The 144,179-nt window shown below is 34.1% G+C and overlaps 15 protein-coding genes across 27 annotated transcripts in view; 9 read left to right on the top strand and 6 right to left on the bottom strand.

Moving 5' to 3' along the window:
* The window catches only part of LOC120776614 (CUGBP Elav-like family member 4), a 975,983-nt gene extending 920,951 nt beyond the window's left edge, over positions 1–55,032 (top strand). For 2 of the 7 annotated variants that reach the window (XM_040107406.1, XM_040107405.1), the window contains exons 5-11: positions 43,317–43,460; positions 44,522–44,780; positions 46,445–46,543; positions 49,765–49,842; positions 53,077–53,253; positions 53,350–53,877; positions 54,460–55,031. In XM_040107406.1, coding sequence (XP_039963340.1) covers positions 43,317–43,460; positions 44,522–44,780; positions 46,445–46,543; positions 49,765–49,842; positions 53,077–53,253; positions 53,350–53,477 — 885 coding nt within the window. In that variant the 3' untranslated portion in view covers positions 53,478–53,877; positions 54,460–55,031. Of the gene's footprint in view, positions 1–43,316; positions 43,461–44,521; positions 44,781–46,444; positions 46,544–49,764; positions 49,843–53,076; positions 53,254–53,349; positions 53,878–54,459 lie in introns of all 7 variants that reach the window. The other 5 variants (XM_040107408.1, XM_040107407.1, XM_040107410.1 and 2 more) reach the window with 3 other exon arrangements.
* A 31,335-nt stretch (positions 55,033–86,367) lies between these two features.
* Positions 86,368–90,798, bottom strand: LOC120777247 (probable E3 ubiquitin-protein ligase makorin-1). Of its 3 annotated transcripts, XM_040108440.1 has the most exons (6): positions 90,620–90,795; positions 89,673–89,949; positions 88,697–89,564; positions 88,382–88,520; positions 88,187–88,324; positions 86,368–88,127 (listed from the first exon to the last, which is right to left on the bottom strand). In XM_040108440.1, the coding sequence occupies exons 3-6, from the start codon at positions 89,524–89,526 to the stop codon at positions 88,026–88,028; spliced, it is 1,209 nt and encodes a 402-aa protein (XP_039964374.1). In that variant the 5' UTR covers positions 89,527–89,564; positions 89,673–89,949; positions 90,620–90,795; the 3' UTR covers positions 86,368–88,025. The 3 variants fall into 3 exon arrangements, with proteins under 3 accessions (XP_039964374.1, XP_039964373.1, XP_039964372.1); XM_040108439.1 differs by having other exon boundaries at positions 88,697–89,949; positions 90,693–90,798; XM_040108438.1 differs by having other exon boundaries at positions 88,697–89,949; positions 90,620–90,796.
* A 247-nt stretch (positions 90,799–91,045) lies between these two features.
* Positions 91,046–92,755, top strand: LOC120777965 (60S acidic ribosomal protein P0). Its single transcript, XM_040109584.1, has 3 exons — positions 91,046–91,149; positions 91,269–91,369; positions 91,597–92,755. Exons 2-3 carry the CDS (start codon positions 91,316–91,318, stop codon positions 92,494–92,496), a joined length of 954 nt encoding a protein of 317 aa, XP_039965518.1. The 5' UTR covers positions 91,046–91,149; positions 91,269–91,315; the 3' UTR covers positions 92,497–92,755.
* Positions 92,756–93,184: 429 nt separating this feature from the next.
* On the bottom strand, positions 93,185–94,035 carry LOC120777387 (V-type proton ATPase subunit e). Its single transcript, XM_040108680.1, has 3 exons — positions 93,794–94,035; positions 93,679–93,726; positions 93,185–93,612 (listed from the first exon to the last, which is right to left on the bottom strand). Exons 1-3 carry the CDS (start codon positions 93,886–93,888, stop codon positions 93,486–93,488), a joined length of 270 nt encoding a protein of 89 aa, XP_039964614.1. The 5' UTR covers positions 93,889–94,035; the 3' UTR covers positions 93,185–93,485.
* A 316-nt stretch (positions 94,036–94,351) lies between these two features.
* LOC120777979 (26S proteasome non-ATPase regulatory subunit 4) lies at positions 94,352–96,241 on the top strand. The gene is made up of 7 exons (XM_040109619.1): positions 94,352–94,451; positions 94,654–94,794; positions 94,854–94,968; positions 95,022–95,612; positions 95,681–95,765; positions 95,841–95,950; positions 96,012–96,241. Exons 1-7 carry the CDS (start codon positions 94,426–94,428, stop codon positions 96,132–96,134), a joined length of 1,191 nt encoding a protein of 396 aa, XP_039965553.1. The 5' UTR covers positions 94,352–94,425; the 3' UTR covers positions 96,135–96,241.
* Positions 96,242–96,605: 364 nt separating this feature from the next.
* LOC120777980 lies at positions 96,606–97,100 on the bottom strand. Its single transcript, XM_040109620.1, has 2 exons — positions 96,909–97,100; positions 96,606–96,811 (listed from the first exon to the last, which is right to left on the bottom strand). Exons 1-2 carry the CDS (start codon positions 97,017–97,019, stop codon positions 96,716–96,718), a joined length of 207 nt encoding a protein of 68 aa, XP_039965554.1. The 5' UTR covers positions 97,020–97,100; the 3' UTR covers positions 96,606–96,715.
* A 297-nt stretch (positions 97,101–97,397) lies between these two features.
* Positions 97,398–100,141, top strand: LOC120776914 (ATP-dependent RNA helicase Ddx1). Its single transcript, XM_040107984.1, has 6 exons — positions 97,398–97,493; positions 97,555–98,632; positions 98,701–99,344; positions 99,410–99,525; positions 99,583–99,684; positions 99,756–100,141. The coding sequence occupies exons 1-6, from the start codon at positions 97,478–97,480 to the stop codon at positions 99,981–99,983; spliced, it is 2,184 nt and encodes a 727-aa protein (XP_039963918.1). The 5' UTR covers positions 97,398–97,477; the 3' UTR covers positions 99,984–100,141.
* Positions 99,942–100,971, bottom strand: LOC120776916 (GSK3-beta interaction protein-like). The gene has a single exon (XM_040107987.1). The coding sequence runs from the start codon at positions 100,715–100,717 to the stop codon at positions 100,244–100,246; it is 474 nt and encodes a 157-aa protein (XP_039963921.1). The 5' UTR covers positions 100,718–100,971; the 3' UTR covers positions 99,942–100,243.
* A 98-nt stretch (positions 100,972–101,069) lies between these two features.
* LOC120776915 (bifunctional peptidase and (3S)-lysyl hydroxylase Jmjd7) lies at positions 101,070–102,675 on the top strand. Its single transcript, XM_040107986.1, has 2 exons — positions 101,070–101,175; positions 101,240–102,675. The coding sequence occupies exon 2, from the start codon at positions 101,319–101,321 to the stop codon at positions 102,282–102,284; it is 966 nt and encodes a 321-aa protein (XP_039963920.1). The 5' UTR covers positions 101,070–101,175; positions 101,240–101,318; the 3' UTR covers positions 102,285–102,675.
* Positions 102,676–102,827: 152 nt separating this feature from the next.
* Positions 102,828–107,516, bottom strand: LOC120777205 (protein disulfide-isomerase). The gene is made up of 4 exons (XM_040108381.1): positions 107,183–107,516; positions 104,290–104,597; positions 103,224–104,192; positions 102,828–103,140 (listed from the first exon to the last, which is right to left on the bottom strand). The coding sequence occupies exons 1-4, from the start codon at positions 107,337–107,339 to the stop codon at positions 103,078–103,080; spliced, it is 1,497 nt and encodes a 498-aa protein (XP_039964315.1). The 5' UTR covers positions 107,340–107,516; the 3' UTR covers positions 102,828–103,077.
* A 3,061-nt stretch (positions 107,517–110,577) lies between these two features.
* LOC120778617 (uncharacterized protein DDB_G0283357) lies at positions 110,578–121,479 on the bottom strand. 3 transcript variants are annotated; one of them, XM_040110496.1, is made up of 4 exons: positions 121,097–121,479; positions 120,848–120,985; positions 111,740–112,657; positions 110,979–111,669 (listed from the first exon to the last, which is right to left on the bottom strand). In XM_040110496.1, the coding sequence occupies exons 3-4, from the start codon at positions 112,642–112,644 to the stop codon at positions 110,979–110,981; spliced, it is 1,596 nt and encodes a 531-aa protein (XP_039966430.1). In that variant the 5' UTR covers positions 112,645–112,657; positions 120,848–120,985; positions 121,097–121,479. The 3 variants fall into 3 exon arrangements, with proteins under 3 accessions (XP_039966431.1, XP_039966430.1, XP_039966429.1); XM_040110495.1 differs by having other exon boundaries at positions 120,848–121,479; XM_040110497.1 differs by lacking the exons at positions 120,848–120,985; positions 121,097–121,479 and having other exon boundaries at positions 110,578–111,669; positions 111,740–112,644.
* A 3,139-nt stretch (positions 121,480–124,618) lies between these two features.
* LOC120778566 (protein obstructor-E-like) lies at positions 124,619–125,997 on the top strand. Its single transcript, XM_040110430.1, has 4 exons — positions 124,619–124,801; positions 124,856–125,324; positions 125,470–125,578; positions 125,644–125,997. Coding segments are annotated over exons 1-4 (813 nt in total). The 5' UTR covers positions 124,619–124,800; the 3' UTR covers positions 125,878–125,997.
* A 1,598-nt stretch (positions 125,998–127,595) lies between these two features.
* Positions 127,596–129,026, top strand: LOC120778407 (probable chitinase 10). The gene is made up of 3 exons (XM_040110191.1): positions 127,596–127,602; positions 128,152–128,732; positions 128,799–129,026. Exons 1-3 carry the CDS (start codon positions 127,596–127,598, stop codon positions 129,024–129,026), a joined length of 816 nt encoding a protein of 271 aa, XP_039966125.1.
* An 881-nt stretch (positions 129,027–129,907) lies between these two features.
* Positions 129,908–131,736, top strand: LOC120778995. 2 transcript variants are annotated; one of them, XM_040111097.1, is made up of 3 exons: positions 129,908–129,962; positions 130,566–130,631; positions 130,707–131,736. In XM_040111097.1, the coding sequence occupies exons 2-3, from the start codon at positions 130,578–130,580 to the stop codon at positions 131,613–131,615; spliced, it is 963 nt and encodes a 320-aa protein (XP_039967031.1). In that variant the 5' UTR covers positions 129,908–129,962; positions 130,566–130,577; the 3' UTR covers positions 131,616–131,736. The 2 variants fall into 2 exon arrangements, with proteins under 2 accessions (XP_039967031.1, XP_039967032.1); XM_040111098.1 differs by having other exon boundaries at positions 129,932–129,956.
* Positions 131,737–132,123: 387 nt separating this feature from the next.
* On the top strand, positions 132,124–143,809 carry LOC120776356. 2 transcript variants are annotated; one of them, XM_040106913.1, is made up of 10 exons: positions 132,124–132,527; positions 132,616–132,681; positions 132,857–133,012; positions 133,615–133,879; positions 134,490–135,079; positions 135,144–137,001; positions 137,079–137,473; positions 137,919–138,586; positions 139,987–142,246; positions 142,326–143,809. In XM_040106913.1, exons 2-10 carry the CDS (start codon positions 132,628–132,630, stop codon positions 143,190–143,192), a joined length of 7,113 nt encoding a protein of 2,370 aa, XP_039962847.1. In that variant the 5' UTR covers positions 132,124–132,527; positions 132,616–132,627; the 3' UTR covers positions 143,193–143,809. The 2 variants fall into 2 exon arrangements, with proteins under 2 accessions (XP_039962847.1, XP_039962848.1); XM_040106914.1 differs by lacking the exon at positions 132,616–132,681.
* The last annotated feature ends 370 nt before the right edge of the window (positions 143,810–144,179 follow it).

Here is a 144,179-nt window from a genome sequence, read left to right as displayed (position 1 = left end):
GCAAAATGGCGAAACGCGAAGCATTCGCATAATAAAGAGTCGCCGAGCATGCAATATTGAAATTGAACTCGTGCACTCAAACAAATACACTTAACGCTTGGAGAGCGCTGTACGCGCGCGAGGAGTATGAGTAAAGTGTTTGTAGCAAAGTGATAGCAATTTTTATGTATTAGTGTGTATGTAGTGGTAGCAGTAAAGTGATATGCATTGCCAGCAGACGAGCGCAAATATTTAAAGAGTTTAAAGTGAAGCGATATTTTTTTTTACCAACGACTCTCCAGCAAAATTATGTATGCGCTGTCACGCGCGGCGCAGCCACTAATACAAAAATATATGCACAATAGCATTTACCACTATAATGCCACATGGAGTGGACACTGTATACATAACAAACAGCGGCAACAACAACAGCAACAAATATATTATTAACACAATAATTGTTTTGTGCGCTTAAAGTGTGAGTGTATGTGCGTGTGTGTTGTAGGAGTAACGCAGGCACGTGTAAACTGCTTGCAATCATTATTAAGTTGCATGCAACAAATCCTGTGCGAAATTGCGAATTGTTGTATCGCAGCAAAAATGTCAATTATTATAGCGTTTTGTTAGTGGTCGACAGCCAGTAAGCGCACGCACACACTAATATATGCTTGTAGCAGCGTATTTTATTATGGAGTGGTGTGTAAGTGTAGAAATAAAAAAATAAGTAAAAGCTCGAAAATCGGGGAGAATAAAAGCAAGCTTATTTATGGCCGGCTTATGAAAGCTTTGCTGTTTTTTTAATAATTTGTTTATAAGTTTATGCTGCTGTTTTTGTTTTTTATTATATTTTCATACGCTGAACAGTATATTATTATGCTTGTATATTTGCCATGATGTTGACAAAACAAAAGGAAACGCCAGGGACCTCATCACGTATGTATATTATAATCAGTATAACGAGCTAAGATATAGAACTGAAATTTTACATACGTGCTTTTCTTCTCAAGAAGTTGCTTATTTGTCGAAACGGTTGATATCGGACTACTGTACCATATAGCTACCATACAAACTGAACGAACGAAATGAAGTGCTTATATGGAAAGCTTTTGTATTTGTCGAGATCTCTTCATGATATTTGACATGAGTTATTCTTAAAAGCGACGGAACAATCCTCGGAAAAATTTTTCAGATTGGCTCACTATTGGTTATAGCTATCATACAAACTGTTCATTCGAAATCAAGTCCTTTTATGGATAACTTTTTTATAGGAGGAGATATATGTACAAAATTTGGCATTATTTATTGTGAAAGACAGCTATGTAATCTCCGAAGAAATTGTTCTGATCAGGCCACTATAGCATATAGCTGCCATACAAACTAAATGATCAGAAAGAAGTGCTTATATGGAAAGCTTTTTAATTGACGATACATCTTCAAGAAATTGGGCTGAGATTATTGCCTAAGATAATGGTGCAATCTCGCAAAAAATTGTTCTGATCAGACCACTATAGCATATAGCTGCCATGCAAACTTTTCGAACAAAATCAAGTTTTTCTGTGAAATTGGCGAAGGATATTCTAACTTTCGGCACTGTTTTTATTGAATTTTTTTTTTCTTATTATTTTTTGTATTTTTTTAATTCTTTTCATTTTTTTTGTATTTTTTCCAATTTTTTATATTTTATTCACCTATTATGCACACATACACTCGCCCTCTTAACTGTCGGCATTATAATCGCGTGCATAATTCCGCATAGTGCAAAATCGTTACGAGTTATGGCAGTGGGAACATTTTGCTGGCTTGTAGTTTTCAGTTTTATTGCTGCCATTCTTATGGCGTCCATTTTATGGCCGCATTATGACCGTTTTTTATTAATATGCTTAATTTTAATTAAAATTGCTGTGTCATATAATACATAAATGAGTTTTAATTGGGCAGATTTGCTGTGATGCTTTATATGTGTGTGCCACACGTGCATGACATTTTGCACAATATTTTTGATTTTATGATTGTACATCTTACAGTATATTGCCTTATTAGATTTTATACTTATTTTAATGAAAAATTAATGCAAATATGCAGATACTATATAAATTAATAAGTAAAAATGCATTAATAGGTGTTTATAATTGTTTAATAAATAACTTAATAATTTAAAACAAATTGAAATATAAAACATTTAATATCATATGAAACCTCGCCAAACAAGTGATATAGAATTGTATGCAAATACGCCAAAATGTAGGCCACGATTTTTAGGTTATGTAGTTTTTGGCGCAAAACTATAAAATTCCTTGCACTATTAACCTGCAAAATTTTTACATCAGCAATCATATCTACAGGACAGTAAAATACAATTTTATATTCCATAATTATTTAATATACATAAGCACTAGGGTGGGTAGCAAGACCGAATATTTTTGCCTTAAAATAACCAAAATTCAAGCGTTGATATCGTTCATTTTCTATCTTCTAATAAGAAACAAATTGAAAACTATTAGGTGGAGGACCCTCGCTTTACATTTAAGAGCTCATACTTGGAGAGATTTTCGAAGAGGGGTCTAAGAAGGTATTTTTCAGAAAACCAAGTAAAAAAAACGTTTTTTGTACACACTCTAATATTCTCATATAGATTTTCTCCTCATAATATACCCACACCTACAATAAACTAAATAAGGAGATTTTTTTCAGAAAACCAAGTAAAAAAATTTCGGTTTTTGACACACGCTAATATGCACTTATAGATTTTCACTCTCATTATACAGCCACACCTACAATAATCCAAATAGTAGCAGCTACGCCCATATTTTGCGCTATAACGATAGCAGTTTACCGCCAGACAGCGCGCTTACCCAGCCAGTTGTCCTCCCTGAGCTGCTGCCTGTTTGCCAACTCCATCGACTCACTGTCCGCTCAAGTGCAATACCCTTGCAACAAGTATGGCATGACGACCTCTACTTGACTTAACCAGCATTGTCGATAACACAGCGCTGACAGTGGCGACAACAATGGCAATAGCAATGGCAAAAACAAACCTAACAATAGGAACGAACGTAAATTCGCGAACAGCATGCATGGCAAATGCCAAATGGTATTGGCAGCAATGTCTTCGTCTCAAATGCGATTTTCCACTACGCTAACAACTCAAGTGTCTACTGCCGCTTGCAATTGGTAGCAAACGCGTGGGTTGAGCCGTACTTTTAGTACTTTTCAAAAGGCTGTCGAGCGGTGCACTGCCATTACATACTCCGCACATGACTTTTTTGGCACTTGTGCCCTGCATCACTTTTCAATTTAATGATGATTTCTCATGCTGACATCGTTTAAACTGCTGTAGGAGCAAGGAAGGAACGTGGCGTAAGGCACAAAGCAAATACTCATACATGTAACTCATACGACGAGGCGCACCCGGCACTTATATACGCACAATCAGTTCTATATAGCTTTATGCTGGGTTTTGTTGAGCGTTTGTTGGAGATAACATGAGTGCAGTGTGCAATTCTATTGTAGCTCACATTTCTTAGTGCAGTTTTTGGTATTTTCTTGAACTTTAAAGAGTCAAATAATCTTACTGCAAAGTTTAGTGTAACACACAGCTCTGTACAATAGTTTTTAAGTTCAAATACCTGTATGTTTTTCTGAACTGAATACTTATGTATCAACCTTGACTGCACTTTGGGATTTTTATGCTGTATTTTTATTGCAGGCTGTTGTGCGTTGTTTCTGTTATTAACACTCATATCTTATCTTCTTCTTAAAAATTGTTTCACACTAACTTTTGAAGGTAATAAATGCATAAAATTTATTTTATTTATTTATTTACTATTCCTCATTCACATTATGTAAAAATAGAAGCCAAAAAAGTAATTTTTCTAATGAATGATTGTGATTACTGTAATTTTGTTAGCATACATTCAGGCGCAGAGTTGCTTGAAAGTGATTTATTTACTCTTATTTACTATGCATTCCGTAAAAGGAGCGGCTAAAAAATATATTTTTTCCATTAAAACTTCGTTTAGTGTAACTTTGTTAGCATATATTAGGGCGCGCAGCTGTTTTAAGCTTAATATTTCAAATTTTGAAGGTTTTTGCAATATTACTTAAAAGATTAAAAATTGTATGCTCTTAAGTGGGAAATATATAAGTATTTCTCGTGAGTTATAACGAAAGTTGCCTACTTTTAGGCGGCAAAGCATTTTATTTACTCGTGAGCTATTTCATTTAAAAAGCTTTCTTTATATGTGCTCACTTATCAAAAAATTTAATGCTAGACAAATATTTGTGCTTTGTTCAGTTATCTATAGTACCAGCTTCATAGCATACATTCAGGCATACGACTTTTTCAGACAATTTTATTACTTTACAAACTTTTTCTAATTTTTTTTTGTCATGAACAATTATAAATTGGGGATTTCTAGCTGTATCCTTGATATCAGTATTGTTCATTTTACTTGATCTTAACTCCAGTAGCTCTACATCTTCTTAAAATTTTGTTTGATATTAACTTCAATTCAGTCACTATTCTTTCTTCACATTCCTTTGAATTATAATCAAAATTTTTTTTTTTCGTTAAAACTTCAGTTAGTGTTATTATGTTAGCATACCATCAGGCGCTCAGCACTTTTAAGCTTTATATTCCCAATTTTCAAACGTTTGAGCAATATATTAAGTTATATTGCTCAAACTTTTGACTTCAAAGTTTAGACTTTTATATGAACAATACATATTTGAGAAGAGTAAGGTTTTAAAATTGCCTACTTTTAGGGGTCAATGTATGTTATTTAAGCCAAAGCTAATGCAATTAAATTCTATAGTTTATATGTGCCCACTTTTCATACAATTCAATTACAGAAGAAGTTCTTATGCTCTACATAGCATACTTTCAGTCATCCGATTTTTTTGCAAAAATTTTATTATTTAACCAGTGTTTTTGCAATTTTTATATAAACAATTGCATACATTAAGTTAAGAGTATCGAAAAATAATAGTTATTTTTAAATCTTAATCAAAATATTGAAATTTTTAGGATAATACATAAAAATTGCCTACCTTTAGGGGTCCATATATTTTATTTGAAGCGCAGCTATTTCAATTAAAACACAAATCTGTAAATAAGATAATTTTTTTACTATAAAATACTGTAATTATTTAACATTTTTCATTTAAATTTTATAAATATGCATTGTTATTATAAAATAATTTTTTAATAATTTAAATCAAATAAAAATATTACTCTCATATTCCTCAAATATCATAGCATTTCATTTATAATTATATCTTTTCACCTGCACCAACGCCCCGCTGTTATTTTACGCTTGATTTATAAGCTATGCTACCTTGATAAATGCAGCGCCTATAAATATGCTACTACTATATGAATTTATTGCGCATACCAACGCAGTCAATATTTCATTACATTAAATCAGCAGTGAAGAGCATGAAAAAATGCATTAGTATGAACGCAGATATTTAAATGATAGGCACAAATGTTTAACAAAAACGCACATGCACACACGTACATGTAAATAACGGTGTAGTGATGTCCTTTGCGGCCATATTTAATGCATTAAATTGTATCCGCGCAAATAATGCCGCAGGGACATTTTAATCACAATTGTATTTTGTAATATTATTAATATTTAATAAAACGAAAAACACAATGCGGCGCACTGCAGAAAAACATTGTACAAAAACAAAAACAAATGCGAATAACAAGCTACAAGAGATAATAAATGCACCTTACTGTGTTCGTGTGCCTGAGTGAGAGTGAAATATGTAGCAGGCAACATGCAACATGCAGTAAACACATGTACAAAATGTAGCTGCAATGCAACTATGTGTGTATATGTATGTGTGTGTTTGCGTTTTTGGGCTCTAAATGACAAATGTACGTGCTAACCACAAAATGTGTGATTTCCGGGTAATGCTTAAAGCTGCTCAAAACATAGCTAGTTATGAGTTGTTTGCAGTGGAGCGCATATATATGTATACATATGTGTGTGTGTGTGTGCTCATACATATGTATATGTGCATAAAGCCCCCTAGGCGACGACAATAATTAATTAAATAACGCTTAAAAATATGCTGCACGCAGATAAATCATGCCGGCCACACACGCACGCCAACACTTGCAAAATTGCAAATAGTTTGCGCGTGTATGTGTGCGTTTGTGTTTTCATATAATTATTTACTATAATATTTTGCAAAATTTATTATTATCATTGACAACAACTAACAGCGCAAAATTAATAATAAACTATGCGATTTACGCAGTTATACAAAAAACAACAACAAAATACAGCACTCGCAGGCGCATTGTGTGTAAATTAGGTATCAAACTAGCGAAGCATGATTTTTGTTGCATGTGCCAACGAATTGAGATAAAATTTACAAAATAACAAATTTCGCACAAGCGAAAAGCATATGTCAGCTTATTTTTTGCATATTTATGGCAAATATAATAATAATTTCATACATTTTCGCTTATATTGTGGTATTGGCGTACACAAATTAGCCAAGGGCGGTTGGTTGTTGCGCAGTGAGAATAAAAAAAATTTAAGCGCTGATTGTTAGCATAATTTTAGAAGCTTTGCACATGTTTTATGTACAATAGGGCACCTAGGTGTTGAGTGAAGCTATGTTAGACGGCTTAAATGCTGAAAAATGCGTGGTAAAATTATATATATTTTTGTCAAATATGTTATATTACTGCTTACGCAACACTTAAAAAGTCAAAACTTTAAGTTTAATTTTTTCTGCAAAGCAATGCTTAGCTATTCTCCGTGCATTTTTCGCACATTTTTCATTTCACTTTTGGCTTAGCGTACCACTACGAAAGTTAAATGCGTCGCAGGGGCTAAAAAATAACGAAAATAAAAAATAGCACCTAAAAGTATGCAATGCCATTTGTGCACATCGCGTTGTTCATGCTTCATTAGTTACTTTGTGTTCAACACTTCGTTTTGGCACATTTCATTTCGTTCCAATTCATTTCGCACGAATTTTACGCCAACAACTTACGTGCACGCCGTGCATTTTCCGTACAAAGCTGTGCGCAAACCAAGACAGACGCCCAGCACATAGCTAGCCGCCAAGCATCATTTATTGCCCAGCTTAAAGCGTTGACGGCGCTGTAATGTTGGTAAGACGACGGGGAAGCCACGTAAGGAGCCACGCAAATACCAAGCGCTCTCCTTGTCGCACTCTCTCCCACGTTCTGTGCGCTTAAACGTACCTTCGTGTGCCATTTCGCATACCAATTGGGCTTTGAGTTCAAAACATTTACAGAATTTTTAATAAGCATTTGGAAATCGATTCGAAAGTCCGCTGATAGTTGAAATGCCAACACCAGCGCCATGTAAAGACAGTGGATGCTGCATGTGGGGAAAAATTTTAAGATAATACGTAGGATTAGAGTGATTTGGGATTTTTTGGTCGCGAAAGTTAGTAAACAACAAGTTAAATTATGGTATACGCCTAAAATTATCCAAAAATTTCATTTAATAAGCATTAAACAGTATCAGCGCCTAAAATTATGTTATGTTTTCATCGGCAAACGTATAAATAAGCCAAGTTTCAATCAACAATCTTAACCAATTGACTACCAAAATTGCATAGCAAATATAAATATCAAGTAAGGTCGGTTTCGTAGCATACCTGCAGGCATTTAGTTGGAGGCATTGTTAAAATAACACGAATTAGACTTCAAAAATGTTCCATGGCGTCCAACTATTTTGGTCTTTTAAGTAAATGGTGGTAGTTTGCCCCCTATTCTATCTGACTACCACAAAAATCCTAAGTATTAGGAAAATGGTACTAAAATTTTCGGTTCTAGCATCCCAAAATTAGCAAGAAACAGCTTCTAATAATATTTCTACTAACACTAATTTAACCTTAATATTAAGTAGTAAAAACTTTATATTACTTCTAAAGCATACCTTTAGGCTCATAAACATATTCTACTTGAAAATAACTATTATATTTTTCACCAAACTATGACATTTTCAAAGCGAAAACAAATTGTCTTTTTATGAAAATTAAGACTTCAACTCAAAGCCACACAGGTACACACTTAATTTTTATCACTGTAATACAACCCAAAAAGTATGCAATTAAATACTAAGAAATATTTTCTGTTTGTCTCTTTTCAGGTATGTAAAAGCAACACTACAATTTTTACTACAAAGTAAGATAGACCAGCAATTACTGTAAGTAATGCTCAACAGATTTTTGTCCTAATATTAAAAATGGTGAAACAGAAGATAAATCAGTGAAGTCAAAGCGCACTGTTAACGCAGAAAAACTTAAGAACAGAAAAAAATTTATATCAGAAAAACTTAAGAACGAAAAAAATTTATAAATCACGGCAGAAAAAATTTCTACAAAATAGCTGTATTTATTATAAAAGCAATTACCCATAGCCAAAGCATGTCATAAGCAATGACAGTCAAAAATGAAACAAAGCAATTACCAACGAGTGGCTGGCATAAAGCGCGGTAGCGGTGTGTAAAGCATAGCTGCAGGCGTAGCCACTTGGAGACAGTGATTACAAGCGAATTTCATGAAAAATCGTATGCCAAAGGAATAAGTGCAGCGATAGATTTAAATAGCCGGAGTTTTAAGTATTTTTTTGGACTATGATTGGGCAAGGCAGCCAATACATTTACTTTTTTATTTTTTTTTTAATAATATTTTTTTTATTTATTTTATTTTTGCTTGTAATATTTTTTTTCAATTTTTTTTATTTTTTCACTACTCATTTATCTTGCCGTCACTTTTATGTTTCCTTTTTTTTGTACTTTTTTGCCTTGCTGCTTTAAGACTTAACCCCCATTAGCTGGTTAGACAGCTGCAGGACAATAGCAAATCACAGCCGGCAGTGTGTTGTTGCAGCGCTCAAGTTGCTTATTATATTTTCTTTAGCTGCCACTGGCACTGGCATTTGCTGCTTACTTAAAACAAGAGCCAACCGTCTTTGCATGAAGGACAAGCATACTTTTTATGCATGTGTATTTGCACTGGCTAGACGGCGCAATAAGAAAATCAGCGTTATGCTTGGCCTGCAATGGCTAGAGTGCGCTGATTCTACTTTCTTATATTTTTTTTTCTCTTTTTTTTTTTGTTGAATTTTTTGTACCTTCTAGTTACCACAATTTAGTGCAATATCAGGCATAGCCCAAAAAATATTGCAGCATAACTCACCAACTGCTTGCTTTGCGTTGAGAAATGCAAAATAGACGCGCGCATCCGGCTCGGTTTTCTACGAAACTACTCAGGGTGCAGCTGCTGGTTCTATCATATTGTTTTGTGGGGTGTGAGGCGCCTGAGATGCTTTCGCCTGCGTTTTAACTAACCCACACAGATTCAATTTCACCAATACTTGCCCCTGCCAGCATATTTGCGCATACATTCTTGCCGTTTCGACCGCGCGCTTGTTTGCATATTAAAAGCAAATAAGCAATAAAAATAATAATAGCTGGCTGCGCTTTGTTAAGGCTGCCTCCACGACGACTCCTGCCACGACTGCTACACTCGTCAAGGATAAGCATCTTAGCGTTTCAGTTTCTACTTGTCTATGCCTCCATCTTCGACTATTACGTTATGGCTATTTTCCGATGTCTTATGGATTTTGAATAGGAAAATAAAAATACTTACTGGTGAGTGCAGCTAAGGCACTTGAGCTTTACAGCTGTTTATGCAGCACGGCAGGATATTAAAAAAATGGGTGGCCCTACTCCTACTATAATGGGAAAGTAGAGTAATGGCTGACTGACTATTTGTATGTATGTATGTATGTGTGTGTACGAAAAATATAGTCGCATGCTTCAGCTGGCAGGATATAACAAAAGGTCCTTGACGCTGTCCTAAATGCTGGCATTCATAAATATACGCAAAAGAGGTTGCGAATAAAGTACAGGAAGCGCGCATAAAAATGAGGAAACGGCTAAAAGCGAAATATAGTGGGGTAGCAGAAGCGAAATATTAGAAAATACAAAGTGAAGAGTAAGCGTCGAATGAAAGGGAAATAAAAAATCGCCGTAAAAGCCAAGTAAATCATTGTGAACTGCAGCAACACTGGACACAGCTGCTTAAGCTGCAGTTATTTGCGTTCACTACATAGCGCAAGAAAGTATAGATACTTAAAGGTTTCGCTTAGCACCAACACATATTTCCGTACCAAGCGCTGTAAAGTGCCCCAACTGTTAAGTAAACGCTACTAAATATGCATATTGGAAAAAATTTACATACCCAAAGCAAATAATGTGTCAAAGCAGGGGTGATGTGTTTCTGTAACCCACTGAAAGTGCGCGCTTCTTCTTTTTTTATTTTTTTTTTTTATTATCAAGCACCCTTATGTCCTTTATACTCCCTCATACAACAAACCACTCATACGCCAAAACAGCAGGAAATTTGAATGGACGTAAGGCAAGTGAATGAAATTTGCAAATATTTTTCAAAAATTGATCTCACAACGGAAATTGATAAAAAGCATAGATAGCAAGCACACAAACATACATACTTACATACAAACAAAATTACATATATGTATGCATATATATGTACAAACACACATAAAAGTGTTGCGCAGTAGCGGGAGTGACAACAGCGAATATATAAAATAAAGCAGCGTAAAAGGAATTGATTTGTGTCCATACACACAGCATATACAGCGTGTGTATGTACATATGTATATGTATGCAACCCAACGCATAGTATTCCTGCCTTTACTACCGTTCAAGAAATTTTATGGAAAAGCTAAGGGAGTGACTGAGCTTCAGCAATGCTCGAATGGACGCTGCAAGCAAAAAGGTTGCTCCAAGGAATTTTTCTTATGATTTTAAGTATTTTATTAATATTTTTTGTAACTCTTTTCACTTCAGTAATTTTTTTTATTTTCCTTTTCTAGACGCATTTACATTTTTTCCCTTCTATTTCACTACTTTCTTCCACGCAATTTGTAGGTATTTCATTTCCTTTTTTATGCTGCTTTGTTACTTTATTGTTGTCCTTCAACTCCTGCTTGCTCTTGCCGGGCTACTTTCAATATATGATTGAACAGCACGAAAAAAAGACAAAAAATAAGTAAATAAATATTAAAAATCAGTAAAATTGAGTTCTAAAATATGTTAATGCAGCATAAAAGCACTCAAAGCTCATTTAAGCGTTAAGTGTTTATTTTTGAAGGGATTTTGAAATTTTCTTGGCTTTTTTGCCTAAAACTGGTATGTGTTTTTCAGCTTCAAAGTATTCCTTGCTAATATTGCACTGCATTAGAACAAAGCGAAGAGTCGGACATATAATTCAAATGTCTAATAGATATCGCAAGCTTTTCTTAAAGCACTACAAACGATTTTAGTTGAGAACTTTGTTTGTTAAAGCGAAAATACAACAATTTACAGACCACCCTGTAATAGACAAGAGCTCGGCAGTTTTGATTTACAAAGAAATATCAAAGAACAGCGAAAATACTACTCAAAACTTTGCAAAAATAATAGGTTATGTATACGCAGTGTCGGTTTCTAATTGCTATGTGAAAAATTACGTATACGCAGTGTATTTTTTATTACGTATACGCAGTGCTGACTAAAATAATATAAATTAAATAATTTTTCTGAGGAACAAATAACGTTTAAATTGAGAATACTGTTATTAATAACACTACCCAACAAATCTGAAGGAAAATATGTGACTGATGTGCTAAGAGGTCTGTGGGGTATTGGAGTTTTATTTCCAAAATTTTTCATCACGTACAGCTATTTCTGTCATTTTAGTAAATTGTGGTGGTTAGAACCCTAAAGTCCTTAACTACAACAGAAAAAATCGTACCTGTTAGGACATTATTACTATCATTTTCGGTTTTAGCAACCCAAAAATAGCTAGAAATAGTCTCTGGTGTAATTAATATAATAATTAAAATCAATAAGTTACGTATACGCAGTGTCGATTTCTAATGAAAAGATTGTCCTTCCGCAAACAATCTCTAATTTAATTATTTTTCAAAATAAACGAATATGCGTGCTTTTCCGTAACTAAACCTTCGCAATTGAAAGTCAATTTTCTACAAACAAATACCACACAAAATTTCGCCGACAAAATTTTTCGAAACCACACGAAGAAAAACCACGGCAAAAGCACGCGCATACCAATTAATGACATGCGGCTCTTTGGTATGTCAAGCGGGCACAACAAATTATATTCTAAAAAACAAATATGCTCAAAATCAAAGCCTATGTTAGGCGCTGAGCGCAAATTAGACTTCCATTAAAAACCAATTTTGCACAAATTCTTGCACCGCAAAGCATTTCACTGTCAATAGCTGTGTAAACCATCAATTCGAAACTTATGGTGGCACACCACATACACACACCAGCGCAGCAACATTTCTGTGCGCCAATTTATGACGCTATGCTGCACGTGGCATGCACACGCAATCAAATGTAATGCCACCACAATTGGCAACAAAATGAAATCGTGTCCAACCGCAGTATTGTCAGTTGTGCCACAAAATTGTCCAATTATGTGAGCAAATGTTCAAATGCGCAACACATACTATCACGCACACATACATACATATGTATGCAGGGAGTTGCATGCGCCAGCAATCGGTGGCAATAGCAAATTCAATAGAAAAAATTATTGGCAATGCTTCGAAATTTCGGCGCACAACACATACCGCGACATGCGGACACTGGCTACGCAGGCGTTAACAACAGCTTTACAGAGCCACGCCCGCCCGCACGCGGCAGCGATGTTGGCGATGCGGTTGACGAGCCATAAAAGCAGCGGCAGTAAATGACATTTCTAAATAAACTGAGCGAAAACAACAACACTACAATGCACTTGGCGTAATAACTGATACAGCCAACAACAAAAACAAGTGAAACGAGAATTAAAATATTAAATTCAATTGGATAAATGAAATGTTTGAATGAATATCGCGGTGAAATTGTCTGGAAATAACAAACTTATTACTTTTTTTGATAGCAGTAAAAATTGCAGGCAATAAAAAATGGACAAAAGCAGATTTTTATGCTCTATAAAGCCCCCCCCTTTTATTTATTATTTGTACAACTATATTTTTTATACTACCACTTTTGACCTTCGCGCATATCTTCACCCAACAACAAAAACAAATTGCATGAATTATGCACAATGTGCGCTTGATTTCTCTTCTCACATGTACGTGCTTGCAATTTGCCGAAATTTTGTGCCTACTTTAACTTGATTGTCATTAGCAAGCGCAACGGAAGTATGCTAGTCCAAATTGCAAGCGTTATTCATGTGCAAATGGCGTTTATAGCCGCTATAAATGTAATTTTGTTTCGCATGGTACTAGCTAAACTCTTACTGTACTAAGATTTCAAGTGTAATTTGAGATATTTAGACAATATTGTTTATAGATTGGAGCGTAATGTGATTATTATTAAGAAAAAATCACAAAACGCAAATAAAAGTTACGTATACGCAAAGGCACATCAGTGGATGATTGCAGTATTTCATATTTTCTTATCAATTTACGGATTTTAATGTTGTTCTTAAGCCCAAAATGTATTAAATTAGTGCCACTAGATCTTCATGTGTAATTTGACAAAGAGTACGTATACGCCATGGTATATTTTTGAAAAATTCTGCTGTTTCGTTTGAGGGCAATTCCATTGATAATACATGAGTTTTAATATGATAGTTAAACTCAAAATGTGTGGAATTTGTGCCACTAATTATTCTTTTTCGTGCTTCATTAGTAGTTTCATTTAAGTTGTGTATACGCAGTGTTGGAGAAAAAAGCAATCATTTTTTTTAACAAAGTTTTTCGGTCCCAGAACTGGAACAGCACCATTTCTATGCTAAGATAAACTATATTATATATTTATAAAGATATATGGATACTTAAATATCACATAAGCACTGTGGTTACGTATACGCAGCGTCATCGAATTTAATGGCATATTTTAGTGACATATTAACAATAAAGTTACGTATACATAGTGTCACTGATATAAGAAAAGCATTACTGTACAATTTCACCACTATAGATTAATTACTTACTAAGCAAAAAATTTACTAAAAGAAACAAATCAAAGTTTTCCTAATTTCCAATCACAAAAACTAGCAAAGAAATTACATTTAATATCACTCCATTAAATTTAAGCGCCCTCGTATCGGCGGATATTTTAAATCAATATTACCGTCTCGCGTAACGCCTTTATTTGCTTACATGCAAACTATCAATTGAATATCACTCATACGCCCCATATGCCAAGCAAACAAATCATTCAACATGCCATGCAATTTCACATGCATATATGTATGTGGCACACATATGCACCAGCATATTGCCACATCAGCCAAGTACTGCCACAAGCAATTTATTTGTCAGACAGTCAGCGAATTAGATGTGGTAAAAGACTGCATGCCACGTTCAACAGCACACACACACACACACACGCATATGTCTGATTGCATGCATATAACTAAAACGCCCACATCACAGGCAACACTTAATTTCCACAACTGCAATAATATTTCAATTCAATTCAATCGGCGAAAGTGTAAAAGAAATGTGTGATAGTAAGTAGACAGTTACACAAGCGCACAAATGTGCATATGTACATTTCAACATACACATGGATATATATTTACTCTTCGTAGCATGCAAATAAAGTGATCGGTAACGTTGCAGTGAAGTGAAGCGCCAGCCTATACCCGTTTCTAAGATAGTTTTTTCCTCTTTTCGTACTCATGTAACCACATGTTACTTATTTCGGTTAGCCAGCAACTGCCAGGCTTGTCTTCATGCAAAGCGATAGCCAAATAAACGTTTTCACCACAGAAATTCTTGTCGAAATGGTAAGCAAAGGAAGTGAAATGACAGTTAAAGCAAGCAACGTACATACAAGTGGAGTTTTTTGGGTGTACTGCATTTTCTTTATTTCATTTTAATCAAATTCTACTGGAGGATTACTCTATGCAAATCTTTCAGTAACATTTATAAAACAAAAAAGTACTAAAATATGTCTACCTGTCTAGGCAGCGACAGATTGCTATGTGATATTCACGCTCTGTGGCAGAAGCTGCCAAACCGTTATCAATTTAAGCACTCCAAAGGCTTTAGAAAAATACTTGTGTACAGTTGTCGTCAAGAAAACAGTAACGTTTCAAAGAAATTTGCTATATAATAACCATATATCAGCGATGTAGAGGTTATATTGGTAGTTTATTATCGATTTTCTTTTAGGGAAATCTTAAAAAGCTTTTGATAATTCTATATTATAACCTCATATTAGTGATGTAGAGGTTATATTGGTACTTTAATACCGACTTTCTTTCAAGGAAAGATAATCTTTGAGAAAGATTAAACTATGGTTACGTATACGCCATTGTGATTAATAATAAAAGCTTTAATTATGAAGTTAGCACTCTGGATACGATGCCATAAAATATTGAGGGTACTTTTTATATTAACTCAGTATATTTTTCATATCAAACCACTATAACATACAAACTAACCGAAAATAATCAAGTCTTTGAATTAGAATTTTTTTTATTTGACAAGATATCTTTACGAAATTAGGCATAACGTATAATCTAAGACAGCTTTACAATCTCCAAAGAAATCTTTGCAGATCGAACCACTATAGCATATAGCTGCCATACAAACTGATCGATCAAAATCAAGTTTTTGTATGAGAAATTTTTTTTGGCAAGTAATCTTCGCGAAATTTGGCAGAAACTATGATTTACAAAAGCTCTACAAACCCCAAACAAATTTTTTCAGATCGAACCACTATAGCATTAATCTGCCATACAAACTGATTGATAAAAATCAAATTTTATACGAAAATTTTTGTTGGTTCACATGCTGTCTTCATATCTTCAGGATTACAGTTTCAGTGGTAACGAATTTAACAAATTTCTATTTTTTATTAAAATATTATTATAAAAAAGTTTTATAATACACTTAAGGGTTACGTATGTGCAGTGTCTTGCTTCAGCAGTACATGTGTATATAAAGAGGATAATCTCAGCACAACTCATATGATCGAAAATCGATGTTTGATATAATAGCAAGATGAAACTAATGCTTCTTCCTCTTCTTTATTAGCGTATCTACCGCTTATGCGGTTATAGCCGCAAACTAATGCTATTGATGCCTTAAACATCACTTACAAAATTTTCACATTAATTATGACCAATAAATTTTAGTATTTTCCTACTTGCAAGGTCAGAAATATATGCGCTCAGTATAATAAACACACATTAGAATTTAAAATCTATATTCAGACTAAGCTGCTGAAATAACTCTTTTAAAAATTTCATTTCACTCAAAAAGCGCTGCTTGCAGTAGTCAATTGAATGTAAACTGTTAACTCCGAAGCATTTATAAGTAAGTAATAGACTGCACTTGTTCGCACTAAACGGCGGTTGCTAGTTCGCCTGTGATTTTTTTCCTTACTCATGTCCTTACCAGCGCAAAGCACACACTCTGCCGCGTGGCATCAAAAACAGCATCGTTAGAAATTTAGCCCAAAAATGCCACTATCAATAAAATGTGCTTCCTTCTTTCTTTTTCGCATACTTCAACGACACTGCCATACTTTGGTTGGCAAATCTTTCGCAACTATTTGCAATTCAAGCTTAAGCGCATAAGTTTGCATATAAAAATATTTATACAAGTGTATGTTTGCATGTACGTCGGCAAGGACAAATGTTGCAATGAATATATTTGCCATTTGAGTGCATCGTAGCAGGGGCGGAAATGCCAGCGGTGAGTAGGTCTTCGTTGGCGGGCACGCCATATGCGCCTTGTCTCGTCGTCTTTTACTTGCCACATTGTTTTTTATGCGCATTATGTGTGTCCCTTCGACGTTATTTGCCTGCTAGTGCGCTTTGTCGATTTATGTATACCAAACAAGGCAAAGCATGCCGGCAGGCAGGCATATGAATGGAGTATGCATGCTAAGAAATATTTGCGCAATGTATGAGTAAGTGTGCCCAGCTTGATAGTGAGCGTTTGGAAAGGCATGAGAAAGAGTTGCATGTGTGTCGTTTGTATTGATATGCCTCTATCTGCACATGGAATGTGCACACACACATGTAGGCAAATATATGTGCGTACATTTCTAGCAATGTCCGCACCACACCACGACTCTACGTACAAAAGCACTAATATGCATGTGTATGTCATTTATATTTGCTTATTGCACCACATGCATACCAAACCTTTTCTCAATCATTCTTTATGCCGCTTCCCGCCGTCGCGCGCCGCTTTTGTGCGCCTCTTATTTGCTTTGAAGTGTATTAAATTGCAAACGGAAATGATAGACGGAAGTGGTTGCGTCGATTTGTGTGCGACTTCCTTGCTGCGCCGCATATTTGCTCAATTCTTTCTTTATGCACATGCTCACTGACAAACACACGCACGGCGTAAAATATACATGCACATACACACCACACACAGTGTGCTTGGGTAAGGGTACATTTAAAGTATGCCTTCATTGCATTGTCGCGGAAATTGCAAAGGCGTTTGCGTTGGCAGCCCATTCATTGGTAATGGTGTCGGCGGAAATTTTGCATTATTTGCATTGCTTGGCATTGCCATTGCGGTTGGTATGTGTGAAAAAAATTTTCGCGCAGGGTTGCGGTCGTGTAGCGCTAACGGAGAGGGTGTAAAGGGTGTCATGCATGTGGTGCACTATGTGGGTGTATGGGATTGTGCAAATGGAAATGTCGTAATTGAAGGCTTTAAGGATATGCTCACCACTTTGAGAACTTCAATTATGTAAGAAAAGTTTATTTAAATTAAGTAGTAATATTTACAACAATTTTTTAAGAACTAGTAAATGATTGCGCTGATACCGGATCACTATAGCATATAGATTTTATATGGAAAACATTTTTAATAGACAAGATATCATTACAAATTTTGAAATAGAGTATAACCTAACAGAACGCTAGAATTTGCGAAGAATTTTCTTTATATCTAACTATTAGAGCATATATCTGTCATACAAACTGATCCAGCAAAATCAAATTCTTGTATGAAAAACTTTTTTATTTGAGAAATTACCTACATGAAATGTAACGCAGATTTTTATCCTAGATATTGCTACAATTTCCAAAGAAATCATTTACATCGAACGACTTTAGTATATAGTTGCCGTATAAACTGATCGTTGAATTTGTTTTTATATGAAAAACTTTTTCGTTTGACAAGAAATCATTACAAAAGTTGACACGGATTGTTATTCAAGGTATTGCTACAATTTCCAAAGAAATCGTTCAGATCAGATTACTCTAGCATATAACTGCCATACAAACTGATCGATCAAATTCAAGTCCTTGTATGGAAAACTTTTTCATTTGTCAAGATATCTTCACAAACTTTGGCACAGCTTATTATCAAAGGTAGTGCTTAAATCTTAAAAGAAATCGTTCAGATCGGACTACTATAATATACAGCTACCATACAAACTGATCGTTCAAATTCACGTTCTCGAATGGAAAACTTTTTCATATGACAAGATATCGACATAAAATTTGGCGTGGAGTATTATTTTATGCAACGCTCGGATCGGGCCACTGAAACATATAGCTGTCATACCAACTGGCTTATCAAAATTAATCTCATTTTTATTAGAATATTCTCACAAAAAAAGTTTTATATTACACTTAAGGATTACGTATACGCAGCGTCGGCATTCAGCTGTACCTTCAAGCTCTTGTATAGAAAACTTTTTTTTTAATTTTTTTTGTATTATTTAATTCAACGCTATAATCTTCGATTAAATTGTTCAGATCGGACCTTTAAAACATATAGCTGCCGCACCAACTGATTTATCAAAATCAACATAAATGTCTTTTTATACGCTTTTATGCCATAAAAAATACACATGTAGAAGGTATTATAGCGACTGTGCAACCGTAGTTAATTTTTTTTGGTTCTGCCATAATTATTGACTGTTCAATTTCAAAAGGAAGCTTTAAAGCTTTTCAATTTTCAAAAGTTTCTCAATTTCTTCTTTTAAAAGTGGCTTAGTAACCATTTTATTTTCAATAAAACCTTCTTCTTTAAAGCAAAAATAATTTCTGCACAAAAAACTGCCAGCGAAAGCAATTTAATAACTTTATGCGCCTAAAAGTATGCAACTAATAAACGTTTTTGTAAGCAATTACCATTTACGCACAAAATTCAGTATTCATAAGCACAAACACTAAATTGCATATGCCGCTTAAACGCATGTAAATGAATTTCTTTATGACAAACTTTAAAATAGAGGCCAAATTTTTGGCAAATTCAATTATTTGAGTTACGCAGCCACAAAGGCAGCAACATTTTTGGTTAAATACCAACAATTTGCATATTTCAGTGCCAACACACACACATCCAGCTGTGTATGCATACAATATTCAAATCAAAAATTCATAACCAAACGCACATAGCAAAGTGTCATGTTTGCCAAAGTCAAACTCTGCACAGATATACTCGTATGCAAGCGCTCACTATTTGCTTACATGCATATTTTCATTTGAAAGTGTTTGCAAATATGCAAACAAACAAATGCATATACAAATAAATAAATACATTAAGTTTTGCTGGAAAATATTGTGTAAAATATGCCAATTCAATTGCAAATGCAAAGCATTGCCATAACACACACACCCACACACACAAATACATACATATATATATAAATGAGAGTACACTAATTTCATTTAAATCAAAATGCATGCTCGTTAAACGCTCATATGCGCCCAAATGCGTGTGCGTGCGTTTAGCTAAATGACGTTGTGTTTGTGTGCGTCTATACATACACGCACACATACATATATATGAGCGAGTAAATTTAATTTATTTTATGCACAGCAAACGAAATACTTATAAATGCAATTTAATCCTCTTCATATTGTAGCCTGTGTGTATAAAAAGCACGCTTTGTCAACGAAAACAACAAACACACACACACACAGCTACATATATGTATGTATATGTAATTGCATAGACGAAAAACAAGCACCGTAATCAAAAATTGAACAGTCGCAAAGTCTACGTTGAAAAGTGTTGCATGCCATGCGGTCAGCCGTAAGCTTTAGAGATTTCCAGCACACACACACACACACATGTACGGCACGCAGCGCGCAAAAACCATAATGAAATATTGATAATTTTATTAACAATTTCATGTTTACAAACAGCCGTGTTTGTGACAAAAAACCTGCCGCACACACACACAAACGAACGCATAATGCATTTTGTTGCATACCACTAGGCGGTGTTGAGTGGCACTTTAGCGCTTTTAGTCACGTAAATAATTTATATATGGCAACAGTGAGCAAAGCGCAAAAACGCGACAGTGTATGTGTGTGTGTGTGTGTAAAATCTTCTAAAATACTAAAATATTCATAACATAAACTATAAATCTTAGATAACTCCTAGGCTGGCCTTGTGGCCTGTTGCACACATACATACAGCAATTACATGCATACATTTACAGTCAGCTTTTGCTGCAAAAAGTTCGTAACAAATTGAATTTTACGCCAAAATGTCATTTAAGTAAAAGCAACATAAATTTGCAGTAACAAAAACCAAATAAAAACAAAGAAAGAGATTCACTTTGGCTGCACTGAAGCTATAATACCCTGCACAGTTGTATTTCTTGCAACATAAAAGAGTTTGAAAAGATCTTTAAATATATGTATGTGCAATTGTATATGGAGATTCTACCTTTATCTTGAGCGATAGTCGCTAATAGTCGCTTCTCAAATGAAAAAGCTTTCAATATAAGACCTTGATTTTGAGCGATCAGTTGGTATGGCAGCTATATGTTAAAGTGGTCCGATCTGAACAATATCTTCGGAGATTGTACTGTTATTTTGAGCAAAAATCTGTATCAAATTTTTTGAAGATATCTTGTCAAACAAAAAGTTTTTATATAAGAACTTGATTTTGATCGGTTAGTTTATAAGGCAGCTATACGCACTACTCGGCCGATATCGACGATTCCCACAAATAGAAAGCTTCTTGGGAAGAAAAGAGCGTGTGCAAAATTTCAGATTGATATCTCAAAAACTAAGTGACTAAATCGCGTACATACTTACAGACGAGCATGGCTAAGTAGAGTCAACTCTTCACATACCTGACATATATTTTATAGTTTCACCGTAATTTTCCCCTGTGTTCAAGGTATAATAAGAGTATATTTAAAGCAAACCGTTCTCAACGCAACTTATGCCAACCAAAAGCTAGGCATACCGGCAACTAAAAGCAGAATTTGCAAGTTTTTTAAAAGCAAAAAACCAAAACAGTTATACAAAGCATAGAAATGTACAAACACTCCAAATGCTTGTTGCTGCAATGAAGCGCAAAATAGCGGCTAACAACAAGCTTACAAAAACAACAACGCTAAAGCATGTAGATAATGGCAAAAAAGGCAGCAGCAAATGTAGCAACGCAGTCTGGCTATTTTAATGTGCTGCATAAAATCCAATCTGCTGCAAGTCAGCGCACACACACACATATACATATTTGCAGCGTTTAGTCAAGCCCAAAGCCTATAGTTTTTATGTGCAAATGTATGTATTTTTATATGTAAGTATTTGTATGCATCTACCAGTCAGCTTCAGTGGTCTTCGACCGTCTAAAAACTGTCTTTCCGCTTTTCGTCGCTGCCACACACATTGATTTAACTACATTAGGGCATTTGTAACTCGTTTAGGAGATTTGTCCATGTCCGTGTCCGTCTGCGTTTCTGCGTCGTTTGGCTGTGGCTGCTGCAAGCAATCACCTAAAATGTTTGCATCGCTCCGCTACACCACCGCTTCCTGCAACTTCAATCACTCATCACTTTGCCGCTTTTATCTTAGACACACACACATATCCATGCAAAGTTATACATATTATAGTGTATATATGTATATAAGTATGTATATATATAAATGTATGTACATATATATTCAACTTCCAGCTTTGTGCTTTTCATTAAACTCATTTACATATACATATATCTCTTCTTTTTGCGGCTCACCATCTCTTCACTTCTGCTGATTGTCTCCGGCACAAGCTAGTTGCTGCTCTATTGTTAATTCCTCCCCTCAAAGTCTAGGGGATCAACGGCACACATTACAACTACTGGCAAACGGCGTCGTTTCGTTTGTTTGACTTTGCTCAAAAACGTTGTTGAGTCGTTGTTGAAAAGTTCATCATGTTGAAATTAAATTTCGTTACAAGTGCATTAGTAGTAGTGGTGTAGTAAATTCCAATTGCTTTCATACGCCTGTGATTGTGTGGCGGCAACAGTTGCAGAGAATCTCTTTCATTTTCATTTCCGGTAGGGCTTTTAAAGACGATTTTTTTCCATATAAATGGAAGATTTTGCTTTACTTTCAGTCAACAAATTAATTTAATGCTATTTCTTTATACTTTCTCTAATATTTTATTTAATTTTTTTAAAATATATTTAAAAAAAATTAAATAAAAATTAAAAAAAATAAATAAATAAAAATTAAAGGAAAACATTAAATAAGAAATTTTAAAAAATTGCAAACATAACTTTTTAAGATAGAAAATATAAAAAATATTCAACAATGCTTTAGTACTACCATAAAAAGCAACTGACAACTACTAAAGATATTTGTGGTAGTTTCCAGACAATTTTTGAATTACTATGGCTCCCAAAAAGTTAAAAAAACGTATGTTAATTATTTTCTAAGCTCAATATATGGTTTGAAATACCTTTCAAACTAGTTTTTCTAACAAATCAATACTGCTGATACATAATACAAAAATTTTTTGTTCATAACATAAGACAGCATACTTCTCAGTGCTCGTTGACTAATATTTTAAAAAGTTTTGGTCTGATTTTCGAACGCTAATATCCATCAGTAATAAAGTTCTATAAAGAAAATAACTAAATTCCTGCTATTTTTTGCTGTATATGGCTTATTTTGTGATACGGGGTCCCATCAATTCGCCATTTCATTGCTCGTTAGCAGTGAGCACTGCTCCTTTTTCTTTTTTGTTTACAAGTAAAAACAACAAAAACGTTAGGGGCTTGAATAGTATACAGCATAGTATAGAGATGTAGCCACAAAGTGGCATAACGGCATGTTTTATACCAGTTTTTTATACCAGTTTTCTATACCAGTTTTGTTTTTTCTTGTGATTTTAGCAATTTAAAACTTGAAATATAATGTAATCACTAAAGTATAGTTGTTGCAAAAAAATAGTATGCTGATGTACCCACAAAGTGGTTTGAAATCTAATTTTAATATTTATAGAGAACCTATAGCCTGTATACTTGTTGTTATATTTTATACCAGTTTGCTTTTTTCGTGTAAATTACTTCAGTGACTGTCCAAATTTAATTTACAACAATTTTATATGGATTCTAGGAATTTATAACTTCAAGTATAACATAATTATTTCTAGAAAACCTAAAGCATGAATACTTATTGTAATCACGTGATCACTAAAGTGTAGTTGGCGCAAAAATAAAAAGGATTTATCCACCTCTTCTTTAGAGATAAAACAATTACGCAAGCTTCAAAAATGTTAGCTCAAGATTGCACCGCAAATGCTGCTGGACTGCTTGAACAACTGCTACAGCTTGTTCGATTCGCTACTCACTAACTTTTTGCAAATTGAAGACAGCTAACTTTATATGGCAATTATAACTGAAAACGCTAGTTTTTGTTCTCTCGATACTCTCTTGGCGTTAAAAACTTCTATATTCATATTTAACTCAAGCGCATATCTTATCTTAAATTTAAAAAAAGAGTTAAAATGATTTTTTTTAATACTTGAGTGTCGAAATTGCAGTCCAAAAAAATTTAATTTTTTAATCACTTGAGCGTTAAAATTTCAGTTTAAAATTCCATATAAATAACAACACTTCAGATAGACTTTAAACTAACATTGCTAAATGATAGCTAAAAAGAGCTATAAAAGGAAGAAGGGTCGCCTTTTAATGTCTGTATGTGCAACTAAGCAGTAACACAATTGAATAGCCAGTTCAAATATTTCCACTTCAATGATGATAAACTACTGTATGCTGGGGCATGCACCAATACAGCAAATTTACAACTCAGCCAAAAGGGCAGACAAAACGAACTGAAAGCAACAGGCGCTTGAAGGAGATTGCCAACTGCACAAAGCCATGTATGTGTGGCAAGCTATCTTTACCACTACTATAGACTTTGAATATTTCGGTAGCACAAAAGAAATATTGGTATATTAACTTATAAAGCATACCTGTATCTAATGGCTCTATTGGCAAAAATATTTGGCATATTATAAATGCAATGAGTTGTAAGGACGGGAGACTGAATAAAATGCTTGCATGCAGGCTGTTAGACCCAAAAGTCAACGGCAGAGTGGTTAACGCTAAACTGGTGGTCAACAACAACAACAACAAACGGTATAGAAGCCATACAACAACAGCAATAATAATAACATGTACTAACAACAGTCATAACAATAATAACAGAAATTTGTTATGCAGGCAAGGTTGTAAGGCCGTTGGGCCAAGTATGTGAGGCGTAGAGCACTTTGTAAGCAAAGCCTAACCTAAAGCGACGAGTAGTCATTGGCAGGCAGCCAGTCAAGCAATAAGCAACAGCCCTACTCGAGGCAGGCAACAAGAGTGCTTGAACATTGAAAGCAGGCAGTCAACAAGCCGAACGAGCGGCAAACAGACAGGGAGACATGCAGGCCATGCAGGCAAGTGTGTCGCTTGCAGGCAACGAAAAACACAAGCAACGCCGTCTTTACGGGCATCTTGCCTACGCGCATGCCAGGCCACACGCCTAGGCATTTGCAGCTTAAGAATGTCGAAGTTCGCATTACATACTTTCGATGAGTGCCGGCGCTGCACGCTTCACTTGGCCTGCCTGCCTGACTTCAAACAACTGACTGTTGCATTTGCTGTTGTGGTTGAGTTTTGTTGGCTTGTTTTTAGCGGTTTTGTTGTACATTTAGTTGTTGCTGTTATTATTGTTGTTTTGCCGTTTTGCACAGATAACTGTAGGCATAAATGGGCTTTGACGGTACATGGCAGCGTTGCTACTTGTATGGGGTTAAACAAGACAATACATGTGGCAGCTGAGGATGAGGCATATCTTGTGGCAAGGACGTTGCGCTTCACTGGCTGCATGGTTACTTATGCTGTGCATGTTTTTGCCGTTGCTGCGGCTACACGTCAACTTTTACTCAAGCAAATGAGAATTTTAGCAAAATTACAAAACAACAATAATATAAAAGATACGTTACAGCAGCGTTAGAGAGTTGGAGGTTAAAACAGCTCACTCGCTCCCTGCATATGTGTTAGACAATGGTGAAGAAGCAGCGCTGTATAGTCAAACCAATCAATGGTAGCGGTAAGTGTAGGCTTTCGAGCAGCCTTGGCAGCACAACAACTACAAAAAACCGTATATATGTACATATATATAAATTTCTCCACACTCTAGCTAGACTTCGTCGCTTCCGTCTACTAATTTCTACACAATTTATTGAGTAACGTTCGGCTATTGGGTTTTTCTTCGATATCCTGGCAAAAGTTTTGAAAAGTTGACGACTTTGTTGTGCAACTACATAGTTTTTGTTGTGTGCCTGTAAGGAGTTGTGAGTAGAAACAGCATTAACACACACAGATACTAAGCTCAGCTTCCGCACGCATGTGGATATACTAACATATCTGCAGGCCTTTGTCGTACCTCACCAACACTCATCTCAAGAAAAACAGAATTTAACAACAAATACATACAAACATTAGCAACAACTGTGATGAGATACTTAAAATACAAAGTGTATTTATCGCACACCATATAACAATACCTAAAAGTATGCTACAACAATGTGTCACACATAAGCAGCAGCGTTGTGCAGCTGTGTTAGTAAATAATAAGGATGCGCATGTGTACGTGCATGTATGTACGTATGTAAGTGTATGTTTTGGCGTAATGTTATCGCCTGAGTGCAAGTAATTTAATGTGATTGAGAGATTGAAGTGCTGGCAAAAACATATACGGACACTTTAAAAATGAAAACAAATGTGAAGAAAAGCTTAGCGTAAAACGGGAGAAGCAAAATGTGAAAGCTAGAGGCAACATTACTGGAAACCAGGGATGCTCAAACAAGTAGTGTGGGAGGAGGCAGGTAACAACAGAAGGTAGCAAAACTCGCAAGGGCTTTTGTTTACTACAACTTTGTGGTTCTGGTGCTTTATCTGCAACATGCTTCCCTCCTCTAGCTTGGCCGTAAACAGCATTGAATTTTATTGATTGAATTCGTTTAGAAGGTGACGCAGCTGCAATTCAATTAAGGTAAGAGTTGGTTAGTTAGTTGCCGGGGGCAAATGTACATGAAGAGCTTTTTGCTGTATGTGCCTTTATGTTTCCAATGTATTTGTTGTTGTAACACAAAATAGCGCATATGTATTTATTTACGCAATATATGAACTGTAAGCGTGTATGAACTAAGTGAATCGTCACTTGATTAAAAACTCAACTTGACACGCTCATTGAATTAGTGAGTGTTGCTAAATTTAAATCTCGTGAAATGTAATTAAACATTTACTACAGAGTTTGGTGAGCACAAAATTAAGCACAATAGTAAACTTGAAGTTATAGCAGTTTCTAAAAATATTCAACAAATGTTGCTTTAGCATATCGCCTCAGCTTTAGAGCTTTTAAAAGCTTTTGTAAGCTTGCTGCTTTATTTAAAGGCACTTCTTTCAAGACAAAATAGTATTTTCTATCATTGCTGTAACTTTCTTAATTATTAATAAATCTTTCTTGGTTATCAATGATAAGAATTATTAAAAAACTCTAGTTCTGGAGCTTTTGAAAGCTTTCCGCTTTAATTAAAGTGACTTTTTTAGGATAATATAGCTTTCCTGATTACTAATATTAAAAAAGCTTTGTAAAACGCTTTAATTTTAAAGCTTTTAAAAGCTTTCGCAGTAATCTAAAGTCGCTTTCTCCAAGATATAATAGTATTTGCTATCGTGTATAAATGAAAAAAAAACACACATAGCCTAATAATTTGAAGCTAATAAAGCTTTCTGGATTATCAAGATTGAAAAAAGCTTTCTGAAAAGCTTGAATTTTTATACATATTTTAGCAATATGGAACTAAAAATTTTAATTTTTCAGATATTACTGGAACAATACGTACAAAATCGTTTAAAATCATTTAACATACAAAATCGTTTAAATTTCCTCGAAGTACATTTGAGTTACTATGTTCTCAAGAATTTTCAGTATGCAAGCATTAGACACAGTACTAAAAGCTTTGAAAGCTTTCTCGATTTAAGTTATTTTGGGCAAAATAATAATGATACTTTTCATTATGGATGCACACAACACATTACTAAAAGTTCCAAAAAAGCTATCTTAATTCATTTCATATATTATTAAGAATTTTCATTTTCCATACATTAATTAAATACTACCCATAAAATGCTGTAGATTAACTTAAAACATAGTACTCTTTGAAAACTCTGAAAGCTTTTTAGCTCCATTTAATATAAATAATCCGAATAATAAAAACACCCAAAAGCTACGAAAACTCAACTGTTTCTGTAATGTAAATTTTCATTTATTATTTAAGGTTGAATCAAGCTAAGTTTTCCCAACATTAACATTTCGTTTGAGCTTCATTGACAAACAGCTACAAGTTGGTTAAATAATATTCAATAAAAAGCTTACAAAGTAAGATCATTAGACTAACTTAGAAACCGCAAAGCTCGCCAATTTCTTTTCGTGCGAGCAAACTTTTAACCTCAACAGCTGATAATTTTTGCTACAAACAACCATTTAAGCAAAGGCATTTCCTACTTTTAAAGCATTTTAAATGCAAACGCTGACTACAAACCTAGCCGCCTAAAAGCGTGCAATGCAAATAGAGTGCACAGCATACAAAGCTGAGAAAACTTTTTTAATGTAATTGAATTAAATTGCAAAAAACGTAGTGAATTAAATAAGTTTGTGCGCGAATCGCAACCACTACCCGCACCGTTACATCGCCGACGCAGCGTTGCTTAGTTGACAGAGAGTTGTAAAAGCTTGCCGGTGGTTTGGTGCCTTAGTACTTTCATTGCCAGCACAATGACGACAGCATTTAAGCCGAATGGGCTGCAAGCAGCAGACGACTGTACGACGACAACAAAGGCAACAAAAACAGAGTAGCGTGCACTACGATTTTCTCCGTCATGGATTTTGCATAAAGGCTAAGACGGTGAGGCATTGAGCTAGCGCGGATTTAGCTAAAAGAAGGGTGCACTGCCAGTATTTTGCCTTTTGATGCGGTTTTACAAGTGGCAAGACGTGAAATATACGAAATCCACTGGCAGCTTGGCTACGCTGGCACAATAGCGTGCAATGAGGCGCAAGTTGCCGCCACATTCGCCAACGTCGCCATATTATGTTGCAAGCCACACACAGACACACACACATAGACATGCAAAGCTCGTAATGGCAGCATTTTTCTCGGCGTTGTTATATGTTTTTCAACTTATTTCTCATTTGATTTTTTTTTCTTCAACTGAACTTCGGCGCTAAGCAGAAAGTTAAGCGACTAGAGTCTACTGCCACTACTTCGGCACACACATACTTACTTACTTACTGACTACTTTTGGCAGTTGTCGCTTTTCTACTACTTACTCAATTTTTTGCAATTTAGTGGCGAAAACTTTTCGGCCCGCGCTGTATATGTGCGTGTAAAAGTATATGGCAGCTTTAGCAGATGTATGTGTGTGTGGTTGTGTGCGCTGTCGCTTGTAACCATATCGCTGCGGGAATTACACTAATTTGACTGTTTTTTCACTTCAATTGAGTGATTTATTTGGCGGAAAAGATTAAACGCGACCGACTAATAGTGGTATGAAGTCATACTTGCAACATTTGCGGTGCCACGGGGGGTGTGTATGTGCATGGCAGTGACTTGTAGTAGCGTAAAATCGAAAAAGTCTATTACTGCTGCACTCTGGTGGGCAAATCTATTCATCTCAATCGCTGTTGACAACCGAAAAATTTAAAATGCGACAATGAATTTGTAATTAATTCAGTTGCCGCAACAGCAAGTTTTGTTGAGTGTGACATATCGGTGATTGTCGTAGCGTAAAAGTTGAAAAGAAGTTTCCGGAAAATGCTCAAAGTGGAGTTAGTTGGAAAAATCGCTGATATTAATTTTAATATGACTACGCATAAATGCATTTTAATTAAAAAAGTCCGTCGAGCGCAAAATGTTCACTTTTGGAAATTTCAAATCGTAATTGTATTTGTTTGAAATTGTAGACTTGCTAATATTTTATACATATTTTATATTTAATTCATTATAATTAGTTGAAACAATATGTTAGTCCAGGAAAATTTAAGCGCATTCTTGGATTTCATCAAGTTTAAACAAAATGTAGCATACCCCAAGGCGCTAATAGTCGTTTCTTTGGTGTACACGCATTTTTATTATAAATTGCAAAAAAATTTTATGGAAATTCATAAAACCAAATCTTTAAAGCTACCTTGAATTGGAAATCAATATTTTGAGAAGCTTCAGAATTGTCAAAATTCCAAGAATAATATGCAAGTACTTTTCTATGAAGCTTATGTATAATTAAGAGTAATTTGTAAAAAAGAAACAAGTATTTCAGTGAAAAGAAGACAAACAAAAACCATTTCCTTAATGTATGAGAAGTCTACTTTTAGGCGCAATATGCATTTTTTTTATATTACAATTCAGTAACATAATTTTCAGGCTTTTTTTAATATATTTTATGATTGCAATTTCTTTTTTATTTTTTTTAAAAACCCATGCGCATTAAAGTATGCAAAAAATATTTAAAATAAATAAAATAATAAAATTAATGCGAAAAATAATTAAAATACTTCGAAGTTCGGCTTATAGTTTTAAAAGGAATTTAGGAAAATAAGAATTTTCTGGTAAAATACATTATATTTATGCGCCGTATAAGTCTACTTTTAGGCGCCATATGCAGATTTTCTTAGGTTTTAATTAAATAACATTTTTAAATCGTCAACAGGTTTCGTTTAAAAACATTTTTAGATTACAATTATTTTTCTTTTATATTTTAGAACTGTGGTTCCTTTAGAAGTATGTAGAAATAATTAAAATACTGCGAAATTTAGCTCACAATTTAAAAGGAATTGAGGAAAATAAATGTTTTCTGGAAAAATAAATCGTTTTCTTGCCACTTAATATATGAATAGTCTACTTTTAGGCACTTTTGCAATTTTTCCAATTGAATAACAGTTGCGGTTGCGTATATATAAATGTTGTGGTAACAGCTTATTGTTTGCTTTCTTCTTCTTGCAACTCAAAAAATTTTAAAGTCTACTTTCAAGCGCGCTATGCTAATTTTTCCCATGTTTCAATACAATAACAATTGAAAGCTATCAAGCGACAGCATTTATATACATATATAAATATTATGATTGTTCTTAATTTTTTACTTTTTAGAATAATGCGTGGCTAAAATTATGCAATAAAATAGTTAAAATTGTTCGAGGTTTAGCCCAAAATGTAACAAGGAATTTAAGAAAATAAAAATTTTCTGAAGAAATACCTAGTATTCTTGCCACTTCACAAATGAAAAGTCTACTTCTAGGCGCTATGTGCAAATTTTTATTTTTTTCAGTCCAAATGTATTATGTTGCAATCCAGTAACAGTTGCTTTCACTGTAGACTACAGAATATAGCAATCAATTATTTTAAAGACATTTATATAGCCGCAGCTAGTTTTTCAATTAGCTGAAATCCACCACAATTATTTATTAATTTCGTAATGACATGTAAAAAGGAAAATTAACCACAAATGCAATGATGTTCAAATCCGCTAAACACTAACGATGAATTAGTAAAGCTTTAAACCACAAAATTTAATTCATATCCAATTTCGTTGCATAATTGGAGGCGCATAATCGTCGGCAAATTAAGCTAGCGTGCAAAAGCAAACAGCCAACACACACAGATAAGCAGGCAACTCCGTGCAGATTTTACATTCTATATACATATATTTCATTATTAAATTACACCACTTTAACCTCAACGCTAAAGCGCATCATCATTCAACTTGCCACATTGTTGCCAGTATGCACTATATTAGTGCTGCAGTGTTGTTGAAGTTTTCGCTGTTGTTATTGTTACAAAGTATGAACACACAAACAACCGCAATATATGCTTAGGAAGTTCCAACTTCCGCTTCCGTCCGCTGAGGCGCATAAATGACTGCCAAAGGAGAACTTACTTCACCAACACACACGCACATATACACATGCAACACTTGCAATGGCATAGCATGTGGCAAAGTGGCAAGCAGCTAGCAAATGGCAAACGGCAAACGGCGAACGCCAGCCAAGCAGTCAGCCGCTATGAGTGAGCTGCTAACGACAACACAAAGTGGCAAGTGTTGCCAAAACACGAAAATCCCATTGAAGTTGAAATATCCGCAAATGAAATGAAAAATTCAACACGTTGTTCGTTGCAAGCCAACGAGCACAAGCAAAGGTACGGCGGGCAAACACACGAGCGAACGTACGAACAACGGCGCTGTTGCATGCAACAGGCAATGTGCCACAAAGGCACAGCAGACTGAGCATACGGCACACGTTTGGCAGCAATCGCATGTTGCATGCCACTTGCTTACTTGGCCGACGCTATAGCGGCGGCAAGCAGCAGCAAATGGCGGCTTGCACATTCCCGGCTGGCAAACGTGACGCTATTAGCTCAGCCTGCCGCCGCCTGGCTGGCAAATCGCCCTGATGCACACACAAACCGAAATTTCGCCAGGCCAAAGCGCCAAGTGCAACATGTTTTGGACTTTTATTTGTGCTATGCCATTTTTATTATTTTCAAGCTGTGGCTGCTACTTTGCACTCTTTTTGTTTTTGCTCTTTGGCCTCAAGTACCTAATAATTTTATTGTTTTTTAATGTGCTTTGACTTATTCCTTTTTGGGCAATTTTTTCGGGGCGTAATTTTTTCGCTTCAATGTTTTTCAATTGCCAACCGTTGCTGCCAGCCCTTTTTTATGGTATTCTATGTGTGTGTTGTTGCTGCCACGTTGGCTGCCACTGTTGTGTTGGCAAAGTTTCAAGTGACTTTAATATTGAAAGTGTCGAATTGGGCGTTGTTTATTTGCCATGAGGCGTTTACTTTACAAGCAATCAGGAAGTCAATAATGAGGGGCTGCATTTCTGCTGTTGACTGGCAGCCTGTGAGTAAGCGCGCAATTTTTGCGGGATGATTTATGTGCATTTGGGTTGAAACTATTAAACTAAATAAAAATAATAAAATGGAGAAGTGGAACCAAAAATAATAAAAAAAAATATTGAAAAAGTGCTCACAGAAGGTAGTAAGGAGGGTGTTGATAGTAGCTTCAATTAGATATCAAGTTTATTTAAAATATTGCCTACATTAAGGCGCTAATAACTGGATTATGTACTCAGTCTGCATATTGGCGCAAAAATATTGTGATTATTCAGCCAGAAAGTGCTAGGAATTTTAAAATATTGCAAGGGAAGCTAAAGATTTTGGTAGTAACAAAAAAGAACAATAATATGGCTCCTAAATATATGCAATAATTTTTATATTTTTTGGGTTTCAAGAGAATTTAATATAATATAAATTATTTTTTCTTTTCGGTTGTTGTATCACACCAAGTTACTCGTTTTAACGAATTTAGTAGAAATGAAAAATTAAAAAAAAAATTACGCCCTAAAATATGCAATTATTTCTTTTTCTTTCATATGACATTTTTTTCCGACTTGTTTTGTTACACTAAGTTGCTGTTTTTAAATAAATTTCTAAAAAAAAAGTAATGGAAATTTAAAAAATGTGACTCCTTAAAATATGCTACATTATTTCTCTTTCATTGACTTAAAGAACTGTTTTTCGAAGCGTTTCTCACATTAAATTGCTGTTTTTAAGGAAATTTGCAAACAAATCGAAATAAAAAATTAAAAAAGTGATGGCTCTTTAAAATATGCAATAATTTATGTCTTTCATAATTTTTAACAAATTGTTAATTATTTTATTACACAAAATTGCTCTTTTTAAGGAAATTATTACAATTTGCTCTTCTTAAGGAAGTTCACAAACAAATAGCAGTAGAAAATTTAAAAAAAAATGTACTGTTTTATTAGAAAATTAAAAAAAAAATATGTCTCCTTAAAATATGCAACACTTTTCGTCTTTTATTGATAGAAACAAATTTGTATGTCTTTTAGCACAATCAGTTGCTCTCTTTAACGAAATTTACAACAAAAAATTAAAAAAAAAAATTCCAATTTTATTTCTATATTCTATTATTTATATTAAATTAGCTTCAAAATCCAAACAAATTTTAATGTAAACATTAGACACAATTACGCGTTATCAAGCGCGCCCCTGTAAGCGCAATTAATTTCTCAGACTTTACAAATATACATACATATACGCACACTTGCATTTGCACCAACACCTTTCACCGTTAACACCAATTTGCGTACTACATGGTCGACATTTATGTATGTTTGCGTGAAAATGTTTTTATTTGTGGCACAAAAGTGCATTTAAAATGTAATTTGTCTGACGCCAACAGCCAACATAGTGACACAAAAACAAAAGAAACAATAAAAACAACAAATTATTGTAAATAACAGCAACACTATTGTGGCTTGTAATAAAATCCACATGCATTTATTTTAAAAATATTTTTTCGGGCACACGAAAAAGCGGTAACTACTGGTAGAGGTACCGCAAAAACAGCTGACACACACATCCGCACATATATGTATATACACATGTTCACCGTAAGTACATGATTTTGTGTGCGCGCTATATCCCAACAGGATCAGTGATATGCAACAGCAAAAGGTTGCACCAAAAACAAGCCAAGCCCGGCAGTAAACCTGTTGGTTGCCCCAACGGATAACAGCGAGGCAGGCAACAAGCAATCGTGCTGGGAATATTACCAGCAAAGCGCTGATAGTCAGGCTGTATGCGAAAATTTCAAGTAGAGATATAGACAGACATACATAAACACAGATATACATACATAGTTGGATATACACATGTAAAAGCGCACGACAAAGCCGCACTGTAAGCACTTTTACCCGCTGTGATTTTACCGGCGCAGCGACAGGTTCCTATTTTTAAGCACTTTTACTATAACTGCTTGCTGTGCACTGCTGTTGCTCTTATTGTGCGCCTTTAAATATGCATTTGTTTGTCGCCGCATATGCGCCTGATTTGTGCCTCACTAATGGCTATGCAAGCCACAGGCACATCCTGTCCTTTTGCGCTGCTTTTTTTGGTGTGTCTTAACTGCTTCGGTGACTATTGTTCAAGCACTCGATAACAGTTCATGCTAGGTAGATATACATGTAAATATATATGCATATAGCGTCATATATTTACATATGATGAAGCACAGTGAAGCATTTATCAAGAAGTAATTAAGTAAAGAGTACTTTTTTTGGACTAAATATACCCTTTCGTGAAAATCAGAAAGTTTTCTGTCCGTAACACCTTTTTTTTTAATTTTGTGTTGGTATGAAAGCCCTTGAGATAAGCTTTCATTGCAACAATAAAGATGATACAAAGCAAATGAAAGATGTTCAAACAGGTTACTTGCTTAGCATGCTTTTAAGAGCTTATGTAATAAGCCAAAAGGAATTTGACTTTCACTGAACCTATAATATCTTTCACATATACAAAAAGTTCCTTACGAGATCTTCAGTCCGATCGTTCAATTTGTATGGCACCAAAATGCTATAGCAACCCGATATGAAAAATTTCTTCGGAGATTGCATTATAACTTTAGGCAATTTTACTTCGAATTTAGTGAAATTATCTCGCCAAATCAGAAAGTTTTCCATACTTAACTCTGATCGTTCAGTTCGTATGACAGCTATATGCTATAGTGACCTGATCTGAACAATTTCTTCGGAGAATGCATTATTACCATGGAGAATAAAATGTGCCAAATTTCGTGCAGATATCTCGTCAAATGGAAAAAATTTCCATAGAAGCACTATATACTATAGTGGTCAGATCTGGGAAATATCCGACAAATGAACAATGTCTTTTGGGAAAAGAGTACGTTACAAAATTTCATATCGATATCTCAAAATCTGATCGACTAATTTGTGTATATAAAGACAGACGAAAGAGGAGAGAACTGATAGACAGGCGACCATGGCTAAATCGACTGAGCTCGTCATGCTTTATACATATATGTATATATTTTATAGGGTCTCCGGCGTTTCCAACTTCGAGGCAAACTATTCAGGACATTATGCAAATTTTTTTATAAATCGCATGAGAATAACAAACTGAATAACCCAGCGGACGAAATTTCTAAAAATTCACGCTACTTTTAAAAAACTTTTAAAGACAAACGTAGAAAAATATCAACTAAACTTGTAAATTTTGTTAAGCTGTCACACTTGGTGCTCTGCTCTTAAGCACTGTGCCTACCCTAACAGCTCGTTAAGCTGGTCGCTGATACTGGCACTCATGTGCGACCTCGCTGTTTTTATACTCGTACCAACTACCTACCCACCTTTGCCATCAGCACGCCTCTACGCTTGTGAATATAATAAACTGATTGCACACCAAAATCTGGCAACTGCAACATGGGTACTAACACAGCCACTACAACAAGTGCAACAGGCGCCAGTAGCCAACTAACAGACAGGCAGACAGACGGCGGAGTGCATGCATACAATCAGTAATAATATCAGAGGCTGGGCAAATACAACAGCGCGAGCTTGGAGGATATTTTAAACAGTGTACCCTTTGGTTGATATTCGAAAATCTGTGCTTTTGTGTGTGTGTATGTGTAGCTATGGAGCGACAACCAAAGCATGCTGCTTGTTGCCGGTAATGTTTTTTTAGACTTTTATAGTTTTTGTTGTAATGGTAGTGGTGGCATTGGCGTTGTTATCGTCTTCATCGTTGCCAGCTCATTTGCCTCGGCATGCGTGGCACGTGGGTAAACCTACAGCAAGACACAAGCAGACCGCATGCGAAATCGCTGGTAGCGCTGTGGTGGTGTACGCGCCACGTACCATTTTACACACACACGCACACTCACCACTGCACAAAACATATGCACACGCTGGGGACATGTTAACATGACTTTCGTGCCACGAATTATTTTATACTCGTATATGCAACAGACTAGGTGCACCGCCTTTTGGTGGCATATTTCGTTGGTTCCACTGACTGTTGCATACTTTTTGCAGCACTGCAAAATGCTATAATTCACTCAGGCGCGGTTGTGGCTGTGCAACAAGCGCAACCGGCAACGACTGCGTTTTGTTTAGCGCATTCACTTCTGCGTTGCCGTTTTTTTCGTTTTCCATTTGAAAATATGCAAATACACTCGGCCGCGTGCATTCGGCGAAGCGAGTGTTTAAAATTGCCATGCGTACGACTTTATTGTGTGATTTGTCAGCGCCTAAAAGGCGCATAAGCTTTTATTTTGCCTTTTACTCCACAATTATTTCGACTTTTTCCATTTTGCAGCGCCAATATGTTTGGTGACCGCCAACAGCCGTGGCTCCACCGGTCGCTTATCGTTATGGTTTCACAAATTTGCCACGACAAATTTGCCAGCATGCAAAATGCAAGCAAAAAGCATATACATATGGAATTTGTATACAATTCGCAGCAGCGCGTAAATGGAGGCAACACACTAGCGCAGAAATTAAGGCAAAAAAAATTTTACACGTTGAGGCTGTGATTTTTATTTAATAGTTTAACGCATTTATGTGGAAAAAAAAAAACTTTATGCGCCTATGTGTGTGCTTATAACACTCTGGGTGTGACATATTGTTTTAATTGAGAAATAAATAATATTTACTGCAAATAAATTGGCTGTTAAGAACACATGAAAAACGGCTGTAGCATGCTCTTAGGCGCTTGCATTCACTAATGCATTGGCGAGTGCATGAAAAATATATATTTTTGTTGCATAAAAAAAAACGTTTTTCAGTGCGATTTCTTTTCGTCTAATTGCAGTTTCTAGCCGCTAATGGCAAATCGTTTTTCCGTAAAGTTTTTTTTTTTTTGTCCCACAACTTCTAACTGAGAGTATATAGTTTATTTGGAATATAATACTATCAAATTATATTCCAATTATAAGACTGAACATAGGTGGTTCACTGAAATAATATTTGGTTTAACCAAGTAGAAAAGTTTATGTTAAGCCTGAATGTATGCAAGGCCTTGGAATTTTGACCTTATAATGCAGTTTAAAGTGGCTCCTCAAGGTCCCAAAAAAGCAAATACCGGTTAATTGATCAATTAACTACTGTGCGTAAAGCCCATAAGTTCTTAAGGCGTACAAAATGTTCATAATCGATTCATTAAGTAGTAAGACCACAGCTACCAGCACCTGCTCCACATCCAGTTTCACTAGTTCCTTACCTCAATAGAAGTGTGAAATGAGTGGCACTTACAGCACAATTTTCACAAGATTAAAATTAACTCACAAGCAAAATTCACCGACACGCAAATCAACAAACGCCTAAATGTATGCGTCCTTTGCTAAGCCGAGCTGTTGTGTGCGCATTTCACACGTCACACGCAACAACACGAACGACGTCAAACGTAGCAGCTACTCGCAAATGAGCTAAAACTACAAAACCTACACCATTTCCAAGCACATATTGCAAAATAAGTGCGGCACCTACATACATATATGCAATATGTTGCGTTCATATGGGTGTTAATATCATATTTCGTAACATGACACTTTCACACTTTGGCTAATTTAAAGCATACAAAACGGCGTGTACACGTCAACTCAAGCTAAAACGAACCGGCAAAAAGCAGGCAGTTGACCGGTTTATTTGATGACTACCGCCTGTGGTGCTGCTATGGCGGCACCTAAGTTCCTGGTATGAAATTCGTGACTGTTGCTCTTTGTCACACAAAATGTGACGCGCATTTGCTATAAACATAGCAGCAACATGCATGCATAGCCACACACAAACACCGTCACGGCTACTTGTATGTCGTAATTAAAAACGGTGAAGGTGTTGCCGTTCCAAGTATGCTTAGCGCCGGGCTTTCGGTTGGCAGTTAACAGGCATAAAAGCAAAAATTGCAGCCTTCGTCATATAAAGTTACACATATGTATGAGGTAAATAATTGCCGACGAAAAAATTGGAGCATAACGGCAGGCGCTACACAAGAAAATAGCAAACACACCAGCACACTTATGTTGCAAAGCCGCGCATTGTGTGCAACATGCAATCAGCGGCGCTGGAAATAGGCGTAAATGTTGCAAAGTGTGATTAATCACCTCTTTAATGTTCACGTTGTGGTGTTGTTGTTACCAAGTTGTTTTACTATTTTTAAGTTGCATGCGATTAAAACGTTTTGTAATTGAAAAATTTTGTTTTTATGTAAAAGTTGCGCAAATTGTTGACGCATAGCGTTTTAAATTCCACGAATATACAAATATAGAAACTTACTGTTGCTGACTTAAACTTTTATTTAAAAAATAAATATGCATATGTGTAATATTTATAGCTGCCATACATGGAGGGAGACTCAAAGAACGAGGCTGCCAGGTGGTCGCCTGTTTTTGGTAAAAGAAAATTCCAGACCAAAACCATATCATGTGAATTTTCGCTCCTATTTTATATACTGAGAAAAAGATATCGCTTAATATATAAAATAATGTAGTAGCATATTATTTTCTACATAATTTGGTTTATTAAAAATTGTTAAAATTGTTAAAATCGTCATATATTAGTTTCTAAATTATATGCACTTGTTCATACAATTATGCAAATAAAAAATGTATTTATACATATGTTTATATATAACATGCATACATATAGTATAACTATAAACAGTTTAATGTAAAATGGATGTATATGCATATATAAGTACGTACTCACCCTTATCTTTTATTGCCTGCACATATGTACATATTTAATTTTTTTTTTATTAAACATACGACGGATATTTTAAACGCTACGATCGAACAATGAAAATAATTTATTATCACCAAAATTTATTAATTTCTCACTGAACCTAGATTTGCTACTATATACATATCTGCTTCATTAATAACGCGCAGAATCTTCGAGAAAAACACATTTTTCACACGAGCATGCAGAAACATGTTTCCCAAACCAACACATTGTGCACTGCATTGCTAAATTTCACTTGCACACTTTCACTTTCACTTCAATTAATAAACACACACACTCATCACTTTACATTAACAAACTCGAATAATTTTTAAATAAAGCTCAAAAACTTCACTAAATTATTAATGTCTTTTTTTCACAAACTTTGAGCGCGATCACGTGCCCACGCGCACTTACCGACACACGACTATCATACTTAGATAATGTTAACGAACATTATTGAAATTCTATTAACATTAGGTTATTCACTTGCGCTTATGATTTTCTGCAGTGCTGCTCCCCTGCTTCGTGATTTCGAGACAACAACTTCGTTTGCATGCGCAAATATGTTACATTCCTACGCTGTGGGCATGCTCTTACGAAATTACAGAGATCATTCAACATAACATAAAACGAACAAATTACATTGTTTTGTTGTTTGCCCGTGATTATAGCACATTCTAAAATGCATGTACATACTTACATACATGCACATCCTTACCCTTTATTGACACACATTGTGTACTGCTTTGCTAAATTGCAATTGCACACTTTCGCTTTAATTAATTAACACACGCACTCATCACTTTACATTAACAAATTCGAGTAATTTTTAAATAAAACTCAAAAACTTCACTAAATTATTAATTTATTACTTTTTCACAAACTTTGATCGCGATCACGTACCGACGCTCACTTATGGACACACGACTATCATATACAGTGAATGTTAACGAACATGAATTACATTTTGTCAATCGGCTGCACTGATAATTTTTTGCAGTGCTGCTCCACTGCTTCGTGATTACGAGACAACAACTTCGCTTGCATGCGCAAATATGTAACATTCCTACACTGTTGTGCATGCTGTAGCGAAATTCCAGGGGATCACTCGGCGGGATTGCAGTAACATAAAACGAACAAATTACATTGTTTTGTTGTTTGCCCGTGATTATAACAGCAATTTCAAATAGTTTGTTAATATCAATGCTAATAAAGAGTGACTGCTTTGTTTTTATACTTTTGCAACATGTTGTTACAGAGTATAATAGTTTTGTTCACATGTCCGCTGTACGTATCACCAAAAACTAATCGAGATAGATATAGGGTTATATATAAATAAATGTTCAAGATGACAAGGCGATTTGAACTCCGTGTGACTGTTTGTCCTTCCCGAAATTTTAAGTATATTATTATCCTAAGGAACGTTACAATCTCAGAAAATTTGTTTCAGATCGAACTACGATAACATATACGTAGCTGGCATAAAAACTGGGCGAACAAAAACAAATTTTTGTATTAAATCTTTTTTATGTATTTATGAAGGGAATTATAGCTTCGATGCAATTGATGTTAACGTTTCTTCCTGCTTTTCTAATATAAAAATTTACGTTATATTTTCATAAACTGCCAAGAATTTTTCAAGCATATTTAAAGCAAACGTGAAGTTTTTAAATCTTAATTTTGAAAGCTGAAATCATGTGTGCATAAGCTTTCACGCTATCGTAACTTCAAAGGAATGTATTTTCTATAAAAACTAACTAAGCTGTGCACACATACAAATATGTATGTACATATGTATTATGGCACAAGTACGGTACTTTATTGTTATTTGAAAAGCAAGCATTAAATCCGCTTATAATTTTCTTTTACCTACCGAAGAGCATAAATAAATAGTGGATGACAAGTGAAATGGTGAGCATATGTATTTGAAAAGGCATTTATGCGCACTTATGTAGGTATACTTTCCAACAATTTTATTTTATTTCATACATAAGTAAATTTTTTTGTTTTGTGAATGAGCATTCGTCAATGCGTGGGTGCGCCTTGAAGTGTGCTTTACAAAGCAAATAGGAAAATGTTTGAGCACATTGTGCTTGTATCACTCATACAGACATATGTTCTTATAAGAGCTTACACAAACATCTATGTATACATACATACATATTTGTGAGTGTGTGTGCATATGTTATACATGCAGTTATATTTCTTCTCGCTTATAATCATGCCAACACGCCAGCACACACACAGGCATGGAAAATTACAAGCTTACAGACGTTGCCAGTAGTGACATTGCTGCAGCTGGTGTGGCAGCATGAAATATTATTATTATTTATTTTTAAGTAAATATCAAAATAATTGCATACTGAGTGCTTTTGTATTTCATATTTGTAAGCCGCTTATTTATGTGTGCGCAAGCAGACACACACACGCCATACCAAATGTGAGCCAGCATATACGTATGTATATGTATTTGTGTGAACACATGCACACACAAATGTATAGCAATTATTGTAACGACTCCCACGCAGACGCTTTCTTATGCTGTGACCAGCAATTGTAGCGCGCCTCAGTCCTCAGCCGTTCGTTGTTGCCTGCTTGTTGCCGCTTTGAAATCGAATAGAAATAAATGATTACGAAGTGAATGTCTTCAGTTTACATTCGTTAGCAGCTTGTATGCTTGATAGTCAGGCTGTTCCTCTGGCAAATTTGATATATACACACACACAAGTCTATGCTCTCGTATGCGTTGCTTGGCAAACCTGCCTCACACATTAGTGTTGTCTATTAATTAGCATAATAATAGCATAGCGCACGGCGCATGTTGCAACTCAACACTCACACCCGCTGGCACTGGCACATATGCATTCATACCCGGCCACGAAATTCTGCGTAATTGCATCTCGTCCCTATAGAAATTTTTGCAAATCAATAGCAAAATTTGCAGCAGCGCCTTTTTGCACACTACACACAAGCACCCATATGTGGAACTATGTGTGTATGTGTGTGCTTGCACGTCTGCATTTCAGTTATAATTATGCGATTCAATTTACTGACATAACTGTCACAGGCGTCATAGCTATTTGCTGTTGTTGTTGTTTTCATTTCATTGTTGTGTTGTAATTAAAAGAGGCTATTGTTTGGCCAAAGGATTTTACAATGCGCATTAATCAATGTGACAATGATATTAAGTTGCTATGATTTCTTGTTATTTTTATTTAATGCTCTACAGGTAAGCCGACGCATTTGCACGAACTGTTGTGTAGGACTCGATGTGATAAATTTAGTATTTAAGCGCAGTGAATGAAAAATAGTAAGAGTAATCAATTAATGGAAAGCAGTCCTCAAAAGCTCTCACTGTTTTTTAACTTATACTTTATTATGAAGCTTTTAAAAAGCTTTGCAAAATTTCTAAATCAGTTAATGAAACACAATCCTCAAAACTATCATTCACTGTTGAAAATTTATTTCCAAAAAAGTTTAAAAGCTTTTTATGTAATAAAGCGCTATATACGAGTACATATGTAATGCTGGTATTTGACAGGGCTCAATGAAACCTTTTGAAACGAGAACCATTAAAAATATTTGTTGCTATGATTTATAACTTTTTAATAAAAAAACACGTTTAAGCTTTGGAACAGGTGGTAAGATAATGATTTTTCGGTAATTGCGACGAGTCTTGAAACAGGAAAGCTTTTTAAACGTGAACCATAAGAAATTTCTTATTGCTGTGATTTATAACTCTTTAATAAAAAGCTCATTTTAGCTTTGGGATTTATAATTCTATAATCAAAAACTTTTTAAGCTTTGATAAAGATGTTAGAGTAAACATTTTTTTATAATAGTGGCGAGTAGTGAAATAAAAAAGCTTCAACACTTTCGAAAAAAGCTTTAGTACGAAAGCTTTCCACTAACATCGAAATGGTGAAAGCTTCTTACGAAAACCTATACTACTTCAATTTTTTTTCAATTTTTACACACACTAACAAATTTTGCAAAAGCACTAACTAATGCTGATGCTTATAAAGTTTGTTAGCTTTCATTAAATCTTTACAGCTTTATCAAAAATTTATTACTCAGAGCCGTTACGCTTTAAAACAAAATAGATTAAAATCGTGCTGCCGTCAATCAACTTTCGTCAGTAATCAGCAAGTGCGCCTTGCAGCAGCTGCCGCCACCCGCACTTTAATCGGCTCGAAATCGACTTAAGAGTGCCTTTTATTTATTTCCTTTTATACTTTTTACATAATACCACATTATATGATTTTCAGCTCGCATACTGAAGCATATTTGCGGCTGTATGTGTGCGCTTTAACTATCGATATGTGTTGTATAAACGTACACTGCACATTTTTAATCTTTGCTCTTATTTTCTCTGCTTTCATTTTATTTACATGTCAACATGCGCCACAGGGTGCTTCCTCCAGTCTTGTTGTGAAATTTGCCGATACTGAGAAGGAGCGACAGATACGACGTATGCAACAAATGGCGGGTCATATGAATTTACTTAATCCCTTTGTCTTTAATCAATTTGGACCATATGGAGCTTATGCGCAGGTAAGTACCACATGCAGACACGCACATACACACATGCAAACACACACTCACGAATCAAGCCAATAAGCGCAATGCAATAATGATTAAACAACAACAATATAAAGTATGCAAACATGCAGCGCACGCAATGGAGATAATGCAAAAGAGTTGCGTAAATAAAAACATAAAAACGCCAAACCGAGAGTGAAAAAACAGCCAAAAGTTATGCGGCAATAAAAAATCTTTGCAAAATACAATGCAGAGTAATTGATTTCGGTTGTTGTTGTTGTTGTGTGCATTGTTTTGCACTTACTTTTATTGTTAATGGCACTTGCTTTTTCGTTTGCCTGCCTTTGGCTCTTGTTGTTGTGCTACGCATAAAATGTCAAAACAAAAGGCGCACCATTTTATTGCAGCCAACAAACACACACACGCAGCCCGTGCAGGCTGTGGGTGCGCAAATGAAAACAATGCAAAAAGCCGTACAATAATGGCTACAACAACAAGCAGCACAACAGCCGCAACTTCAGTGCAAATCAGCGTCACGTAAAGTGCATTAAATAACGGCGACATTGCTGTTGATGTTGCAGTGCATGCTCTATGCGGCGCTTTTAGTAGCCATGCCCCAACAGCGTGCAACGCTGCCCCCTTGCACGTTGCGCATCGTAAATTGTGCATTTTTATTGCTACTTTTGTTGCAAAACCAATTTAAGTGCAACTACCAGCAACGCGCAGCCTCGTTACCATGAATGCATCACGCTCAACGTCACCACCACTTCCCTTGGCCCCGCTTTCGTCACACTTTCACATACCGCTAACCACTTCCGCCGTGCGCTGCACATTAACACGGCGCCCTCACTCTCTCTCTCTCACCCGTGACCGCCAATTGCTTGCCTTATTTATGCGCACAACTTCATCATCTGCATACTTTAGCATTTCCGTTTCTCATCCATTCACTCATTTCATTTATAGTTGTTTGCTTTTGTTTTCCCTTTTCTCGCTTTCATTTTAATGCATTGTGTCTTATATAACGTGCCTTTTATACAACTTCTTCTTCTTCGCCTTTTTTATTACAACTATAGCAACAGCAAGCTGCTTTAATGGCCGCCGCTGCCACTGCACCCGGCTCGTATATGAATCCGATGGCCGCATTGGCTACGCAAATACCTCATGGCTTAAATGGCACCGGTCAACCATCGCTGCCCTCACCGACCATGCCCAATTTTAATATGGGCGCTCAAACGCCAAATGGACAACCCGCTGCTGCTGCGGCCGCAGCAGCTGCCGCCGCCGCTGATGGCGTCTTTACGAATGGCATTCCGCAAACGGCATTCCCGGGACGTAAGTAAAGCATATAAGTTCATAAAGCTCTAGAGCATACATACAAACAAATGTACATACAAATATTATATCACTACAAGCAAATATTTGCTTGAAGATGCTTAAAAGTACATAAATAAACTACCAGAGGGATGGGTTAATAAAGGCAATGAGAGGAAATATGGGCTGTAGAAACGATTTTAAAATAAATTTTTTGATAAAAAAGCAAGAATTCGGTTAAAGGGTTTAAATAATGGCAACATGTCTATATAGAGATTTATTACCGGTTTAGTCTTTTGATTGATAAACCACAAAAGGTCATATAACCTTTCGGTTCAGCTTTAATTCATATTCGATAACTGACTTATTGATATTTAGCTTTAATAAATTTTTAAAAATAGTTTTAGTAAGATAATAGTATAAGCTTTAGAGCTTTTTCAGCCTTGTCAGCTTAAGCTTCCATATTTCTGTGCTTCCACTAAGATCTAAGATTTCCAAATAACACTAAGTTGTGCAGAGCGCGAGTTTTGAGTTTATTCAAGCCTGTCAACTTGAGCTTTCTTACTTTTGTACTTTCACTAAACACTTTTTAATAAATTTTAATTTTATTCCAAAGATTTTATCTCTTTTAACATAGCTTTCACGCTTACTCAGCCTGTAAACTAGAGCTTTCATAATTTTGTACTTTGCAAATAACATTAAATTATGAAGTAATTGGCAACTTGAGCTTTCATACTTCTGTGCTTTCACTAAGCTTTTTTAAAATAAATTTTTAAATTTGATTTCTAAGCTTTCATCTCATAACATAGTTTTCGAGCTGACTTAGTTCTCTAAACTAGCGCCAACATACCATTTTGCTTTCACTGTGCTTTGAGCTTTCCAAATGGCATTAAATTATGAAAAGATGGTTACATCAATTTTATTATTTACGCTTAAGCTTTCGTATTTAAACATATCTCTCCTCTTTGCGAATTTAATATTGTGGGACTTTGATTACAGTAAGCTTTTTAAGAGAACAATGAAGGGGAAAGAGCACTTTCCAAATAACATTAAATTATGAAGTAATTGGCAGCTTGAGCTTTCATACTTCTGTGCTTTCACTAAGCTTTTTTAAAATAAATTTTTAAATTTGATTTCTAAGCTTTCATCTCATAGCATAGTTTTCGAGCTGACTTAGTTCTCTAGACTAGCGCCAACATACTATTTTGCTTTCACTGTGCTTTGAGCTTTCCAAATAGCATTAAATTATGAAAAGATGGTTACATCAATTTTACTATTTACGCTTAAGCTTTCGTATTTAAACATATCTCTCCTCTTTGCGAATTTAATATTGTGGGACTTTGATTACAGTAAGCTTTTTAAGAGAACAATGAAGGGAAAAGAGCATAAAACTGAGCCTTATTTCAAAAGCTTTTAAGACATGTTAGACTTTTTTACATTCAAGTAAGCTTTTTAAGAAGCCGAAAAAAATATACGTAGAGTAAAATTTTCTTTTTAATGTACGACAATAAATTAACGTCACTCCTGCAAATATTTGTTAGCCTGAACTTTTCTTTCCAACGTAAGTTCATTCAATTCAATTCATTTTCAACTTAAACTCATTTTCACTTATTTTTAAATTACTTCACTCTTTTTCCTTTCCATATAACCACCTGACTTTAACTTATTTTACTCTTTTCTCACAGATCCACTCCATTTAACGATTCCACCACAAGGTCTGCCTAATGGTGATGCTGCCGCCTTACAGCATGCCTTCACTGGAATGCCACCATTTCCAGGAGTTGGTAAGTACGAAATGTCATAGCGACATGAAAAAAGCTCGAAATAAGCTTCAGTAAGCTTTCGATTAGTTATGAGTTAATTATTATGCATTACAAAAACTATGTCAAAAGAATATATTTAATTAGAAACAAAATATATTATTATTAATTTTTAATTTCTACAACAATAAATGCAACCTTTTAGCTTTCTTATTACCATATATACAAATATATGAATTTAGGGTATATTATTTAAGGTTATTTTATAGTATAAACTTTTTATGAGTTTACCATTTCAAACGTCATAGTTAATTTAAGTTCTCGTCCATCACTCCATTATCACTTATTCTGCTAAACATTTTTAGCTGTTGTAATTTTTTATTTTTATTTTCCTTTTCGTGCGACTTTGTGCGTCACATATCACTCCTTTCAGTTTATTTGTTCATTCATTTTTCAAATTTCATTTTACAGGGAATTTTTTGGAAACTTAAGAAGATTGTGAGTTTTCACTCTTGTTGTTATTATGAAATTCATTAATGGATTCTTTTCTTATGTAATTGTGACAGTCACACTCATACCTCGTTCTCTATTTCATTGTTATTTAATTGTTGTGTCATGCCATAAATAATTATATAAATATATTATATTAATTGTTAGCTCAGCGCAATATTTATTAAAACTATATGGTTGTTCTAAGTCAATTTATGCCTTTTTTCGTTTCATTGTTGGTGATTATAATTTACGATTTAAATTTGATTTCAATTATAACGAAATTATTGTTGGTACTAAGACGTGGAGGATTTATTAAAACATTAAGGAATTAAATTTTTTTTTTTGTTTTTAATTTAATTTATTATCGAATATGTATAAAACTTTTTTTTTCAATTTTTTTATTCACTTAATAATTTATTATTATTATTTTTTTATTATATAACATAATTTCTTGAACGCCTTGCCATACTCCATACGTATAATAAGGCATTCAATACTTGGTCACTCGTAATAATTTTTTAAGTGTTAATTATTGCCAACTACCAACTATTTGTAATTCATAATTGTTTTAATTATTGTAATTTTTTATGTTTAAATTAATGTAAAGAACATTTCGATATTGCTGTTAAGTGTTTAATGGTTTAACAATATCATGGCGAAACGGCGAAAAGTTATGGGCAGCAAAAATAGCAGTCACAAATACTTATGTCTTGAGTTATGAGGAATACGAAACAATTAAATAAAATATATACTGAAAGAAAAAATCCGATATTTTGTATTTTTAAATTATTTTCAAAGCAAATTTAAAAAGGAAAAGTATACTGTTTGACACTTTACGTAAAATTATGAAAATTTTCAACCCCGCTGCACTTTTCACATCTTACCTGAAGCTTTCGTTTCATTATTTGAGCTTTCACTTATAAAATAAATTTCTTTCTGCGATTATAGCATTATGCCACTTTACATTATGGCAATGCTTTTTAAGTGGGCTATAAAATATCAAAGCAAGACAGCTTAGAGCTTTCATTATATAGTCACTGTGCTTTATTTCAAAAGTTTTTAAAAAATGTAAGACTTTGTTGCTTACTTCAATAGCTCGTAAAAGAATGAAAGCAATACAGCTTAGAACTTTCTTTATGTAGTCAATGAGATTTCTTTTTTACTTTAAGAGATTTTTAAGAGACCTATACAAGAGTGAAAGCAAGACATAGCTTAGAACTTTCACTATATACTTTTGTTAAACTGAGCTTTTTTCGAGAGGGTATAAAAATGCTGAGCTGCAGACGAAAAGCCCTTTAAAAATTATACTTGCAGAAAATTTTAAATTTTTATAGATACAAACGAAATACTTTTATAAAAACACAGAGCTCTATTTCCTTTAACAAATGCTGAGCTTTACTTAAACAGCCTTTTAAAGTATACTTTTCAAGGAAACTATAAAAAAGTAAAATCAAGATAGTAATTCCATTATGTAGAGTTATACTGAGTTTACTTTCAAAAGCTTTTAAAAACAGCTGAGCTTTACTTAAAAAGCGTTACAAAAAATTTTACGTGCTTACACTTTTAAAAGCATTATAACTTCTTTTTAAATGCTGTAATCAAAAAGCTCTTCTAAAATTTTTACATGCAGAAACCTTTGGAACTTTGCAAATACAAACGAAATATTTTTTATAAAAATACAGAAATTTATTTCAAAAGCTTTTAAAATCTGCTGAGCTTAACTTGAAAAGCTTTTTAAAAATTTTATTGCCAGCAAAGTTTATAAATTTAATAAATATTTACAACAAAACATTTTATAAAAATACAGAACTTTATTTCTAAAGCTTTTAAGGCAGACCTTCATTTTCAAAAATTTTACTGGCAGCAAAAAATCTAAACTTTAGAAATACAATGAATATAATTTTAATAAAACATTTAGCTTTATTTTAAAACCTTTTCAAAGCTGCTGAGCTTCACTTAAAAAGCTCTTCAAAAATTTTACTAACAGCAAGAGATATAAACTTTATAAATACAAAGAATAAACTTTTCTTAAAATATTGAGCATTATTTCAAAAGCTTTTAAAAACTGCTGAGTTTCACTTAAAAAGCTTTTTAAAAATTTTACTCGCAACAAGAAATAAAGATTGTGATAAAAACGATAAAAAATTTAGCTTTATTTCAAAAGCTTCTAAAAACTGTTTTAAAAGCTTTTCAAAAATTTTGCTGATATTGAGATTTATAAGCATTATAAATTCTAAGTAGATACACATTTTTTAAAAAATTCTCAACCTCCTTACATATGCATAAGGTGTGACTGTTGTTTTCACTACCCCTTTATGTATTAACCTACCTTTCGTACACATATAAATACAATTATTATGAACAAATGAAAAATAATATCAGCATAAATTATAATTAATTTTTTTTGTGCGTTATTACCGTATCTACTATACAAAAATATTTATTAATATATATTTATATAGTTGCCAAGACGTATAAGTATTAATACTGTTCAAAATGATTTATTTTAATTTTTATATTGTGTGATTTTGATGTGTTTTCTCTACTTTTTCCGTTTCTTTTTTGATTTGTTTCGTTTGATTTTTTCATCTCCCAATTACATATTTACACATTATATAAACGTTGTGTTGTCTCATAAATGTTTCGATTACTCTATATATATCGATATCTATATATATATATGTATGTGTACAAAACGCAAAACCAAAAAAACAAACAACAAACCAACAACAAAAATTATTTATATAATGCAGCCTTTCCCGCCGTTTATGGACAATTTCCACAAGCTTTACCACCACCTCTAGCGGCGGTTGCACCCACTCAACGTGAAGGTAAGCAGTTTTTAATGTAAATGTGTTTTTTGTTTGTGTATTTGTTTTCATTACTTAAATGTTTATATTTATATTTTTTGTAGTAAATTTTTATTATTATTTTTAATTATTTCATTTAATCACATAAAACGCTAATTTGTTGGTAACAACTGATTTGTGTGCTGTAATATTTATTGGCTGAAGAATTTGTATTGAAGTGAGCGCATTGTAAAAAAAGCGCATAAGCCATTTAGTTTTTGTGTTTGTAAATATTTTCAACTCATTTAATTCTTGATTTTTTTTTTTTCATTTTATAGTAACTTATTTACGGATAATTTTCTTTATAATTACCGGCGTGCTTTTTGTGATTTGTGAGCTTTGCTGTACGCGGATTAACTATTTTGTAATGAATTGTAAATAATTGTTAATATACATATATGTAATTATTTAATTAGGAATAAAAGCTGTTTTATAATTATATAAATATGTTTTTTTTAATCTTTTTTTTATATTACTGCTTTTTATAATATAAATTTAGAAATATAATTGTGGTGTGTGTGTAAATATATGTCTATAGACTTATGTATATAAATATTGCATAAAATCATAAGCACTCAATCAATATCACATAAGTCTCCAGTTTGTGCGTTGCATATGGAAAAAAGTATGCTTTATATTCTTTTATCATGAAAATGTATGTAACAATCATTTCATCACAAAAGATATATGAAAATTTCGTTGAGAATAAGACACACATGTGCGCAGCCATTTATATATACATATACACACCTAACTAAGCTTCATACACGTATATACCTACAAATAAATCTATCTAATATCTCTTATAGCAATACTCTATACACCTTTAATCGTATATTACCGCTATATTGTATATATTGCATGTTTGTGTGTGCAACAATCATTTTCCTGCTTTACAAGTTATGGTTCCATTCATTTTTAGTATTTTATTTAAATCCCCAACGTATTGTACAGTCATAGTATTGCCAAGATCAACAGTTATTCATATAAACATACATTCTAAAATGTATTTGCATGCGAAATATTGAAATTAGAAAAAAATGGTTGGCAATTGCGTAGCTGCCAACAAAATATCCTCAAGAAGCTGATAGAGCTTTTGTTAAAAGCATTTTATAGACGTATCAAAGATTTTGTATGTAAATGTATTGTAAATATTTTATGGCGCTTTATAAAAGCATGCTTGAATTAATAATTTGGTTTAGCAAAATTTTTTATTAAGTAAAGTTTTAAGTTTGATGGAAAACCTTATTTTTTTCTCTTTTAGTATTATACAAGCACAATACATGTATGTAACACCACATATATGTGAACAAAGCTTTAAAGTTTTTTTTGCTTCATTTCTTGCTTCTTTCGCAACTTAGGTAGTATAGCTGCTGTGCAATTAGCTGTATAGTAGAATTTATTTTGAAAAATTTAAGCTTACAAATGTGAAAGCATTCGTGAAAGCCTGAAAAAAGTTTACAAATAGCAATATTTCTACATTTTTGGTTCGAGTTAAGTAAATTTAACTAGCATGCGTGAGAAGCTCTTCTTAATTTGTTTGATAATTTTTTATGAAAGCTTTTAATGGAAGGGCCAATTTTGTTGCAAAGTAATTTTTAAGATAACTTTTTATAAAAGCTTTAATTTTTTTTTTAATTTATCAATGAAAGCGCCAAATTGTCACAATTTAATTTTTTATGAAAAATTTTATTATTTTTTATGAAAACTCCAACTTATTATTATTTTTTTTTTTTGTTCGAGTTAAGTGAATTTAGCATTTTAATTAATTTTTTATGAAAGCTTTCAATGCAAGCGCCAATTTCTCTTTACTTAATTTTTCTTTTTGAAAAATTGTATTACTTTTTATTCTTCTTCTTCTTAATTGGCGTAGAAACCGCTTAAGCGATTATAGCCGAGTTAACAACAGCGCGCCAGTCGTTTCTTCTTTTCACTTGGTCCTTCCAACGGAGTGGAGGTCTTCCTCTTCCTCTGCTTCCCCCGGCGGGTACTGCGTCGAATACTTTCAGAGCTGGAGTGTTTTCGTCCATCCGGACAACATGACCTAGCCCGCGTAGCCGCTGTCTTTTAATTCGCTGAACTATGTCGATGTCGTCGTATATCTCGTACAGCTCATCGTTCCATCGAATGCGGTATTCGCCGTGGCTAACGCGCAAAGGACCATAAATCTTTTAATAAAAGCTCCAACTTCTCAGTACTTAATTTCTTTCAGTTTTGGTTCGAGTTAAGTAAATTTGGCTTAGGTGTGTAACTCTACCTTATTTGTTTGCAAATTTTTTATGAAAGCTTTCACTAAAAGCTCCCATTTCTTACTTCTTTTTTTTATGAAAAATTTTATTACTTTAGATGAAGGTTTTCAATAAAACCTGTAACTTCTCTGTACTTAATTTTTTACATAATTTTTAAAGAAAGCCTTAAATGAAAGCTCAATTGTTTTTTTTTTTCAACAATTCCCCTTTCACTTTATTAATTGATCAAGATAAAGTGTAACTGACATTTTTCAATGAATTATATTAAAAAGAGCTTTCTTGCAAAGTTTTTGGGAATTATCGTTTTCATCAAAATTTCTAGTTTTTTACAGTAAATCTTAAAATCATTATTCCACTTTTATTTTAAGTATTAGATCAAGCGGGAATGACTTTTTTCGACCAAACATATTATAAAAAGGTTTTTCCCTTTAAAGCCTTCATTAAAAACAATAAAAAAAATACATAATTTATTCGAAATCAAAATTAAGTTTTCACGACTAGCACTGCGCAGCACAGCATATACTCCACAGTTGATACTTAAAGCTTTTTAAAACAACACTGCATCGCGAATAGTTTATTTAATAAATATTGACTATTTATTCTTACTTATAGTTTTTTTCACTGATACTATATACTTATGTTTTATTGATTAGATATCTCACATATTTTTATGCATATCTATATATGTATATATAAAGGTTATATTTTCTTACTTTAAATTGGTACCATATCGCAGGGAAAATCGTAATTTCATATTATACTCATATACACTTGCATATGTATGTAATATTACAGATATTCGATTATTCAGTATTTCAGTTTAATTGCATTTTATGTTCATTTTGTCTGATCTGTTTTCAATTTGAGTCGCAGCATCACAAATCACAAATTCATAGATTTTTCACTTTTGATTTTCTCATCGTTTATTTCTTTCTTTCTTTTCTTTTCTTGTAATGTCTTCTTTAAGATTTTCTGATGTTCCCAGGATGTTCGATTTCGGGACCGGAGGGTTGTAATCTATTCATATATCATTTGCCGCAAGAATTCGGCGATGCGGAATTGATGCAGATGTTCCTGCCATTTGGTAATGTGATCAGTTCAAAGGTCTTCATTGATCGCGCTACAAATCAGAGCAAATGTTTTGGTAAGCATCACCATACACACGCACACAAGCATACACAACTGTCAATTTAATTTTTTTTTTGTTTTCACTGATTATGTAACACACTTTTCCCCATAGGTTTTGTTTCATTCGATAATCCTGCCAGCGCTCAAGCGGCCATTCAGGCAATGAATGGTTTCCAGATTGGCATGAAAAGACTGAAAGTTCAACTGAAGCGGCCAAAGGATGCCAGCCGACCCTATTAACAATCGGAGTTCCTTAAAGCGTTAAACAACATTAATAATTACAAACGATTACTTCTTTCGAAAATAATGATGAAACAGTAATTCCAAGAGCAACAAAAAAAAATATACACAAATATATAACAAAAAAAAATCTATTATCAAATAGAACAAAAAAAATGAAGCAAAACTAAAAGTAAAAGCGCAGCAAGTAAACCTCTACATACAACAACAGTCAGCAACAGCAACAAACAGCAGCAAAAGAAAGAAAAAGTCGCAGTAAAGTAGTCAATAGATTCCAATTAACTGAATACAAATACTGATCCCGCAAAATAAATTCACCAAGCAACATATGTGCAAGTTTACAATAATGAATATCCCAGTGCAAGCCCATAGAAATCAAACTACGTGCAAAATTTATAAGGTAAGTGATGAAAAAATTGCGTTGTATATTACTTTTGAAAGAAAAACTGGAGTAAGTCAGAGCTTTCAATAAATAACAATAAAAGCACATATTATGCCAAAATTAACAGTCAGAGCGCGCATGTTTCAATACTGTTCAAGTCTGCGAGCTTTCATTAATAAAACTTATAATATTTTGAACATATTTTTCAAGTCTAAGCAATACTTCTTCATTGCAGTGAGTTTGTGCCTATATCAAAAACTAAGCTTGACTTGAGTAAATTTTTATGCACAGAACGCCTGCAGCTTATAAATATTTTTCATTACAAGCTGCAAAAAGCTAACACTTGAGCTTTTGAAAGCTTTCATTACAAGCTACGAAAGCTTTCGTCAAGTGAAACAGCTTTAATTCAAGTTACAAAATGCTTTCAAAGCTACAAAAAGCTTTCATTACAAATTACTGAAGGCTTTCATATAGAGAGCTACAAAAAGCTTTCATTACCAGCTACGGATGGCCTTCATAATAAACATATTAGTTGTGGTGTTATTGCACTCAGATTTGTCAAACATTTACTTATAATACACTTTACTATTCTCGTTCTAGATCAAAGAACAGTTTATCAACAAACTCAATGCCACTAAACCAGTTAAAATGTCTTACCCGATGATGTAAATCCAGCTTCCTATCAACTAACCAGGCAAACCGATCCAAAACCAAGCACAAGCTTTTACCGAAGCTCAACAACACACGCGAGCAAATCTAAGCATACAAGTGGAATTCAATTTTTTCGAAACGTCAATGAAAAACAACATGCCGATAAAGTGTGTAATAAATAATGTTATTAAAAATTTAAACAAAAAAAATATGCATAAATATATTTATGTATATGCAAAAATCCAAAAAAAATATATATATTATTATTATTATCACAAAATTTAGAAGAACTGAAAATACCGCTAACGAAAATGCGCGTACGAGTAGAAAATAGCGAATAAAGTGGATGTCAAAGAGAAGTTGAACAATTTTTGCCAAACCAAAAACAAAATTAAGCATACAAAAAATAATATCGTAGTTATATATACAACACACGCATATACATTATACACACATATATCTATATATATATACATACATATATATAAATATATTTATTAATTAACTTTAACGCAAGGCAAAAAACAACCGTATAGGCAAACCAAAAACAAAACAAAACCAAAAAACAACCAACAAGTAATTTATTAATTATTAAACAAAAATATATAGATTTCTTTAAATTTTCAAAAGCATACATTTGAAAGTTTACTAATCATTTTTTTATGCACACGATCACACTTTAGAGTTTGATATTCCATTCAACTACAAAAACACTTTGCATACATATGTACCATATATACATATATATAGATATATATATATATTGAAACATACATAACTACAACAATAGTTGGATAAATTAACTAATCAATTACTTAATTACCACTACAATTAATATTATCACACAAATACAACAACAACTACAACTACAAAACAAAGCTGACTGCAAAATATAAACAAAGAACCGAAAAAACTGAACTGTTCTGGGTTTTCAAAATACAAAAACAAATATAGACAAAACCGCATCAATAAAATTAGAGCAAATACCAAGTACTTAAATTAAAAACTCAAAAGAAATGCAAAAAAAAAAATAATAATTTTTATACAAAATAAAAAAAACTAAAAAAAACCCAAAAATAATGTAATTATATACTTCATTGAAATAATGCAAATAAACGCATACAAAATAGTAATAATGCGTAAAGATACATTATTAGTAAAAACAAAAAGAATCATAATGGGAATTTATTAAACTTAGCGAACAAACAAAAAAAAACTTAGTAAAGATACCATAAAAATTAGCATGCCAACGTGCGCAAATAAGAACTAAATAAATAATAATTATTTAAAATTTATTACCAAATACAAATAGTTTGAAAATAATGCGAAGCAAGTAGTGAAAATCATACAATATATAAGCAAGCGCGAATTTGTAGCAAGACGAGCAAGTATATTAGAGCTGTAGTAGAGAATAACGGGGAAAAATTGGGAAATATTTTTTCCACAGTTTGTAATAATAAAAAAACAAAAACAAGTTCCAAAAAACGTTGAGATTACAAGCCTTAAAGTTCCACAATATCAATTAAATAACACAGAAGAGCTAAACACAAAGAAAAATATACAAAAAATTTGGCAAAATATGTATGTATATGTCAAAGCAGGGCTAAAAGCATAAAGAGCGTAAGAAAAATAAGAGCTAAGATACACGAAAAGCTGGTTTGCAAGAGCTAGATATGCAGATAACGAGCGACGTTGCACAAATGCGTGAGCAGACCGTCTAGAAAAATAATAAAAGCTTATAAAGAAGTATGAAAGAAAATGTGAAATGGCTGTAGAAACTTCATAAAACTTTATAGCAGCACTCAGGCGACAAAAAAGCATAAAGTCAAGCGTTCCGAAATTGTTTCTAAAGATCGCTGAATGAGCATGACACTTCAAAATATGACTTTAAGCGGCTGAACGAAAGCTCTTTCTGCCAATTGTGTAGCAGTTTTGAAAAAAAAATATTTTAAAATTTAAAAATGGGTTTCATAGGAAAATGTAAATCACGCTAACTCACAAGTCAACGCGATATTTGAAAGTGATGGTACAATATTAACAAAAAGCGTTGAATTCGGTAAATTTCTGTAAAAACAAACGTAAGATGATCGCAGGTTAATATAGCCTTTGAACTTGCCTCGGAATAATTAGTTTTCTACGCGGCCATCATATATGAAATAACGAACCACTTCATCTGGTAACAAGGCAAAAGATAATTTTTCCTTTTTTCTAACAGCAAACAGAGGAAGATCATTCTCTCTTATTTTTTCTGACAGCAACAAAAGTCAAGCTCGTGACGCTCTCGTTCAGTAACATCTCTCTCTTCGTATGTTAGCCCTGCAGTATTATTTATGCCTAAATGCATACATACATACAAAGCTGAAGTCTGCAGACATAATTTAACGCTTTTTGATACATACAAACATACACACGAGAACCAAACCGATTTGAAAATTGTTTGACCAAACTTACATACATAAATACTTATATACAGCTACCTACTACAAAAAACACATACATATGTATGTATTAGGGTGGGCAAGGACGGTCTGAAACCGCGCAAAAATTAATTTAGAAATTATTACAAAACAAACAAATAAACATATTTATATAAAAAGAAATGAATTAAATTTGTTGAAGTTAATGTTGAACTTTTGCAACATATAAATAAAACAGCTATATAGAGCGATATAATGAGAGTCGAGTTTAAAGTGAGATATAGTAGTGGTTTGCGTTTAATAAAGCAAGATGGCGACGCATACGGAAGGTAGTATGATGAGCAGTAGTTCATTGGATAGTATTGGGAACTATGCTGGCGCAGCGAGGAAAGGAACTTTTTAGCATTTTAGCTTTTAAGCAACAAGAAAGCGAAGAATAATTGAAAATCTAACACAAAAATTCGAATTTAATTAATATTTAAGTAAAAAACAAAAAATAAAAAATACAACAAATAAATAATAAACAGAAAAAACTAATTTAAAAAATTATATATATAACAAATATTATTATTATTGAAAGTAAAAAAGTGCAGAGCTGATGATAGTTGGGGAAAATATTTAGCAAGTTAGTTTTAATGTAAGTGAGGCAGAGTAGTTACAACAAAGGCGTACTAAATTGTATATGAAATATTTAAGAACTTATGCCACAAATAAATAAATAATATTAATATGAAGGTGTATTAAAAACATGCGTTCGTTAGCGTTAATTTTTATTATTAAAAAATTATTTTGGTTTCTTTTTTTTTTGTTCTTTTTTTTGTAATTGTTTTTATTTTTGTTATTGTTATGTATTATTTTGCGCCAAATTGCAGTATTAATTTGCATGCTGTTATTGCCAATTTTATAGCGAAATATTTATATTAAAATTTATAGGTTTTTAAATGTTTAAGTCAATACTTTCTTTGTAATATTTTATTTTCCATTTTTTAATAAAACATTACTAAATTAGTAAAAATATATTTTCATTTTAGATTTTTATATATGTTTTAATTCTTATATTTATTTAGAACATTTATAGGTATATTTTTATTTTTCTAAAATTTTTTAGAATTTAAATTAAAAAAAATTAAGTTCAAATTTTTTAAAAACAAAACAAACATTTAAATTGTATACAAATAAATAAAAAATATCACTTCAAATTTTTTAAAAACAAAAACTTTTCTTTCGGATTGTATTTAAATAACTTTAGAAAACAACTTAAAAAAAATTTATGAAAGAAAATTTTCTAAAAAAATATTCTTTTATTTATAAAAAAGAATATTTTTTTCAAATATTCTTTTAATTCAGTTTTTTTTGTTTAAGGTAGTGCCTAAAGCACTTAATACCAAAAATACTTTTTATAAAAATTTAACTTTTTCTATAAAAATTAATATTATTTCTAAATTTTTAATTGTTTTTTTATAATTTTAAGTGTCAAATATTTTCAATACTATAATTTTTTTATTAGAAAATAGTAAAAAATTAATACAATAATATAAAATATATATTTTAATTAAAAACTAATAAAAATATACATACATATGTATATCTTATAATTTTTTAAATTTTTGCTTTTTTATGATTTTATGTACAATATTTTTTAAGCTTCTAGTTTATTACCAGCCTTTAAATTTTAATTTTTCATTTTAAAATGTTTTTATTATTGTTTTTATTGTTTTCGATTTACTATATTTCGCATTTTTTGTAACTTCTTACTGTTTTATTTAAATTGTTATTGTTTTTTTTATTTTATGCGCTAATTTGTTTATATTTATAATTTATATCTAGTAATTAAGTATTAATTTTTAAGTTTATCTATGTTTTAATTATTATTATTAAAATTTTAGAATATTTTTCATTTTTTAAATTTTAACTTTTTTTCCTGATTTTGTGTGGCAGGTTTTTTACTTCTAATTTAAAGTTTGTTTTTTTCTCAGTTATCATTTATTTTTTTACTTCTATTTTTTTAATTTTTTATATATTTTTTTCACTTTCTAGCTTTTTTAAAGCTTTTAATTTACTTACTCATTTAATTACAACTTACAAACCGAGGCTTTCAACTAATACTTAATTGAATAAACACACAATGCAAATAAAATATTTTTTGCATTTTTAGCGAAATCAATTAATTATCATCACAATACGTGAAGACTCTATACATAAATTGCTGTACGAAAACAAACAAATATCGAAATTGAAACACAGCAAACAGCAGTAAACTATTTAATCTATTTAGTAAAGAAAAAACACAAATACAGGTAATTTCTATATGAAAATAAGAAACAAATGCTTATTACAAGTAAATATAAATTTAGAGAAGCGAAATATTAATATTAATTTAGCAAAAAGTAAAAGCTAATCATTTTTAACATTTGTTACATTTTATTTGCATATTTTCTAAATATATATATATATATATACATAATATATATATATTAATATAATCAACTAAAAGTTTTTTTTAAAGAATGCATAGAAAATTTAAATAATAAAAAATTAGAACTACACTTAAATCCCCCCAAAAGATTTATATACACACATATATACACATATTATATACAAATCTATTAATAAATATTATTAGTATTATGAATAAAAATATTAAATAAATTATATGAAAATATTATACTAAATGAGAGTAGAAATATAAAAAAAACTAAAATTAAAATTTAGTATTTTTTATATTCTCAAGAAAGTATGTTACAAATACTTAATGATGAGAAGCAAAACCAGATTCAAACAAATAATGTTGAGATAGCAACTGTGCGTAGGCGAAGCAGCATAAAAATTAAAAACCAAAAACCAAAAAATAAAACAAATTAACTGAGTAGTAAATAAAATGATTATTAAAGCAAACACAATTTGCATGATTTTCGCATATACCATAAGTCACGCAACGTTAGCGCTGCGTAGAATTTTTTTCTTTAAAAAATAAGAAATAAGTTATGATAAATAAATAAGTATGAATTAGTAAAACAAAAACCAAAGTTAAAATATTTCCTGCAGTCTGTCTCGCAAAAACCACACCAAAACGCACGCGCCGCAAAAATACATGAACCTTTCTCAGACACACAACCACAAACATAGACACATACATACATTTACACACAACTTTATCAAAAAAAAATAAAAAAAAACGAAAATAAATAATACACAGTAATGTACAAAAATTAAAATGCATAATTTTCGAAAGAAGGCAGCAACATTATTTAGCGTTTCAAATCATAAATTAAACATTATACAACAACATACATACACGCATGTAATCATCTAAACGTACAATAAATACATATATTTTGCAAATCGCAAATCATGCAGCCGACTCTAAATATATCAAACACACATAAAAATAAATTAATTTCACATTTATTACATAAATAACTAATGAATTATAGAATTAATTAATCTTTAAAAATACATTAAAGGAAATATGCAACAAATCTACAGCTAAATAAACCAAAAAAATATAAATACGTTTATTTATTAACTAAGTAAAGTTTTTGAAAATTGTAAGCAGAAATTTCAAAACAAAAATTGTATAGCGAATTTGTAATTTTAGCGAGTTAAAATTAATTTCTACTGTTTACTGTATTGTATTCATTACTTACTATACATACATACAAACATAACAACCGTATCGCTTAAGTTAATTAAATAAATTGTATATTAATTACATAATTACGTTTAGTATTAAAAATGTGGGAATACAGCAACATTGTTAAAAAAACAGGAAATCAATTTGAAAACCAAATTTCAGTTTCCAATTAATTTAACGAACTAACAGTGCAATACAAATATGATTTCCATAATATTAAGGTTTGTTTGTAAACTGTTTCAATATTTTTTGTAAATTTTTTTTTTTGTATGCTTAATTAATTGTAGAATCATTATTTGAAGTAAATTATTTAAAATAATTTTTCCAGTCAATTGTAAAAACATATAAACATTTACAGTTCATTTTGTGGCATAACGTACAATAACTGATTTAAAATAATTTATAAATTAATTACGTTTAAACACTTATGTATCTCAAATTAATTTTTCAGTATTAAAAATGCAATTATTTTATATTACAATTAAACAATTCTACAAATTTTGACGGGTTTAGCTTGTAAAACAAAAACAACTTTAAATCAATTTCAACCAAATCTAATTCAGTGCTTGCTGTATAGCATTCAGCAGTATTATAACGCTTAACGGAAGAACATACTTTTAACTGAATATAATTCAGCGCTTGCTGAATAGCATTCAACAGTATTATATTGCTTAACGGATGAACTGCATGGGTTGGTGCCAAAACAGTTTAGCGTAAAACATTATTTCGAAGCTTTCGATCAAATTCCAACAAAAGGAATGATTTAATGCATCAGAATAGAAATAAAAATACAGCAGAGCTGGAAGCTCAATTCAGCACTTGTGGAATTTAAATTTGAGAAAGTTTTATAACATCGATTGTTGCGCAATGTTTACTTTCAAGCTTTCAGCACTTGCTGAATGCGTATTTGGAACAGTTATATTAACTGAAACTGTTTAATTTGTTTAATTTGTTAAAAGAAGTTTGCGACAGCATCATCAGCTAACTTACTATTAAACTTGAAGAAATAAATTAAATAATAAATTTTAACTTGAAGAAATAAATTATTTTTGAAAATAAAACAATTTTGCACATTCACGCAATAATCGTATGCTATTCAGCTGACCTTGTATATAATTCAGCAGTTTTTAATTGCAATTTTGAAGACTTTGCATACAATTCAGCGGCCTCGAAATGAAATTCAGCAGTTTTTATTTGCAATTCAGCAGAATTTTTATACAATTGAGCAATCTCGGTTTGTAATCCAGTAACTCAATACTGTGCAGCATTGTTAAATTTGTGTATGCAATTCAGAACTCTCGGTGTGCAATTCAGCAATACAGTCATGTTCAGCATTGTTCAGCATTGTTTAAATTTACAATATTTCGTAACAATGTTGATGTCAAAAATCTTTTAACGGCTGCTGAATTGTCTTTCAGACTATGTAGGCAATTTAAAAGCTCGTTATGCAATCTCGCAGTCCTTTTATGCTTTTTTGCAGTACTCTTAAGCAATTAAGCAGTCTTGAAGTCCAATTCAGCAATACAATACTGTGCAGCATTCTTAAAATTTAAAATATCCGGTAAAAATTTTAATGTCAAAAAGCTCTTACCATCTGCTGAATTGCCTTTAATGCAGTTAAACACATACTATGTCCACAATTTTATTCGGTTCCTTCAACAAAAATGTTATTGTTAAAATTATGCATATACTTTACTTTTTTCCAATATTATTCCAATTGTATAAGTAACTAAGTATGTATGAAAATATATATACATATACATACAAACATAATTACATAGAAAACTCTAGCGTCAAATGTACTTAATTGATAAAAATAGAAATCACATTGTAAATATAGGTGACAAAGTCAAAGGCGGATGAAAGTCCCCCCACAAGCAGAGAAAAATAGATGCATAATTACTTACAAACATACATACATATATACAAATGTAAAGTTAAACCAGTAAGAACCACCCATAATGAAGTAAGTTATAATACTAGCATATTAAACACAGAATTAATATGTAAATTTACATTCTATCAGAATTATATGAAATAATAAGAGTATACATTTAAAAAGGAAGTAAAGAAGTAAACATTTCATAAATACATGCATACATACTATTGAAGAAAATATATATAATTAAATAAATTATAAATTACAAAGTGAAAAATGGAAAGCAAAACAATGCAGCAGCTAACTCTGTACACTGTAAGCATTACAATACACAGACAAAATACACACAGTAATCATATGTAATGTAATATATATACAGACATAAAGAAGCTTAAACTATCATACACATATGTACATGAGATATACATAATGAAATTAGTATTTGAAAATCAAAAACCTATACTAATATATTTTTATTATTTAAGTGCTAAAGTAGTGTTAAATAATTACATGAAATGTCATAAGCAGTAGGCGGCATAGTGAGAGCTTTAAAGCATGCGGCAACAGCGTAAAAGCGCGATAAAAATTGAAATGCGGCAACAGTGTAAAAGCGCGATAAAAATTTAAATGTGGCAACAGTGTAAAAAAAAACTAAGCTTAGTTAATGGGCGCACTGTAACACTTGCCTTTAAAATGTGCGCGAAAGCTTTAAGCTTAAAAGCTGCGATTTGGAGCGCGCACATAAGCCTAAAAGCACTAATGTAAGCGCTGTCTGCTCGCATACATTTTTATATGAACGCGAAGCATATTTGTCATACGAAGAGTTTTTGAATTTATTTCGTTAAATAATGGCAGGAAATATCATAAAATGTTTTTTTAGAAATCAGTTATGCTTTAAACAATTGTATTGAAAAGTTCTAGTCAAATTACCAAAACTAATTAATGCGTGTTTTTAATAACAATTCGATATATTATAAATTTATTATGTAACTATTTTATTATTATTTTTATACAACAATTGTCTTTATACACTTACTACGAATTGTTGGTACAGACGCGTTTTGTTTCAGTAACAAAATAATTTTTAAAATTACTTAATAGCATAAATGATTAACTGATTTTGGCAAAATTCTTACACGAGTAAGAAGCGTAATTTGTAATTGCATTAAAAATTTAAATCAACTAGTAGTAATAATAATTAAAAATAAAAATAAAACGCTTTTACATGCATTCACATATTGTATGCATTAAGTAATTAATTATTATTAAATAAAAGTGTAATAATTATGAAATTATTAATTATGAATTTAGTCATTATTAACAAAAAATTATGGAATATTATTATTATCATTATTAGCACCATTATTATGGAAAAGCAAAGGAAAATTCGAAAAAAATAAAAAAAGTTTATTACAAACAAAAAAATTAAATTTGCCTTTTTTCTTTTACGTAACTGCGTTAGAATTTTTTTTAAGATATTGGTTGGCGGGAAGTGCTTAATTATGCTTTAATTTTATTTATTTTTTACATACAACCACAAACAAATGAGTTGCTGACACACACACACACACACAAATGGGCTGTGAATTGAGAAAAAATTAAACTAAATTAAAAAAAAACAAAACAACAACATTAACAAATAACTATAACTTACAACAAATTTCGAAATTCGATTGTCAACACTGGTAAATTTATGCTTTGACCGATTTGAAACGCTTACAATAATTCTGCGGCAACTTATGCTTGTTTTTTCAAAGACATAAAAAAACAGACAAAAAAATTAAAAACGAAAATAAATAATAAATTGTTAAATGTAATAATAAAAACATAATAATAACACGACAAAAACAAGCTCATAACGTTGGTGATAAATGCAAAAACACAATATGAACGTAGCCAAAAATCAAAATTTCAACAATTTTACTAAAAAAAAACTAAAAAAAATTTATTAAAATTCATGACAAATGCATAAATGAGGAAACGTACTATGCGCAAACATATACAAACATATGTAAGCAGCAAACTTAAAAAGTGTAAAGCAAGCAAAGAAAATATGAATATGTACCTTGATACACAGAAATTTAAGAAGCACGTTGATTAAAAATAAACACAAAACTATTAAAAAATTTGCATAATTTTTAAATTGTTCAATATAAAAATTAACAGTTACTTATAAAGTTGAATAATTTCATGTTTTACACAAGGTTTCGCGCTTTTATTTAACTTACGAACAATAAAGACGCACACGCGTTTAGTTAATGTGCGCGCATGCGCAGAATTTTGCCAAACTCAGTTTTTCACAAAAGCAAAGTGTATTGCAAGAAATCATAATGAAATTTAAAACAAATAAGCTTTTCGTTAGGCTAGAAAATAATTTAAATCATATCATGTCAAAGAAGATGTTCATATAACGAAATTATAAACAAACACATAGACACACACGCACATTTGAAATGCGTTACTTAACAAGCACATAAAAGAAAATGAAATAAAAATAAAAAAACACCTAATCACACAAAGTGAAATGCGTCCGTACATATCCCAGTTAGTGGGAATAAAAAAGCTCTTATCACCATTATTAGTATCAATTAGTATATAGATTTAATATATAAAATAAATAAAAGAAATATTGCAACAAATTATTAAATAACAATAAAAAGTATTGTCCACAATATCATATAATTATGTCACTGCAAATAATCTATCGTTTGTTTAGAGCTCTAATTAACTTGTTTTTAACAAAAGCTTGCTGCAATTTTGCGACATTCAAAAGTAGTAACAACAATAGCTCTAAAATTTAATAGATCGCTTATTTCTTGTGCTTTCACATGAAAACTTTTCAAGCTTTCGGCAAATTTTAAATTAATTCGAGGTAAAAGCTTTCTCTAGGGCTTTAAGAAAAAAATCCTTAAATCCCAATTTAAAAAAAATCGAGGTATAAGCTTTTACCAGCGCTTTAAAACAAAAATCCTTAAACAAATTTGTAGCCTGCATACGAAAATCTTTCAGAACTATTTTTGAAATGAAAAAAACATTGCGTCTAAGCTACCTATTAGCGCTTAATTTCAGTTTAAAACTTCTCAATGTATAACATACACATTATATTTCAATCGCTTGAAGGTATCTGTTTTTTGGCAATTTGCCGAGGTCAATGATTCCTTTATTCACTTTTATTGAAGACATGGACCTCTTTAATTAAATTTAAGGATAATTACCTTTTTGTATACATATAACAAAGCCCATATGCTTTGTTTGTATTAAGCCAACTCAACAACCTTTGTTTACATTTAGGGTCACTGACCCGTTTTATTACATTTTATGATGTGAACGATCTTTTTGTTTACATTTGGACGAGGTTTGTTTACATTTATCAAGTTCACAATCTTAGACAACAACCTTTGTTTACATTGAGGGGCACTGGCCCATTTGTTTACATTTTATGGAGTCAATGACCCTTTTATTTACTTTTAGTCTTGGTCAATGGGCCCTTTGATTACATTTTAGGTCAATGAACTTTCTGTTTACATTTAGCCAAGTCAACAACCATTGTTTAAATTTGCTGTCACTGACCCTATGGTTTACATATTATGAAGTCAGCGTCCTCTTTGTTTGCATTTGATGAAGTCAAGCTTTTAAAAGAGTTTGTTCGATATGCTTCATTATTTTTTAGTAATGGATATATACATATTTCTACTGGAAGAACTGAAGTCTTAATTTATTTGGAAATACATATGTTTTAATTACCATATACATATAGGATTTCAAGCGTATTTTAAAAGCTTCAATAATGTGAGCTTACCTATTTCAATAATTTCGGTTCAAATATGCAAGCAAGCTTTTAACAAAAAATTAATTTTGGTATACAGATTTAATTTTTCGAACCGTTAAGCAACTTGGTATCTCGATTTTGTTTTTTTTTTTTTTTGAAAGATTAAGCCTGTAGCCTTAATAGCAAAATAAGCTTTTGTTTTACAATAAACTTTTAAGAAACATTTGTGCTGTAAATTGAATAATTACTACAAAGTAAATACAGATAAAGAATCTCTTATCGAAAAACGTTCCTTACATTACTGTACATAGCAAGGAAACTATATTAAATAAATTCAAAAAATTCAAAGTTTTAGTCATTAGTATCTTATAGATAAAATAGAACTGATCTTAAGCGTTTAACTAAGTAAATAAGTACATATACATATACACTTACACATATTAAAAAAATGTTTAAATTTGTAGAATTTAGTAGAGGAATGCATAGAGCGTAGTAATAAGGTGCTGATTTATTGTGCTAAATATTAAATGAGAATAGCTTACAAAAGCATTCTTATAGAATGTGATTATGAGAAGGGAAAACGAGTAATTATTAAATTGACTAGAAACGCAAGTTTTAAATGAAGTTGGGGCAATGTGTTTAATTGGACTAAGGTTTTGATAAAAGACCGTGGTTATGTGTCCAAAGGAAGCACATTTGAAAATTATGAAAATTGTTAATGTGTTTTATAAGAATATCAATTATTGATGAAAGCTTGTTGGGTATAGTGAAAGCATGCGTTGAAGCATAAAAAGCTTACATGTCTATTTGAAAGCTTCGTGATGTGAAATACTGAAATAAGCATTCGCTTAAGACAACAATTAGTGGTAACAATTTAAGAAATTTATGATTAGATTGTAAATTAAAACTAATTTTTAATTTTTTTTAATAAATTCGTCAATAGTTTATGACATATGTTGCCCCTTTTGCTTTATTCAATTTTGCATGGTTTTCGACGCGCTTGTTGAAAGCAAACCAAATTGAAATTAAATGAAGAATCGATGAAAAAGTAAACAAAAAACTTTAAATATGCCTTTACCTGCAAAGTAAAATATTAAGATTATAAGCAAACACATTATTAATAAACGAAAAAAAAAGAAAAACATTTTATTCATACAAGCTTTTATTCACAAATAAGCATGCTATATTTAAATAATTAAGCCACACAAGTGAGAGCTTTTCTTATTAAACGAAAATCACTAAACGAATGAGCGCATCCACATGAAGAATGGTTAAAAAATAAATAACACTTAGGATACAGGGTACTACATGCAATTATTATTAATATTATTACTAATATAGTATACAAAAAATTAAATTAGCTGCAACAAATCACTGTAAATTAAGTCAAAATGAAAGTTTATTCAATACGAGTTGATATGAAATAAAATTCAAATAGCATTGTTCAAGTCTTAAGTGCGTAAATTTTTAGTGTTATAACATATATATGTATGTATGCGAAATAAAAGCCCCAAGTCAGCACACTTACTGCTTACACATTTCCAAAACACACCCACATATTTTTAAAAACATAAAGTATAACACCTATTTGCTTTCTTGAGCACATTATTTACATATTCCATACCAATTTAATACTGAAATTAACACGAAGCTTGGAAAGCTGCTCAGCTTTTTAAACTTCAATTCATGCACCAAAAGCTTTCACTTTTAACTTATATTAATTATTATTTAACTATTCTTATATTTCAACATTCACAAATCACGCAAAAGCTTTCTGGTCATACACAAAGCATGCGAAAGCTTTTTAATTATACGTAGCTATTAATAAGCGTGCTTAAAAGCTTGCAGTTTTTACATAAATTTCTGTTACTTTAATTCTTCTACAGATTACGTAAAAATGTTTTTTTTTTTTCATCTTTCACAAAAATGTTAAAAAATTAAAAATATTTTTTTTTCAACTTTCACAAAGCAAGCGAAAGCTTTTTGGTTCCATGTATCACGAAAAGCTTGGAGAACTGCATAGCTGTTTTTTAATTCATACACCAAAAGCTTTTACTTAAACCTTTCTTAATTTTACACTTTCACAAAACACGGGAAATCTCTTTGGTTAAGCGGAGCTAATAGTGAGCATGCTTAAAAGCTTGCAGTTTTTACATACATTTCTAGTACCATAATTCAACTACATTTTTCGTAAAAATATATTTTTGTGCCAAAACTAAAAGCATAATTTCTTCGAGCTTCGTACAATAATTAAAGCTAAACTTAATTGCTTGTGAGTACATTTCCATACTTATAGAGAGGCGCACAAAACTCATATGCAGCCAACTACACACACTCTCTCTCTTACATACATATGCACTTTGCAGCACACTATCAACACTTTACTGACCATTTTAGAGGAGCAGAAAACCTATGCAAGACAAACATAAAGCGAATTTATATTGTAAATAAGTTTAATATAAAAAAAAAAATAAATAAAAAAATAAAATATAATTATATACAAAAGCAAAAACATATATAATATACATATACATAAATTTGAAAATCTAGATTAAAAGACACATTAGCTGTAAATGAAATTACTGATAATTAATTATAATTAATTTTATAAAGCAAACATAAGTAAGGAAGCATAAAAAACATAAACACATACATACATACATATAATCAAATACATATGCAATGCCTACTTGTATGCTTCATTATGAGAGTTTAAATAGCAGCGTTGCATTTTGCAAAAGCTTAGCAGAATTGAGTGCCGCTTATTAGTGCTAGTGAAGAGTAATTGAAGCGAGAGCGTTTTTTTATGATAATAATTGCAAAAACTAATACATAATACAACAAAATTATAACAGCTACAAGCATAAATATTTTGCGCAAATCACTTTATTTAAACGTTTAGCACGAAAAAGATTTCTTTATTAGAATTAAACTCGCCCAGTAATTTGTACGCAAGTGTGTGTGTATTTTCTGTAAATTGGTTTGTTAAGAATTTGTGAAATATTTTTCAAATTTCTTTAAGTGTAACTTATCTCCAGATTGTTCTATTCAGAAAATTCCGTCCGCATGTTAGTAAATGTTAGTAAGCACAAATATAGAGAATTTCAATACACACTACAATGATTCATAAAATATTGTTTCGAAAACATTAAGTTTTTGTTTTCAGTTATTTTCCGAGTTACTTTATTTGCAGGCTGTTGTGGTGTGTTTTATTGCTTTTATTAATTTTTGCTAATTAAAATTTTATTTAATTATATTTTTTGTTGATAATTAATACTTTATTTTTTATATACATATGTAGATTATTATTATATATTTTTTTTAAATTAGTTCTCTGCGCTCTGCACCAAATTTCCCTCACTTAAGTAAATACAAAATGTTTTCCAATTTCCGGTTTTTAACTATACCGCGCAATAGAAGGTTTCAAGAAAGTTTTCAGAACTCTTACGGTATCTAAGAAATTTTCACTAAGACATTTTTTTATTTTAGTGAGCGTTCGTAAGCATAAATTGAAAAAATATTACATCTATTTTAAAATGTTCTTTAAAAAAATACTATTATTATTTATAAAAAAAAATATTATAAAAAACTATTATGATAAAATTTTTTTTTTAAATAATTAAAAATAATTTAATTATTTTTTGTTTTATAATATAAAATTTAAAACACAAATTATTTATTATATTTTTTTATTATTTTTTTGTAATGAATTTTTCTTCTCAATTATGCGGTTAAAAAAATATTATTAAAAAACAAAAAGTTATTATTATTAAAAATATCATTCTTAATTTTTTTATGTAAAAATATATTTAATATAAAATTTGTTTTTTTCTTTAATAAAATTTCTTATCAGTTATGCGCTTAAAAAATATTATTAAAAAACAAAATACTATTTTTAAATTATTATTATTAAAAACTATTATTATTAAATGTTTTTTGTTTATAAAAAGATATAAAATAAATTTTTTTAAATAAAAATATTTCAAAGAAATAATTTATTATCAACATTCCTTTTAAATTTTTTTATTGAGAAAAAACTAATTATCTATTTTATTTTATTTTTATTTCTTTAATTAAATTTTATTAAAAATTTAAATAAAATTTTATATAAAATGTAAGAGTAATATATTAGAAAAATATTATAAAAAATAATTTATTATTGATATTTTTTATTAAAAAAAGCAATTTTGCATTTCTTTTTAAATACATTTTTTTGTAAATTATGTGCTTAAAAAATTATTTTTTTTCAATAAAAAAATGTTTAAATAAAAAAATATTTTAAAAAATTATTTAATATTATTATTATAGACATTTTTTTTAAATATCTTTTTTTTATATTTTATTTTAAAAAATTTAAAAACCAAATTTTTTATTATATTAAAAATTAAAACAATTTTTTTTTAATATTTTTAATTAAGTATGTCCGTAGCTATGACTTGACAAGTTTCAAACATTTTCTTAAATTTATTTGATTTTTGTTTAAGCTTTTTGAATGTTTTGCGTTTAGCTTTCAGTGGCTTTCTTTACTTTCATCAATGTTTGCAAAATATCAAAACTAACAAATACATGCAACGCAACCACAAAACATTACAAATTGTTAACTATTTAAATTAGAAATCAAAACAAAAATAAAAAAAACATACAAGTTTTAGATTTAAAGAGCACCTTTAAATGAACAATAAAAGTTTTAGAAAGCAAATCAGCAGCAAATAGTAAATATTGTCGAATAAAATTATATATAAAGGTCCATAAAACACATAAATGCTAAATGCATAAATCAAAAAACGAAAACAATTAAAAATAAAATTTTCCTTAAAAAAAACAACAAATAACTGAGCAAATACCGAGATTTGAAGAAATATATATATATGTACTTCCTAAATTTTCTAAAGTTGATTTAAAGCACTTTTTCATTTTTTAATATTTTTTTCTTTTTAGAGAATAAAACTCACCAAGCAAAACAAAACAATAATACTTACAAAATAATACATTGAGATTATTAAAAAATTCTAAAATCACGCTAAACGCATAAATGCGCCAAGAAAAGTCATGACATTGTAATTGTAATTGAAAATATGAAAGTAGCAAACAAACACATTTTTATTGTAAAATGGTTTCAAATAAACTAATAAAATAAATATGAAGCGAAATTTCACAAAATCAACAATTTAAATGCAAGCAGTAATTAAAAGTATAAATACTTCAAGTACATTTAAGGCAAACTATTATTATTAGAATGATAATAATAATAATAGACAACACTGTTATAACGAAAGACTATAGGCGAAAGCGAAAACAAAAACAAATATTCTATGATGTAGTAATGCAAACTAATCAACCTAGAAGAGAAATCGACACAGGGATGCATTTAGCATTAGCGCTAAGCAGCATAATACGAAATTGAACACTGAAATACAACACATTTTTTTATCATGACGAATAAAGTTGTTTTGAGTTGAAATTGTCGGCCGAAGCAGTTAAGTTTTCAACTGTTTAGCAGCTATCGCAAAACGTAAAAACTAAGTGATGCGGCGACTTTTGATTTGCTGGATCTTTAAGCTTTAAATACTTTAAATACAGTACGAAAAACAGCTTGCATGTCAATGGTAATAAAAGCGCTAACTTTCATAGCACGATTTGAAAACAGAAAGCTCTCTAGCATAGGTTTCCACACTCAGAAAATTTGTACGCAAGCGAACTACATGTGAGCTTTTAAGTGAAGAGAAAGCAGGAATTGAGGCTTCAACTGAAGTTTAATTCAACTTTTTGAATGCTATGAAGCTTAAGTTTTGAACTTAAACTTTTTTTAATGCAGTGAAGCTAAAGTTAAAGTTTAATGCAACTTTTTGAATGATATCAAGCTAAAGTTGAAGTTTAATGCAACTTTTTGAATGCTATGAAGCTTAAATTTAAGTTTAATGCAACTTTGAAAATGCTATTTCAATTACTTTTGCGCTTTTATTTTGCTTTATAAGAAATACAAATAAAAATTGTATAAGTGAAGGCCTCGACAATTCTTACTAACAAACAAATAATCTATAATTTTGTTTTTGAGTAACCAAAAAAATCTTCGCGCCTATTTTTAACCATATCAGATTTGTAGTATGAAGTATAACATACAAAAATATTAACATGTAAGTATTAAATGAATTTAAATTAATTAACAAAAGTGCAGCTAAAAAGAAGCGAAGTCAAAGTAAACTTTAATTTAAATGAATCAAGTTAAAATTAATTTTAGATCATATTTAAATGTTTTTCTTGAAAACAAATCTTCGTGAATAGACTTAGAAATAGCAATTTGAATAGCAACTAGAAATATTGAGGCATACTGGAAGGCACTGATATTTTTTTACGATTTTTTTACAATTTTTTTTTCTTCAAAGCAAAATCACACAAGACAGTAATTAGTATTGCATTAAACACATTATAATGGCATTGTAATAATTAATAAATAACTGTATTAGCAGCGCAAGGTTTTTAGTATTTAGGTGAGCAAAAAAATATTATACAATAAAATACATCATACATATACAATATTTGAAGAATATTAAATATGAAAATTATTTAAACTTATATCATTCAACTATAATTAGCGCAAATAAAAAACATGAAAGAGGAGATATTTTAGAGATATTATCAGTAAATTAATATTAATAAAAAGCAAGCAAGGGATTTTATTTGTTAAATAGTAATGAAGATACAAATTATTGTATTATTACCAATAGTTTGGTGAGTAAAGTAAAATTTACTAGCTTATGAAGTACTAAAAATTTAATGCAAAAATTTAGTAAACTATTTAATAAGTTTATGACTAAGCTGAATATAGCATAGAAAATCAAGTAATAGAATTTGACAGTTATAAGACAAAAAAATAGAAGCCGTGCATAATGCAATGACCGCAAACCAGTATAGTATAAAAAAGCATTTAATCAAATTTTCAAAACATGCAACTGAAGAAGAGTATATACAAACAAGCATACATAAGAATTTGCGAGAATTTAAAACATGCAGTCCACTCACTTTTTAACAACAAATATTCTCGTTTACAAAATTTAAAATTTCACTTAATTTAATTTTAAAAAAATATTTCGAAAATAATTTTTGGAAAAAAATATTTGTTTGCGAATTTGGAAAAACTTAATTGTTTTGAAGACATTGCTTCCTATTAATTTTGCTCACAACTTTAAAAAAGTTTTGAAAAGGTTTTCAAATTAAATTCGAATCAATTTCGAATAGAAATATTTTATAACTTTCGATTTTTCTTACAACATTAAAAAAAGTGTTTCAAATTATTTTCGAAAAATTTCGACCCTAAAAAAGTTCTTGATACCTCTCAATTTTCGTTGCAACAACATGAAAAAAAATGTCTAAAAAGTGTTTCAAATTATTTTCCAAAAATTTCGAACTTAAAAAAGTGCTTGATATCCCTTAATTTTACAACATTAAATAAAATTGCTGAAAAGGGTTTCACATTATTTTCGAATTAATTACGAATTTTAAAAAGTTCCTTGTACCTTTCTATACTTTTTACAACAACATCAAAGATATTCCGAAAAGTGTTTCAATTATTTTCGAATTAATTTCGAACTTAAAAAGTTTTTGGTTCTTATCAATTTTGCTTACAACAATAAAAAATTTCTGAAAATTTTTTCAAATTATTTTCGAATTCGAAGAGTTGTTGGTTCTTATTAATTCTGCTTACAACAACATAAAAAAGATTCTGGCAAATGTTTTAAAATATTTTCGTATTAATTTTGAATCTGAAAAATTCTTGTGACCTTTCAATTATTATTTTTGAAAAATGTTTCAGGAGATTTTCGAACGAGTTTCGAATACAAGAACATAAAAAATTCTAAAAAAATTTCAAAATATTTTCGAATGAATTTTGAATTTTAAAAATTCTTGATTCCATTTTTTACAACAACATAAAAAAAATATTTTTTTATTTCATAGTCAAAAATATATTTATTTAGCTCAAAACCACTTAATTCAGTCACAACTCCGCAAATTCATTCCTTTGCTTACACAAATATTCACACATTTCTATAAATCAGTTGCATTACTAACTCAACTTTTGGAGAACAATTTGCCACTCAAAACAAATAAATTTGAACACATTATATACAAATGATTAGTATGAACCGTATTAACCTATAAACTAACTTAACTAATAATGAGAAACCACTGCAAGAGCAAAAAATGCGAAAGCCACACACACACACTTTCATAGGGAATGTTATAGTAGTGAACCAAATAAACAAACTAAACCTTATAAAACAAAAAATAATTAAATAGTAATTTAGAATATATAAATACATGCATAGAAAAGCAGAAAAAAATAGCAAGGGAAAACAAAAATACAAAAGCATAAAAAATAAATGAAAGAAATTATGCAAAATGCAAAATGCATAAAATTTAATTATATACTATATATAGTTGCGAAACTACGAAAAAATATATACATACATATATACCATTTAATCGTACATACATACGATACATAATTACTATATTCTATTATATAAGTATAAGTAAATGAAAGCGCTTCGTTCGCCATTGCAAGTGCGACAAGCCAAAAAGGATGAAAGCATACACCGACATGTAAAAGAAATTTACAAATTAAACGTGAGTTGTAAAGTAAATTACATAAATGAAAACAAAAACAAAAAACAAATTATCATAAATAATTAAACTAATTGCATTATATTACATTTAAAACGTAAATAAATTAAATTAAAGTACATACTATATATACTTATATATATATAAAACAAAGTAGTTGCATAATTTCAATTCGCAAATTTTTTGCTGAATTGATAGACAAAATTTTCAGCGCGTTAAACGCTAACAGCAGTGCTGATTTATTAATTAATATGACAACAAGATTATTATATGATTATTATTAAATATTATTAACAATACTTATATGATTATTACAAATAATAACTATTGTTTAGTATTTAACTATAACGATGATAAGCACAAACACAACAACAAAACAGCATGTTTAAATACACCCACGCATACATACATACACATATACACACATGCACATACACATATTTATTTAACGGTGTAGCATGTGGCATACGCTGCAAGAAATATTATTATTAACAAAAACTAAATAAAAAATGAAAAAAGCTATTAAATATTAAAGCTGTAAATTATTTATGAACCAATGCTGGAAACTGTAGCAGAAACCAAAGCGAAACAATAAGTGAAAGGCGAAAATTTGATAAGTTGTAGGCATATTTACAAACATTTAAATAACCAGTATACAATATATGAACACATTTCATAGATATGATATTTAATAAAGCAGAAATAAAAAAGAAAAAAACTTAAGAAAGCGCAAATGTTATAGAGCGTTGGCAATTATTACTAAAAATGGCCGAATATGGAGAATGCAAATGGAAATAAAATAAAAACAAAAAATAAAAATAAAAATAAACAATACAAGCACACACACACAAACGAAAAATTGTTTTTTTAATAAACCTATACAAGCACACACATCGTATATACACACACATCCATACTGACAATGAATTCATGTCACTAATGGCGGCAAATATATATACTTGCTACTACATAGATACATATACAAAAGCACAACCATATACACACACCGGCATACCCATATAAACATATAACCGTTTGTGTACGCAGGCCGCGCCATGCAGCGCTCGCCCGAAATCACACAAGTCCAAATCCCCAACAACTTCCCCATATAAGCATTTTTTTATTGAATAGCAGTATTTTCAACAGACAACAATTTCTGTTAAAATAGCTAAAACTTAAATAAAAAACTGTCATCTGCTTGCAGTAAGAGCAACTACATACATACATACATTACGTAGCCGTAATGAAAAAACCAACTTATTACACACACATTAAATAATTATTATAATAACAAGCAAGAAACTAAAAAATTAATTATTATTATGATTATTATTATTATCAATTATTATTATAATAAATTATTATAAATTATTACATAATTAATTATGAAACAAATATATTACAAGGATATATTAAGTACTATTACCAAACAAAAAAAATAATAATAAATAATAATAATCTTTATGCTGATTATGCTGATTGCTAGTCGAAGAAAAATATTATAGGCGTAATAAACCCCCCCAAAAAAATTAAAAAAGAACAATTAATTAAATAAATAATAACAATAAAAAACAAAAACCAAAAAAAAAAATACAAAAAGCCTAACAAAAATAAACAAAAACACAGAATATATATTATATATACTTTATAGACATTTAACAAAAACCTAAATGAAAACAAAAAACCCAAAAACAACAAAAACAAGAGGAATAAAACGCAAAAAAAGAAATAAAATAAAGTTACAAATAAAACTTTTAACAAAAAAAAACACATGTGTTCTTATTTATAGCGACTAACGGAGAAGTTTTATTTAGATAAACGCGCAAAAAAACGTTAACTTCAGCGGAAACTATAATACGCTACAGAAGTTTATTTCTTTATGGCATAAAAGCCATGGATCGTTCGGTTTGTATGGTAGCTACATAGTATATGCTGCAGTGGTTCGAACTAAACAATTTCCATGGAGTTTGTTTCCTAACTTTGATAATAATCAACACCGAAATTCGAGAAGATATCTTGTCAAATAAAAAAGTTTTCCATACAAAGACTTGCGCTTGATCGGTCAGTTTGTATGGCAGTTATTTCATATAGAAGTACGTACTGAACAATTTTTTAGGAAAATCTAGCGCTGACTTGGATAATAATCAGCACTGAATTTGCAGAAAATATATTGTGAAATAAAGCAGCTTTTCACGGCCGTTATCATAATGTATCCTGGCTTCTATAAATTTAGTGCCTCTGGCGTATTTATGTAGCTTTAATGGTTTAGGAGATAAACACATTAGAACCTATTTGAAGGCTGGGCCACACCCTCTTTTTTAAATATTTCCCCTCAGGTGTCCCTGGCTACTGCTTGCTATGATCGATCTTTTGCGCAAAATAACAGTTTGATATCTTAATTCTTTTCTAAGATATGGTTCTTATACATTTTCGGTTAATAGTCAGCTTACGCCCATCTACTATCTCGTCCTTACTTTTTTTCCAAGGACGACGTATACCAAGTTATCTAAATTTTTATTCAAATTACAGTCTGCACGGACAGACAGGCAGTCATCCGGATATCAAAGCGCCTTGTCATCCTGATCATTTATATGAACCTAACCCTACATCTATCTCGATTAACTTTAGGTGATACATACAATTTTTAAGTGAACCAAACTATTACTATGTATAGAATTAAATTTCTTTCGGATATCTCAAAACTGTCGAATACTTAAAAAAACTTCGCCTTACAAATCGCTGACTCGAATTCGGTTTTAGATCCATAATCTCTTAGGCGAAGTTGTTCAGAATGACCGGTAGAAAATTTCCTACATATGCGATTATTTAGTAAAAAATCGACCAGTTGTCATACTGACAGAAATGTTTACAAGCAAATATAAATTATATATACATATAAGTTTGAACTAATTTGGTTACAAACTCACCCTTTTAAACTTGCCTTGGAAATATTACACCACGCGCTATTTTTTATAACAACACTATCGCACTTAATACCCGACACACGCGACGCAAGCCAGCCGTGAAAAACATGCAGCTTCTTACATACACACATATACACACCCACCAACGAACCCGAACACGCACTTAAGAAATTTGCACAATATAGACATTTGTAATTTCGAGGAATTTAACACATTACGACTTTCACGACACTATTTTTGCATTTATTAACGATTTTAATTTTAAATTAGATAAAAAACACAATTACACACTTTAAACTAATACTTTTCACTAATTTTAACAAATATTCGCAACATCCACCAAGAACTACGTGTGTCCATCTTCATTACCACTTGTAACTAAATATTTTTACTGTTACATTGCATTCCTCAATTGGAATTTTTCCCTTAATTTCGCATTCCACGATTCTAGAAAATTCGGCACAACTCTTCATTACCTATTATTATATGCATAATATTTTCAAGGTCAACTGCGAACATTAAAAAATTGCAACAACAATACAAACAAGCATAGCGTCACTCACCATTACCATTTCTCCAATGATGAGCACGCAGCTTATGTCATGCATATAGGAAAGCATAAGCGTATGTGTGCGAGCGCTTTGCGCAACATTAATATGCAGGTGTAATTTTTAAATGTAAGAGCGCATAGCTGATGAAGAGAGGTTTGAAAGCAAAAATTAACTTATGTAAATGTATGGGGGCTGGAAGTTTTGATGAGAGGGCGCATTTAGGATGCAGAAGTGTTAAGAGATCAAAATTGCAGAGTTGTTAAGAGTATCCTAAGTGAGTATATTTCATACTCTTGCAACTTACAAGGAGTAAAGCCGGGGCGATATCTTCAGTTGCATAAGACTCGTTGGTTATATTGGGTTTAAGGCAAGTTTTTTACCGGATTTTATTCATTCTAAGCACAAAAATGCACCGTTATTAGAAAAACACGCTATATTAATTTTATTAAGATAACTCACATATTCACCCATATATGCGGTATTAAGTCTCCCGGAAGTTCGAAAGTCCTTATATTAGGTACATAGCGGTTGAGGAAAGTATCTGACCCGATTTAAGCCATTTTTTATACACTGAGATACTCATATCAAGAAAGGATTCTCTCCAAGTTTCAATTATATCTATAACCCCAACTGTAGCTACTGAGATCCAAATATTCGGTACAAAGGGAATTGTACAGTTTTTTTGGATTTGAACAATTTTTGCTCTTAAAATGGCATACGCTAAAGGACTTATTCCAGCAAAGGTTTATTATCTTGCAACAGGTTGCAAGAGTATAAAAACGGGACTTGGATGGGATAACCAAGCTCGATGTATCCGTGTGTGAAAACTGTTGTAGGGCGCTGTATGCTTGCCCAGCGCTTGGGTGCCTCTCGCGCCGCGATGTGATGTGATTTGAATATCACTAAGTGAATTCGCGGAAAGCTGGCTACCAGCTTTCTCTATATAAGAAATGCAGGCACTGTGGCTGGCCACTGTAAAGGTAACACTCGTGCCGTGAATTGATGTGATTAAACGATCGTGCGATTACTTCAAGGCAGCTGGCCCCAGCTGGCGCTATAAAGCAAACGCAGGCACCATGCATGGCCAGTGTTTAGGTGACTCTCGCGCCGCGATGTCACGTAGTTTAACAGTCAAGAGGTGATTTCGCGGGAAACTGCCTGCCTGCTGGCGCTATAAGAGAAACGTAGGCACTGTGCCTGGCCAGTGCTTAGATGACTCTCATGCCGCAATGTCATGTAGTTTAGTAGTCGATAGGTGATTTCGCGGGAAGCTGGCTGACAGCAGCGCTATAAGGGAAACGCAGGCACCATGCATGGCCAGTATTTAGGTGACTCTCTCGCCGCGATGTCATGTAGTTTAACAGTCGCTAGGTGATTTCGCGGGAAGCTGGCTGCCAGCTGGCGCTATAAAAGAAACGCAGGCACCGTGCCTGGCCAGTGCGTAGATGACTCTGGCGCCACGATGTGTTGTAGTTTACAGTCGCTAAGTGATTTCGCGGGAAGCTGGCTAACAGCTGACGCTATAAAAGAAATGCAGGCACTGTGCCTGGCCAGTACTTAGATGACTTTCGCGCCGCAATGTCATATAGTTTAGTAGTCGATAGGTGATTTCGCGGGAAGCTGGCTACCAGCTGGCGCTATAAAAGAAACGCAGGCACTGTACCTGGCCAGTGTTTGTTGATAGCTGGCGCTATAAAAGAAACGCAGGAAACGTGCCTGGCCAGTGTTTAGGGGACACTCGCGCCGCGATGTCATGTAGTTTAACAGTCGCTAGGTGATTTCGCGGGAAACTGGCTGATAACTGGCGCTATAAAAGAAACGTAGGCACTGTGCCTGGCCAGTGCTTAGATGACTCTCGCGCCGCGATGTCATAACTCGCGCCGCGATGTCATGTTAGTTTAACAGTCGCTAGGTGATTTCGCGGGAAGCTGGCTGATAGCTGGCGCTATAAAAGAAACGTAGGCACTGTGCCTGGCCAGTGCTTAGATGACTCTCTCGCCGCGATGTCATGTAGTTTAACAGTTGCTAGGTGATTTCGCGGGAAGCTGGCTGATAACTGGCGCTGTAAAAGAAACGTAGGCACTGTGCCTGGCCAGTGCTTAGATGACTCTCGCGCCGCGATGTCATGTAGTTTAACAGTCGCTAGGTGATTTCGCGGGAAACTGGCTGATAACTGGCGCTATAAAAGAAACGTAGGCACTGTGCCTGGCCAGTGCTTAGATGACTCTCGCGCCGCGATGTCATGTAGTTTAACAGTTGCTAGGTGATTTCGCGGGAAGCTGGCTGATAACTGGCGCTATAAAAGAAACGTAGGCACTGTGCCTGGCCAGTGCTTAGATGACTCTCGCGCCGCGATGTCATGTAGTTTAACAGTCGCTAGGTGATTTCGCGGGAAGCTGGCTGATAGCTGGCGCTATAAAAGAAACGTAGGCACTGTGCTTGGCCAGTGCTTAGATGACTCTCGCGCCGCGATGTCATGTTAGTTTAACAGTCGCTAGGTGATTTCGCGGGAAGCTGGCTGATAGCTGGCGCTATAAAGGAAACGCAGGAAACGTGCCTGGCCTGTGTTTAGGTGACACTCGCTCCGCGATGTCATGTAGTTTAACAGTCGCTAGGTAATTTCGCGGGAAGCTGGCTGATAGCTGGCGCTATAAAAGAAACGTAGGCACTGTGCTTGGCCAGTGCTTAGATGACTCTCGCGCCGCGATGTCATGTTAGTTTAACAGTCGCTAGGTGATTTCTCGGGAAGCTGGCTGATAGCTGGCGCTATAAAAGAAACGTAGGCACTGTGCCTGGCCAGTGCTTAGATGACTTTTGCGCCGCGATGTCATGTAGTTTAACAGTCGCTAGGTGATTTCGCGGGAAGCTGGCTGATAGCTGGCGCTATAAAAGAAACGCAGGAAACGTGCCTGGCCAGTGTTTAGGTGACACTCGCGCCGCGATGTCATGTAGTTTAACAGTCGCTAGGTGATTTCGCGGGAAGCTGGCTGATAGCTGGCGCTATAAAAGAAACGTAGGCACTGTGCTTGGCCAGTGCTTAGATGACTCTCGCGCCGCGATGTCATGTTAGTTTAACAGTCGCTAGGTGATTTCGCGGGAAACTGGCTGATAGCTGGCGCTATAAAGGAAACGCAGGAAACGTGCCTGGCCTGTGTTTAGGTGACACTCGCGCCGCGATGTCATGTAGTTTAACAGTCGCTAGGTAATTTCGCGGGAAGCTGGCTGATAGCTGGCGCTATAAAAGAAACGCAGGATACGTGCCTGGCCAGTGCTTAGATGACTCTCGCGCCGCGATGTCATGTTAGTTTAACAGTCGCTAGGTGATTTCGCGGGAAACTGGCTGATAGCGCTATAAAAGAAACGCAGGAAACGTGCCTGGCCAGTGTTTAGGTGACACTCGCGCCGCGATGTCATGTAGTTTAACAGTCGCTAGGTAATTTCGCGGGAAGCTGGCTGATAGCTGGCGCTATAAAAGAAACGCAGGAAACGTGCCTGGCCAGTGCTTAGATGACTCTCGCGCCGCGATGTCATGTTAGTTTAACAGTCGCTAGGTGATTTCGCGGGAAGCTGGCTGATAGCTGGCGCTATAAAGGAAACGTAGGCACTGTGCCTGGCCAGTGCTTAGATGACACTCGCGCCGCGATGTCATGTAGTTTAACAGTCGCTAGGTGATTTCTCGGGAAGCTGGCTGATAGCTGGCGCTATAAAAGAAACGTAGGCACTGTGCCTGGCCAGTGCTTAGATGACTCTCGCGCCGCGATGTCATGTTAGTTTAACAGTCGCTAGGTGATTTCGCGGGAAGCTGGCTGATAGCTGGCGCTATAATAAAGATAAACGTAGGCACTGTGCCTGGCCAGTGCTTAGATGACTCTCGCGCCGCGATGTCATGTTAGTTTAACAGTCGCTAGGTGATTTCGCGGGAAGCTGGCTGATAGCTGGCGCTATAAAGGAAACGCAGGAAACGTGCCTGGCCAGTGCTTAGATGACTCTCGCGCCGCGATGTCATGTAGTTTAACAGTTGCTAGGTGATTTCGCGGGAAGCTGGCTGATAACTGGCGCTATAAAAGAAACGTAGGAAACGTGCCGGGCCAGTGCTTAGATGACTCTCGCGCCGCGATGTCATGTTAGTTTAACAGTCGCTAGGTGATTTCGCGAGAAACTGGCTGATAGCGCTATAAAAGAAACGCAGGAAACGTGCCTGGCCAGTGTTTAGGTGACACTCGCGCCGCGATGTCATGTAGTTTAACAGTCGCTAGGTAATTTCGCGGGAAGCTGGCTGATAACTGGCGCTATAAAAGAAACGTAGGAAACGTGCCGGGCCAGTGCTTAGATGACTCTCGCGCCGCGATGTCATGTTAGTTTAACAGTCGCTAGGTGATTTCGCGAGAAACTGGCTGATAGCTGGCGCTATAAAAGAAACGTAGGCACTGTGCTTGGCCAGTGCTTAGGTGACCCTCGCGCCGCGATGTGATGTAGTTTAACAGTCGCTTGGCGATTTTGCGGGAAACTGGCTGATAGCTGGCGCTATAAAAGAAATGCAGGCAACGTGCCTGGCCAGTGCTTAGGTGACCCTCGCGCCGCGATGTGATGTAGTTTAACAGTCCCTAGGTGATTTCGCGGGAAGCTGGCTACCAGCTGGCGCTTTAAAATAAAAGCAGGCACCGTGCCTGGTCAGTGCTTAGGTGCCTTTCGCGCAGCGATGTCATGTAGTTTAACAGTCGCTAGGTGATTTCGTGGGAAGCTGACTACAAGATAGCGCTATAAAAGAAACGCAGGCAACGTGCCTGGCCAGAGCTTAGGTGACCCTCGCGCAGCGTTGTGATGCAGTTTAACAGTCGCTAGGTGATTTCGCGGGAATCTGGCTGCCAGCTGGCGCTATAAAAGAAACGCAGGCAATGTGCCTGGCCAGAGCTTAGGTGACCCTCGCGCAGCGTTGTGATGCAGTTTAACAGTCGCTAGGTGATTTCGCGGGAAGCTGGCTGCCAGCTGGCGCTATAAAAGAAAGGCAGGCACCGTGCCTGGCCAGAGCTTAGGTGACCCTCGCGCCGCGATGTGATGTAGTTTAACAGTCGCTAGGTGATATCGCGGGAAGCTGGCGCTATAAAAGAAACGCAGGCCATGTGCCTGGCCAGTGCTTAGGTGCCTCTCGCGCAGCGTTGTGATGCAGTTTAATAGTCGCTAGGTGATTTCGCGGGAAGCTGGCTACCAGCTGGCGCTATAAAAGAAACGCAGGCAATGTGCCTGGCCAGAGCTTAGGTGACCCTCGCGCAGCGTTGTAATGCAGTTTAATAGTCGCTAGATTTCGCGAGAAACTGGCTGATAGCTGGCGCTATAAAAGAAACGTAGGCACTGTGCTTGGCCAGTGCTTAGATGACTCTCGCGCCGCGATGTCATGTTAGTTTAACAGTCGCTAGGTGATTTCGCGGGAAACTGGCTGATAGCGCTATAAAAGAAACGCAGGAAACGTGCCTGGCCAGTGTTTAGGTGACACTCGCGCCGCGATGTCATGTAGTTTAACAGTCGCTAGGTAATTTCGCGGGAAGCTGGCTGATAGCTGGCGCTATAAAAGAAACGCAGGAAACGTGCCTGGCCAGTGCTTAGATGACTCTCGCGCCGCGATGTCATGTAGTTTAACAGTCGCTAGGTGATTTCGTGGGAAGCTAGCTGATAGCTGGCGCTATAAAAGAAACGTAGGCACTGTGCCTGGCCAGTGCTTAGATGACTCTCGCGCCGCGATGTCATGTAGTTTAACAGTCGCTAGGTGATTTCGTGGGAAGCTGGCTGATAACTGGCGCTATAAAAGAAACGTAGGCACTGTGCCTGGCCAGTGCTTAGATGACTCTCGCGCCGCGATGTCATGTTAGTTTAACAGTCGCTAAGTGATTTCGCGGGAAACTGGCTGATAGCTGGCGCTATAAAAGAAACGTAGGCACTGTGCCTGGCCAGTGCTTAGATGACTCTCGCGCCGCGATGTCATGTAGTTTAACAGTCGCTAGGTGATTTCGCGGGAAGCTGGCTGATAGCTGGCGCTATAAAAGAAACGCAGGAAACGTGCCTGGCCAGTGCTTAGATGACTCTCGCGCCGCGATGTCATGTAGTTTAACAGTCGCTAGGTGATTTCGCGGGAAGCTGCCTGCCAGCTGGCGCTATAAAAGAAACGCAGGAAACGTGCCTGGCCGGTGTTTAGGTGACACTCGCGCCGCGATGTCATGTAGTTTAACAGTCGCTAGGTGAGTTCGCGGGAAGCTGGCTGATAGCTGGCGCTATAAAAGAAACGTAGGCACTGTGCCTGGCCAGTGCTTAGATGACTCTCGCGCCGCGATGTCATGTAGTTTAACAGTCGCTAGGTGAGTTCGCGGGAAGCTGGCTGATAGCTGGCGTTATAAAAGAAACGCAGGAAACGTGCCTGGCCAGTGTTTAGGTGACACTCGCGCCGCGATGTCATGTTAGTTTAACAGTCGCTAGGTGATTTCGCGGGAAGCTGGCTGATAGCTAGCGCTATAAAAGAAACGCAGGAAACGAGCCTGGCCAGTGCTTAGATGACTCTCGCGCCGCGATGTCATAACTCGCGCAGCGATGTCATGTTAGTTTAACAGTCGCTAGGTGATTTCTCGGGAAGCTGGCTGATAGCTGGCGTTATAAAAGAAACACAGGAAACGTGCCTGGCCAGTGTTTAGGTGACACTCGTGCCGCGATGTCATGTTGTTTAACAGTCGCTAGGTGATTTCGCGGGAAGCTGGCTGCCAGCTGGGGCTATAAAGGAAACGCAGGCACCGTGCCTGGCCAGTGTTTAGGTGACACTCGCGCCGCGATGTGATGTAAATTAACAGTCTTGCGGTAACTTCAGGACAGCTGGTTCTATATAAGAAACGCAGGCACCGTGGCTGGCCACTGTTAAGGGGACACTAGCGCCGTGATGTGATTTAACTGTCGTGCGGTGGATGCCAGCTTTTTCTATATAAGTAAAGCAAGCACCAAGCCTGGCCAGTGCTTAAGCGGCTTTCGCGCTGCGATGTGATGTGATTTGAATGTCACAAAGTGATTGCGCGGGAAGCTGGCTGCCAGCTGCCTCTTTAAAAGAAAAGCAGGAACTGTGCCTAGCCAGTGCTTAGGTGACTCTCATGCCACGTTATGATGTGATATAGAAGTCACAAGGTCAATGGCAGCTGGCTGCCAGTCAAAGATTTTTTTCTTTTTTTACTATTATTGTTTTTTTTTTCTTTCTCACTAAAAGTTCGCTGAAGCCATTGAAGACCGGCGGAGCTTATTTATTTGAGCTAAGTAACCGAAACGTGCCTGAATTTTTATTGAAATGCCTTTACGAATGTTTTCTGCGCTACAACAACAACAACAGCATTTGTATTCAAATACGTGAAATTTTCTTTTCTTCAATCCGTATCAAATTTGATCAGATCGTATAATGATTCACACTTACCTCAATTTCCTATAATAAATAAATCAAGATATTTATATGTAGTTGCAGTTGGTTTCTATTCGCCTACAAAGTTATATTTTTATTAAGTGTTATTGTTTGATTTTAGACTTTTATTTTAGACTTTGTTGTAATTGTTTTACTTTGATAATTTTCTTTCGGTAATTCTAGTTATCTATGAGTACTTTGTGTACGAGGAGGAGATTTTAGCATAATTACAGTACATTTTTATGTTTAATTAGATCTTGATTAGCTCCTCTTTAAGGGTATGCTTGCATAAATTTTTGGAGGTATTTTCAATTTAATGTAATAAATTTTTAAGTATATATTTTTTCAATCGTGTAATTGATAAATCCATGTTTGCTTTGTATATAATATATATGTATGTGTTTGTGTATCGTAGGTGTTAGGTGTGTATATATTTATGATTAAAGAATTAGTTACATTAAATACAAAATTATTATTTTTTTATAATTTGTTCTGCTTCTTTATTTTTTAGTAAAGTGTTGAAGCAAGCGCTTACATACGTACATACACAGAAGATGTCGCTTTAATACATTTTTTGCGCATTTTTAACTCATTGTAATTAATTTGTTAACGCTATATCTATCATATGAGGGATTTTAGTGTTTTTTTTTTTTTGTTTTTTGTTTGTAAAAATAATGTTAATTCTAACGCTTATATGTAACAAACGCTAATATAACGGGTTTGATTTTATTCCTCGCAATCAAATTTATATATATATATTTTTTTAATACATTTAACAGACAACAGGTGAAATGAAAAAATATGGTAAATAGATTAAGAACAATTTAACTTTTAATCTTTATAATAATCAACTAAAAATATTGATAATTAAAAAATAAAAAATAGAAATGTGAACGTTCTTTTTGGCATATACGTATGAATTTCAAATTTAAAAAACGAAAATTGAATAAACTGCTACACTTTTACACTCCACCGTAATTTTTTAAGCAAATAACAACTTAAGTATATACTGAATTCCAGTGTTCAATTACTTCAACATAAATACGAAAGAACAAAATTCATAAAGGCGAACATGTGGTTTATAGGACAAGAAACTACATATTTAACGGCGTGATTAGTACATTTAAATGAATGCATGAGAAAATGTATTAACCAGCTCAAACATTTGCATAACTTTTAGTTGGAATTTTGTAACTATTACTATGCGTTTATATTTTATGTCCAGCCGCAAGCAAGCTTTTGGCGTTTTCCAACTTTACAACTAGGTATTATATAAAAAATAGATGTATGTATCACTAATAATATTTGAAAATAAAAGTAACACTAGTCGTATTTCATCCGGTGCACGTTCGTTGCGCGCGATGGTGGGGGACATTTAAGGCAGGCGCACGCCCAAACGCGCGCATGGCGCTATGATAAGATTATTATTATTGTTGTTTATTGCAATTGAAGCCGACACCATGGCGGTCAGCGTGGCAATTACGAATATAAATCACAATCAAATTCAAATGTATGTAAAAGGATTTCTTTTTTTGTGTTTTTTCATTTGAAATTTGTACGCCATTTTTGTGATATGGCTTTTCGTAAAAGAGTTCCTACCAGTGGGTTATATGCGGCTTATATTGTGTAGTTAATTTTGATATATATATATATATTAAATATTTAACACATTTAATTTGTTATTTTTATCATATGATAAATGACCAAAGTAATGTTTACATATTTGCACATATATCTAAATTTAAATATTCCGTAATAGCATATTTGTATTGTATTTCTTTTTTTAGTTGTTTATTCTCTCTGCAATGCCCACTTTTTATCAGTTGTTTTTTAATGCTCGGAAACTTCTTATTTTGTATATTATGCACTTTATTTTTGTTAGTTTTTACTACTCGAAAAAAGTTCGTTGCCTTGTGTTCCTATAAATGTAAACGCTTTTGTTTTTATATACTTGTACAAGCTAGATACGAGTCATTTGGCTCGATTATATCATTTTTGTATATTTTTTACATTCAAGTTTTTTTGTTTCTTTTTTTTGTTCGAAATCTATTTAATGCCGCCTTTTTCATATGTGCAATTTAATCATTTTATTTTGAGAATCCGTTTTAGGCATACTTAACAACGGATCAGCTTCAGCTAATAGACTATTATGAATTTATACCATTTTTTTTTTGGATTTCTAACTTGTGAATAGGTTCTCTTTTTTCTTTGCGCAACTTAATATTGGTAACACATTGATTAAAATATGTTAGCATGTGATAATTGTACAACTTTGGAGTTATTGAATAGCTGCACACTTTTACTCCTCCGAAAAGTCGCTATCATCACTATCATCGCTGGTGCCGGACAGAAAGTCAAGCCAATGGTAGTCGCGTTGTTCCACAAACTCCCATAAATAAATCTGAAATAAAGTTATAATTTATTTTATTGCACACGTAATCTTAATATTTGTGTACATACATCTAGCAAATCGATGAAATCGTTTGAGCCACGATGTAATTTACGTGCACGCTTTGGGCAGCCTACATCAACTAAATCCCCATTGGGTAGGGCATGTTTGTAAAAACATTTGTTGCCAAATGGACACTTGCCATCACCCTGAAATATAATTTTTATTTAGAAGATAAATAAAAATTGTTTTTTTTTAAATATTACCTTTTTAAAGTATTTGCAGTCTTTCACACCAAGCGCTAATCGATAGTCGCTAAGCAACTTATCCTTTTCTTCCTTAGTTTCCACCCAAAAGGCACTGGGACAGACAAAATCTGAAGATACGCGACACTCTGGACAAGAGCTGTAATATTTTTATAACTTTTTTTTAAATATATGTATATATATGTTTTTAATTTTATTTTTTTTTTTACAATTTTTTGTTATACTTTTCTATAATTATTTTAACATATTTTTTATTATTTCTTTTTTTTTACATTTTTCTAATCAATATAACGTTTTGAAACAGTTTTGACTTACCGTGTAATTTTATGTTCAAACTGTTTTGCCTGTCGCCACTTCCGTATGCATTCCAAGCAGAAAATGTGGTTACAATTCGGCAAAATTCCAAAACGTTTCTCTCTTCCAGCTTTTTCCATTATTGTGTCAAAGCAAATTCCACAAGTTTTATCTTTGGAGCGGGCAATAGCAAATGACCACTCCATGGCTTGTTCATGCTGCTGTAAACAATCTTGATTGTGCTTGCGGCGCTGCGTTTGATCGCTTGGATGTAAGCAAAATTGGTCGCACATTTTACAAAGTTCCATGTGTATGCCGTAAGCACAATACGCGCCGTACGGACAGGGTCCCTCAAATGGACATTCCATTTCAAGCATGGCTTCAGCATCAGTTCCTTCAATAATGTTTGTACGTTGAGCCACATTTCCACCACCAACAACATCTGCCCAAGATTTTTGTATTTCATTGTTGATTGGACATATACTCGTTGCACCTTCGTTGGTAGAAATGTCAGCAACTTCTTCAGAAGGGTACGTTGGTCGATAACTTTTCGGCACGAAGACTGGAGCATTTATCCAATTATGTCGACTAGTGCTAGGCCGAGCATTTGGAGATTCTGTTGTGATTTTCTTGTTGTTTGTTGAAGAAGTTGTAGGATTTAGAACCTCGGTTTCATTACCACTGTTGTTTTTTTCTTCTCCGGCCGTAAGAACGTGAGAAAAACGACACGAACTTCCATAATGGCATATACCACGTTGAAAATAGCGACAAATAGGTGGATTCACCATCATAATTGGTTGTGCTCTTGACATAGCTGTTGCACCTTCATCCACGTTGAGATTAGCCATCATAGGAGATAAACCGGCAGCAATAGTACCACCAAATCCACCTGATGGCACAAATGCAGCGGATGCACTCATATTAATTTTACACTTTAATTTTCAAATAAATCCGTACAATTGAAAGAACTACTTAGGATATGGTAACGTGAACACACCTTCACCAGTACTTCAACGTGGTTTTACTTTCACAGTGTTTGAATGGATGTAACTGAATTAACAAATTGTTACCGAACACGACAAAGGCAAATGAACTCTCAATTAGTTTTTTGGTTCTCTTACAAAGTTTTTGCTTTTTTTGTTCCTTTGTTTTTTTATAACTGATGCTGCATGTTCCGCCAAGCGTCCTTTATCTCTTTCTTTGTCCTTTGACGTCTATCAAATAGACAGGTCACAAAAAGTTTTGCCTTTGCTTTCAAGATACTCTCTGTCTACCTGCAAAACAAAAAAAAAATTCCATAAATATGATTCTAACGGTCAGCATCTCTTTGTTGAAGTCTTTGAATTATTTGTATTTTTATTATATATATTTAAAGTGTTATAAAGAACTTAAAGAGAATTTGCTGAAACCTATTGGAAAAGGGAAATGAAAGCCTGAAATATCATAAATATAAAAAATATTAAAAACAAAAAATTTTGTACTAGCAAATTGTAACACATTTGTCAATAACGTTTCCCTCGATAATTACAACAGCTGTCATTCTTTCAGTCCTGCCAAATCTTTGATAAACATATTATATAGCAAAGCAATACCACAGAGAATACACATTTGGCCGTGAAAATCTTATCCTAGCCATAAACAAAACAAATAATAGTTCGATTTAAAACATAAACAATAGAATATAAATAATAATGCTAGCGTATTGAATGCATAAGTTAAATACAAAATTTTTCTTCACTTTCTATTTTGCTTTACTTAAAATCTAATTTTCTCATATAGTACACTTATTTAAGGCAATGAAGTTGGAAGTCCTATTTCGCATAGACAATTTTGTGACTGATGAATTCAAAGTACAAATATTTTAAAAGCCTTAAATTTGGACCTTCATGGTCATAAAACACACATTCTACATAACTACACTTCTGATGCACAAGCAATAATTACGTCGATTTCCCAATTTTTGTTGATATGCAAATGTACGGATTAGTGACCAATTATATTTTTCCACAAGGATCACCTCTATAAACCAATATCCAATCTTATCGAAAAGTTTTGAAAATATTCACACAATTTGCGTCTTTTCTACAAACGCTGAGCAAATCTTTTGCTTTCCACTGACGTCTACCACAGACATATAGATAATGCTGCCAGATATACAAATAATTGACAGTACTTATGGCCTGGGTTGACAAGTATTTAATAAATAATCAATAATCTAAATTGCACAAGGGAGAAAAGAAACACAATTAATTCATTAATTCATTAATTTTATTTATAGGCACTATATTTTGATTTTTACAAAAAAGTTGTGGTTTTTTTAATTAAAACTTTCCCTTAGCCTGTAGATGCCGCTACTGCTAATTGTAGTGCAACTCTGGTGAAATCATACAATGCGATGCCAACTATTAAAATATTTCACTACACTCGGCCATTTTGGTCCAAGTCACCGTCGTTAGCATACGTTTTGTGCTTTGGTAGGTTTTTAAATCGGTGAAAATGGAAAGCATCTTATTTTATAACAAATAAGTGGCTTTGCAATTGCATATTTCAAACTCTCAACCACCAAACTAAATAGATTCTTTATACCTTGCAGTTCTTAAATTCTTTTCACGAGTCCCTAATTACACAACTTGATTCAAGATGGTTAGGGAGAACAAAGCAGCCTGGAAAGCTCAATACTTCCTTAAAGTTGTCGTAAGTATCTAACGAATAAAAACAAAGATCTTGAAGTTAATCCAATGATGATAACATTTTACGTCTGAATGTGTATCGTCCGGATGTCTTGCTTGAAAAAGCTGAACCCAGACATCCTGATACACGTTAGGTTTGACAAAATTACGTCTGAGTCATTGTATTAAAAACAGATTTGTTTTTTTTTTGTATACGGTTTCACCAACTAAATTGTGTACTCCACTTTACAGGAACTCTTCGACGAATATCCTAAGTGCTTCATTGTCGGCGCTGATAATGTCGGCTCAAAGCAAATGCAAAACATCCGTACTAGCCTGCGTGGATTGGGTGTTGTGCTCATGGGTAAGAATACTATGATGCGCAAGGCTATCCGTGGTCATTTGGAAAACAACGCTCAATTGGAGAAATTGCTGCCACACATCAAGGGCAATGTAGGTTTCGTATTTACCAAGGGCGATTTGGCTGAAGTTCGTGACAAATTGCTTGAATCGAAAGTGCGTGCACCTGCTCGTGCTGGTGCTATTGCTCCTTTGCCAGTCGTGATTCCAGCACAAAACACTGGTTTGGGTCCCGAGAAAACTTCTTTCTTCCAAGCTCTGTCGATTCCAACCAAGATTTCCAAGGGTACAATTGAAATTATCAATGATGTGCCCATTTTGAAACCAGGAGATAAAGTTGGTGCTTCAGAAGCTACTTTGCTTAATATGTTGAACATTTCGCCCTTCTCGTATGGTTTGGCCATAACCCAAGTGTACGACTCTGGTTCCATTTTCTCACCTGAGATCTTGGACATCAAGCCCGAAGATTTGCGTGCGAAGTTCCAAGCTGGTGTTGCCAATTTGGCCGCCGTATCGTTACAGATTGGTTACCCAACTATTGCTTCGGCACCACACAGTGTCGCCAATGGTTTCAAGAATCTGTTGGCTATTGCTGCTGCCACCGAAGTGGACTTCAAGGAAGCTGCTACCATCAAGGAGTTCATCAAGGACCCCAGCAAGTTTGTTGCTGCTGCTGCTGCCTCTGCTCCAGCTGCTGGTGCTGGCGCTGCTGCCGAAAAGAAGGAAGAAGCCAAAAAGGAGGAGTCGGAGTCCGAGGAAGACGACGACATGGGTTTCGGTCTCTTCGACTAAACAACTCAACACTAAAGTTGATATTACACTTACCTCAGGTGTACATTTATTTGGATTTAAAGAACCTTATGGAATTGTTAGTAGTAATAGGACATACGGTCCTAAAGTATACTGTAAATTCTTTAACGCTCGCATTTGTGTTAGTAAATTATTGTCGTGGTCTGACACACCCAATGGCAAGTTACCAACTCAAAACGTTCGTTATCTAATTGTATTCTGAATATGTACACTCGAATAAAGTTGTAATTTAAATAAGAAATATGTGACTCATTAATTTATGTATATTAAGGATTTGTCGGATTGCAAGTACGTTGGCAACAGCATAATTAACCGAAGTAGTTGTGGTGCAATTTGGACTAGCAGTATTAAAAGTAATTTCGGAATAAAAGTGGGAGATTGCGAAGGCAGAAGTTCAACGGAAAGAGTTGTTAATATGAATAATGAGTACGTTATAATCATACCTTGTTAACCAAGGATATTAATTAGTAGCAAAGTTTCGCTTTGATAATACTCGACTTTGTGTTTGCAATTACTGGACACATTTATTCTAATGTATTTTCTGTTATATTGTTCTTTTAGACTCGCTTTACTACGTAAGTGAGAACAAATTTACACTACTATGTGTACAGTTTTACCTACTGCGTGGAAATAGAGCTTTTCATATTCACATCTAATAAAAACATTGTTCTTTTAGATTTCTATTTCGGCAAAAATGATTGTATATATTTGTATAAGGACACTTTGTATTACAATATTTGTTATTGCTAAAATATTGGACATCGCTATTTTAACATTTGCTTTAATGATAATTTACATGGCCGTCAAAACGGGAACACAGATATGTGCTCGTGCTTAAAAAGTAGCAGTCATAATACAATAGGCACTTTAAATATTTTTGTAAACAAACAGAAAACAATCAAATAACAGATTAACTGGAGGTTCTATACAAAAATTGCGGACCTCAAGAATGACGACGAATAACGAAAACACTAATATGTGATATCAATTGTATCCTGAATGGGATTTCCCCATTCACGAGCCACGATCATAATCTCGTTCATGGTTAGTTTAGGACCGATAAGTGGGTTCATTTGCGTCATATAACAACATAGCCAGCTATAATAAAAAAAATTATATTTATTTGGTATTGTAGAAATTTTTGATTTCTTTATAGGTACTTACAATAGCCAACAGGTAGAAGCTATTAACATTAAACAACATTGGGTGACTCTATAAAAGAATAGGAATATATATACTTCGAATTATGGCATCATATTTTATTGTAAAATTAACTCACCCTTTGTTAGGTCCACGAGCCAAAAAGGGACAAATTATTCCAATGAAGCCCCAAATGCAAGTGATTATGATAGGTGCCAGCCATGGGGAAACCATTTTCCACTATTTTAAAACGTAATACTGTTAATTTGAAAATACTTTACGCCAATTAATTTGCGAAAATACAATTCCAAATAAATTCAGCACTACGTAGTGGAAAAAATCTGAAAGATACACGAAAGTAGCAAATGACTTTTCCAGCTTAACAAATGTCACATGACCAGACATGGGACTTCATACTCACAGCTGTTCAATTCAGCAAGTTGCTTAATAAAAGTTGCATGGTTGCAATCACAAGTAAATTATTTATAATTCTTTTTTCCTTAAAAATATTTAATTTGGGTGTTCAATAGTTTTGACAATTTTTGAGACAGTTCTCATATATGCTAAAAAACATTTGTATTGTGAAAACATGAAAAGAATATATGGGACAACTCGGTTTTGTGTTGATGTTCAATTTTTGCTGATCAACTATAGTATGTAGCTTGCATTTTCATTTAAAAGTGCACTAATTGAACATACGCCCCAGCAAATGTCAGCTGGATGAGTTTCAATTACAGTTCAGTGGGATAGTGACAAGCAAAATTATTAAAAATGGTTTTGGAAAGTACTATGATATGGTGAGCAATTTTATAGAATTTGTTAATAAATTCGAATTATTTTTTTAGATGTTCAAACAAAACGGAAATGCCTACTTACTTTGTTGTAAATTTTATCTGTCAAATTCTTATTTTTAGCTCAACCAATGCAAAATTTTGATTGCGGCTTATGTACCTGTGTATTACAAAGCATTTTTATTGTTTTCTTTTTTTATCCTTTCAGTTTCGACAATAGTGATTACCAAAGAAATGGTGATTACTTTCCGACGCGATTAAATGTCCAGAAAGATGGTATCAACCTGGTTTGCCTGACAAAAGTTCGATCTAATCCGGAGAATAATGTTGGCCTGATGACCATATCCAAGTATATAAACTATTTACATTATAATATTCGTAATCATTAATATAACTTTCTATGTGTAGCACCGTTGAGGTGCTTGCTACCCTTACAAGTGATGTAGGACGTATTTTTTCAAAGATGCATTTAATACAACCAAAAGGAGAAATCAATTTACTCACTGGCATTCGTATTGCGCATGTAAGTTATTTGCTGCAATGGGAATTTTTAAAATATATCATTTTACTTTGCAGTTGGTTCTCAAGCATCGTCAGGGCAAAAATCACAAGATGCGTATTGTTGTGTTTGTGGGTTCACCAATAAATAATGAGGAGGGTGAATTGGTAAAACAAGCCAAACGTTTAAAAAAAGAAAAAGTTAACGTTGATATTGTCAGCTTTGGAGACCATGGAAATAACAATGAAATTTTAACTGCTTTCGTTAACGCACTAAATGGAAAAGATGGTACAGGTTCCCATTTAGTTAGCGTACCTCGAGGCTCGGGATTGTCCGATGCATTGTTATCCTCACCAATAATACAAGGTGAAGACGGCATGGGAGGGGCAGGTTTGAGTGGTGCTGGTTATGAATTTGGTGTTGATCCCAATGAAGATCCGGAATTGGCACTTGCTTTACGTGTATCAATGGAAGAACAACGTCAACGCCAGGAAGAAGAACAACGTCGGGCTCTTTCTGAATCAAATACTGCAGGTAATACAGAAGCGAATGCTGGCAGTGCCACAACAGATACCGAAAAAACTAGCACAAATGTTGGTACTGCTCTTGAAGAGCCGAATTCTGAAGAAGCAATGTTGCAACGTGCTTTGGCATTATCTACAGAAACGGTAATGTCAATATCATTGCATTATATGTATGTTATTGAGTATAGTTTTCCTTTTTTTTTTGAATACAGCCAGAAGATAACTTGCCTGATTTCGCTAACATGACTGAAGAAGAGCAGATAGCTTTCGCTATGCAAATGTCAATGCAGGATGCAGGTTTGTAAAGTGTAAAAATATAAAGAAAAAATATTTTAAATATTTGTTTCTATCCGTTTCATTTATTTGCTTTAGCTGATGAGACCGTAACTCAACAGGCCAAACGTCCTAAAACGGAAGAAAATCAACCAATGGATGTCGATGAGGACTACTCCGAAGTTATTGGTGATCCAGCATTTCTACAGGTAAATACATCATATCGTAACAATTGTATGATATTTGTTCTTATATAAACAATCTCTTTAGAGTGTACTGGAAAATTTACCTGGCGTCGACCCGCAATCAGAAGCTGTACGCGATGCAGTAGGTTCACTCAGTAAAGAAAAGGAAAAAGACAAGAAAAGTGATGACGGAGACCAATCTCAATAAATCTTATTTGTGGCGAATTCCACTAAGCAAACTTCAGTAATAAAACTGTATTGAATCGTAATATGAATTATTTTATAATAAACTTGCATTAAAATGTAATTGTTAAACCACGCTTATATATATGCATAAAAAATTTGCGCCAAATCCTCGTGTAGTATCCAATATGAATATTTTCCCACATAATTTTTTTTTTTTTGATATTTATACGTTTCATTTGATCATTTCTGTAGGTAGTTTATACATATGTTACTTAACCATAATTTGCAAATTATATTTGTTTTTGAAAGTTACATTATTAGTGCATTTTGTAGGTCTTGTGCACAATAATAAATGCCATTTTAAAAGTTACCCCTGTAGTCGTGCCAAGATTTGTTACTCCGGCTTAGTGCTGTCAAAACAGCAACAATTTGACTTCATTTATATCCTTCCGAATTGCAAATTACACATAAATTTCATCCAAAAGACAAAATCTTATTAAAATTATGGGCAATCGTATATTTTAATGCTTTTACTTTACAACTTCACAAAAACTTTAAATTTTATTATGTACTGAAAGCAGTTCTTCCAATTTGACGCTGAATTTACTTGCCGCCTTTGTAATCCTTCAAGTTGAGCAACACCCACGCAGGTACAACAAGCATCGATACGCACATTCCACCACCCAAGATGATTTTTTCCTGAAACACGTAAATTAGATATTCAAACATATACCATACATTTTTCGTCAAAGTAAGAGGTTTACGTAACCTGCTTTTATAGTGAGAATATACTTACGGCTGTGGACACCTTATTTACTGGTGGTCCAGCAACGACAGATTGGCAACGTTGTTGCAATCCATTTCGGATGGCTGGAACCAAAAGACGTGCGGCACTGTTTTGGAACATTTTTTTTTATTATTATCCACTAAAAATTTGGCGACTGATTGACTTCTGGCCGTAATAGGAATCACTCCACAGCCACACTTTGATCGATAATATTTTGACAATCCTCTCTTCAGCTATTCAGCTGCGAATGAGCGACATCTACAGTCAATACCAGCGGAGGAAACATTCAACTGTTCTCTGGTTTAACTCAGCAGTTTTAATATTTGCCAATATATATAATAACGATAATTTTTTCAACTTATAGAAACCATACAATATTCCAAAATTATATCACAATATTTTAAAAAATAATAATTGTTTTAAAAAGAAAATTTGCTAAAGGTAAATGTGCTCTTTATCTTCACATATCATCAGTTATTGAACATACCGTAAATTCACCTTCTATACAACAGTGCATAGAAATTGTGATTTACACGACCGGCTGTTGCAAAAGAAGTTATTGAATTTGTTTTACTAATATGACTGCTTTTGAAGGTAAGTTTGTTGTAAACATTTTCAAATGTGATTAAATATATTAGATTTTTTTATTGCAAAGAATTTGGTGTGTTACCGGAAATCGCTAAGGCGATTGACGACATGGAGTGGACTCTACCCACAGATGTACAGGCCGAAGCAATACCTCTCATTCTGGGAGGTGGTGATGTTTTGATGGCTGCTGAAACTGGATCCGGTAAAACCGGAGCATTTTGTTTGCCAATCTTACAAATTGTCTGGGAAACATTGCGCGATCTTGAAGAGGGGAAAGTTAGCAAGTCTTCAGGTGCGGGTGGTAGTATTGCACCGTGGACGATGTCGTTCTTCGATCGTGGTACAGCGCTTGCAGTGACACCAGATGGTTTGCGTTGTCAATCGCGTGAGTTTAAAGAATGGCACGGATGTCGGGCAACAACGGGAGTGCGTGGTAAGGGAAAATTTTACTTTGAAGCCATCGTCACAGACGAAGGTCTATGTCGTGTTGGTTGGTCTACGCAACAAGCTAATCTTGATCTTGGTACCTGCCGTAACGGTTATGGATTTGGCGGTACTGGAAAAAAATCAAATAATCGTCAGTTTGATGACTATGGTGAAGCATTTGGTAAAAACGATGTAATCGGTTGCTATATGGATTTACAACAAATGGAAGTATCGTTTGCTAAAAATGGCAAACATCTTGGAGTAGCATTCCGAATACCCGAAAATCAACGTAATGAAACATTTTACCCAGCTGTTGTATTAAAAAATGCGGAAATGCTATTCAATTTTGGAAAAACTGAATTTAAGTATCCTCCAAAGCAAGGATTTATTGCTGTGTCTCATGCAGCTGTAGGACAATTTAAGTCGAATCCACTTGCTTGTCCTACAACCAATGCTGCCGCTAACAAACCTGCGCCTAACGCACCACAAGCAATTATTATTGAGCCAAGTAGAGAATTAGCAGAACAAACGTATAATCAAATAGAAAAATTTGGAGTCCATTTAAACAACCCAAAAGTGCGTTCACTCCTACTAATCGGTGGAGTTAAACTGGAGCAGCAAAAAAGTGCTTTACAGCAAGGTGTGCACATCGTAGTGGGTACACCCGGCCGTCTCGAAGAGATGATAAGCAGTGGCTTTGTGCAATTAACACATTGCAGGTTTGTACCTTTTTTAGATAATAAATGTTCAAAGTAATCATTGATAATATTACCTTATTTTATTGTAGATTTTTTGTATTGGACGAAGCTGATGCTCTACTTAAACAAGGGTATACTGATTTGATTGATCGTTTACATAAGCAAATTCCGAAAATGACATCCGATGGTCGACGCTTACAAATGGTTGTCTGCTCAGCTACGCTACATGCTTTTGAGGTGAAAAAAATGGCCGATCGTTTGATGCACTTCCCCACTTGGGTAGATCTTAAAGGCGAAGATGCAGTACCAGAAACCGTACATCACGTTGTTTGTATGGTTGACCCACAAAAGGATACAACCTGGTATAATCTGCGACAACATATACGCACTGATGGTGTGCACAGTCGAGATAATGTAAATCCACAGAATCACACACCAGAAACATGGTCAGAGGCAATTAAAATCCTTAAGGGCGAATATTGTATAGCTGCCATTGAGCAGCATAAAATGGATAGAGCTATAATATTTTGCCGCACAAAACTAGATTGTGACAATTTGGAAAATTACTTTAAATCACGAGGTGGCCAACGTTATTCGTGTGTTTGTCTACATGGAGATCGAAGACCTCAAGAACGGAAACAAAATTTGGAAATGTTTAAACGTGAACAAGTGAAATTTCTTATTTGTACCGACGTGGCAGCCCGAGGCTTGGACATAACTGGTTTGCCATTCAGTACGATTATTTGCATTGATTGCTTTTATACGTATTTCTAAAAATGATTATAAAATGTCTTTCAGTGATCAACGTTACTCTACCCGATGAAAAGTCAAATTATGTACACCGTATTGGTCGAGTGGGACGTGCTGAACGTATGGGTCTTGCCATTAGTTTAGTATCCTCCGTACCTGAAAAGGTAATACATAAAAGTATAAATAAATTTTTGTTATTTAAATTTATTTATTTGATATAGGTTTGGTACCACGGAGAATGGTGTGCGACAAGGGGTCGCAATTGCCAAAATACAAACTTAACAGATGTGCGAGGTTGCTGCATTTGGTATAATGAAATGAATGTAAGAATATTTGGCATAAGTGTGAGCTAATAGCATATTAACATATAATTGCACTTCTTTTAATTCAACAGTTGTTAGCAGATATTGAGGATCATCTCAATGTGACGATTCAGCAAGTTGACAAATCTCTAGCTGTGCCCGTAAATGATTTCGATGGCAAAGTTGTGTATGGTCAAAAAAATATAAACACCGGTACTGGATATAAAGACCACGTTCAACAATTGGGGCCAGTTGTCCGAAAGTTAACAGATCTTGAATTACAGTCACAATCTTTATTCTTGAAACGTTTAAAATTTTAAGCATATATTAATCATGTATACATTCAACATTATTTAATCAACATAAGTGTTTGCAAAAAGCACTTATGATTACTTAAAAGCAATGCGGGCGTTATTACTATAGTCAAACACACCTTCATGGAATTCATAAATTAAATATTAAATTAAAAAAGGCTTAACTACTAATTTGTATTATTTAGCTATCGTTTTTTTTTCTTTTGTTGAATGATCACTTTTAGCTTTTTTTCAATGCAATGTGTAAAAACATACTACAAAGCCACCTATGATGTCTTTGCGTTGCCAGTAGTGTCTTCGTCTTCCACCCCCTCTTCATCTTCTTCGTTGAATTGTGTTCGCATCTGTTGCACCGATAATAATTGTTTGCAAAGCTGATTACCAAAGGATTCCACATAACTTGGGCTGATTTTGTCCAATAGAGCATATGGTGTCTCATAAACCGCATCCTCCTCTTCATTTATTTCCTCCTTCCCGGGGTCAATTGAATTAAATGCATTACCAACCACGCGAAATCCAATGCTCGATACTTGTACGCAGTACTCTTGTCCCTCAATAGTGCGCACATTCAGGTACACTTTACTCACATTGCTAGGTGTTTGTTGGGATATTTCTATTAACGCAACATGTGGATTAACGTCTTTTATAATTGCAGCTGCTTCCTCCTCCCAGTTAATAATTTCTTCGTCATTATCATTATCAAATATTGCAGCGGGGTTGGCATTAGGAGTAATACTCATATTTAAGTATATTAAGTAAACAAAACTGATTAGGAACTTTTATATGTGTTCATGTACAACAATAGTGTAAATAAGCATAAAGCAAAAAATTAACAATATTTTGAAATGTATTCTAACTATCACTTATTCCAAATAGTTTTATCAGAGATCCCTGGTTTATATATTCTGTATATTTTTACGTGTTCCTTTGAATGGAAATTAATTGTTAAGAATTATGTATGTATTTATATTCAAATCTAAAATTCCTAGCTTTGTGTGACGTGCTCAAACAGCTGACAATGAAGGTGATAATAGGTGGTGAATGTGGGCGCGGTGACATTTCTACTATTGCCAGTTTTAATTAAATTTTTGACTTTTGAAATGTTCGTGGGTTTGAAAACATGTCATTCCTCATATTGCATGGTCAATATTAAAAGGAAAAGACAATCCATCCTTTTGTTTTGATCCTAAGTAAAAAGGTGTTCGAATACTGCATTGATTCTAGTGTAAAAAAACCATTCTAAATTGGTAAATATGTTCCAGACTTCGTTGGTATCTGCCCTGGCTTATGTCGAATGTATGGAAGTAATCACAGTGGCACGTGCTCCTTCTACAAGTGAACATGGAAAATATTACAGCAGCATTAAATGAACTCTTGAGGGAAGCAAATGAGCTATGTATCGGAACTGAAGTAGTAATACTAGATAAAGTACCTGAATCGATTGTTTTCGCACGAGATTTCTACGCTAAAAACCAGCCAGTGGTGATAAGGAATGCAGTGAAACATTGGCCCGCGGTACAAAAGTGGAACTCTGTTTACCTTAAGCAAGTACTTGGTAAAAAGCTGTTAGATGTGACTTCTACACCCAATGGTTACGCGGACGGTTTAGCCAAACAAGATGGAACTGAGTATTTCGTACTACCTCTTGAAGAAAAGATGTGTATGAGCGATTTCTTGCAAAAACTAGACGACCCTACTGGTCCCATACATTATATTCAAAAGCAAAATTCAAATTTTACAACTGATTTTCCAGAGTTGGCTGATGACATCAATATTAAGGATTTAGACTTTGCGGAGAAATGTTTAAATAGTCCCCCATTGGTAAATTTTTGGATGGGTGATAAACGTGCAGTTACATCTATGCATAAAGACCCATTTGACAATTTGTACTGCGTCATATCAGGGTATAAAGACTTCATTTTACTACCACCACACCAAGTAGTAAATATTCCGCGTCAGCTTTATCCTGTAGGAAAATACCAACGACATGAATCGGGTCAATTTTATATTGAGCCTGTATTAAACGTTCAAAGTGACAATAATAAAAGCGAACCGTTACAAACAGAGTGGATAAGTATTGATCCCTTAGCACCGGATTTCAGCAAATATCCGAAATTTGCAAATAGCCAACTATTGCAAGTTCGTGTGAACGCCGGTGATATCTTGTTTTTACCCAATTTCTGGTTTCACCATGTACAACAAAGTCATAAATGCATAGCAGTGAACTTTTGGTACGATATGGAGTTTGACAGCCGTTATTGTTTTTTCCGTATGCTGGAAAAACTTGTGGAAACCAAAATAGATTAAATATTTAAATTTGAAAGCTACGAAATAAAATATTTTTGACCCAAACTTTGCATTATGTTTTCTATTCTAATATCTCTTTATTAATTTTAAATTTAGTCTCATACACTTAAATATGTGAAGTTTTAAAACTATAATAGAGGTGATTTCTAAATTACAATATATATGTATGTTGTATATTATACACCAAAAATGATTCAATATTAACACGTCCAAGTGGAAGGTAAGCTTGGAAGCGCCAGTTTCCTGTCTCATTTCTTATATGTAAAGAAAAAACATACTTAAAAATTGTGTGAAATGACAGCCCTCAACGTCCACGTATTGTAATAAGTAAATCAATCTCACCTTTTTCGATTTATACCATTACAAAAACTTTTGAGAAAAAAATCCCAACTTCATTTAAAAAATTACCACAATTACAAAAATAATAGCAAATGTAGTAATTTTGATTTTTCATTTTGTTTTGTTTTTTAAGTTACTTAAAACGTAATACAAAAAAATATTTATTGTAATTATTAAAAAAATAAAGATCTGCTGACGTTGTCCTTCCTTTTTTCGTTTTTCTGTTAGATTTTTAATTGGTAAGAACACATTTCAACGCAATTTTGTAAACCTGTGAAAAACTACAATGGTACAGCAAATAAGGAAATGCACTTGCACCAAAGTAAGAATGTTCCGTTGCATTTTTTTTTTATAAAATATCTATACATGATTCGTATTGAAGGTGGTAATGTAAATGTTCTTGCTGCTGATTGCTGCTGTTCAGTTTATTTTTAAGTTGATTTAAGTTATATATTTACAATTCATCCTTTTGGTGTTCATCGGGTTTCTCCTCCACCTCTTCTTCTGATTCACCGCTCTAAAATTTTATAAATTTTTAATATTAGTTTTTATACTTATATACCTATTATTAAAAAAAAATAACATCTTCACAATATTTACCTGTGCAACATCTCCACCAGCTTCCAGGAACTTCACGAATTCATCCAAAGTCCTGTCCAAATTGTAGTCGATAACTTTGTTATCACCTTTACGGTACAGCTTGATGGTGGGGAATGAAGATATTTTTGTGTGCTCCAATTCATTGGCAGTAGCATCGATTTTGGCAACAACAATGTTTTCATTGTCCTTGAATTTCTCACCAAGTTGGTCATAAATAGGAGCCAACTGTTTGCAATGACCACACCATGGCGCATAGAATTCAACAAGCACATCTTTGCTCTTATCCAAAGCAACATCATCGAAGTTGCTTGCGACCAGCACTTTAACGGGGTTTTTATCCCAATCCTCAGGCACTTCCTGTGACAGTAAATGTTGCTTCAATTTGCCGTCCATGAATTTCTGCAAGAATTCTTTGATGGTACTGGCAGACAGGTCATTACTTTCGGGTTTGTATTTGGCCATATCCTCTTCCAATCGGATCAAACGAATAGTTGGTACTTCCTCTTTGGACATACCGAAGAATTCAAAGATACGTTGGTGCTCTTCTTCATCGGAAGAAATAGTTACGAACAAAATGTCTTCGCGGTAATCTTTGGCAATATCCTTTAATGGGTCAACATGCTTTTCGATATGTCCAGCTTCCTTTGAGACGAAGAAGAGAAGATGCGATTTGATTGATCCACCAAAGATCTTGGAAGCTGATTCGTGGTTGAATTCAACAATCAAGGGCAAGGATTGTACTTGTACGAATTTTTTAATATTCTCAACAGTGTGTTCGCCCTCGTATATAGCTTTCTTTTCATCGAATGGCTTGAAGAGTACAACTGCACCATCCTTAGCTTCATAATGAGAAATAAGTTCATCCTCAGTGATAAGACCAAAAACGAAAGTGTCGAGAGCATTTGCAACAGAGATGAAAGCCTTAGCTTCATCGGATTCCTGGCTCTTGAAGAAGCCAACAACTGCGATCTAGTTGAAAGAAATCATATACATATGTATGTTATCAAAAATTTTGAATTTGTTATCAAGTTAACAAAAATTGTGCGTTCGTTATCAGCAAACTTACCTCATTGTCCTTCAAGAATTTTTCAGCTTCTTCCACCGTCTTCAACTCCTTGGCTGGTGGGCCAGTCTTCTTGTTGACCCATGAAATGATATCAGCTGATTGACGGCCACCGCTGTATTCGACGGGGACACCATTGCGGAAGAACTTCAGTGTAGGATAACCACGTACTTGGAATTTTTCGGCCAAATTACCTTCTACTGTAGCATCGACCTTACCCAATTTGATGGGTGACTCCTTTTCGGCTAAGGCCTGTGCGGCTTTAGCATATTCGGGAGCAAGTGCTTTGCAGTGGCCGCACCATGGAGCGTCTAAACAAGAAATTACACAATCATTATACAAGTGCCCATGTAGAAGATTATACAAAATTTGGAGATTATATCAAAACTAAAAAAAAAAACAAAACTATTTGCAGCATTTTACTATGTTAGGTTATTATTTGGTTTCTTTATAATTTCTATCAAAATAATTGGAATAAATTAAAAAGTCGGCCAAATAATTATTTCAAAGCACCGACAAGAAAGCATTTTGTATGTATGTATGTACATAACATATATAAATAGGTGCCGTACCTATATCTATGCAAATGTGTGCATGAGCTTGAATTAAGGACACCATAAGGAGACAAGTTGATGCTGATTGTAGCATTATTTAATTATTTACAGCGTGGGCAGATATGACATTCAAATATAAATTTCTTACGTCAACGACATGATCACAGATGACTAAGTAGTACTTATTATCATTATACATGTAGGAATAGAGAGCTGACGTGGTACTACATAGATTTAAAATTTAAATAAATAATTATATACATATATTTAGTATCTAAAATTGCCAATAACTTTTTTCTTCTCTAAGAAATTTCTGAAAAGAAAATTTTGTGTGGAGATAAAACATAAACTATAGCTTAGCTTAAACATGTAACAGCTTTTATAGGTCAATGAACTTGAAGGTATTTTATGCGTGCGTTAAGCTTTTGATAATGCTACAAAAAACAGTAAACAGTTGCTTAGACATATACCGGTCAAAGAAAATTGAGTACGCATAAATAATTGAAAAACAAAAACAAATTTATAAGCTTCCAGTTTAATGGTAAAATGTTAAAGTCTGTGTAAAGATGGTGAAATCATTCAAGCTTTATTAGCGATTTTCAGACATCTAGTCAAACAAAATAACAACAAACATTATGATGCTAAAAGCCGGCTATTGCGGTTTGCAATAAACCATAAACAAGTAAATAAATAATAGTTAATTGACCTAATATTTCCTATGTAACTTTTTAATAGAATGCATGCTTCCATCATCATTCAACTTCAATATTACACATTCATAGAGATTATTTAAATTAAAATCTGACCTGTTGTCAACGAAATTACTTAAATCATATTTCAATATAAATACATACATATGTATGTATATATTTCGCAATTATTTTTCAGGCACGTTCGAAACTGTGGTGTCAAAAATTTCCATAGTAAATCCATTTTTTTAACATAAAACTTATGCATTTTAACAAAATTCCTCTCCTTTCCGTCAGTTCACAAATTTTATTAAATATGATTGTCATTGCCACGTTGGTCTTTCATAAATGCTTATAGCAAGAGTGCAGAAAAAATAAATTGGGATTTATACGTGTATAAAAAGAGGAGATGATATTGCGATAATGACACCTAGCAAAGCGATTGTAACTGTATAATACTAAAACGTGTAGGAGATAAGCGCAAGCTGAATTAAGATTAGTACTAATAAAAAACAATAGAATCAATTACTGCCAGGTTTAATTTGAAAATGAAGTGAACATATGGTTCAGCATCCAATGTAATTAACAACAATACACGTCATCTTCAGTGTTTGCTGTTCATCTCTGCGGCAACCTGTTTTCGTCAACTGAGAATATTTGTGAAATACAATGCATTTCAATCATAATCTAGGTGTTAAGTTCCTATTGGTTGTTAATAATCCAAGACGTATTTTGATGAAAAGCAATAGTTTAAGCGTTGTCAGAAATACATTTATATATACATACATATGTTTATATATTTATATATATATATAATAAATATCCAGAAAAATATATAATATATATACATCGAATGTTTGGAGTGAAAGTTTTGCAACATTCGATGTATATGCAGATGTATAAATTAATACTTTTGATATCTTCAAAAAATTTTGTGATTCTGAACGTTCCAAAGAAATTTATGAAAATTACTAATTTAACCAATACAGCAAATAGGATTGAATTTTTATGTCTCGTATGTTTTATGCATAAGTATATTTATTTATCTTCTGGCCTGATATTAAATTTATTTAACACCGGTCATCCTACAGTAATGAAAAATAAGAAATATAAACAAGGCGGGTTTTAAATGACACGTCACTAGAATTTTTCATATTAAGGCATTATACTTTTCCCCACCACATATGGCATTGGTGTTAAAGAGCAAGCAACATGACAACGGATACAAAATCTGCTGTAAGCCGGTAGAAAGCGTGAAAGAGAAGACGCGACGAAGATTTAAATATGCTTCGTCAACAGTGCAACTCACAGAACTGTAGAGATATGAAAGACGATAAAGAATACAAATTTGAGTGCATAGAGCATCGAAGAATAAAACAATAAGAAAAGGAATCCATGAAGTATTAAACTGTTCCCGTCACAAAATGGCCAATGGGAAAAAGTATACTTTTCCATAAATCTTTTTGCACTTCCTGATATAGATATATATATGTAGCGAGAGACATGGCGGTTATAATTATGCGCACATCTCTAAATGTAACTTTTATAACTTTATTACTTCTTTAATATTTGTAATCAAGTTGGTTTATAATAACATTTAATCGAATTAAAATGAAATTTATAATGAAATATTCATGGGAAATTAGTACTTACAGAATTCCACCAATACAAATTCATTATTTTTTATGACTTCATCGAAATTGTCTGTAGTCAGCACAAGTACTCCATCTTCTAATTTCACTTCCTCAGCGGCGTAGGCACCCGATGCAATGACTGCTACCAGTAGCAGCGAAGAAATTATCAACTTCATGTTTTATTATCTCTTTCTGATATCTCTGCTCTACTTGGTTAACTGAAGATATTTCCCGTTCCCGTCGAACAAAATCAACTTCTTAAGAAACTAAACAACTTCTCTCGACAGCTAAATGTAAAATGAAATGAACGACAAAATTTTCACTAAAAGCAAATGTTGATGACGATTATGCCGACGGGAAGAAAAATGGAGACTTCGACTTGCAGTGTTCCCGATATGTATATCTCTAGTGTTGCCAATATTACGGAATTAAGTTGTAGTTATTTTTAATATACTATGAGTATTGCACTATTTATATACACTTTAAGACGCAAACATAATTTTTAAATACACTCAAGATTCATTGTTCTATATAGTTTATTCATATTATATATTTTATGAATATAAAACAATGAAATCTTATTTATTTAAATAATATTGAATACCACACTGTGTCTTTTGAGTTTGTACACGTCTCCTCTTTTGGTTGGTCAGCATTACAGTGTTGATAAATGCTTTGCACATTATTGTTGTAAGCAAGCACTGAAATTGTTAGCAGCTGCGTAATTTGCATTTAAAAAAATCTACAATGAGGATATGGAAACGCGGAAGCGGATGTTGTTTGCAAATATAAAATTAAGTAAAATCATCTGGAGTAATCATTTATATGTGTAAAAGCACATTCCCATCCATGTAAGTGTATACATATATATATTATTGTTCTAGCAATTGTTTCAATCTTTTCTTTGGCGAAAGTTCATAACCCATAATTGTATCCGGGCATTGCACCGAATTGACACAATTGAAATTGTTTCTTATTTGCACAGTTGTTCTTAGGTGTTATATTCATTATACAACTTTTTATTATAATGTATCAGGTGAGGAATATTTAAATACAAATAATTAGTGTAAAAAATATATGAATACCATATGTATGGGTAGCTGAATCCTTTTTGATAAATGTACATACATACATATGTATGTAATACTAGCTGGTGCGAGGCTTAAGTGTACGACTTAAATAGTTTTATGATTAACAAATAACAAATGCACCTGTTAAGGGAATTATAGCTTCGGTGCAGCCGAAGTGACCACTTTTTCTTATTTTGTCATCATATCAATTAACTTTTGATCCCTGATAAATTGTCAGTAACATAAAGTATTTCTGCCAACTAGATTTTAGAACTCGACTTTGTTATTTTTGTGGAAAATTTGAAAAGCAATTCAACATAGTACTCATTAATTAAATGTATACTTGTATTTGTGTAGTAATACAAACCCGTCTTGTTAGTAGAGTAATTTAAGAAAAAGAAATATTTTGTTTGTTGTTTAGGTATTTTATTGTTGAATTTATAATTAAAACTTTCGGTTATTGACCCTTCATAGAAGTCATTCATTAATAACTCATTTCTAAAACATTTTCACTCTCATGCATTCTTAAATATCATAAATTATGTAATTATATATGTATATAATATACTTACTAACCTATATTTACGCATGCATGTATGCGCAATCAAATGCATACATACTCGTATATATTTACTTGCTCTTTAACATAATTTAATCTCAAACAAACTTTTTCAAGTTGAATTCTTATGTTCACTATATTATAAGCTAGAAATTACACATATACTCGTATGAGTGTTATTTACTGTGCGCTCGTCTTTTTTACGTTTAAGAACTGAATAGTACAATTAGGTATACAGCTAAGTTTGGCTTATTATAGTATGCTTGTATAATATTTTGTATCAATAGTGTGTATTTATTATACATACATACATATTAGTATGTATGTATGTTTATTGGATATATCAATGTTTATTTGGGTTAGGTTTTACTGTATTATTTGTTTTACTCGTAAATATCATATCACAGAACCAAATGACAGGTCTTTTTTTTAAATTATAGAAAATTTTCAATCGCAGTATTCATATGACGTTTTCCAACATCTTACTTAAAGCTATGCTTACGAACATAATTAATCTCTAAATAGAAATTCTAGTTAATTTCTTGCTTGTAATATTTCATGATTTTTATAAATTTGGCAAATATCAATTTCATGAAGACAGAGATTTCCACCAAGATATCCCCTTTAAGCATTATTTTGTATATACATGTATATACATACATACATATCTACACAGATATTGCAATTGATAAAAATATTTCGAAGGATTCAATCCATAAATTTTTGTATATCTGATAATTGAATTAAATTCAGCTTTGAGCTTATAATATGTACAGAAGTACATAATTCCTTCCAGAAACTCATCACTTTACTAATAATGTTTAATAAAATTTTTATTTTGAATAGATTGATATATGTATGTATGTGAACTTATGCATTATTTACACTACGTGAGCATTCGTATATATATATTTATGTATATTATTATAGATTATTGTGTAGACGTTTAGTTTGAATAAAAAAGTGTATATAAAAATATTATATTGAGCATACATAAAATATGTAGATTTTAGAGAGTTTGTAGTTAGAGAGAGATGACGCGAAGCAGATTAACCAGCTTAGAAATATGTATGTACATATGTCTGAGATGTTTATATGAAATGTTATGTCTATGAAGAAGAGGTATGGCACGCATTAATAACTGTAATTTCATAAAAATAATGATAGTGTTATGACACGAAAATTTTAACTTTTAAAACTCATCGATACCTTTTATAAAATACAGGATCTCCGGAATGTAAAAGGACTGAGTCGATTTAAAAAATTTATTAAACCAATCGTTACAATTCTTTAAAAACTTTAAAAATAGGGTCCTTCTGCGCTGATGCAGCGCTGCCAGCGCGATTTCCAAGCATTGAAGGCGTCACGGAAACATTATCCGGAATAGCCTTGAGAGCCAAGGTGCATGCTGCTTTGATCCCCTTTCATCGGCCTTTTCAGGCATGGAAACAAAAAAAGTCCGGAGGGGGCGTTCTGGGTCGCATCTCTCTTGAGGACTTCCACGTAAAACTTGGCGTGGCGGTTTGCCCAGGAGGAACAAATTCATGATGGACGATGCCTTTGATGTCAAAAAGACAATGAACATGGTTTTCACTTTGGATTTACTCATTCTTCCGGTCTAAATCAGCGACCTCTTTCTGGCCCTCCAAAAAGGCCTGGTGCCACCACACCACTTCTTGCTAAAGCAACATCTGGGTAAGCCTGCTTGATCATATTAAACGTATCTGAAGCAGATTTACCGAGTTTCACATAGAATTTGATCGCGTACCTCTGCTCTAACGAACGCTGCATTTTCGGCTTGCAACACTCACAGAAACACGTCGCGCGAAAATGGGTGTCCTGACTCTCCAGGTGCTCGGAAACAAATGACCAGCCGCCTGTTCGTTAGCTAGAAACGCCTTCTACAGAATCCAGTATGTGCGCGCACGCTGCGAAGTACAGTCGCGGCGGAAGAAAACCAGTCCTATTACCTTCCGGGCAAACCCTGTATAATCAATTTGTAAAATCGTGTTCGTCGAACTGCTAATCAGAAGTAAGACATGTTATTGTGAATTGTTTACGATTTTTATATGAGAAAATGAGGTTGCGTATTTTACTTATGCAACAATAATGCTGATTATGTTTTTTGGCCGTAAACACATGTACCTCTCTACTACATTCCCATTATTACTATGCATTGTATAGATTTAGATAAGTATTTTATCATAGGACGGCGGCGGTGATTCGTCATCTATCGGTGCGTCTTTGCCCTTTCCATTGCTCTCTGTCTCTGGAAAGTATATTGCTATATGATATGGTGGTGGACCGGCGCTTGCCGAATCCTCAATCAATTGCAACTGGCCACACAAAGGTGCGCCATGTATATCATCCGAACCAACTAATTCACTACTACCATCAGCATTCACGATATCACGTCTACCGTACGGTGGACGCGTATAATGTATAGCGCTTTCGGCATCAGCATGCTGTTGCGCGCCCAACACTGCATTGCGCCCGCTTGGCAATAGTCCTTTTGGTACACGACACAGTGAAACGGTACAGGCGGCCAAGAAGAAAGTTGCAGAGAAAGCACAAAATATCAACACTTCCAAACCGGTACCCTGATGGTCGAAATAAAATTTTGCGCCCGCCACAAAGACGGAGGCCAGCACTAACGACGCACACATGCCACATTTAAGGTGTGAAGGTAGCAGCTGAGCGTCTCCACCGTTCGCATCTACCGTCATGTTGCTGGTGCGCATATTTAAAGCTGCCGAACTGTAGCGATGCGCTGTGTTAGCTACCGCGTAGCTCGCTGTATTCGTGGTATTAGTGGAAATGGGCGCGGATCCGCCCATTATAGACTCATTCGACTGAGCGCACGCTGTCGCAATGTGACTGAAAAATAAATGCAAAGATTGTGAAGTGATATACGTAAATTTATTAATTGGCAAATTGCAGTGAGTACCTGTAACCATGTTGCTGTCGATATGCCATTGGGTCCATGTGCTGCGAATGAGTAGGACCAACTATTGTTCGTGCGCCGCTGTTATTGCCATTACGATATGCATGTGTCGGGGGATTTGAGTTGGCGTGCGTTGGCACATTACAATTCCTGCCCGAATATTGATAGTGTCGCACGGACATATTGCCGAACTGAGGATGATGATAGCTGCGCATATCATAGCATTGATTGAGATGTTGCTGATACAGTGGTGTGTGCGGTGTGTCTGCAGTGCTTTGTAGTAGTGCGCCCGCTCGTTGGTTCAAATCTTGCGTTGCTGGTGTAGTGCCGCGTACATCGCTGCCCGTGGCCGTGGACGTAGATGTGCTGGCGTTATTGTTATTCATTAAATTGTTGTTGCCAGACGCATGATGGGTCTGCACTGGAGCGCTGCCATGCTGATGCGTCTGCTGGTAGGTGTACTGGTGGGGATTGTTATTAAGCGTCGCCGATGTGGTCGATTGCATTGCGGCGCCTGAGGCTGTTGCATTGGCGGTGCTAATATTACCTGTATAATTGCTACTATTGCTGCTGTGCGTATTTGATTGTTGACAATTGTTGCCGCTGTTGAAATTATTATTGTTATTGGCATACTGTTGTTGCTGATGCTGCTGCAGTTGATGATGGTGTTGCAATTGCGGCTGCTGATATTGATGGCTGCGACTGGTGCTGGCGGCAGTGCTGTGATGACAGTCTGGCAGTACGTTGCTTCTACTGCTCGCTTTATTGCCACTGCCGCCGCTAATTCGACGCGGTGGATGGCCAAAACTGAGACCCACACCGGATCCGCCGGCACCGGAGAGTGAGGCTGCAACTCGCGATCTCCCAAAACCACATTGCTGTGAGCGTTTGTCTATCCAGAAGTGCATTTCCGTCGGATAACTAAAAGAATTATGCTTTTAGTACAAACGATGTTAAATGCATGCATACTAAGCAGGAATAGCGTGAAAATCAGTCAAAAGCATTAAAAAACGTTTCCTTCGGCTGCACCGAAGCTATAACCCTAACCTAACATCCTTCATAGGTGATTTTCTTTTAATATAAAAGTTTATAAATCATATCTTGAGTTTGTTTAGTTAGTTTGAATGACAGTGATTCGAACTGAACTATTTGTTCGAATATTGTAGCGCTGCCTTGGAAAATATTCCCTAAAATGTCCATACAAGGACCTGATTTTCACCGATCAGTTTGTATGGCAGCTTTAACCTATGGTTGTTTGATATCGCTGATTCCGACGGAGTACTTTGTTATGCTGCCTCAACAACGCGCAAATGAAGAATATTTAAAAATATATATTTTTATTCATATTTTCCAGTTTTATTACCGGAAGTAATTTAATTAGTTCACGACTTCTTTTAAATGATACGTTTCTATTCAATTTGCCAACAATCCGCCAACATTCAAACGCTTTCTAGGATAACAGAGTACTTTTCAACGCAAGAAACAAATGAAGATTTAGCAAGATCTACACTCATGAATATGAACAAAGGACCTGCGTCAATTAACTACAAAAGTTTTGTAGCTGTCAAACGCTTTGTCTGCGTCTATTGGCATCTAAGCGCCGACGACCGTACACAAAGCAAAAGTTCGCCAGCAAGTAGATAGGAAGTCATTAACTGGTGACTTAACCGACTTCACAATGTCAACCGTTCGTGGATACCTTTGAAAGGGTCGTGGCACGGCTAAAACCCAAAACGAATAAACAGGCTGCCATTCTCTTAGATGAAAGTCAACAATCGCGCACATTTCCCAACTCTGCAGCAACAATAGCAACAACAGCAACTGCCAAATGTCAACCGCAACACAAGAACACAAGGTCAATGAGCAGCAGCAAGGAGTGCTTGGCTTAAATGATTAGGTGTTCGCCACTGTCGATTGTTTGGGCATTGTCAGTAGGTGCTGCGCATTATTGGTTGTTCGTGAGCTTCAGCGTCAGACTATGCGCATATATTTTTGTATGTACTGTGTGGTAAACCGCACGCATTGTCTTACACATAAAATCCATCACATTCACGTATTTTTAGTTAGACTTTCCATCATCGGCATGGCGTACAAAGGAAGCGTTTGTCTAGTTTGAAACAACAAAGAAAGCGCGCGTATATAGCATCGCAGAGGTGGCCAACCTCATGTTCAATGAACCATTTGGCTTAAATGAAAAAAGACGTGCTGCTGTTAGGTTTAGGGGATGCTGTGGCCGAAGCTACACGAATTTATGACCGTGGGAATGACTTCAATGGCTTTAAGTGCCAAACGCACGATTTTCGCCCTAAAGCAGATAGTACAGTGGTAACAAAACTGTAAACATTGGTTGATTATGAGATATGTATATTAGAAAATGACGAGTGGGAGGCGCTATTTAGGCTTTAGTATATGCGTATGACTACATAGTTTACTATTGCGATTGCGTTGGGATTTTTATTGTGTCTTAGTTTAGACAGCTGGTGCTTTGACGCTAATGGTGAAATTATGCAATAACAAACAATTAAGCCGATTAAAAATTCAAAATCGCAAATATTTATTTTATGTATGAGTGCCAACAGCTGGAGAAAACTCAAGAATTACCTTTTAATACTTGTTAAACAAGTAGATTTGCATACTTACTAAAAAATTATTCTTTTAAATTATAATATTTTTATATTACGAATTTGAAAATTACATTTTAAAGTAAACAAAAAAAAATAAAAACCAGTGACAAAAGTTGTGTAGGTATAGTTCGCGATAGATTAGAATATTGTTTACTTTTATAATTTGATTCCGCAGCATGACCTAAGAACGGTCACTTTCTAACAAAATATTAATTAACATATTTTTCGTATAGAAACATATATACATATATGTATGTATGTATTCAATTACGTGAGAGAACTCCATCTTTGAGGAGAACTTTCTTAGGAACACAATGCAATGGCATACAGACTACCCAAAAGGGCAGATGGACTTGGTACTGGTATAATGGGACCACGTACCAAACTGTCAGTGCTCATGGACAGGTTTTCAAGCATTTTCCAGGCTGAGGCTTATGCCATTAGCAGATGTGAAGAGATTATTCTAGAGAAGCACAATTGCGGGGAAAGAGTTGTCAGTGATAGGTCACGCGGTACTGCAGGGAATCTCGTCCGTTAAAATCAAATCAACTATTTTTATAAAAAGTTTTATTAGGGTTGCCACTGAAAACAATGTCCTAACTCTGGGTTAAGAGAAATCATTGGAAATGGGATTGAAAACAAGATATTTTCCCTGGATATAGAGAAATCAGTGGAAATGTGATCGGCTAGCTAGCCAGGTGAAATAAGCTACCGGTCCGATAGGTAAGGAACCGTTCTTCGCTCTGAGACCCCACATTTTTCGAGTGCAACTTCGGAAAGAGGAAAGGTTGTTGCTGAGGTCAATGTAAAACGGTGACAAGAAATCATATTTTATACAGGTCACTGCTGTCTGCGGTATCATCTGCACAGTTTAAGATAGTGTTCCACAGATCAGTGTCGCTTGGGTTAAATGAAGTGTGCCAGCAGTGCAATCGTCAAATTTCAATCTATTTATCTAACTTGCCTTAAAACTTAAATTCAATGTAAATATTTATTGCATATTTATTGGCGCAACTTTAAACACTACACTGAGCTTTTATTGTGCAGTATCATTGTATGGATATTTAAATTGTTCTTACACTAAACTTAAGTAAATATCTTTATACAGGAAATCGGCATGAATCATCTGACAACTCGCTTTCGCTCTTAGCCTCACTTCAAAATTCTTATTTGTTACTTTGGCTGTGAATCATGCCGCTATATCGCCACCCTAGTACAAGTAAAACTGCGGTACATTGAGGAATCGCTAACAAACACAAGTGAATGTATCAAATAACTTTCGCCGCTAGCATAAAACAACAAAAAAAAAACGAATTATAAAGTGTGAGTAAGTGCTTGGAGCCACGCGAGCCACAAATAAAGAGCATTGTAAAAGCTTTGACTGCAAAACACTCATACACACACATATGTCTTTAGGTATGTACATATATATGAATGTATTAAAGAATGTTACTTGTGCATAAGAATCTATATAAAATTATACATGACTGTCTCAAAGCGTACGAAAGCAAATACATATAAACGTCTATAAGAAATTCGGTAGACAATCGCGCACACATAGAGACTTACATGTAATATACAAGTCTGCATACTCTATGCAAGTATGTATGTATGCATTATTTTATATTTTTATGTGTGAACCTAAGCGCCAACAAAGCATGCAGTAATTCATGCATCCAACAAATCTTGCGACAAAAGCTGCAGCAAGTGAGTAGCAGTTTAATTGTACAAAGCCACAGATGTCGTTGTCTGCCACGCTGGCACATGCGATTATAGATGCAAAGTAAAAAAAAATAACAACAACAATTGCCATTGAATTATCAGTCAGCACAGCAACCAGACGCTGTGGGATCCTAGTGCGATATGAGTGTTAGCACGTGAATGCGTGTGTGTGTGCTTGCATGTGTGTAAGCTAAGAGTCAAAGCAATTAGTATTTTGATGTTTGGGTACTTGGTAGCGTCAACTGCTGTTGAGCAGTAGTCCTGCTGCGCGTTTTTGCGTGTTGTGGGCGTATGTGTGGGTGGGCGGCGTTTAAGTGTTGTAATGTACTCTCGCACATGTGATTTTCGCTTAAAGGATAGAAATAAAAAATAAAAATAATTAGAAAAAAATTCATTTCCATGTGCATGTTGTTGCCATGTATGTATGTGGGCAGTAAAAAGCTGTTGACAACGTCCGCCACCATTTTATGCTGTTTTTTTTTATTTTTTACACTTGTTTCATGTGTTTTTACGCTACATTGTTCATTTTTATGTTAAGGCGCAAAATTTCGCGTAATTAGTTGCGGTATAAATAAAATTGATGGCAGCTTTAGGATTAAAGTTTAGCTTAATGTGTCAAAATATCATTTAATACTATAGTTTTTTATGGTAATCTGCGGCAAAGTTCTTGGAAATTTAAAAAGTTTATAATATCTTAATAAGTGATGTATGTATGTAGGTGCAAACGATTGAATACTGAATAGTAACTAAATTTTTTCATATTTTCAAAGCTTAACTTATCAACACTATGTCCTTAAGTGAATTTATCAACATTTTAATTATAAAATTTCCGAAGGTGTACACACATGTATGTACATAGAAATTTTTGTGAGACGACGGCACGATAATATTGTAACAAATCGGATATAACAGTTGACACTCGGTGTAATTTTACTCGGATATTTTTTATTCATAAAAATCAAAAATTCTATGAATTATTATTTTTTCGGACAATCACAATTAAATGAAAAAAATATACATATATAAATAACTTTTAGTAAGTAGGATACCCTGATTAATAAGTCTAGAAAAGTATTTAATTTTTTTTGGACAATCGCTATTAAATGAAAAATATATATACATACATATATATACATATATACATATACATACATACATATATTTATTAAGTATAGAAAATTATTTATTTTTGTTCTTTAAGATCTTAAAAGTACATATGTAAAGATATATATTAGGGTGAACAAGTACATTAGGGTGAACTAAAAAAAAAACTAATATTGACTATGTGGATTAAAATGTACGTGAGCATTACAATTTTTTCCTATAAATTAAACGCGAAAAATTTGTTTCTATTAAAAATATTGTATTTTATTTTAAAAATGTCTTTTTTTTAATATTAACATTTTTATTTTATGTACAATATTAACACATTTTTCACTTTTCAAAGCTTTTAAATATACGAATTTTTGAATTAAAAAAAATCATGGACGGTTTTGTCTAATTATCCAATTATTAAGCCAACTAACTTAAAAAAACACTTGATAATTTTTGATTAAAAATTGTGATTTTCGATATATGTACATATGTATGTATGTATGTATATACATATACCTTACATGTACAGTGTAAGGTGAAAAAATAAATATGTGAAACAAAAGAAATATGGTGTTTTCGTGACATAAGAAGTTGAGTTTACACCACATTTCGTAAAGGGAAAATTTTTTGCACAAGATAAATTTGGTTATTTGAATTTTTTAATTAAATGCTTAAGCTATGTGAAAAAAGTTTATAAACAAAATTTATAAGTAGGTCTTATCATTAACTACAACATTTCCAAATAACTTTTTTCTATAGGACTTTTGGTTTTCCTGTAAATTGAAAATTCAGCCACGCTTTCCTTTTCCCGACCTCAGATCGCCCGTAAATTATTATTTTTTTTTTAATGTTTGTTATTTTATCTTTCGCTTCCGATGGGTTTCCACCAACGGTCATTACCAACTCACTAGTTTGGAATTAGTTTTTTTTTTGACCAACCCTAATGTACAGGCATACATATATAGCAATACGTTTAAATTACTTGCTTTGCCACGTGTACGCGTATCGCGACATCCGCTGCGAAACTGCAACATCTAAGTAATAGGAAAATGTAATTAATTTGCTGGCATGCAGTCGCAAAGCAAAAGAGAAAGCACCAAAACGCTACTTTGCCCACGCATTTTGCTACACTTGTCTTCGCTACACTGTTTCATTGCAAATTTTGTGGATGCTTGCATGTAACATACAACAAGCTGTAACAAAAGCAGGTAACGCACCTTTATTTACATGTGTAAATATATACATATGTAAATCTTTTACATATGTACATCATGCCCACATAACATTAATTCTTGTTTGAGATAATTTTTCAGTTGCAAACTGTCACATTTGGATTGCTGTGCCATGCTTGCACTTTTGTATGTATGTATGTTTGTAGTTGCATGTACTTGTTTAGTGGGAGTGATTGCGGTGCAAAAGTCAATAATTAAAATGCATTCAAGTGCACAGCACAAAGGTAAAGCATAAAAATCTGTGTATACGTTTTATGCAATAGTTTTTGTTGTGCTTGTGTTGCAGTTAGAATTGCTGTGGTAAACACAAGCAAAGGTAACCAGTTGATAACCTGGGTGAGTGAGTGGTTGCCGTCGTGCGGTTGCTCGGCTATGAGGTACTTCAAGTGGTTTTATAGGTCGTGCATGTGGCTCAAGTGCAAGTGCTCGGCACAGAGTTATCAACGACCTGAACCGCACAATGCCGTGCAATCACAACGCCAACAACAATATACGTGTATAAGTATATGTATGTATAGCAGGTGTATACGCCAGGCAACTTTTTGCCATAACTGTGTGTGGGAACATAAGCAAAAGTGCAAGCATATTCAAATTTGCATATACACACATATATACATATATAAATATACGTATATACATAATTCCGTGTATTCGTTTAGTGCATTAAGGTTACCTCATTGTAGTTGTAATTAAAGCATGGCGGTTTAATGTTGTTGGCGCAGGAAGCGCGCATCATGCTTCCCACTATTCTATTACAACAGTCAAGTTTGTGCTTATTGCCCTTGCTAATGCGTATAGTCATTGACAATGTTAATGATTATTAAGGCAATACTTGAATTGAAATCATGTCAAAGTTGATTCAGCATTAAATGCTTAGCTTTAATAATGACTTTTACATTTTTGCCGTCTTTTGTTGAAATCGTATACCATATTTTGAAAAGTAGTCGAAAATGAAGAAAAATCAATGTGGTAGAACAAAAATTGTTTTGCAAAAAATAAGAGAAGTGAAGATGGCAAAACAATATTTTATTAGAACTTATGTGAGATAATTCTCATAAGCTTTAAAATGAATTTATTTATTTAATAAAAAAAAAAATAAGTTGAAGTTTGATTAGAAATACGAAAATACTTTTTCGACTATCCAATATTAGCACTATAATTAATAGCTAAGCAATTATTTTAAAATATTATATATAAAGTTTGTAAACAATATCCAACATACAGTGCTAGCAGTGAGGTTTTCTAAGCAAGCAATAACTTCCCCTCGACGAATATTCATTTCCATCACTCATACGCACTGTATTTCGCTGGTTTTACTACAATATAACATTCTTGAGTATTAAGTTGTTTTACCTTGTAAAATTGTATGAGAATTTTTTGCATATGTTGTAAATACAACAGAAATAGTTGAAAACCCCAGAAAACTATGTTGAACTTATCGTGATTAAAATCGGTCAGTTTGTATGGCAGCTATATGCCGTAGTGCTCTATCTAAATAATATATTTAGACATTGTAGAGTTGAGTTGGACAATAATGTGAGCAAATTCGGTGAGGATAACTAATAAAATAAAGAATTTTTCCATACAAGGACTCGATTTTTATCGGTCACTTTGTATGACAGCTATATGCTTTAGTGGTGCGATCTAAACAATATATATGGAGATTGTAGCGTTACCTTGAAGAATAATACTTGCCAAATTTCGTGAATATATCTTGTCAAATAAACAAGTTTTCCATAAAAGAACTTGATTTTGTCCGGTCACTTTGTATGACAGCTATATGCTTTAGTGGTGCGATCTAAACAATATACATATATGGAGATTGTAGCGTCACCTTGAAGAATAATACTTGTCACATTTCGTGAATATATCTTGTCAAATAAACAAGTTTTCCATAAAAGAACTTGATTTTGTCCGGTCAGTTTGTATGACAGCTATATGCTGTAGTGGTTCGATGATTCCAACTAAAAGCAGTGCCTTGGGGAGAAATGAACATGTGGAAAATTTCAGAAAGATCTCTCAAAACTTGAGGGACTAGTTCGCGTCTAAACAGACAAACGGGCAAAAGGGCAATCGCACATGGCTAAAAGCACGTTACACTGATGATTTGTAGGGTCTTTTCGTTTTCTTCTGGGTGTTACAAACTTCCCGGCAGACTTAATGTACCGTCTCCATGTTATAAAAACCCATAAGTTTAGACTAAAACGAATACTTTCGTGGCAGATTTAAGATACCTCGTTCAGGTTATAAAAACACATAAGTATAGACTAAAACGAATACCCAAACTAAATTTTTAGTTTCTTCACCTATCCTATCCTATCTTATGTTAACTAATAAAAAAGGAAAATCCTAATTAAAATATATGTTATGTACTATATTTTTGCGGCAACGCATGTCTTTTATAGTGGCAAGTATTTGGTTTTCTTTCAAATACTTACTTTGTTATCAATTGCACTCACGACTTCTACTTTCGCCTGCAGCACGCTTTCAATTAGTCAGTTGTTTCGTCTTTTACTTTGCTTTGTTTTGGCAACTTTTACGTTTCGTCTGGCTCTGCCGTCTTCTGTGTAGTATGTCTGGTGGACGCAAATACACGAAAATTGTACACAAATAAAAATCTGTTTATATGTTTGGTTTGCTTGTTTTTTAACACTATTTTGAACACATAGGGTGCTGCTGCTTGTCACCTTTTCTAACTAGATCGCATGTGTGCGTGCGTGTGTATGTGGATTGTCCCGACGAGTCCTTGAAAATTTCCCTCGGCTTTTACCTACTTGCACTCAATTCTTACCAACTTCGCAATACATTTTCACACACTTCTAATTGTGAAATGCAGCATTTTTTGCTATTCGATTGTCACGTTTTCGCGTTTTGCTTAAGTAATAATATTTCGGAATAACATCATTTGAATATTTAACCTTATATGGCAGTCTAGCAATGATTTCTTTTCATACTTATTTTTTTTTGGCTTTGTATATTTATGTATTTGGTTAGCTATTTTTTACGCGAGTCAATTTTATACATTGGCGGAGTCTCACTCGTTTTCTTGGCTCGCACTACTGTCAGTCGTCTGTCTGCGAAAGGACTAAAACATATGCAAAGTGTTCGGTCGCATTACGGTTGTGGTGCTCTTCTGCAATGGCTGGTCTCTCTGCTATTGCTAGTAGCTTTAAAGCTCTGCATGCGATTTTGACATCTCGCTACTTGTCTGTTGCATTGTTGTGCTTGAATTGATGCTGATTTGGCTGCGATGCTGTATTACTTTTGTTTGTTGTATGTTTTTATTTGTAAGCTGTTATTATTATGCGCATGTGTATAATTTTGAAACGGAGCTTTTCTTGCCATCTGTTAGAGTTCAAATAAAATAGAATTTCTTTCAAAATATCTATGAGGTATTATAAAATATGTATATGTAAATAAAGGAAAAAATATAAAAATTTAACAAATAATGCCAACCGAGTTAACAGGGAAGTCGTTGATAAGCGGACATACATATATTAATAATTGAAGATGGAACTTATTGCTCTGAATTGAAATATTATAATAACCAAATTAAATGTATCAAACAATTTTTTATTATCGTTAAGGAGCATACCATTCCAAAGTAAACAGGACTTAAAAAAAACAGAACAAATGGGTTTTTTCGGCAAAATCAATTTATTTTACTCACAATAGTCTCCTTCTGCTTCAATACAGCTTTTTGCACGGTCCAAAAGCATGTCGAACGAGTGTTTTAGCTCGTTGGCCGTTGCTCAGAAGCAAATCTTGGTCGTCAGTCAATTTGTGCGGAACAAACCTTGCACACACTTTTCGTAAGCCCAAATGTTCGGTCAAAATGCCATAAATCGATGTTTTGGAGATGTTCAATTCCATTCCCATGAATTTCAATGATGATTTCGGCTAATTTTTGATGAATTCACGCACAGTTTCGATGGAATTTCCGGTGATCGCGGATTTTGATTGGCCCACATCTTGATAATCATTTATGTCCTCACGATCTCTTTGAAAACGTTGAAACCACTCGTGGACTCCAATAGGAGATAGGCAAACATTGCCATAAACTTGTTTCATCAATTGAAACGTTTTGGCAAAAGTTTTACCAATTTTAAAACACAATTTAATGTTGGCTCTTTGTTCGAAGCTCATTTTCGCACCGATAACACAAACATACCGACACTTAAAACGCAATAACTTCACTTCCAATAGATGAAATGTCATGAAATTTTCACTGGACAATCGATAAAGATAGCAGATTCTAACGCACTAGTCGACATATGTATATGTAGATGGCGCCACCAGGGGGCGCCAGATTCAAAAAGTGCTGTTTACTTTGGAACGCACCTTGTAGTGTGAAATTTTGAAAAAAAATATATATATATTTTTTTTTATTTTTTGCTAATTTCGATAATCTATAACCTTAAAAACACTATACTAAAATTTTAAATCGATATCTCTAATAGGTCTTGAGTTACAATCATCTAAAAAGTAAATGCTCAACTCAATCAGCTCCATCAGTTACCTCCATTACTTTTAAACACTTTTTTCTCGAAACTGCATTTTTCGATTTCGCAGTGATCACTCGAACACAAATGATGCGATCACCATCCATTCTGCCTATTCCGTATATTAGTATTTCTACATACAAATGACTTAGGCCACTTTGAGATCAATAACTTGAGACCAATTGGATGAATTGCATAATACTTTGAGTGTATTCTAGTTAAGGTTAGTACCTTGCCTGTATGAGTACTTTTCGTTGCCTAATTTCTTGGTCAGAGCGAAGCCTTTTAAAATCCATGTAGTAATTTAGGGAGTTTAAATTTCTTAATTTTTTTTATTTAGTTTTAAATTTAGTTTTAAATTTAGTTAATTTTAATTGAATAATTTTGTTAATTTTAATTAATTAATTTAGTTAATTTTCTATTGGACCAAAATTTAATACAATATTGTGTAATTGCCAATATTACTACCATTTCGCATTTCCGCCGGAACTAGCATTAGAAAATTCCGAATATGTATGTAGTCATTTATCAACATCTACTCATAGTAAGCGTATTTTATGTAATTCTGTCAAAATTCCAATTGCTATGTTTGTCGGCAGTTGAAAGTAAAAGCGATATTTATAAGTAATTGACATAATTATTGAGTGCTCATTCATTAAAAGTCTGGAAATTAAAAAAAAATTAAAAGTGTTATTTGTTTTTTGCATTAGGAATTCCATAACATTGAACTTGTGAGCAGAAGTGAGAGAAGTGGCGCGTAGCACTCGAATTGAGTTATCAGTTGTTAACATTAAAATGATTACTTGTAACTTATGTACGAATACGACTGTTATTAGGCACTAATGTCGAAGAAGCGTGTTTTTTGGCGTTATCACGAAGAAAAATTTGATTTACTGAAAAGAATTACAATAAGTAAAGATATATGTAAGTATTTCTTTTGAAGGTTTTCCGATTATTCAGATGGTGTTTTCAAGTTCATTGTTGAAATACAATTTTATATATTTTTTATAAAAAATTGTATTATTGTTTGGTCGAAAAAGTCTTTTCGTATTTTGTCAATAGATGTCGTTGCAGTCGCACCAATCACATTGTGTCATACCATATATAGTTGGAAAGGTGAGATTTTAAACTTCATTTAATCAAAAATATATTAAATTCGGAGAAGTTGAAAAAAAATATTATTAATTGAGCACTCTTTATACTTTCACATGTTTTATTACAAATATTTAATATCGCCTTCAAAATAAGCTACAAGCATGCCGAATTTCAGTTTCATCAGCTTCTGCTTCTTCTAATCTTGGAAAAAATATTCACCGACTCAATACGATTTCAAATGGACCAGTCCGGGTTAAAATTGATCAGTTAGTATGTTATAATGGCATAAAGCGTTGTGTATTGTAATTTATACATTACTTTTATCGCACATACTTTCATTGTTTAGAACCATGAACCTGTAATATTAACTTTTTGAAGTTCAATGCTTTGGCAAAATGTACATTTGCTCACATGCTTACATACTTATGTATAGTATGTTTTCGCACATTAATTTTTGTAAAAGCCAACACAAACTCAATCAACTCTACGTTAACAGTTTTAAACGTGCGTATACTGTTTGTTTGTGCATGTGCTCCTATTCGAGACTTCCTAAGCATGTTTTGATAAGATCGAAAATTGATAGTATCTTTACCATTTTGAGCTGTTATGTATTGTTGATGTGACTATCAGTGGTTAAAGGCTGTCAGCCAAGAATATAAAAATGAACCCACACCAAAGGTGACAAACAGTACATCCTACGCAGTACAACTTGACGACTATAATTGCTGCAAACGCTACTTCGTAACGCGGCAAGCACAAACACTTGGAACCTATAACAACTTCTTACAACAAACAGTGAGTTCCTATTGTTGCAGGATTGCTCAAACAAACTAATAATTATTATTTTAGTGTATCGTCACTACGCTATTGGTTTGCTGGCTATCATTGGCTTCATTGCCGCCGCTAATTCAACGTCGATTAATCTTTGCGATGGTGTGGCCGACAACGTTTTTGTAGCGGATATCACGAACTGCAGCAACTACTATATTTGCGTTAAGGGCGAGGCGATCGCTCAGCAATGTCGCTATAATTACTCCTTTAATGGCAAGACGCAATCGTGTGAAGTATCCAACGCATCCTGCTTGGCTTGTGACCCAAGTAAATTGTCTTCGGTAGGCTTGGAAAGGACATGCAACAAATATGCGCTCTGTTTTGCTGGCACACCAGTGCTACAAGAATGCGCTGACGATTTGCAGTACAATCCAAACTTAAACGCTTGCGATTATCCTCAAAATGTGGATTGTGTTGCAAACCGTTGTTCCATTTATGATAGTCCCGATAGTATTGTCTACGCTCCCAGCCAGTCGTCGTGTACAAAGTGAGTATAAGAATATTTTTTCAATTAATATTGATAATTTTTAATTAGTATTGCTAATTTTTAATTAATATTTTTAATTTTTAATTAATATTTTTAATTTCTAAATAATATTTTTAATTTTATAAACATGTATTATTCTTTACAGATATTTCGTCTGCATGAATGGCCAACCACAAAACCAAACATGCGTCGGTGGTTTGCAATTTAACGCTGTCAGTAACCAATGCGATCGTCCAGCCAACGCAAATTGCACTGTAAGTCTAATAAATGTGTAAATATTGTTGTAGATAACTATCATATGCAATTTTATGCTTTATAGATTGCCGCTATACCCAAATCACGTTCCTTCCAAACTGCCGCTGAGATCGCTCCACGCATGGTCAATATTAACTGCCCCAGTGTGGGTATTCAGCAGATTGCGCACCAAAACCTAAATCAATACTACATGTGTGTTAACGGTAAGGGTGCACTAATGACTTGCGCTGCCAATCTGTTCTTTGACAAGGATATGGGTGCTTGCCGCCGTAAGGAGGATATCCTAAAAAAATATTAAAGCGTATATCATAAAAAAGGATTAAGTTTCTCTCGTTCATAATTACTAAATGAATATGTGCATTTGCTAGTTCTTCGCTATGTTACCACGTACAATTATTAAAAATTAATAAAACAAGGCGAACTTGTTTTGATCGATAAGCAATTAAATACAAAGGTTGAGGTTAATTCAAAATCAAGTGAGACAACTTTTAATTCAATTATTTGGTTTAGGAATATATTTTAAAGTTTTTAGTAATTGATTTGAACGTTTTTTGTTCAATTCTCTCAACAGCAGGAATTTAACATTACTCTTCAAGTGGAGGAAATTTTTGAAAACAGCTGTTTCTTTCAGATTCAATAAACTTAAAATTGTGCGTTTTTGAACTGAAGTAAACGATAAAGATATTAACGTTGTGAATAATCTATTTCACAATGATGTATTACAAAACAGTAATTCCTTAAATATTTGTTTTGACTTAAACTATGCTTACTACTTACTTGTAACGGTTATCTAATACCCGCTTGAGCGGCAAGGTTCGGATCGGTTGTCATCGAAGTCATCTAACGGTAGGCCCAGAAGATGTGCTGTTTCGAAGGGGTCGGACTGTAGAGAAAAGGTGTTTAGATGAGTGTGTTTCGCTGGGCATGCAAAGAGGTGATTAGAGTAAAGCGGGGATTTTTTGCATGCTGGATATATTATATAACTGGTATTTCGGGGTCGATTCTGAAAAAGTGGGAGTTTAACCTGCTACAGTGTCCAGAACGTAGTTGTGCAAGGGTCACTATAGATTCTTGCGTTAACTCAAACTTGTCATCTACAACAGGCGGTAGTTTGACTCCAAGTACGGCATTCACTGAGAGAAAGTCGGTGAAGCTGTTAATAGCTCCATTGTGTGCGGCGGTCAGTGCGTGTGTGGACTAAGTTGCGTTCAACATCTGGGCGAAATACTGTTTGATGTAGTCAAGGAAAGGCCTCTTGATGTTCTGAATAGACAGCCCCGCTTCAAGCAGACGGCTGCAGAAATAGTTTCTGCGAAACTGCTTAGAGAGAAGTTCGTTATGTACCTTAACCGGAAGCATACGGTCCTCACGGTGTAAATGTTCATCCGAAGATCTCAAGAGGCATCTTGCTATAGTCCTGAATATAGTGTTCTGACAAATTTGAACTTTCTTCGTCTGCGTTTCACTGCTTCCAAGCCACGATATCGATGCGGCGCAGCTTAAGACCGGACGGCCGATGCATTTCTTTGTCTTTTACCGGCTTCCGGCTAGCGACGATAGCATTCATAGAAATCGTCGTCCATAGAAACCCTTTTAAAAAAGGCGATTCTGAAAATTGGCTCGGTAAACGCCTTTTTGTATCAATTTGTCAATAACAAAATATTTTTTATTCCTGTTTCATGATTAAATGGTTAATATAGCCTATATAAAAGAAATTTTATTCCTTTTTCCTCACTACCAGAATAAAAATAGGTTATTTTGGAGAGCACTAGACTGATCTAACCCCTTAAGAAAGTATCATAGAATTGAAAATCCAATTGTATATTATAATCATGGCTTGGTAATTATTTCTCAAACAAAACTAAATTAACTGATTTCTTCAGTTACTCGGTAGAGCATAGAATTTGTTGCATATGGCGAAGACATCCATCAAAATTCGAAGTTTTAGATCATTCCAACAACTTAGGAAGTAAGCACTATGAATAAAAAGTGTTTTTGTTCCTGGGATCATATAAAATGCGCAGTTAGTGACATCGAAAAAAGCAGTTGGCGCATTGCATTTTTTAAGGTGTTTTGCTTATTCCCGGATCAATCGAAATAAGGGCATAGTTCGCTTATAAACCCAATATTTACACACGTACGTCATTATCAAAGTTACAGCATCCGAATAGTGTATTTTTTATTGTTTAGTTTCGGGAATGTTTCATTTTTATTTGCTTAGATATTATCACAAAATATATGTTTTTGTATGTTTAATAATATTTCTGCAGATAACTGTTACAATCACATGACATTTCAATTTTTTAATGAAAATTAGTCATACATACTTTAGTATGTCGCTACCCGAAAAAATTTCGCGAACCTATATAATGGCCAAAAATCAATTAATAAACATTCAAAAAAATACCGTACAACGGCAAGGAAGAAAACAAATCAGTAGAGAAAAGCACAAGTGAGTTGAATTGCGAATATTTTGTCAGTTGGAAATATTTATTAAAACATAATGAATAATAAAAAATCCTTGTTTTTTTTCTCAATTTTATTATTAATATTAATTATTTTCTTTTTCTAGTGAAATATGTGCTGTGTATTTTAGTGGCATGCGCCATATTCGATTTACTGAGCGCCGCTTCCAATTCAGTGAACATTTGCAGTGGCGTCAGTGATAACGTGTTCTTGCCATATCTCGGCGATTGTTCCAAATACTATGTATGCATTGGCGGTGCACCAATCGAGCGTAAATGTGACTATGATTTTCATTTCGACGCCAAGGAGCAAAGCTGTACTTATCAGAATGTGGCGAAATGTCTGCCCACCTGCACCAATGCGCTATCATCCTTCTGCTACGATCGCACCTGTACCAAATATGTGCTCTGCTATGCTGGCACAGCAATTATACGCGAATGCCGCGATGGTTTGCAGTACAATGCCGAGACAGATCGTTGTGATTTTCCACAATATGTGGATTGTGTGGATAATATGTGCACATTATTCAATGATCCGAAAAATATTACATTCATCAACAGCCAAGCGTCCTGCGAGAAATACTACATTTGCATGGATGGCAACGCTTACCCACTGACTTGTTCTAATGGCCTACAATTCAATAAGGATTGTGATTGCTGTGATTTCGTGGAGAATGTTCATTGTAATGTGAGTTTAAAAAATGTTATTTTGTATATGGCTTTATACTATATTAACTGCCTATTATCTTTATAGTTAACTGCGGCGACGCGCAACATCCTGTCGTATTCAAAGATACCACCCAGGCGCGCTGATATTGACTGCCCCGCTGATGGTGCCAATTTTATTACACATCCGGATCCAGCCAAATACTACTACTGCTTGAATGGCATGGGTGTTGTGCTTGAGTGTACGCCTGGACTACTCTATGATGCTGAGTTCGAAGAGTGTCGTGCACCAGAAAATCTTTCACGTAAATCTTAAAATTATAAACTTCAAATATTTGTGTACATTTTTTTTTTTTGGAAATAATGATTTCAAATAATTGCGTAAAATATTCAAAAGTATGAAATTAAATTCCTCAAATAGTTTTCATTGTACAGTACTTATGAACATTTACTCCCTAATTGGTTTCACAATACCTAAAGTCGTTGCATTTGTATTGCAGCTAAGGTATGTCAAAGGATAGTGGTCCACTATGGTGTGGCACTTAACCTTGACTGTGCGCCAGTTTCCGATCAATATCAAAATAGTCTTTTCTAAGTAGTGTCGTCCCTTGGCAGATATTGTCTAATATTTGAGTGCATTTCTACCCTAAAAATCCAGCATCAATTCGAAGGCGTCTGTATACAGTAAATGGAATCAGAAAATAGATGAAGTATATATAAATGATTTTACCGCAAGATTATATATAACTACTTGTTCTATAGCTGATTTTCAAAATGACTCTCATTTTAAGCATGGAATACGCGTCGTATGAGTAACATAATATTTAAGTATTAATTTACAATTTTATGAACCTTAAGAATTCTTATAAAGCTGTGTAAGCACAAACACCCTTTATTAAGAGTACTATGAACTATCTACAAGGTATCTGTTTTGTTATTATACATAAGCATATATGTATGTGTATATATATTCTTATATATGTATGTAGCCGCAATAACATTCTTCACGCGCACAACTGATCTTATAAAATCTAAAACACAAATGTTCATACATATGTACATACATAAATACATATATGCATATGTACATATAATATATTTTCACACCTATTCTTCGCTTTGCTCTTGGATTTACCAAAAACAAAGCATCTCTCGGCTTTTCCGAAAAACCGCTGAAAATCGTATTATTCAGTTGCTATTGGACTGTTGCTGCGACAATCGTGTGTGAAAGTTCTTTGTTTTGAAGGTTTTGGTAAAAGCAAATATTTTTTTCAATTTTCGTATTTTCATTGTTTAATGCATGTAATAAGAAATGACAATTTCTCTTTTGAGTGGCAATAGTTTATCATATTTATTTTGCTTACCAAAATATATATTGTTTAAAAAATTTCGAAGGTGACGTTAATAACTTGAAAATATTTAATTAGTTTCTGTGCAATGGCAGCATAATAAATGTTAACTATTTTTAGCATAAGTTGTTCATGAAATCTTTTTATGCATTTGCTATACAGGGTGGTGTGACATTTAAGTGTGAATATCTTAATTAAGCGTCACACTTAGTGTGACAGCTGAAAAATTGCGATTTTATGAATACATTTAAGTATTTTTTCTCAAAACTCATTGGCTCGAAACCGGTTTTAGACCTATTGTCTCTTAAACAAAGTTGTTCTGAATGATTTCGTTTTTTTGGCTCCCTGTAAATCGACCCACTCTAATGTAGGTCTGTATGCACATATAGAAAATGTATTTACAATTTGTTAAGCAAATGCTTTATTATAATTAATCCATAAAAAAGCTAATAAGCGCTAATGTTTATTTAAACTAAATTCTTAGTATACAAATAATATTATTTTAGGTAAACACAAAAATGGTAAATGAACTCAACAAACCGCCTTCACAGGAAAATTTAGCGCTTGGTGAGGTAAATATAAATTTTTTTCAAAAAATGTTGCTCACAAAAATAATTTCAAATAAAAAAAAACATACTTATTTCTAGCGCCTGCTCGATTCGCAAAGGCAATTGCAAGAGATGCAGGAGGAACACCGACAGTTGCTACAAGAAATGCAAGTACTACGACAACGAGCCGCTGCTTTGAGTCATTTGAATGAACAGCAATTCAGTCGTGTTGGCGAACAGCGACGTGGAACGGCACCTACACCTGATGCACACGAAAATAATACAGACCCTCAACAGACCGATGCTACAGAATTTGCCGCTGCAGAAGTTGAGGAGCAAGAAACCGCTACTATTGCCTCACCAAATGATGGCGTGGAACAAAGCGCCAATTTAAATACAGAGAGCATTCAAAAAACACTCAGTTCTTCACAAACGAATGCGTCAGAGAACGACGAGGATAACGATGATCCCGAAACAGCGGAGTATTTGCAGAAAAAGTTAGCGGAAATTGCAGCATTGAAAGCTCGTTTTAAGCATGTTCAGAACATTATGAATACCACTGAAAAGATAGAGGAGCACATAGCCTCGAAAGGTATTCTAAATAGCACTGCTACAGCCGCATTGGAGAGTTCACTAACTAAATTACTTATTGCCGACAGTAAAGACGAAGTGCAGTCTCCATATGTGACCAGCACAACGACTATTCAGCCAACTACTAAATTAAATGAAAGCGATACTAATTTGCAACCAACTACTAAATTAAATGAAAGCGATACTAATACACAAACTGAAGTTAAAAAATACGAAAATACAGCGAACGACGAGGAGCAAACTCTTAATTCATATGCACCATCACAGGTGGCCAATGAGGAGCTACTTTCAGCCATGATGAATATGTTTAGCGATTTTACAGCAGATTTACGTAGTCAAGCGGATGATTTGCGTGCTGAACGTGATCGTTTGCGTGCGCTTAAAGAAGATCTTTTACGCAGGAAGCGTCAGTCATAAAATTTTTTTAAGATATCCTATCATTTTATTAAAAAAAACATTTTATTGATGGTGTATGTATATGTATAATACATTATTTTAATATAATATAAAGTCTACAGATCTTCAAGTGTAATGTTGAGATTGTGGGTTTGCTTTTATATCTCTATAATACATACATATGTACATATATATAGTATATCAAACGTATGAGTGCTTTGGGTACTTTTAAACTTTAAAAGGTAACGATTATATACATTACATCAGAGTTAATTCTAAATAAAGTTTTAATTGCAATTAGTATGATGGAACAAGGTTTTGTTGTTTGCCAATAGATCCGTTCAATGCTGCCATACCACTATACCTTTTATATGGACTACCTAACAGTTTCAATGAATAGAAGATGGCTGCTTACACTCATACGCATTCATATATTTTCTAAATCACTTACATATACATATGTACATACAGCTGATACTTTTCACTCATTGAGAGCAAGCTGCTGATATTTATTTCTGAGAGTACTCAAACGTCTCCGTTTTTTGTTTTTGCTTGCTGGGTAGTCAGAATTTTTGCTTATGATATTTGACATTTGTGCAATTTGAAAAGATATGGCAAACAAACATATGATAAAGAAGAAGAGAATAACAAAACGGAATTGAGTGTAACATTCATAAACTAAAATTTGTTGGTGGAAAGTGTAGAACATAACTTTGATGTAAAATTTCAAATGAAACAAAAGAACTCTTTGGCTGTCAGAAAATTTTGTAGAAACTATACATTTGTTGAATAAATGTTATAATAGTATTGGAAAAATTTCGTAATATTAATTAATAATTCGATAGGGAATAGTGGAAGCGTGAATGGTTACTAATAAATGAACTCGAACGCAGAAGTGATTTAGGAAGCAAAAGAGCAAAAATTTCAAGCCAGGTCAGTGTCTACAAATAAGGGACAAACTGAAATTAAAATTTTTTATTTAAAATATGAATTAACTAATACCATGCCCTCTGTAAAATAGCTATAGAAAGTTATGGCTCCAGTGAAAAATGTAACTACGGTTCAGGTCACAAAGGAAACAGAAATGGTAAGGTGAAGTAATTTAGAGCAGGATTACAACCCCTGCAATTTGTTGAACATATATACACAAATTTATATGAATGATTATTGGAATGAAAATTATAAACTCGTTGTTTGCGCTATTAAGCAACTTAAGTATATTGAAACCATATATTGAAGTTATAATGTATTATATCTTATAGCAAAAAAGTAAACAAACATTAATGCAACAACAACTTCATAAAAGATCACATAGATCTGCACAAAGGCATCGCATCAACTCTGGAGTCAGTGGTGGTAGCGGAACAACAGGCACATCTTCAGATGGTTGTGTACAGTGGCAAGTAAATAGCAATGATGTAAGTTAATATAATTTTTGTTTGCCATATGTGAACGTTGTTTTTTAAATAATGTATTTTCTTAGTTTTTTAATGAAATTTGAAGTAAAATTATTCCAAACTAGTAAATTTAATCTGATCATTTATTTATATTTTGTTTTTTGTTTTTTGTAAAATACATATATCATATTTTATCTAAAATGCTTGCTTGGGTATGCATAAATATGAATATTCATAAAATGCTATTAGAAGTATAAACAAACTTAATAAGAGCATTAACTATTTTATCTCAAACAGAGAAATTTTCCAAAATGTTTTCTACTAAATTATGTTAGAATAAGAGATTTGACTTTCGGCAAAGATCTCGCAATTCAGTACCGATTTGGACACGAACGTGTCAATACGAGTAGACCATCACAGTCGAATCCTCACGAATTTGTTTTGTAATTGAAAAAAGCACATGTAAAAATACTTTCAACGAATCTTTGAACTTTCAAAAATAGCCGAATTTCACATTACATAGTTTAAACATTTAGTTGATCACAATTGAGTCATTCAAAGTGTCATTGATATTAATTTGCTGTGCGCTTTTAATAGTTTGGTGTTTTACACTCTATTTAAAGGATTACGCAGTGTCAACGAATCGACCAACAAATCGTGGTGCAACTGTGAAAACGCATAGAGCATCGGCAACAACCAGCGGCGAAACTGAAACAGCTTTTCCGAAAGCAAACAATCGAAATTTTAAAAAAAGCAATATTAATAATAATAATAATACAAGTTCTGGAACAGCGGATGTGCAGAGAAAAAGACAACATAGTCCAGAAAAATCATCAACACGTATAAACGGAAATATAACTGGTAGTCATTGCGACATAAGCAAAAGCGGTAAGTTATTGATGTCACGAACAATTCTGATTTTGAATGAAATATATGTATAAAAATTTATTTTATTTATTTTATGATTCCTTTGTAAATTTAGTGTATTTTTACCTGTTTGTACATCATATATGTATTCGAACACGAGTAGCGACTAGCGCATTTCTAAAAATAATATCTAATTTTAGTTTTCCTCAATATCTTTTTGCTTCGGATACATTTTTCCCCTCTCTACGCAACCCAAAGGAAATACATAAAAAGTGATCTGCCTCGTTGTACTTCTCCAAATTAGACATATACTTTCAAAATAGGAAATATAATTTCCTCTTTGACTGTCAAATAAACAAAATTTTTTATCTTACATATTGATCGTGACAAATGACCGCGCGTTACGAAATATTTTATTGTCTCGAAATGTTTATGATGAATCATTGCTCCAGAGAAATGCATATGTGCTAAAAATAAAACTTTATGTAAACATTTCTTATTTCCGATACTAGACCAGTAAATAGATAAATTTAAACGAAATTAGTTTTTTTATTATAATATTTTGTGATATATACATGCCATATATACATTTTGTAAAATAATAATATTGGCATTCCATCCTTAAAATCAGAGCAAAATACAAAACCACCCTCGGTATTGCCTTGTTCATCATTAGAACCAAAGTCTGCGGAACGTGTGTTAAGAGAAGCTAGTAACTCGCATGGAACTAACTCTGCACAAATACAAAAAATATTAAAGGAACCACATGCAATTTCAAAAGCCAGACAAAGTTCACTTGTAAAATTAACTAAAGTGAATAAAACCCCGTTGTTGCCGGTTAGACTACTGAATTTGGGCACCAGCATAACTACAACGCAAACACCAACTATTTCGGCTTTGTCAACGGCTGTAGCAAGAGCGGCGTCTGCCACCAATCCGCAACAAATTCCCTTTGGTGAAGGCGTAAATGTTGAGTCAATTTTACTACAACGTCTACAATTAATTAAACATTTTTTGAACGTAACGGCGCCAACAATTACATCCCTCAATCAGCGTTTACCAAAACAGAACGAAGATATTACACCAAGAGTAAGCGTAGCTAATTTAACTGTTCAACAAAATTCGCCTAAGCCGTTAATGGTATATGAAAATAAATCCGAAAGTATGGAGCGTGAAGTGGTAGTGAACTCAGCAAGTCTAGAGGATGTCGCACTTAGTGAGGTACATATGTACATAGTAATTATTGTAGTTTACGTATTAAACTAAAACCATTTTTTTATTTCAGTTGAGCGATAATCGCGCACAATCTATACAATCATTGCACAGCGTTGAAACGCCTACACCAGATGATTCACCCAGCTTCGATGAGTTGCAGCAACGTTTGGAGACTTCTAATCGTAATATACAAAATATGCAAGAGCAGCAACAACAGCTCTTGCGTTTGCAAAATGCCGCTAAACAGCATTTGAGCGAGATGGAACATCTGCGCCAACAGGCTGGTACCTTAAGTTTTGGTTCTAACCAACTAAACGGCTCCTCAAATGCTGATGGCACACCTGAATATGAGTCAATCGATCAAGTGCATTCAGATATGGCCACATTGGTTGGTCGCATGAAGAATCTCACGACATTTATACAAAATCAGAATGAGTTAAGCAATCTACTGGGTGATGATGGTCCAGAAATCCTAGCCGAACAGGAGGCGTTGCAACGTAAACTAGAATCCTTGCGTGCGCAACGTGATGATATGCGTACATTGGTGAGCGAATTGCAGGATATCAATCGTAATGCCGAACGTAGGTGTGCTATGGGTACGAAGGAAAGCGAAGATGAAGCGACTGTTAGCGAGAAACCAGTGGTAAATAAAAACACGCAAGAGCACGAAGAAACACCAAATGCAACTAACGGCGCACGCATTGTGCCGGTCACTTATACGCGGACTGTGCCCATAAAACTCACTAATGGCGGTGTAACTGAACCAGCCGGAAATGCAGCTATTAACGCTAATGATGATGATGACGAGGATGGCGATCCTGAAGAAAATGCGGCCACCGCTATGCTTATACAACAGAAAGTTGCCGACATAGAAACGATGCGTAAGCAATTACAACGTCTAAAGGACATGATGGAGACTGTGAATATCATAGAGGCGCGTACATCGCGTGATGTTAATGATATCGGTCGTACACCACCACGTGAGCTACGTTCGCAATCACGCTCGACCGGCTCGTCGTTTGACCGCGACTGTACACCGGTTTCGGTTGTGCCGGCACATGCTGCTGGCAGCGCGGATGACGTTGGCGAAGATGTATATCTTACACGAAAAATGCGTATGATTAATGAAGTAACCGCAGATTTACGTGCGCAGGCAGAAAGTTTGCAGGCCGAACGCGATCGCATAAAGGCGTTGAAGGAAGAGATCGTTTTGCGCAAACAACAAGCTGCGGACGCAGCAAAACTTGGTGAAGATGCTTTAAAGCGCAGCAGTTTAACACCTACCCCCACACCACGCAGTCGTAAGCAACGTGAAATCGACACTCCCACCCCACCGCCTTCAGCGACTGCCGAAAGCGATCAACTCAAGAAAGAATATGAGGCAAAGAAAAAGGAATTCGAATTGTTGTGTCAACGTTTACAACAAGATGAAAATAGTGCTACTATTGCACCAATTGGCATTAAAGCACCACGCCGTAGCGATACTGTCTCCGAAGCCGACGATGAGGCAGATTGCGATGAAGAGCTGAATGATTCGGACATCCCCACATCGAATACAACTTCGACTGGACGGCAATATTTTTCGGCGCCCCAACAACAATCTACTCCGGCACAACAACATCGCGCGGCAGCAAAGGCAGCTGTAACTGCACATACATTGGCTGCCGGAGCGGCATCGGCAAAAATTAATGAACACTGTCTTCAAACTCAAGGTCAACGAATATCGGCCGGCGCCCTTGGTAAGGAAGACAGCTTTGACACGAATTTAACATCATCTACGGCAGCTGAACGTCGCCATTCTACATTAGCCAATGCCAACAGTACCACGCAGGAAGGTGCTTCGCTGGAAGCTGGTAGTGTACAATCTGGCAGTTCGCAATTCTCAATGCCACCACCAATGCCGCCCATGGGCGCTTGCAGCAGTTGGCGTAAGTTTTTTAATAAAAAAAATATTTTATTATTTGTATACAATAGTATATTTCAAATGTCTATTTTAAAATATCAGCACCGCTGCCGCCAATGCCCAACACTTGGAATCCACAATTGTACTATGGTTTCGGCGCACCGCCACATCCATTAACTGCATCACAACCGAACTCGGCAGCAACAAATCAGAGTGTTGGTGCACCATTCACCCCTGTTGGTTTGCTGCCACAATCTGCCGTGAACAGCGAATGTATTTGCAGCGCGGCAAACAGCGCTACTAACGCGCCCATTATTAGTGGACCAACGCCAGCAACTAGTTCCACAAATACGGCTGCACAATTGGCCGCCGATCCTGTATTGTTACAGCAATTCGTGCAAACTCAACAAATGCTCATCAATTCTGTATGCCAATGCAATCAGATGTTGTGGCATCAGCAACGTGAAATTGATGCTTTGAATAACACAATACATGTGGTGAGTAGACAGTAAAGCGGGTCGATTTGCAGGGAGCCAAAAAACGGGAAAATCGCATATGTGGGAAATGTTGTACGCATAAATTTGAACATCTTTGTATGAAAGCCACCGATTTTTAAGGCGAAGTTTTTAAGGATCATACAATTTGTTCGTCGGTTTTTCTTATATTCGAATGAAATTTAATGCGTAGGTGCATTTTGATATTCTATTGATGATTTATCGAAATCGGAGAACTACATATATCATATACATATCTTCCTTACTACTGATTATTCAGCTTTTTTAAACTTCGTCTATAAAATCGCTGGCGGTTTAAAACCTATTTTAGATCCATGTTGTCAGAATGGTCCGCAAGGCATTTCCCACATACGCGATATTTCCATACAATATTTTAGTTAGTACGTCAACACTACAATCATTCTAACAATATCACAATTTTCTACAGTTACAGGAACGTTTACTTACTTTGACTGGAAACGTCAACGCTGTACCGCTAACGGATTTGCCCTACTCACTGCGTGCCGAATCGGTCCCACCTCCCGGCATAACGGCAGGCACATTGCCAAACAATCTCTATTTGAGCAGCTCGAATCGTGCGCAATCCGAGCAACCAGCGCTTTTCATGCCCGGCCTCACCACCACCACACGCAATAGCGCATTCTCCAACTATCAACGTCATCAGCAACAACAACAATATCAACAACATGGTCGCATCGCAACAGCTTTTAGCAGCGAAACACAACACAGCAACATAGCGGCGGCCAGCAGCACCAACGCCGGCCTATATAACACTTTAAATAACGCTGCACCACCACCACCGCCCAATCACGGCGCATCACATTACAACAACGAAGCACCGCAATCACCACCACTGCAGGGTAATGCGGCTGGACCAGGCCCGATTTTTATGCACCATCACAATAACGCTATACACCAAAATAATGCTAACTTGCGCACACAAAATCACTATGCTAACAATTTGCATCAGCAGCAGCAGCTACAACAGCAACAACAACACGGTCATAGTAACATCAATATTGGCGGCGGTAATACATTGAATAATCAAGTGCCACCTGGTAATCGTGCCAACAATTATTGGGACAATTTTCGAAGGTAATTTCGATGCATTGAAGTAGAAAAATATTACGAAAAAATCTCTTTAAATTACAATATTGTAGTTAACTACATCAAGGGTACTGGTTTGTTATACTTTATTAACGTTATTGCGGTGCAATTTCTTCTACAATTTCTCTTCAACAACTTTTGCACATTTAATATAACTTTTACGTATATTTGTATCTGACTGGGAAACGTTTGGTTATTCATTGTATCTACTTCTGTAATCTATTAATCTATCCAAATTTCCGTCTCTAGAAAATTAAAAAAAAAATCTCTTTAACGCATACTTCAAATTCGCACTATCAAATTATTTATAAAACGTATTTCTTACTATTAGCACCTATTAGTTTTTTTGATTAGTTCTAAATGAAAATTATATATTTTGTTATGGCTGAGTTTTTTATTGTATAAAAAATTAGTTCACATATTATCTATCGATTATTTCAATAAAAGAAATGTGCAGGACATTTAAATACAATTATATTTCATTTTCCCAAAGAAAATAAGCTAATGATGGTGTGGGTAAGTTGCTTGCACAATGAGGGTTTAACTTTTTATTGTTTATGTTTTATGCAACTAACACCACAGTTGATGCGTGCTATGAATATTTGTCAAAATTAAACGCTTCAATTATAATATTATAAAACACAAGTAAATTTAAAAGGCTTTCGTTTTAGTTTAGTTTTGGTATTAAACAAAGTTGAATACTAACTTCTGTTTTATATAAAACAATTTAGTTTTTGCATGCCATATTTTAATACTAGCAGCTTGGCGTGGACTGACATCTCGTTATATTCAATTGATAAACAATAACTAAGTACAAGGTTGCAAATTTTATTATTCAAACATTTTGGATTGAAAATTTAAATTTTTAAAAACGAATTATAAATTTTTGTGTAATTCTTAATTATATGCTTGGGAATAACATTTGTCTTTGTTATTTTCCAATCCGAGATTAAAATTTAAAAATAAATTTCAATTTAAAAATAGCTTAATCCGGTATGTGGGTTTAAATTTTTTTTATTTTATTTTAATCCGGTGTGTGGGAACCCTGTTTAAGTATTTTAGTTTATCATTTCGAAGCTTTTTTTGAATTACAAAATTTAAATTTTATTTACAATTGTTAATATCGTTAATTAATGACGTTGCAGTAAACAAGTTTATTGTATAAGTAAATCAGAAGGACATATAAAACGTTAAACTCTGTTCTTATTATTTTGCGTAATATGTATGTATATTGCATAGTCCTTCACATTGCCACCTTGATTTATTAAAAACATAATCTACAACTTTTATATTCCTTTTTTGTACGCTAATCCCTAATGCTTATTTCGAATAACCAACAAAAACAAATTGCAAATGCTTTTTTTCTATTTTACTCTTTTACAATTTAGTTATTCGCGTCAAAATTTGCTCTCTACCAACTCGAATAAAAGCAATGAAGAGCAGCAACAGCATAACCAACAACAACAACAGCAGCACCAACATCAACTATATTTACAACAACGCACAATCGATGAAACTGAGGCACGTGGTGCGGCGCAATATCGATCACAATCGCAAGGCCTACGCCGTTCCGTAACAACAACATTGCCTGCCGCGCTGACCAGCAGCAACTTGCAGCAATTACAACGGCAGCAACAGCAGCGAGAGGAGGCGGTGCAGCAACGACAGCAGCAACAGCAACGCGCAACACAAACTCAGCCACAATTATATCGCACAGTTGACGGTAGTAACAGCAATAGTTGCAACAATTTGAATTACGAACGCAATGCGAATGACAATAAGTATTTGCGCACGCTGCAGCGTTCGCATATCAACCGCTATCAGCAGCAGCAGCAGCAGCAGCAACAAAATGTCGGACCTATAAATTCGTTATACACCAATCACAACAACTTATATCAATCCTCCTGGCTACCGCCTGCCGGCGCTGCTGCGAACGCCACCAATTGCGCCGATGTCAATACGGACGCCGACAATGTTGATATTGATGTATACGATGCGTACAACATCATTGACAGCGATTTGGCTGCGCCCTATGCGCACTTGAGCAGCAACATGGGCTCTAATTCGAGCAATATGTTGCGCAACATGAACGTCAACTTTGGCAATAGTCCACATTATCAGCGCAATAAGTTGTTAACAAAACCAAATTGTCGTGGCGCCGAAGCCATGGATCATCATAATCCAAATAGAATGCAAGCAGAGCAACAGCAACAACAACAACAGCAACACCAACGCATACTGTCACAGCAACAGCTGGTGTTACGCGCCCAACAACAAATCGATCAATCTACAGCGCCAACCTTACGAAACATGGTTGATTTCACGCAGGCGCGTCATCTAGATTTGTTACCCGCCTCGGTCAGCGAAGCGGTTGCTGCAGCCGAAGCCCAACTTCGCAATCGCGAACGTGTCGATCTTTTACTACGCACTGTGACCGCTGACGATAACGACACTATCAATGTTTTGCCCACCACAGTGTGTGTCAACTCAACAACCACCTATAACTCGCCATATATGCCAAACGCTAATGCATTGCAATTAATGGACACCAATGGACTTATTAATAATACGCCCAATATTAATAACGAGAATGCTGCACATGAAGTGGAAACTGAAGGTGAAACCGCGGCCGATTTGAACGTAGACATAGACTTGCTAAACGATGAGGAGGAGGACGATACCACATCAGAAGAGATTAAACGAAATCTACTCGTGAATGCTTTGAAAAATGATAAATTTACTACCAAATTCTATGAGTCAATAAAAGAAGATGTTTTCCGTCGCCTCGAACGCATGCTGCTCGAGAAGGAGTCAGTTGAGACCAATTGTGTGCGTAATGGTGGTCAAATTTGTGATGGTTTTGCCGGCCCAAATGCCGCCAGCTCTGCTCACGACCAGGAAGAGTCCAATGATTTAATAGGGGCATCTGATTTAACCCGAGACCCAACGCGTAAATTCAATTTGAATGCACGCATGGGCAATCAACAGCAACAGCAGCGCTTGCAGCAGTATAAGCAACAGCAAGAACAACTGCAAAATCCATTACCAATGTCAACTAACTTTAGCACTGGACGGACACCAAACTCAACCAACTCTTATGCGATCAAGCAAGAATCCAATGATGATCTTGCAGCTGAGGATGATCAACACGCCTTGCCAGCCGCTCCAGTTAACGCAAATGTGAATAATCGGCAAGCAGCTGCTTTGCAAGAGAATGCAGAGGAAGATGAATATGGTGCAAATAATGCTGACACCGAAAGCAACAAAGCGGACAATGAGGATGCCGCAGCAGCGTTAGTGGAGTCAATGGCGAACGTTGCCAATACAGACCACATGTCAAGCGTACCGCCAGCAAGAGAGAGTGAACAACCAGAGGAGGATGATATGCTTTACAACAATAGCAACATTACAAGTAATAATGTGACAGTTAGCGATGCATCGGCGCCTAGTCAGACACACCAACATAAATTGTCTGGAAGCAACGTTCGCAGGGATGGCAACACCGTTCCAAATTGGCGACAAAATGTATTTAATCATGCGGAATCAAATACTAGCAACAAATCGACAACAGCTAACAGTAATAAACCCAAAAATCGAACGGATGCTGTGAATAACAGCGGTGCAGGCGGTGATGCGGAAGCAATGCCGGTGAGTATTTCATTAGACAAGCATTACGGTGTCATAACTTATCAACTTACATTTAAATTTAATTTTTACCTGATTTCAGTCCTCTATTGTCGGCAGTAACACACGTCCAACATATGGCACTGATCTTATCACATACATAATTACACGTATACATAACCAAACGCATGTCAACACACAAATTAACGACACTGTGTTGGTGGAAATCGCTAAGTTGACCGCCTGCGCAGTGCAAAAGTTCGCACCAATGCTTGTAAACCATAAAACGCTCCCCACGGCTTCGCCACACATTTCGCCACACATTTCGCCCAAGAAGTTCTATATGAGAATCAAAAAACTCTGCGCACCACGTCAACGTGACGAATTTTTGCAATGGTATCGCAATTATCTGGAAGGTATTTTCCCAGGCGCGCGTTCTGAAGGTGAGTGGCGGCAAGGTGACGATTTAAGCATGAGTGGCACTTCTGAAGCGTCAAGCGCCAGTTTAGAGTTACCACGAAATCGCAATAAAATGGCAAATCAGCAGCAGACGCAACAACAACAGGGAACAAGTAATAGCAATAAAGAAAATAACGACGAAGACTTGGCGGAAGCTGATCAAAACTCTGCTAATAGTAGCAACAATACCAGCAACACTTTATTTGATAACACTTTCGCAACCAACACATTAATGCATGAAAATGAACTTGAAAACAAAGAAAATCCCGACGATAATGTTGTTAAACCAGAAAAGGACAGCGCGAAGACCGCTAACAACAATCAGAGCGGCGAGGTGGCGGGTGCGTACTGCCTGATGCCGTTATCAGCTGCTGCCAGCGCTGCAGCCGCTGTAACCGAAGAGGCTATAAATGCTGCGATACAACATCGAGATACGCAACACTTTGCTACAAACGGCGCTGAGGGCGGCACAGCGGAAACTCATTTTACACCACATAATACCTATACCTAGTTAATTGTATACATTTATATGACGCTGCAACTGATCACTACTCTATTACTCGTCGCCACAATGCTTTCTTCGCCTATGCTGTCTGCAGCGTTGCTATTTGCCTACGAATTCTTGTGACTGTACATGTTGCTCAGAGTTTGCCAGCTCAAACGGTGTTGAATATATTCACAAACGAAAAGAAAACTTTATAAAAAAATATACTAATAGACTGTTTCCATAATTTAATACAAAATAAACAAATTTTACGTTAATTAGTCGACTATGTGTGGCACATACATATATACATATGTGCGTGCAAATATAAAACTATTTTTAATTTATTAATATTTCGTGTGTTGTGACGTCTAAATTTTGATTATTTTAAAAGAAATTGATATATTTATTATTTTATTACTACATACCAATAGGCATGCGTTAGATTCTCGTAAGCTGCGCTAGAAATATACATTCCCACAAAATTGTAATTAACTTTCGGTTTATATTTATGTAATCTTTTGTCACACTATATATGCGCGATTTCATATGGATGTAGTTAATACAAATGCAACTGAAAAATATATATGTAAATTTGAACTCAAACAAATAAACTAAAAATTACTTCAACAACAGTAACGGTATATTGAATATTTTTATATAAATCTATCGCCACATAGTTTTGAAGATCTAAGAAGGAGTAAGTATATATACATAAGTATCTAAGTATGTACCAAATTACTTTCTGATTTTATCCATTTTCATTCTTAAAATATTTGCGCTGGGTTGTTGTAGCTTTAGTGGTTTAGGAGATGTGTACATTAAACTTATTATAGAGAGGGGACTCGGAATAAATAGAGAGATTATCGGAAATCCTCCCCTACCCCATTTCAACACTCCCACTTAGGAGAAAGAATCATTTTGACGATTTTCTCCTCAAAAACCGGCAATTTGGAACACATTTTTATTTTTCTAAATTTCTGTGTAAATCCAAATTTATTTTTTCATTAATAA

This window comes from Bactrocera tryoni, chromosome 5 (assembly GCF_016617805.1).
Source record: "Bactrocera tryoni isolate S06 chromosome 5, CSIRO_BtryS06_freeze2, whole genome shotgun sequence".
NCBI lineage: Eukaryota > Metazoa > Arthropoda > Insecta > Diptera > Tephritidae > Bactrocera > Bactrocera tryoni.
Note: the sequence above shows the minus strand (reverse complement) of the source record. Positions and strands in the feature narration are given on the sequence as shown.

What these genes read in the sequence shown, in the direction of transcription:
- LOC120777247 (XM_040108439.1), bottom strand. Translation starts at nt 89,595, where the DNA reads ATGAGTGCATCCGCTGCATTTGTGCCATCAGGTGGATTTGGTGGTACT. An exon ending in TTTGAACATAAAATTACACG is followed by an intron (nt 88,521 to 88,696) that starts GTAAGTCAAAAC and finishes AAAATATTACAG; the next exon opens with CTCTTGTCCAGAGTGTCGCG. An exon ending in ACTGCAAATACTTTAAAAAG is followed by an intron (nt 88,325 to 88,381) that starts GTAATATTTAAA and finishes ATTATATTTCAG; the next exon opens with GGTGATGGCAAGTGTCCATT.
- LOC120777965 (XM_040109584.1), top strand. Translation starts at nt 91,316, where the DNA reads ATGGTTAGGGAGAACAAAGCAGCCTGGAAAGCTCAATACTTCCTTAAA. An exon ending in AATACTTCCTTAAAGTTGTC is followed by an intron (nt 91,370 to 91,596) that starts GTAAGTATCTAA and finishes TCCACTTTACAG; the next exon opens with GAACTCTTCGACGAATATCC.
- LOC120777387 (XM_040108680.1), bottom strand. Translation starts at nt 93,888, where the DNA reads ATGGTTTCCCCATGGCTGGCACCTATCATAATCACTTGCATTTGGGGC. An exon ending in GCTCGTGGACCTAACAAAGG is followed by an intron (nt 93,727 to 93,793) that starts GTGAGTTAATTT and finishes ATTCTTTTATAG; the next exon opens with AGTCACCCAATGTTGTTTAA. An exon ending in GCTTCTACCTGTTGGCTATT is followed by an intron (nt 93,613 to 93,678) that starts GTAAGTACCTAT and finishes TTTTTATTATAG; the next exon opens with CTGGCTATGTTGTTATATGA.
- LOC120777979 (XM_040109619.1), top strand. Translation starts at nt 94,426, where the DNA reads ATGGTTTTGGAAAGTACTATGATATG. An exon ending in GGCCTGATGACCATATCCAA is followed by an intron (nt 94,795 to 94,853) that starts GTATATAAACTA and finishes TTCTATGTGTAG; the next exon opens with CACCGTTGAGGTGCTTGCTA. An exon ending in CTGGCATTCGTATTGCGCAT is followed by an intron (nt 94,969 to 95,021) that starts GTAAGTTATTTG and finishes TTTACTTTGCAG; the next exon opens with TTGGTTCTCAAGCATCGTCA.
- LOC120777980 (XM_040109620.1), bottom strand. Translation starts at nt 97,019, where the DNA reads ATGTTCCAAAACAGTGCCGCACGTCTTTTGGTTCCAGCCATCCGAAAT. An exon ending in TAAATAAGGTGTCCACAGCC is followed by an intron (nt 96,812 to 96,908) that starts GTAAGTATATTC and finishes TACGTGTTTCAG; the next exon opens with GAAAAAATCATCTTGGGTGG.
- LOC120776914 (XM_040107984.1), top strand. An exon ending in CATAACTGGTTTGCCATTCA is followed by an intron (nt 99,345 to 99,409) that starts GTACGATTATTT and finishes AATGTCTTTCAG; the next exon opens with TGATCAACGTTACTCTACCC. An exon ending in TTTGGTATAATGAAATGAAT is followed by an intron (nt 99,685 to 99,755) that starts GTAAGAATATTT and finishes TTAATTCAACAG; the next exon opens with TTGTTAGCAGATATTGAGGA.
- LOC120776916 (XM_040107987.1), bottom strand. Translation starts at nt 100,717, where the DNA reads ATGAGTATTACTCCTAATGCCAACCCCGCTGCAATATTTGATAATGAT.
- LOC120776915 (XM_040107986.1), top strand. Translation starts at nt 101,319, where the DNA reads ATGGAAAATATTACAGCAGCATTAAATGAACTCTTGAGGGAAGCAAAT.
- LOC120777205 (XM_040108381.1), bottom strand. Translation starts at nt 107,339, where the DNA reads ATGAAGTTGATAATTTCTTCGCTGCTACTGGTAGCAGTCATTGCATCG. An exon ending in AATTCTTGAAGGACAATGAG is followed by an intron (nt 104,193 to 104,289) that starts GTAAGTTTGCTG and finishes TCTTTCAACTAG; the next exon opens with ATCGCAGTTGTTGGCTTCTT. An exon ending in CTGGTGGAGATGTTGCACAG is followed by an intron (nt 103,141 to 103,223) that starts GTAAATATTGTG and finishes ATAAAATTTTAG; the next exon opens with AGCGGTGAATCAGAAGAAGA.
- LOC120778617 (XM_040110495.1), bottom strand. Translation starts at nt 112,644, where the DNA reads ATGCACTTCTGGATAGACAAACGCTCACAGCAATGTGGTTTTGGGAGA. An exon ending in CGACAGCAACATGGTTACAG is followed by an intron (nt 111,670 to 111,739) that starts GTACTCACTGCA and finishes TTTATTTTTCAG; the next exon opens with TCACATTGCGACAGCGTGCG.
- LOC120778566 (XM_040110430.1), top strand. An exon ending in AGCCAGTCGTCGTGTACAAA is followed by an intron (nt 125,325 to 125,469) that starts GTGAGTATAAGA and finishes TATTCTTTACAG; the next exon opens with ATATTTCGTCTGCATGAATG. An exon ending in CAGCCAACGCAAATTGCACT is followed by an intron (nt 125,579 to 125,643) that starts GTAAGTCTAATA and finishes TATGCTTTATAG; the next exon opens with ATTGCCGCTATACCCAAATC.
- LOC120778407 (XM_040110191.1), top strand. An exon ending in TGGAGAATGTTCATTGTAAT is followed by an intron (nt 128,733 to 128,798) that starts GTGAGTTTAAAA and finishes TTATCTTTATAG; the next exon opens with TTAACTGCGGCGACGCGCAA.
- LOC120778995 (XM_040111097.1), top strand. Translation starts at nt 130,578, where the DNA reads ATGGTAAATGAACTCAACAAACCGCCTTCACAGGAAAATTTAGCGCTT. An exon ending in AAAATTTAGCGCTTGGTGAG is followed by an intron (nt 130,632 to 130,706) that starts GTAAATATAAAT and finishes ACTTATTTCTAG; the next exon opens with CGCCTGCTCGATTCGCAAAG.
- LOC120776356 (XM_040106913.1), top strand. Translation starts at nt 132,628, where the DNA reads ATGGCTCCAGTGAAAAATGTAACTACGGTTCAGGTCACAAAGGAAACA. An exon ending in TTGCGACATAAGCAAAAGCG is followed by an intron (nt 133,880 to 134,489) that starts GTAAGTTATTGA and finishes CCTTAAAATCAG; the next exon opens with AGCAAAATACAAAACCACCC. An exon ending in GTGATGCGGAAGCAATGCCG is followed by an intron (nt 142,247 to 142,325) that starts GTGAGTATTTCA and finishes ACCTGATTTCAG; the next exon opens with TCCTCTATTGTCGGCAGTAA.